The 144,179-nt window shown below is 45.2% G+C and overlaps 6 protein-coding genes, 1 long non-coding RNA gene and 1 pseudogene across 16 annotated transcripts in view; 3 read left to right on the forward strand and 5 right to left on the reverse strand.

The window, feature by feature from the left end:
• The first annotated feature begins 10,029 nt into the window (after positions 1-10,029).
• On the forward strand, positions 10,030-13,073 carry LOC110536860 (uncharacterized). The gene is made up of 5 exons (XM_090188097.1): positions 10,030-10,357; positions 10,778-11,164; positions 11,421-11,570; positions 11,773-11,849; positions 12,636-13,073. Exons 1-5 carry the CDS (start codon positions 10,138-10,140, stop codon positions 12,759-12,761), a joined length of 960 nt encoding a protein of 319 aa, XP_090044223.1. The 5' UTR covers positions 10,030-10,137; the 3' UTR covers positions 12,762-13,073.
• Positions 13,074-18,768: 5,695 nt separating this feature from the next.
• LOC110536859 (uncharacterized) lies at positions 18,769-22,549 on the reverse strand. The gene is made up of 3 exons (XR_016483967.1): positions 22,400-22,549; positions 22,003-22,079; positions 18,769-21,793 (listed from the first exon to the last, which is right to left on the reverse strand). It is a non-coding gene; the product is annotated as an uncharacterized LOC110536859 (long non-coding RNA).
• A 6,481-nt stretch (positions 22,550-29,030) lies between these two features.
• On the forward strand, positions 29,031-48,179 carry LOC149980496 (uncharacterized; annotated as a pseudogene).
• Positions 48,180-49,128: 949 nt separating this feature from the next.
• On the reverse strand, positions 49,129-79,253 carry LOC149980497 (uncharacterized). The gene is made up of 12 exons (XM_090188084.1): positions 77,413-79,253; positions 65,175-65,305; positions 64,241-64,352; positions 63,815-63,926; positions 63,311-63,426; positions 62,470-62,647; positions 60,473-60,650; positions 56,857-57,018; positions 55,497-55,597; positions 54,312-54,556; positions 53,388-53,580; positions 49,129-53,129 (listed from the first exon to the last, which is right to left on the reverse strand). Exons 1-12 carry the CDS (start codon positions 77,567-77,569, stop codon positions 51,893-51,895), a joined length of 2,922 nt encoding a protein of 973 aa, XP_090044210.1. The 5' UTR covers positions 77,570-79,253; the 3' UTR covers positions 49,129-51,892.
• Positions 79,254-80,400: 1,147 nt separating this feature from the next.
• On the reverse strand, positions 80,401-111,201 carry LOC110517425 (recombining binding protein suppressor of hairless). 3 transcript variants are annotated; one of them, XM_090188094.1, is made up of 11 exons: positions 110,979-111,201; positions 110,262-110,300; positions 107,605-107,700; positions 98,577-98,742; positions 97,773-97,947; positions 95,301-95,438; positions 93,741-93,853; positions 89,939-90,079; positions 86,685-86,840; positions 85,341-85,444; positions 80,401-84,929 (listed from the first exon to the last, which is right to left on the reverse strand). In XM_090188094.1, exons 1-11 carry the CDS (start codon positions 110,996-110,998, stop codon positions 84,560-84,562), a joined length of 1,518 nt encoding a protein of 505 aa, XP_090044220.1. In that variant the 5' UTR covers positions 110,999-111,201; the 3' UTR covers positions 80,401-84,559. The 3 variants fall into 3 exon arrangements, with proteins under 3 accessions (XP_090044220.1, XP_090044221.1, XP_090044222.1); XM_090188095.1 differs by having other exon boundaries at positions 110,894-110,986; XM_090188096.1 differs by lacking the exons at positions 80,401-84,929; positions 85,341-85,444 and adding an exon at positions 86,484-86,552.
• Positions 111,202-115,587: 4,386 nt separating this feature from the next.
• On the reverse strand, positions 115,588-129,683 carry LOC110515920 (heparan-alpha-glucosaminide N-acetyltransferase). Of its 7 annotated transcripts, none has more exons than XR_016483965.1 (17): positions 128,285-128,655; positions 126,850-126,965; positions 126,591-126,727; positions 125,673-125,791; positions 125,278-125,347; positions 125,050-125,119; positions 123,968-124,148; positions 123,788-123,818; positions 123,407-123,567; positions 123,037-123,152; positions 122,169-122,290; positions 121,129-121,255; positions 120,943-121,029; positions 119,947-120,024; positions 119,385-119,455; positions 118,232-118,413; positions 115,588-117,850 (listed from the first exon to the last, which is right to left on the reverse strand). XR_016483965.1 is itself a non-coding variant. In XM_090188088.1 (17 exons), the coding sequence occupies exons 2-17, from the start codon at positions 126,928-126,930 to the stop codon at positions 117,669-117,671; spliced, it is 1,746 nt and encodes a 581-aa protein (XP_090044214.1). In that variant the 5' UTR covers positions 126,931-126,965; positions 129,212-129,683; the 3' UTR covers positions 115,588-117,668. The 7 variants fall into 7 exon arrangements, 6 of the variants coding, with proteins under 6 accessions (XP_090044214.1, XP_090044213.1, XP_090044215.1 ...); XM_090188088.1 differs by lacking the exon at positions 128,285-128,655 and adding an exon at positions 129,212-129,683 and having other exon boundaries at positions 118,232-118,344; XM_090188087.1 differs by having other exon boundaries at positions 118,232-118,344.
• Positions 129,684-130,323: 640 nt separating this feature from the next.
• LOC110515921 (general transcription factor IIE subunit 2) overlaps positions 130,324-144,179 on the forward strand; it is a 57,236-nt gene continuing 43,380 nt past the window's right edge. The window contains exons 1-2 of one of the 2 annotated variants that reach the window (XM_090188100.1): positions 130,324-131,344; positions 131,457-131,636. In XM_090188100.1, coding sequence (XP_090044226.1) covers positions 131,480-131,636 — 157 coding nt within the window. In that variant the 5' untranslated portion in view covers positions 130,324-131,344; positions 131,457-131,479. The remainder of the gene's footprint in view (positions 131,345-131,456; positions 131,637-144,179) is intronic. The other variant, XM_090188098.1, reaches the window with a different exon arrangement.
• smim18 (small integral membrane protein 18) overlaps positions 132,364-144,179 on the reverse strand; it is a 16,225-nt gene continuing 4,409 nt past the window's right edge. Inside the window, exons 2-3 of the mRNA XM_036972447.2 lie at positions 134,900-135,119; positions 132,364-133,839 (exon numbers count right to left, since the gene is read on the reverse strand). Of these exons, the coding sequence (XP_036828342.1) occupies positions 133,741-133,839; positions 134,900-135,109 (309 nt within the window). The 5' untranslated portion in view covers positions 135,110-135,119 and the 3' untranslated portion in view covers positions 132,364-133,740. The remainder of the gene's footprint in view (positions 133,840-134,899; positions 135,120-144,179) is intronic.

A 144,179-nucleotide genomic window follows, 5' to 3' on the forward strand; every position in this document is an offset into this window, starting at 1 on the left:
GTTTCTGGACATAAACACAAGCATAAATTAAGAAACTTGTCTCTCATTGAGATTCTGATTCTCTGGCATTACAACATATGTAAATTGTATTTTGTACGGCAACCTAAAGAAAGAAACAAGAAACAGTATTTTCTTACCAAATGAAAGACTGGTGATGACATTTCCATGGTGGTAGACATCTTTTCCTGTGCCACTGAGAATCCCTTCCATGTTCACCACAGGTCTCTGCCAGCAGGTCTCTGCCAGCAGGTCTCTGCCAGCAGGTCTCTGCCTCTCAGGTCTCTGCCTCTCAGGTCTCTGCCAGCAGGTCTCTGCCAGCAGGTCTCTGCCAGCAGGTCTCTGCCTCTCAGGTCTCTGCCTCTCAGGTCTCTGCCAGCAGGTCTCTGCCAGCAGGTCTCTGCCAGCAGGTCTCTGCCTCTCAGGTCTCTGCCAGCAGGTCTCTGCCAGCAGGTCTCTGCCAGCTCCCACAGTAGTAGAGTCCCAGGTCAGATTCAGAGACGTTAGTTATCAGTAGATCATAGAACTGTTGAGAACGCCACAGGAAATAGAATCGACAGACAGGATTGGATTTGGAAATTCTGAAATGACTCCCGTTCCCAAAGGAGCTGTTTCTGTGCCAATTTGTTACCAGATGGTCTTTGATGTCACAATGAAGAACAACGTTGTCTCCTGGTCTGACTCTCAGCTCCACCTCTGCTGCAGAGATCCCAACTGGAGGAAACAGCACCTACAGGTAGCAGAGGACAGTAGGGAAATATGGCAACAACAGAGAGCTACGGCAACAACAGAGAGCTATGGCAACAACAGAGAGCTATGGCAACAACAGAGAGCTGTAGCAACAACAGAGAGCTATGGCAACAACAGAGAGCTATGGCAACAACAGAGAGCTTTGGCAACAACAGAGAGCTGTAGCAACAACAGAGAGCTGTAGCAACAACAGAGAGCTATAGCAACAACAGAGAGCTGTAGCAACAACAGAGAGCTGTAGCAACAACAGAGAGCTATAGCAACAACAGAGAGCTGTAGCAACAACAGAGAGCTATGGCAACAACAGAGAGCTGTAGCAACAACAGAGAGCTGTAGCAACAACAGAGAGCTGTAGCAACAACAGAGAGCTATAGCAACAACAGAGAGCTGTAGCAACAACAGAGAGCTGTAGCAACAACAGAGAGCTATAGCAACAACAGAGAGCTGTAGCAACAACAGAGAGCTGTAGCATGCCATCATCCTCCATAGACAAAGATAGGATGCAAAGTAACAGCACGTGCACACTATACTCTTCGTAAAAAAGGTGCTATCTAGAACCTCAAAGGGTTCTTTAACTGTCCCCATACGAGAACCTTTCAAATAAACCTTTTGGGTTCAAGATTGAGCCACTTCCACAGAGGAAATGGAACCAAAAAGGGTTCTCCTATGGGGACAACCGGAGAACAATTTGGACCCCTTCTTTGTAAGAGTTTAGGTTAACAAATGTAGACAAGTATAAAACCACATCAGACGATGATCTATCGTGCAGCTATGAGGCCCAGTAAAACTCATTCTAAAGGCTACTTACACAAGAGAGTGATGAGAGAAACACACAGCCTGTCCATCTGGGGGTCTGATGGTGTGATGGTGACTGTCAGAGAGTAGCTGGGTCTTTGCTGTGTATTTCCGTGATGATGACTTGATACACTTTACCATGAAAGGACATACGAGCAGCGATTGGTTCGATCGAATGGAAAGTTTTCAGCTCGTGGTACTTTTATCTGATGCACTTTCTGTGTGACATGAAGGGGAGGGTTTAGCATGGAGGTCGTGGTCCACTTTCTGTGTGACATGAAGGGGAGGGTTTAGCATGGAGGTCGTGGTCCACTTTCTGTGTGACATGAAGGGGAGGGTTTAGCATCGAGGTCGTGGTCCACTTTCTGTGTGACATGAAGGGGAGGGTTTAGCATCGAGGTCGTGGTCCACTTTCTGTGTGACATGAAGGGGAGGGTTTAGCATCGAGGTCGTGGTCCACTTTCTGTGTGACATGAAGGGGAGGGTTTAGCATCGAGGTCGTGATCCACTTTCTGTTTGACATGAAGGGGAGGGTTTAGCATCGAGGTCGTGGTCCACTTTCTGTGTGACATGAAGGGGAGGGTTTAGCATCGAGGTCGTGGTCCACTTTCTGTGTGACATGAAGGGGAGGGTTTAGCATCGAGGTCGTGGTCCACTTTCTGTGTGACATGAAGGGGAGGGTTTAGCATCGAGGTCGTGGTCCACTTTCTGTTTGACATGAAGGGGAGGGTTTAGCATCGAGGTCGTGGTCCACTTTCTGTGTGACATGAAGGGGAGGGTTTAGCATCGAGGTCGAGGTCCACTTTCTGTGTGATGAAGGGGAGGGTTTACCATCGAGGTCGTGGTCCACTTTCTGTGTGACATGAAGGGGAGGGTTTAGCATCGAGGTCGTGGTTCACTTTCTGTGTGACATGAAGGGGAGGGTTTAGCATCGAGGTCGTGGTCCACTTTCTGTGTGATGAAGGGGAGGGTTTAGCATCGAGGTCGAGGTCCACTTTCTGTGTGACATGAAGGGGAGGGTTTAGCATCGAGGTCGTGGTCCACTTTCTGTGTGACATGAAGGGGAGGGTTTAGCATCGAGGTCGTGGTCCACTTTCTGTGTGACATGAAGGGGAGGGTTTAGCATCGAGGTCGTGGTCCACTTTCTGTGTGACATGAAGGGGAGGGTTTAGCATCGAGGTCGTGGTCCACTTTCTGTGTGACATGAAGGGGAGGGTTTAGCATCGAGGTCGAGGTCCACTTTCTGTGTGACATGAAGGGGAGGGTTTAGCATCGAGGTCGTGGTCCACTTTCTGTGTGACATGAAGGGGAGGGTTTAGCATCGAGGTCGTGGTCCACTTTCTGTGTGACATGAAGGGGAGGGTTTAGCATCGAGGTCGTGGTCCACTTTCTGTGTGACATGAAGGGGAGGGTTTAGCATCGAGGTCGTGGTCCACTTTCTGTGTGACATGAAGGGGAGGGTTTAGCATGGAGGTCGTGGTCCACTTTCTGTGTGACATGAAGGGGAGGGTTTAGCATCGAGGTCGTGGTCCACTTTCTGTGTGACATGAAGGGGAGGGTTTAGCATCGAGGTCGTGGTCCACTTTCTGTGTGACATGAAGGGGAGGGTTTAGCATCGATGTCGTGGTCCACTTTCTGTGTGACATGAAGGGGAGGGTTTAGCATGGAGGTCGTGGTCCACTTTCTTTTGACATGAAGGGGAGGGTTTAGCATCGAGGTCGTGGTCCACTTTCTGTGTGACATGAAGGGGAGGGTTTAGCATCGAGGTCGTGGTCCACTTTCTGTGTGACATGAAGGGGAGGGTTTAGCATCGAGGTCGTGGTCCACTTTCTGTGTGACATGAAGGGGAGGGTTTAGCATCGAGGTCGTGGTCCACTTTCTGTGTGACATGAAGGGGAGGGTTTAGCATCGAGGTCGTGGTCCACTTTCTGTGTGACATGAAGGGGAGGGTTTAGCATCGAGGTCGTGGTCCACTTTCTGTGTGACATGAAGGGGAGGGTTTAGCATCGAGGTCGTGGTCCACTTTCTGTGTGACATGAAGGGGAGGGTTTAGCATCGAGGTCGTGGTCCACTTTCTGTGTGACATGAAGGGGAGGGTTTAGCATCGAGGTCGTGGTCCACTTTCTGTGTGACATGAAGGGGAGGGTTTAGCATCGAGGTCGTGGTCCACTTTCTGTGTGACATGAAGGGGAGGGTTTAGCATCGAGGTCGTGGTCCACTTTCTGTGTGACATGAAGGGGAGGGTTTAGCATCGAGGTCGTGGTCCACTTTCTGTGTGACATGAAGGGGAGGGTTTAGCATCGAGGTCGAGGTCCACTTTCTGTGTGACATGAAGGGGAGGGTTTAGCATCGAGGTCGTGGTCCACTTTCTGTGTGACATGAAGGGGAGGGTTTAGCATCGAGGTCGTGGTCCACTTTCTGTGTGACATGAAGGGGAGGGTTTAGCATCGAGGTCGTGGTCCACTTTCTGTGTGACATGAAGGGGAGGGTTTAGCATCGAGGTCGTGGTCCACTTTCTGTGTGACATGAAGGGGAGGGTTTAGCATCGAGGTCGTGGTCCACTTTCTGTGTGACATGAAGGGGAGGGTTTAGCATCGAGGTCGTGGTCCACTTTCTGTGTGACATGAAGGGGAGGGTTTAGCATCGAGGTCGTGGTCCACTTTCTGTGTGACATGAAGGGGAGGGTTTAGCATCGAACACGTTTCACACCAACATCACGTCACTGGATAATATTCAGCTTCTTTGAGGTGGTCGTTGTCGATAGCAACACCTAACTAGCAGCACATGGTCAAAGTCAACCTACTGCAACATCATTAAACACAACATGAAGAACCAAACACTAATGTTGATGTCACTTTGATCCTTGAAAGAGAAGACTTGAGACAGAGGCCTATTTTGAGACAGAGGCCTATCTTGAGACAGAGGTCTATCTTGAGAGAGAGGCCTATCTTGAGACAGAGGCCTATCTTGAGACAGAGGCCTATCTTGAGACAGAGGACTATCTTGAGACAGAGGCCTATCTTGAGACAGAGGCCTATCTTGAGACAGAGGCCTATCTTGAGACAGAGGCCTATCTTGAGACAGAGGCCTATCTTGAGACAGAGGCCTATCTTGAGACAGAGACCTATCATGTGACAGAGGCCTATCGTGAGACAGAGGTATATCTTGAGAGAGAGGCCTATCTAGAGACAGAGACCTATCTTGAGACAGAGGCCTATCTTGAGACAGAGGCCTATCTTGAGACAGAGGCCTATCTTGAGACAGAGGCCTATCTTGAGACAGAGGCCTATCTTGAGACAGAGGCCTATCTTGAGACAGAGGCCTATCTTGAGACAGAGGCCTATCTTGAGACAGAGGTCTATTTTGAGACAGAGGCCTATCATGAGACAGAGGTATATCTTGAGACAGAGGTCTATCTTGAGAGAGAGGCCTATCTTGAGACAGAGACCTATCTGGAGACAGAGGCCTATCTAGAGACAGAGACCTATCTTGAGACAGAGGCCTATCTTGAGAGAGGCCTATCTTGAGACAGAGGCCTATCATATGACAGAGGTCTATCTAGAGACAGAGACCTATCTTGAGACAGAGGCCTATCTTGAGACAGAGGCCTATCTTGAGACAGAGGCCTATCTTGAGACAGAGGCCTATCTTGAGACAGAGGCCTATCTTGAGACAGAGGCCTATCTTGAGACAGAGACCTGTCTTGAGACAGAGGAAAAGGCTGGTCTCTATAACTGATGAACTTCTATGAATCATTACATTTAAATCCTAGTCTGAACTATTTCAGGAATCCCTAAATGTAGTATTTATCCATCAAACATCGAGCCCTCATCCTGACATGAAAACCACGGGTGCGCAACAGTGGATCACTTTTGTCGAGTTGGTGAACATCGTTGGTCTCCGCTTTACAAAGTGTGTTGCATTATGGTTATAAAAATTGTCCGACTTCCGACTGCATGGAGGCTGTATGAACTGGTCTAAAACCATGAGGTCAAAGGTCATGGAGATGTTGATGAAGTCGCCGCAGTTGCTTCTCACCAACTGGACCATGTCACCATCCCCTGCATTGTGGGAGGGACTATTTATCAACCAATCATTGGGCTGTTTTTGTTTGACCTATTGGAACGTGGTGACAGACGTGACTGAAACAGGAACCTCCTTGTCGTGATTCTCAAGCTACAGGGGATATAAATGAAAGTGATATTGAAGACCTCTCTGTGACCAATTAATTATACACACGTTATGTTTTCAGTTTGGAGTGAGTGATATGGGGCTATAGTATAGTGAGTGATATGGGGCTATAATATAGTGAGTGATATGGGGCTATAGTATAGTGAGTGATATGGGGCTATAGTATAGTGAGTGATATGGGGCTATAATAAAGTGAGTGATATGGGGCTATAGTATAGTGAGTGATATGGGGCTATAATAAAGTGAGTGATATGGGGCTATAGTAGAGTGAGTGATATGGGGCTATAGTAGAGTGAGTGATATGGGGCTATAGTAGAGTGAGTGATATGGGGCTATAGTATAGTGAGTGATATGGGGCTATAATAAAGTGAGTGATATGGGGCTATAATAAAGTGAGTGATATGGGGCTATAGTATAGTCAGTGATATGGGGCTATAGTATAGTGAGTGATATGGGGCTATAATAAAGTGAGTGATATGGGGCTATAATAAAGTGAGTGATATGGGGCTATAGTAGAGTGAGTGATATGGGGCTATAGTATAGTGAGTGATATGGGGCTATAGTATAGTGAGTGATATGGGGCTATAGTAGAGTGAGTGATATGGGGCTATAGTATAGTGAGTGATATGGGGCTATAATAAAGTGAGTGATATGGGGCTATAATAAAGTGAGTGATATGGGGCTATAGTAGAGTGAGTGATATGGGGCTATAGTATAGTGAGTGATATGGGGCTATAGTATAGTGAGTGATATGGGGCTATAGTAGAGTGAGTGATATGGGGCTATAGTATAGTGAGTGATATGGGGCTATAATAAAGTCAGTGATATGGGGCTATAGTAAAGTGAGTGATATGGGGCTATAATAAAGTGAGTGATATGGGGCTATAGTATAGTGAGTGATATGGGGCTATAGTAAAGTCAGTGATATGGGGCTATAGTATAGTGAGTGATATGGGGCTATAGTATAGTCAGTGATATGGGGCTATAGTATAGTCAGTGATATGGGGCTATAGTATAGTGAGTGATATGGGGCTAGAGTATAGTCAGTGATATGGGGCTATAATATAGTCAGTGATATGGGGCTATAGTATAGTCAGTGATATGGGGCTATAGTATAGTCAGTGATATGGGGCTATAGTATAGTCAGTGATATGGGGCTATAGTATAGTGAGTGATATGGGGCTATAGTATAGTGAGTGATATGGGGCTATAATAAAGTGAGTGATATGGGGCTGTAGTAGCCATAAACTACAACCAGAAACTACAATAACCATAATGCTCTATAGAGGATGTGACTGAAACAGAAACACGTTCAGAAACACCAGCAGCTGTGTTGACACTGTCATGTTGAAACAGCCAGAAACTACAACCAGAAACTACAATAACCATGATGCTCTATAGAGGATGTGTTGACACTGTCATGTTGAAACAGCCAGAAACTACAACCAGAAACTACAATAACCATGATGCTCTATAGAGGATGTGTTGACACTGTCATGTTGAAACAGCCAGAAACTACAACCAGAAACTACAATAACCATGATGCTCTATAGAGGATGTGTTGACACTGTCATGTTGAAACAGCCAGAAACTACAACCAGAAACTACAATAACCATGATGCTCTATAGAGGATGTGTTGACACTGTCATGTTGAAACAGCCAGAAACTACAACCAGAAACTACAATAACCATGATGCTCTATAGAGGATGTGTTGACACTGTCATGTTGAAACAGCCAGAAACTACAACCAGAAACTACAATAACCATGATGCTCTATAGAGGATGTGTTGACACTGTCATGTTGAAACAGCCAGAAACTACAACCAGAAACTACAATAACCATGATGCTCTATAGAGGATGTGTTGACACTGTCATGTTGAAACAGCCAGAAACTACAACCAGAAACTACAATAACCATGATGCTCTATAGAGGATGTGTTGACACTGTCATGTTCAAACAGCCAGAAACTACAATGACCATGATGCTCTGGAGTGGAGGAGACAGTACATCCAAGCCAGATGTATTTTAACAGCTAAACCAAATGTAGTTCTTTGTCTTTGTGGATGTATTTCAGTATCTAACAATCTCTTTTTATTCAGGATTAGTAGGACAACAAATAGGACTGAGACAGAGTGAGAAATTCACTCAGTGTGAAAGTTCAGCAACACCATGGTAACGGCAACAGGAAGTCAGTGTGGGTTTCCTGTGTACTGTGTGAGGGTGTGCATATGATGATTGTATATGCATGCCGAGTCCTTTTTGTGTAGCTGTGGTTTACTCAGCTAGAGCTGCTGCTCTGTAGGGAGGGGTTAAGGGGGGGCCTGGGTTTCAGGTCTGAGGGTAGGACTGAGGGGTTAAGGGGGGGCCTGGGTTTCAGGTCTGAGGGGCAGAGGGTCTGTCAGTAACAGTATCAGAGTAGCTGGGTCTGTCAGTAACAGTATCAGAGTAGCTGGGTCTCTCTCTCTCTCTCTCTCTCTCTCTCTCTCTCTCTCTCTCTCTCTCTCTCTGTCTCACTCTCTCTGTCTCTCTCTCTCTAACTCTCTCTCTCTCTCTCTCTCTCTCTCTCTCTCTCTCTCTCTCTCTCTCTCTTTCTCCCCATCTCTCTCTCTCTCTCTCTGACTCCTGCTCCATCACTCTCTCTTACTCCACCCACCCCTCTCTCTCTTTCCAGACACACACACACACACACACACACACTCACACACACACACACACACATACACACACACACACACACACACATTTGCAGGGCCACAGTAGCGCTGGTGAAGCAGTTGACACGTGACAAGAAGATAGAACTGATTGTGGTTTGTACAGACTTGAATAGCATTTAACCCCTCAGTCCTCCCCTCAAACCTGAAACCCAGGCCCCCCCAAACCCCTCAGTCCTCCCCTCAGACCTGAAACCCAGTTCCCCCTTAACCCCTCAGTCCTCCCCTCAGACCTGAAACCCAGGCCCCCCTTAAGCCCTCAGTCCTCCCCTACAGACCTGAAACCCAGTTCCCCCTTAACCCCTCAGTCCTCCCCTCAAACCTGAAAACCAGGCCCCCCTTAACCCCTCAGTCCTCCCCTACAGACCTGAAACCCAGGCCCCTCTTAACCCCTCAGTCCTCCCCTAAAGACCTGAAACCCAGGCCCCCCTTAACCCCTCAGTCTTCCCCTCAGACCTGAAACCCAGGGCCCCTTAACCCCTCAGACCTGAAACCCAGTTCCCCCTTAACCCCTCAGACCTGAAACCCAGGCCCCCCTTAACCCCTCAGTCCTCCCCTACAGACCTGAAACCCAGGCAACCCTTAACCCCTCAGTCCTCCCCTACAGACCTGAAACCCAGGCCCCTCTTAACCCCTCAGTCCTCCCCTAAAGACCTGAAACCCAGGCCCCCCTTAACCCCTCAGTCTTCCCCTCAGACCTGAAACCCAGGGCCCCTTAACCCCTCAGACCTGAAACCCAGTTCCCCCTTAACCCCTCAGACCTGAAACCCAGGCCCCCCTTAACCCCTCAGTCTGATATTATAATGTTGACATTACAGTACTCATATAAGAGTTAGTCTCTGATTGGCTGAGAAGACACACTCAGTACACAGGAAACCCACACTGACTTCCTGTTGTTGTTGCAATGGTGATGTCATTCAGCCTGAGGAAGAGAGTCCAAACATTGTTATTACAAGTTAATCTGTCACATACCTCTCTCCCCTTCACACATACTGACCAGAGTGTGGATGTTAACCTATGGGCCACTGTTCATTGATAAACACAGAGATCATTCATCTGATTGTTGTAACAAGTACTGTTTAACACTGGGTATATAGCACATACTCCAATGCATCTTGGGTATTGTAGTTAACTATTATCTCCACCATAGTTAAGTGTTTTAAATACAACGATCCATCATGAAAAGTAACATAGATTCAGAATCTCTAGTCATGTTGTGTCCTGTGACCTCGTGGGTCTCCATGACAACAGTGTTGTGGTGGTGAACCACAGGACCAGGGACAACAACTGTCTGTTCCTGTTTAAAGAGGGACCAAGATGTCAGTCTCTAAAAGTCACACCCCCTAAACTAGATGATATCATAACTAGTTCATATAGACCGGCTCGGGATTTATACTGTTATTCTAATCCAGCAAACTACAGGTTTGATGCATTCTGACTAAAGCTGATTGGCCAACTTTAGGCCTCTGTCTCTTAAGATTTACTTCAAAGGTCAAAATCAATGTGTAATCTGCATAGATAGGATGTTTTGAGTTCGTTTTTAAAAAAATGTTGTATTGATCGCCCTCTGATGCCCATCAGTGTTGCTCTATGTAAACCACCTCAAAGAAGCGGAATGTTTTCCATTGACGTCACGTTAGTGTGAAACCTGTCGACCTCGATGCTCGACCCTCCTCTTCCTGTCACAATATGGGTTTCAGAGAAAAGGACCTCGAGCTGAAAACTTTCCACTCGATCGAACCAATCGCTGCTCGTATGTCCTTTCATGGTAAAGTACATCTAGTCATGAACACGGAAATACGCAGCAAAGACCTTGTTACTCAAAGACCCAGCTACTCTCTGACAGTCACCATCAGACCATCAGACCACCAGATGGACAGGCTGTGTGTCGCTCTGATTACATTCTTCTGTGAGTAACTTTTTTGCTGGGCCTCATAGCTGGATGAGAGATGATTACAAGATGTGGTTTTATGGTTGAACAGATTTGTTATCTTATTATTGTGATGTTGTGATGACTGTGGTAAAGACATGACGTTTATATTTTCACGAGGAGAAGTTTATGATGTCAAAATGACATTCAGTGATTTATCTTAACACTGTTCCTCTGCTACCTGTAGGTGCTGTTTCCTCCAGTCAGTTCATCCTAACACTGTTCCTCTGCTACCTGTAGGTGCTGTTTCCTCCAGTCAGTTCATCCTAACACTGTTCCTCTGCTACCTGTAGGTGCTGTTCCCTCCAGTCAGTTCATCCTAACACTGTTCCTCTGCTACCTGTAGGTGCTGTTCCCTCCAGTCAGTTCATCCTAACACTGTTCCTCTGCTACCTGTAGGTGCTTTTTCCTCCAGTCAGGATGGGATCTCTGCAGCAGAGGTGGAGCTGAGAGTCAGACCAGGAGACAACATCACTCTCTACTGTGACTGTATCATAACTACTGGAGTTTACATTATCTGGTATAGGAACTGTTCTCACAAGTACCAGCCTCCTCTAGTTATTTCAACTAAGTTTGTTAGTTACATCTCTCCCCCTGGATATAATGTGGTATGGAACCCCTCTAACAACTCCTACGATCTACTGATTGAGAACATCACTGAATCTGACCTGGGACTCTACTACTGTGGGACTAAGGAGAACCAGGTAGTGGATGATGGAGGTAAAGGAGGAATTGAACAGAAAGAGTTGTACCACTATGGAAACATCACCACCAGGATTTCACTTGGTAAGAACAGTTATTATTCTGTCTTTATCTTCTGTCTGTATCTTTGGTGTTATTAATATTGTATTAGTATTGGTGTGTCTGAGTTCATTGAACGAGAGGGAGAGTTGGAAGGAAAGCCAAAGAAAATGTATCTTATTTTGAATCAATCATCAGAAGCTGAACTGAGGTCATAAAACATCCAGTTCATCTGTAAACATTCAATCAGCAGTAGATCATCTAATAGTGTAGTTCTGTTTCTGTTTAATGTTGTGTCCAGACGTCGGTCCTCCTGAGTCCTCCTCCTCCTCCCCTCCTCCTGTAGACTGTGGGCTGTGTTGGATGTTGCTGTTCAGTCTGTGTCCTGTGTCTGCTCTCCTCTCCTCTCTCCTCTCCTCCACCTGTGTCTACTCCTTCTGCAGAACAACAGGTAAACTCACTCCCTCAGTCAGGATTCACTTATTCAAACATTCTTGTTTTAAGTCAGGGTAATACTAATCAGTCTAACATATTATTTAACTAATTACCTACGATTTTAACAACAATATGTAAACATCTACTAACTTTTAACTGATATGTCCAAGTTTAACTTCAAACTTGGCGTTTTAATGGTGATAACTCTTCCTCTGCAGCTCCAACTGAGACTCAGGTTCCTCTGAACAGGACGACCACCAGGGGAAGTGACAGCAGAGAGCAGACTACAGTCAGAGTGGGTGTTGTAGTTTTATTTTGGGTGGCCATCTTGATTTGGAGTCCACGTGTTTGTTAACCCTACGCTATTCACATAGTATTTTTTCAAATGCATTTATAATATTTAAAAAACGGAAGATAGATAGCAACAAAACATATTGTATAATCTTAATGTTTATATTTCAATAATATTAACAGAATATTTAAATAATCACTCTCTCTCTCTCTCACAATCTCTCTCTCCCTCTCTCCCTCTCTATCTCTCTCTCTCTCTCTCTCCCTCTCTCCCTCTCTATCTCTCTCTCTCTCTCTCTCCCTCTCTCTCTCTCTATCTCTCTCTCTCTCTCTCTCTCTCTCTCTCTCTCTGTGTCTCTCTCACTCTCTCTCTGTGTCTCTCTCACTCTCTCTCTCTCTCTCTCTCTCTCTCTCTCTCTCTCTCTCTCTCTCTCCATCTCTGTCTCTCTCTCTCTCTCTCTCTCTCTCTCTCTCTGTCTCTCTCTCTCTCTCTCTCTCTCTCTCTCTCTCTCTCTCTCTCTCTCTCTCTCCATCTCTGTCTCTCTCTCTCTCCCTCTCTCCCTCTCTATCTCTCTCTCTCTCTCTCCCTCTCTCCCTCTCTCTCTCTCTCTCTCTCCATCTCTGTCTCTCTCTCTCTCCCTCTCTCCCTCTCTATCTCTCTCTCTCTCTCTCTCCCTCTCTCCCTCTCTCTCTCTCTCTCTCTCCATCTCTGTCTCTCTCTCTCTCTCTCTCTCTCTCTCTGTCTCTCTCTCTCTCTCTCTCTCTCTCTCTCTCTCTCTCTCTCTCTCAGGAGGAAGGAGACTTGTGTTACGCCTCGTTGGATATCCGTCAGGGACAGAGGAGACCAAAGAAGAAGAAGACAACCAAGAACTCTGACTTCAGTACCTACTCAGCCATCAATACCAGCAGAGTGTGAGACATATACAAGCTATCAATACCAACAGTGTGAGACCTATACCAGCTATTAAGATCAATACCAGCCATCAATACCAGCAGAGTGAGACCAATACCAGCCATCAAATACAGCAGAGTGAGAACTATACCAGCCATCAATACCAGCAGAGTGAGACCTATACCAGTCATCAATACCAGCAGAGTGAGACCTATACCATCCATCAATACCAGCAGAGTGAGACCTATACCATCCATCAATACCAGCAGAATGAGACCTATACCATCCATCAATACCAGCAGAGTGAGACCTATACCATCCACCAATACCAGCAGAGTGAGACCTATACCATCAATCAATATCAGCAGAGTGAGACCTATACCAGCCATCAATACCAGCAGAGTGAGACCTATACCATCCATCAATACCAGCAGAGTGAGACCTATACCAGCAGAGTGAGACCTATACCATCCATCAATACCAGCAGAGTGAGACCTATACCATCCATCAATACCAGCAGAGTGTGAGACCTATACCATCCATCAATACCAGCAGAGTGAGACCTATACCATCCATCAATACCAGCAGAGTGAGACCTATACCATCCACCAATACCAGCAGAGTGAGACCTATACCATCAATCAATATCAGCAGAGTGAGACCTATACCAGCCATCAATACCAGCAGAGTGAGACCTATACCATCCATCAATACCAGCAGAGTGAGACCTATACCAGCAGAGTGAGACCTATACCATCCATCAATACCAGCAGAGTGAGACCTATACCATCCATCAATACCAGCAGAGTGTGAGACCTATACCAGCCATCAATACCAGCAGAGTGAGACCTATACCAGTCATCAATACCAGCAGAGTGAGACCTATACCATCCATCAATACCAGCAGAGTGAGACCTATACCATCCATCAATACCAGCAGAGTGTGAGACCTATACCAGCCATCAATACCAGCAGAGTGAGACCTATACCAGCCATCAATACCAGCAGAGTGAGACCTATACCATCCATCAATACCAGCAGAGTATGACCTATACCAGCCATCAATACCAGCAGAGTGAGACCTATACCATCCATCAATACCATCAGAGTGTGAGACCTATACCAGCCATTAATACCAGCAGAGTGAGACCTATACCATCAGTGTGTGACCTATACCAGCAGAGTGTGAGACCTATACCATCCATCAATACCAGCAGAGTGAGACCTATACCATCAGTGTGTGACCTATACCAGCAGTGTGAGACCTATACCATCCATCAATACCAGCAGAGTGAGACCTATACCATCCATCAATACCAGCAGAGTGAGACCTATACCATCCATCAATACCAGCAGAGTGAGACCTATACCATCCATCAATACCAGCAGAGTGTGACCTATACCATCCATCAATACCAGCAGAGTGAGACCTATACCAGCCATCAATACCAGCCGAGTGTGACCTATACCATCCATCAATACCAGCAGAGTGAGACCCATACCATCCATCATTACCAGCAGAGTGTGACCTATACCATCCATCAATACCAGCAGAGTGAGACCTATACCAGCAGAGTGTGAGACCTATACCAGTCATCAATACCAGCAGAGTGTGACCTATACCATCCATCAATACCAGCAGAGTGAGACCTATACCATCCATCAATACCAGCAGAGTGAGACCTATACCATCCATCAATACCAGCAGAGTGAGACCTATACCATCCATCAATACCAGCAGAGTGAGACCTATACCAGCAGAGTGTGAGACCTATACCAGTCATCAATACCAGCAGAGTGTGACCTATACCATCTATCAATACCAGCAGAGTGAGACCTATACCATCCATCAATACCAGCAGAGTGAGACCTATACCAGCAGAGTGTGAGACCTATACCAGTCATCAATACCAGCAGAGTGTGAGACCTATACCATCCATCAATACCAGCAGAGTGAGACCTATACCAGTCATCAATACCAGCAAAGTGAGACCTATACCAGTCATCAATACCAGCAGAGTGAGACCTATACCAGCAGAGTGAGACCTATACCATCCATCAATACCATCAGAGTGAGACCTATACCATCCATCAATACCAGCAGAGTGAGACCTATACCAGCCTTCAATGCCAGCAGAGTGTGAGACCTATACCAGCCATCAATACCAGCAGAGTGAGACCTATACCATCCATCAATACCAGCAGAGATAGACCTATACCATCCATCAATACCAGCAGAGTGAGACCTATACCAGCCTTCAATGCCAGCAGAGTGTGAGACCTATACCAGCCATCAATACCAGCAGAGTGAGACCTATACCAGTCATCAATACCAGCAGTGTGAGACCTATACCATCCATCAATACCAGCAGAGTGTGAGACCTATACCAGCCATTAATACCAGCAGAGTGAGACCTATACCATCCATCAATACCAGCAGTGTGAGACCTATACCAGCCGTCAATAGCAGCAGAGTGAGACCTATACCATCCATCAATACCAGCAGAGGGAGACCTATACCATCCATCAATACCAGCAGAGTGAGACCTATACCATCCATCAATACCAGCAGAGTGAGACCTATACCATCAGTGTGTGACCTATACCAGCAGAGTGTGAGACCTATACCAGTCATCAATACCAGCAGAGTGTGAGACCTATACCAGCCATCAATACCAGCAGAGGGAGACCTATACCATCCATCAATACCAGCAGAGTGAGACCTATACCATCAGTGTGTGACCTATACCAGCAGAGTGTGAGACCTATACCAGTCATCAATACCAGCAGAGTGTGAGACCTATACCAGCCATCAATACCAGCAGAGGGAGACCTATACCATCCATCAATACCAGCAGAGTGAGACCTATACCATCAGTGTGTGACCTATACCAGCAGAGTGTGAGACCTATACCAGTCATCAATACCAGCAGAGTGTGAGACCTATACCAGCCATCAAATACAGCAGAGTGAGACCTATACCATCAGTGTGTGACCTATACCAGCAGAGTGAGACCTATACCATCCATCAATACCAGCAGAGTGAGACCTATACCAGCCATCAATACCAGCAGAGTGAGATCTATACCATCCATCAATACCAGCAGAGTGAGACCTATACCAGCCATCAATACCAGCAGAGTGAGACCTATATCAGTCATCAATACCAGCAGAGTGAAACCTATACCAGCCATCAATGCCATCAGAGTGAAACCAATACCAGCCATCAATACCAGCAGAGTGAGACCTATACCAGCAGAGTGAGACCTATACCAGCAGAGTGAGACCTATACCAGCAGAGTGAGACCTATACCAGCAGAGTGAGACTTATACCAGCAGAGTGAGACCTATACCAGCAGAGTGAGACCTATACCAGCAGAGTGAGACCTATACCATCCATCAATACCAGCAGAGTGAGACCTATACCAGTCATCAATACCAACAGAGTGAAACCAATATCATTATTGATCAGGGAGGACAAGGTATTACCGCTTTGATTGTATCAGTTATTATGTTTTTCTACTCGTATCTTTTTTACTTTCGTCTGTATTCTTTCAATTTACCTTTTAATAATAATAACAATAGTTATTTTAAAATGTTGTTTTTAAGCTCAGGGAATATATTTAAATATCTTTTGATATAGTTTCAGTTTGGAAGTTTCATTGTTGTTTTATCATTGTCATTCATGTGTATTGATGTGTTTAAAAAGTAATTCTCAATAAATATTGATTCAGTTTCATTAGATTTTATTTCATTATTTAATTCTCTCCCACTATGTCAGGGGTATTGAACTCTGACCCTATGAGGTTCTTAGCCTGCTGGTTCTCTCTATCTATATCAGGGGTATTGAACTCTGACCCTACGAGGTTCTTAGCCTGCTGGTTCTCTGTTCTACCTGATCATTAATTACACCCAGCTGGTATCACAGGTTTTAACCAATCACTGATTAGGAAGAAGGGAACAGTGAAAAAACACAGTGGAACTGGCTTGGAGGACCAGAGTTGAGGACACGATGGTCTCTTCCAGTTCAATGTCATGGCATTCAGTCTGACGAGGCTCCAGCAACCTCTCAGGGAGGTCTGTTTGGGGGTGTGGCTTATAGGCTTCGTAGGTGTGGTTTATAGGTTAGTAGGTGTAGCTTATAGGCTTCGTAGGTGTGGTTTATAGGTTAGTAGGTGTGGTTTATAGGCTTAGTGGGTGTGGTTTATAGGTTAATAGGTGTGGTTTATAGTTTAGTAGGTGTGGCTTATAGGTTAGTAGGTGTGGTTTATAGGTTAGTAGGTGTGGCTTATAGGCTTCGTAGGTGTGGTTTATAGGCTTAGTGGGTGTGGTTTATAGGTTAGTAGGTGTGGTTTATAGTTTAGTGGGTGTGGCTTATAGGTTAGTAGGTGTGGTTTATAGGTTAGTAGGTGTGGCTTATAGGCTTAGTAGGAGGCCAAAGGTGTCCGCATGCTTCCCAGAGGAAACAGTTCAGAAGAGTTTGTGGACATATTATGACAAAAAAAATATTTAAGTTGCATTTTAAATTTTGGTAAGGGTTTTGATGGCTGTTCGAACATTCAAGATTTTATAGGCTAAGTAGGTGGCACAGGCACTTCTTGGGGTCCCCAGGACCAAGTTTGGGAAATAATGCCCTACAGTCTCCTCAATGTCAAGGTCAGTCCATTCTGTTTGAAATGCTGCCCTACATTCTCCTCCATGTTAACTACAGTCTCCTCCATGTTAACTACAGTCTCCTCCATGTTAACTACAGTCTCCTCCATGTTAACTACAGTCTCCTCCATGTTAACTACAGTCTCCTCCATGTTAACTACAGTCTCCTCCATGTTAACTACAATCTCCTCCATGTTAACTACAGTCTCCTCCATGTTAACTACAGTCTCCTCCATGTTAACTACAGTCTCCTCCATGTTAACTACAGTCTCCTCCATGTTAACTACAGTCTCCTCCATGTTAACTACAGTCTCCTCCATGTTAACTACAATCTCCTCCATGTTAACTACAGTCTCCTCCATGTTAACTACAGTCTCCTCCATGTTAACTACAGTCTCCTCCATGTTAACTACAGTCTCCTCCATGTTAACTACAGTCTCCTCCATGTTAACTACAGTCTCCTCCATGTTAACTACAGTCTCCTACATGTTAACTACAGTCTCCTTCATGTTAACTACAGTCTCCTCCATGTTAACTACAGTCTCCTCCATGTTAACTACAGTCTCCTCCATGTTAACTACAGTCTCCTCCATGTTAACTACAGTCTCCTCCATGTTAACTACAGTCTCCTCAATGTTAACTACAGTCTGCTCCATGTTAACTACAGTCTCCTCCATGTTAACTACAGTCTCCTCCATGTTAACTACAGTCTCCTCCATGTTAACTACAGTCTCCTCCATGTTAACTACAGTCTCCTCAATGTTAACTACAGTCTGCTCCATGTTAACTACAGTCTCCTCCATGTTAACTACAGTCTCCTCCATGTTAACTACAGTCTCCTCCATGTTAACTACAGTCTCCTCCATGTTAACTACAGTCTCCTCAATGTTAACTACAGTCTGCTCCATGTTAACTACAGTCTCCTCCATGTTAACTACAGTCTCCTCCATGTTAACTACAGTCTCCTCCATGTTAACTACAGTCTCCTCAATGTTAAGGTCAGGTGATTCTGTTTGAAAAGGCTCCAGCAACCTTTCAGATAGGTTTCTGTTTGAGGGTGTGGCTTATAGTCTTAGTAGGTGTGGTTTATAGGTTAGTAGGAGAGGCTCATATACTAAGAGGGTTGGCTTAGACTATACAAGGGTGTGGTTTATTGGCTAAGAGGGTGTGGCTTAAATGCTAAGAGGTGTGTGGCTTAGATACTAAAGGGTGTGGCTTTAGAGGAAGACATATGCTGAATAGAATCAGAGCAGTTTCCATGGTTTCATACACCTTGCCTTCTGTTAAAGTTGACTAAAAGTAGCTCAGTAAAGCTTTCAACCACATTATCAATAGAGTTACATAGTCATCAGGTGAATTATGCAAACAGAACATTATAATCTCTGAAAAACATAATTTTATTCCAAAAAATACATTTATTCCAGGTATATTGACCAACCATAAATCAGACATTAACACTAGCTAAATCCAACATAGTAAATCCATACCAATTAAATGTAGACATTTTCAAATGGTAAATAAAAATGACATGATAAAAGAAGCTAAGGAGTTAACACTTGACATTTTGTGTTAAAAGATCTCTCATTCTTAATTCCATTCCTTCCTTAGATTTACTTAGAGAAGCAAAAACAGAGAAACCAGAGAAACAGAGCTCTGGAGGTAACCAGAGAAACAAAGCTCTGGAGGTAACCAGAGAAACAGAGCTCTGGAGGTAACCAGAGAAACAGAGCTCTGGAAGTTAACCAGAGAAACAGAGCTCTGGAGGTAACCAGAGAAACAGAGCTCTGGAAGTTAACCAGAGAAACAGAGCTCTGGAGGTTAACCAGAGAAACAGAGCTCTGGAGGTAACCAGAGAAACAGAGCTCTGGAGGTTAACCAGAGAAACAGACCTCTGGAGGTTAACCAGAGAAACAGAGCTCTGGAGGCAACCAGAGAAACAGAGCTCTGGAGGTAACCAGAGAAACAGAGCTCTGGAAGTTAACCAGAGAAACAGAGCTCTGGAGGTTAACCAGAGAAACAGAGCTCTGGAGGTTAACCAGAGAAACAGAGATCTGGAGGTAACGAGAGAAACAGAGATCTGGAGGTTAACCAGAGAAACAGAGATCTGGAGGTTAACCAGAGAAACAGAGCTCTGGAGCTTAACCAGAGAAACAGAGATCTGGAGGTAACCAGAGAAACAGAGCTCCCCTCAGATTGGAAGACCTCTCTTACCTTAAACCCTCAGACCTCCCCTAAGACCTAAAGCCCAGGCCTCCCATAACCCCTCTGCTACAGAGCAGAAGCACTAGTTGAGTAAATCACAATGATGAAAATTACAGGCCTCTCTCATCTTTTTAAGTGGGTGAACTTGCACAATTGGTGGCTGACTAAATACTTTTTTGCCCCACTGTATAGGACAATACATTATATGTAATCATATGTACAAACACTCCCACATATCAACATTATTTATATATACTCATATACATACGTTGACCACTACTAATGTTGATAATCTGATATTATGATGTTGGCGTTACAGTACTCATATAAGAGTTGGTCACTGATTGGCTGAGAAGACACAATCAGTACACAGGAAACCCACACAAACTTCCTGTTGTTGTTGCCATGGTGCTGCCATTCAGCCTGAGGAAGAGAGTCCAATTGTTATTATTTGAGGTACAGGTCTCACTGCTGGTATTGATGGCTGGTGTAGGTCTCACTCTGCTGGTATTGATGGATGGTATAGGTCTCACTCTTCTGGTATTGACGGCTGGTGTAGGTCTCACTCTGCTGGTATTGATGGATGGTATAGGTCTCACTCTGCTGGTATTGATGGCTGGTATAGGTCTCACTCTGCTGGTATTGATGGATGGTATAGGTCTCACACTCTGCTGGTATTGATGGCTGGTATAGGTCTCACACTCTGCTGGTATTGATGGCTGGTGTCGGTCTCACTCTGCTGGCATTGATGGCTGGTATAGGTCTCACTCTGCTGGTATTGATGGCTGGTATAAGTTTCACACTGCTGGTATTGAAGGATGGTATAGGTCTCACTCTGCTGGTATTGATGGCTGGTATTGGTCTCACACTCTGCTGGTATTGATGACTGGTATTGGTCTCACTCTGCTGGTATTGATGACTGGTATAGGTCTCACACTCTGCTGGTATTGATGACTGGTATTGGTCTCACTCTGCTGGTATTGATGACTGGTATAGGTCTCACAATCTGCTGGTATTGATGGCTGGTATAGGTCTCACAATCTGCTGGTATTGATGACTGGTATGGGTCTCACAATCTGCTGGTATTGTTGGCTGGTATAGGTCTCACTGCTGGTATTGATGGATGGTATAGGTCTCACTGCTGGTATTGATGGATGGTATAGATCTCACTCTGCTGGTATTGATGGATGGTATAGGTCTCACTGCTGGTATTGATGGCTGGTATAGGTCTCACACTCTGCTGGTATTGATGGCTGGTATAGGTCTCACACTCTGCTGGTATTGATGGCTGGTATAGGTCTCACACTCTGCTGGTATTGATGGCTGGTGTCGGTCTCACTCTGCTGGCATTGATGGCTGGTATAGGTCTCACTCTGCTGGTATTGATGGCTGGTATAAGTCTCACACTGCTGGTATTGATGGATGGTATAGGTCTCACTCTGCTGGTATTGATGGCTGGTATTGGTCTCACACTCTGCTGGTATTGATGACTGGTATTGATCTCACTCTGCTGGTATTGATGACTGGTATTGGTCTCACTCTGCTGGTATTGATGGATGGTATAGGTCACACTCTGCTGGTATTGGTCTCACACTCTGCTGGTATTGATGACTGGTATTGGTCTCACACTCTGCTGGTATTGATGACTGGTATAGGTCTCACTCTGCTGGTATTGATGACTGGTATAGGTCTCACACTGCTGGTATTGATGACTGGTATAGGTCTCACACTCTGCTGGTATTGATGACTGGTATTGGTCTCACTCTGCTGGTATTGATGACTGGTATAGGTCTCACACTCTGCTGGTATTGATGACTGGTATAGGTCTCACTCTGCTGGTATTGATGACTGGTATAGGTCTCACACTCTGCTGGTATTGATGACTGGTATTGGTCTCACTCTGCTGGTATTGATGACTGGTATAGGTCTCACACTCTGCTGGTATTGATGACTGGTATAGGTCTCACTCTGCTGGTATTGATGACTGGTATAGGTCTCACACTCTGCTGGTATTGATGACTGGTATTGGTCTCACTCTGCTGGTATTGATGACTGGTATAGGTCTCACTCTGCTGGTATTGATGGATGGTATAGGTCTCAATCTCTGCTGGTATTGATGGCTGGTAATGGGTCTCACTCTGCTGGTATTGATGGATGGTTTCGGTCTCATAATGCTGGATGATTTAATGGATGCGTAGGTACTGTAGTCAGAGAGAGCGATAGAGATAATCTGTTAATATTAATTACATATCATTTTACATTATTATTATATATTATGTAGTGCTGCTCTTTACCTTCTGTATTTAATGATTCTATCTGCCACTGAAAACACTCTTTCAATATGTCTGGGTTACCAAACACATGGACTACAAATTAAGATGGCCACCCAAAATAAAACTACAACACCCACTCTGACTGTAGTCTGCTCTCTGCTGTCACTTCCCCTGGTGGTCGTCCTGTTCAGAGGAACCTGAGTCTCAGATGGAGCTGCAGAAGAAGAGAAATCGCCATCAAAACACCAAGTTTGAGGTTAAACTAGGACACATCAGTTAAAAGTTAGTAGATGTTAACTTATTGTGGTCAAAATGTTTTTAAAAAAATGCAGGTTAAAAAAAAATTGAAATTATTTGCAAAATAACTAAGATTGATTAGGAATGCCCAGACTTAAAATATGAATTAGTGAGAAAGTGAGAATGTGTTTAAATCGTAGGTAATTATTTAAATAATATGTTAGACTGATTAATATTACCCAGACTTAAAACAAGAATGTTTGAATAAGTGAATCCTGACTGAGGGAGTGAGTTTACCTGTTGTTCTGCAGAAGAAGTAGACACAGGTGGAGGAGAGGAGACAGGAGAGGAGAGCAGACACAGGACACAGACTGAACAGCAACATCCAACACAGCCCACAGTCTACAGGAGGAGGGGAGGAGGAGGAGGACTCAGGAGGACCGACGTCTGGACACAACATTAAACAGAAACAGAACTACACTATTAGATGATCTACTGCTGATGGAATGTTTACAGATGAACTGGAGGCCATGTTTTATTCAGTTCAGCTTCTGATGATTGATTCAAAATAAGATACATTTTCTTTGATGTTCCTTACAACTCCTCCTCTCGTTCAATGAACCCAGACACACCAATACTAATACAATATTAATAACACCAAAGATACAGACAGAAGATAAAGACAGAATTATAACTGTTCTTACCAAGTGAAATCCTGGTGGTGATGTTTCCATAGTGGTACAACTGTTTATATTTAATTCCTCCTTTACCTCCATCATCCACTATCTTCTTCTCCACAGTCCCACAGTAGTAGAGTCCCAGGTCAGATTCAGTGATGTTCTCAATCAGTAGATCATAGGAGTTGTTAGAGGGGTTCCATACCACATTATATCCAGTGAAAGGGTTGTGAATGTCCTGAAGATCTTGGTAAAAGTCATGAATTGAAATAACTAGAGGAGGCTGGTACTTGTGAGAACAGTTCCTATACCAGATAATGTGAACTCCAGTAGTTATGATACAGTCACAGTAGAGAGTGATGTTGTCTCCTGGTCTGACTCTCAGCTCCTCCTCTGCTGCAGAGATCCCATCCTGACTGGAGGAAACAGCACCTACAGGTAGCAGAGGAACAGTGTTAGGATGAACTGACTGGAGGAAACAGCACCTACAGGTAGCAGAGGAACAGTGTTAGGATGAACTGACTGGAGGACACAGCACCTACAGGTAGCAGAGGAACAGTGTTAGGATGAATCACAGAATGTCATTTTGACATCATAAACTTCTCCTCGTGAAAATATAAACGTCATGTCTTTACCACAGTCATCACAACATCACAATAATAAGATAACAAATCTGTTCAACCATAAAACCACATCTAGACATCATCTCTCATCCAGCTATGAGGCCCAGTAAAAAAGTTACTCACATAAGAATGTAATCAGAGCGACACACAGCCTGTCCATCTGGGGGTCTGATGGTCTGATGGTGACTGTCAGAGAGTAGCTGGGTCTTTGAGTAACAAGGTCTTTGCTGCGTATTTCCGTGTTCATGACTAGATGTACTTTACCATGAAAGGACATACGAGCAGCGATTGGTTCGATCGAGTGGAAAGTTTTCAGCTCGAGGTCCTTTTCTCTGAAACCCATATTGTGACAGGAAGAGGAGGGTCTAGCATCGAGGTCGACAGGTTTCACACTAACGTGACGTCAATGGAAAACATTCAGCTTCTTTGAGGTGGTTTACATAGAGCAACACTAATGGGCATCAGAGGGCGATCAATTCAACATCTTTTAAAAAACAAACTCAAAACATCCTATCTATGCAGATTACACATTGATTTTGACCTTTGAAGTAAATCTTAAGAGACAGAGGCCTAAAGTTGGCCAATCAGCTTCAGTCAGAATGCATCAAACCTGTAGTTTACTGGATTAGAATAACAGTATAAATCCCGAGCCGGTCTATATGAACTAGTTATGATGTCATCTAGTTTAGTGGGTGTGACTTTTAGAGACTGACATCTTGGTCCCTCTTTAAACAGGAACAGACAGTTGTTGTCCCTGGTCCTGTGGTTCACAACACAACACTGTTGTCATGGAGACCCACGAGGTCACAGGACACAACATGACTTGAGATTCTGAATCTATGTTACTTTTCATGATGGATCGTTGTATTTAAAACACTTAACTATGGTGGAGATAATAGTTAACTACAATACCCAAGATGCATTGGAGTATGTGCTATATACCCAGTGTTAAACAGTACTTGTTACAACAATCAGATGAATGATCTCTGTGTTTATCAATGAACAGTGGCCCATAGGTTAACATCCACACTCTGGTCAGTATGTGTGAAGGGGAGAGATTTATGTGACAGATTAACTTGTAATAACAATGTTTAGACTCTCTTCCTCAGGCTGAATGACATCACCATTGCAACAACAACAGGAAGTCAGTGTGGGTTTCCTGTGTACTGAGTGTGTCTTCTCAGCCAATCAATTACTAGCTCTTATATGAGTACTGTAATGCCAACATCATAATATCAGACTGAGGGGTTAAGGGGGGCCTGGGTTTCAGGTCTGTAGGGGAGGACTGAGGGCTTAAGGGGGGCCTGGGTTTCAGGTCTGTAGGGGAGGTCTGAGGGGTTAAGGTGGACCTGGTTTTCAGGTTTGAGGGGAGGACTGAGGGGTTATAAGGGGGGTGTGTGTGTTTGGGTGTGTGTGTGTGTGTGTGTGCGTGCGTGCGTGCGTGCGTGTGTGTGTGTGTGTATATGTGTGTGTGTGTGTGTGTGTGAGTGTGAGTGTTTGGGTGTGTGTGTCCATGTGTTACCTCTGCCTCTCTGTCCTCTGGGAGGAGGGGGTGGTTTGGTGCAGACCTGCAGAAACCACAATTGTTTTCCATCACTGTCACACGTCACTTGGTCAGCCACTGTGGCTTACGCTGGTGTGTGTGTGTGTGTGTGTGTGTGTCTCTGGAAAGAGAGAGAGGGGAGACCAGACAGAGAGGGAGATGGGGGCAGAGAGAGAGGGGTAGGTGGAGTAAGAGAGAGTGTTGGAGCAGGAGTCAGAGAGAGAGAGACCCAGCTACTCTGATACTGTTACTGACAGACCCAGCTACTCTGATACTGATACTGACAGACCCAGCTACTCTGATACTGTTACTGACAGACCCAGCTACTCTGATACTGATACTGACAGACCCAGCTACTCTGATACTGATACTGACAGACCCAGCTACTCTGATACTGTTACTGACAGACCCAGCTACTCTGATACTGATACTGACAGACCCAGCTACTCTGATACTGATACTGACAGACCCAGCTACTCTGATACTGATACTGACAGACCCAGCTACTCTGATACTGATACTGACAGACCCAGCTACTCTGATACTGATACTGACAGACCCAGCTACTCTGATACTGTTACTGACAGACCCAGCTACTCTGATACTGATACTGACAGACCCAGCTACTCTGATACTGATACTGACAGACCCAGCTACTCTGATACTGATACTGACAGACCCAGCTACTCTGATACTGTTACTGACAGACCCAGCTACTCTGATACTGATACTGACAGACCCAGCTACTCTGATACTGTTACTGACAGACCCAGCTACTCTGATACTGATACTGACAGACCCAGCTACTCTGATACTGTTACTGACAGACCCAGCTACTCTGATACTGATACTGACAGACCCAGCTACTCTGATACTGTTACTGACAGACCCAGCTACTCTGATACTGATACTGACAGACCCAGCTACTCTGATACTGTTACTGACAGACCCAGCTACTCTGATACTGATACTGACAGACCCAGCTACTCTGATACTGTTACTGACAGACCCAGCTACTCTGATACTGTTACTGACAGACCCAGCTACTCTGATACTGTTACTGACAGACCCAGCTACTCTGATACTGATACTGACAGACCCAGCTACTCTGATACTGATACTGACAGACCCAGCTACTCTGATACTGATACTGACAGACCCAGCTACTCTGATACTGTTACTGACAGACCCAGCTACTCTAAAACTGTTACTTACAGACCCAGCTACTCTGATACTGTTACTGACAGACCCAGCTACTCTGATACTGTTACTGACAGACCCAGCTACTCTGATACTGTTATTGACAGACCCAGCTACTCTGATACTGTTACTGACAGACCCAGCTACTCTGTTACTGACAGACCCAGCTACTCTGATACTGTTACTGACAGACCCAGCTACTCTGATACTGACAGACCCAGCTACTTTGATACTGTTACTGACAGACCCTCTGCTCCTCAGACCTGAAACCCAGCCCCCCCTTAACCCCTCCGACCTGAAACCCAGCCCCCCCTTAACCCCTCCGACCTGAAACCCAGCCCCCTCTTAACCCCTCAGACCTGAAACCCAGCCCCCCCTTAACCCCTCAGACCTGAAACCCAGCCCCACCTTAACCCCTCAGACCTGAAACCCAGCCCCACCTTAACCCCTCAGACCTGAAACCCAGGCCCCCCTTAACCCCTCCCTACAGAGCAGCAGCTCTAGCTGAGTAAACCACAGCTACACAAAAAGGACTCGGCATGCATATGCAATCATCATATGCACACCCTCACACAGTACACAGGAAACCCACACTGACTTCCTGTTGCCGTTGCCATGGTGTTGCTGAACTTTCACACTGAGTGAATTTCTCACTCTCTTTATGTCTTATTTGTTGTCCTACTAATCCTGAATAAAAAGAGATTGTTAGATACAGAAATACATCCACAAAGACAAAGAACTACATTTGGTTTAGCTGTTAAAATACATCTGGCTTGGATGTACTGTCTCATCCACTCCAGAGCATCATGATCATTGTAGTTTCTGGTTGTAGTTTCTGGCTACCTTCAAGTCTGGCTGCAAACTGGAGATGAAAGTGGGTGAGAGAAGTCGAGGGAGGTTCATCTGCCACAGTAGAAAGATGGACACTGTAGTGGTTTTACAACAGCAAGACTCAGATCAACATGACAGTGTCAACACATCCTCTATAGAGCATCATGGTTATTGTAGTTTCTGGTTGTAGTTTCTGGCTGTTTCAACATGACAGTGTCAACACATCCTCTATAGAGCATCATGGTTATTGTAGTTTCTGGTTGTAGTTTCTGCTGTTTCAACATGACAGTGTCAACACATCCTCTATAGAGCATCATGGTTATTGTAGTTTCTGGTTGTAGTTTCTGGCTACTACAGCCCCATATCGCTCACTTTATTATAGCCCCATATCACTCACTATACTATAGCCCCATATCACTGACTTTATTATAGCCCCATATCACTCACTATACTATAGCCCCATATCACTCACTATACTATAGCCCCATATCACTCACTATACTATAGCCCCATATCACTGACTATACTATAGCCCCTTATCACTCACTCTACTATAGCCCCATATCACTCACTATACTATATCCCCATATCACTCACTTTATTATAGCCCCATATCACTCACTATACTATATCCCCATATCACTCACTATACTATAGCCCCATATCACTGACTATACTATAGCCCCATATCACTGACTATACTATATCCCCATATCACTGACTATACTATAGCCCCATATCACTGACTATACTACATCCCCATATCACTCACTTTATTATAGCTCCATATCACTCACTATACTATATCCCCATATCACTCACTATACTATAGCCCCATATCACTCACTATACTATATCCCCATATCACTCACTTTATTATAGCCCCATATCACTCACTATACTATAGCCCCATATCACTCACTTTATTATAGCCCCATATCACTCACTTTATTATAGCCCCATATCACTCACTATACTATATCCCCATATCACTCACTTTATTATAGCCCCATATCACTCACTATACAATAGCCCCATATCACTCACTATACTATATCCCCATATCACTCACTATACTATAGCCCCATATCACTCACTTTACTATAGCCCCTTATCACTCACTATACTATAGCCCCATATCACTCACTCAACTTCAGCCCCATATCACTCACTATACTATATCCCCATATCACTCACTATACTATAGCCCCATATCACTCACTATACTATAGCCCCTTATCACTCACTCTACTATAGCCCCATATCACTCACTTTATTATAGCCCCATATCACTCACTATACTATATCCCCATATCACTCACTCTACTATAGCCCCATATAACTCACTATACTATATCCCCATATCACTCACTATACTATATCCCCATATCACTCACTCTACTATAGCCCCATATCACTCACTATACTATATCCCCATATCACTCACTTTATTATAGCCCCATATCACTCACTCCAAACTGAAAACATAACGTGTGTATAATTAATTGGTTACAGAGAGGTCTTAAATATCACTTTCATTTATATCCCCTGTAGCTTGAGAATCACGACAAGGAGGTTCCTGTTTCAGTCACGTCTGTCACCGCGTTCCAATAGGTCAAACAAAAACAGCCCAATGATTGGTTGATAAATAGTCCCTCCCACAATGCAGGTGATGGTGACATGGTCCAGTTGGTGAGAAGCAACTGCGGCGACTTCATCAACATCTCCATGACCTTTGACCTCATGGTTTTAGTCCAGTTCATACAGCATCCATGCAGTCGGAAGTCGGACAATTTTCATAACCATAATGCAACAAGACAGGTCTCTGTCTCAAGATAGGCCTCTGTCTCATGATAGGCCTCTGTCTCATGATAGGCCTCTGTCTCAAGTCTTCTCTTTCAAGGATCAAAGTGACATCAAAATTAGTTAGGTGTTGCTATCTCAAAGAAGCTCAATATTTTCCAGTGACATCATGTTGGTGTGAAACGTGTTCGATGCTAAACCCTCCCCTTCATGTCACACAAAATTGTACCTCGAGCTGAAAACTTTCCATTCGATCGAACCAATCGCTGCTCGTATGTCCTTTCATGGTAAAGTGTATCAAGTCATCATCACGGAAATACACAGCAAAGACCCAGCTACTCTCTGACAGTCACCATCACACCATCAGACCCCCAGATGGACAGGCTGTGTGTTTCTCTCATCACTCTCTTGTGTAAGTAACCTTTAGAATGAGTTTTACTGGGCCTCATAGCTGCACGATAGATCATCGTCTGATGTGGTTTTATACTTGTCTACATTTGTTAACCTAAACTCTTACAAAGAAGGGGTCCAAATTGTTCTCCGGTTGTCCCCATAGGAGAACCCTTTTTGGTTCCATTTCCTCTGTGGAAGTGGCTCAATCTTGAACCCCAAAGGTATCTACCTAGAACCAAAAAGGTTTATTTGAAAGGGTATGGGGACAGTTAAAGAACCCTTTGAGGTTCTAGATAGCACCTTTTTTACGAAGAGTATAGTGTGTACGTGCTGTTACTTTGCATCCTATCTTTGTCTATGGAGGATGATGGCATGCTACAGCTCTCTGTTGTTGTTACAGCTCTCTGTTGTTGCTACAGCTCTCTGTTGTTGCTACAGCTCTCTGTTGTTGCTACAGCTCTCTGTTGTTGCTACAGCTCTCTGTTGTTGTTACAGCTCTCTGTTGTTGTTACAGCTCTCTGTTGTTGCTACAGCTCTCTGTTGTTGTTACAGCTCTCTGTTGTTGCTACAGCTCTCTGTTGTTGCTACAGCTCTCTGTTGTTGCTACAGCTCTCTGTTGTTGCTACAGCTCTCTGTTGTTGCTACAGCTCTCTGTTGTTGTTACAGCTCTCTGTTGTTGCTACAGCTCTCTGTTGTTGCTACAGCTCTCTGTTGTTGCTACAGCTCTCTGTTGTTGCCATAGCTCTCTAGCTCTCTGTTGTTGCTACAGCTCTCTGTTGTTGCTACAGCTCTCTGTTGTTGCTACAGCTCTCTGTTGTTGTTACAGCTCTCTGTTGTTGCTACAGCTATCTGTTGTTGCTATAGCTCTCTGTTGTTGCTACAGCTCTCTGTTGTTGCTACAGCTCTCTGTTGTTGCCACAGCTCTCTGTTGTTGCCATAGCTCTCTGTTGTTGCTACAGCTCTCTGTTGTTGCTACAGCTCTCTGTTGTTGCTACAGCTCTTTGTTGTTGCTACAGCTCTCTGTTGTTACCATATCTCTCTGTTGTTGCCACAGCTCTATGTTGTTTCCATAGCTCTGTTGTTGCCATAGCTCTCTGTTGTTACCACAGCTCTCTGTTGTTGCCATAGCTCTGTTGTTGCCACATCTCTGTTGTTGCCATAGCTCTGTTGTTGCCATAGCTCTGTTGTTGCCATAGCTCTCTGTTGTTACCATATCTCTCTGTTGTTGCCACAGCTCTATGTTGTTTCCATAGCTCTGTTGTTGCCATAGCTCTCTGTTGTTGCCATAGCTCTCTGTTGTTGCCATAGCTCTCTTTTGTTGCCATAGCTCTGTTGTTGCCATAGCTCTGTTGTTGCCATAGCTCTCTGTTATTGCCATAGCGCTCTGTTGTTGCCATAGCTCTCTGTTGTTGCCATAGCTCTCTGTTGTTGCCATAGCTCTCTGTAGTTGCCAAAGCTCTCTGTTGTTGCCATAGCTCTCTGTTGTTGCCATAGCTCTCTGTTGTTGCCATAGCTTTTTGTTGTTGCCATAGCTCTCTGTAGTTGCCATAGCTCTCTGTTGTTGCCATAGCTCTCTGTTGTTGCCATAGCTCTTTGTTGTTGCCATAGCTCTCTGTAGTTGCCAAAGCTCTCTGTTGCTGCCATTGCTCCCTTTTGTCCTCTGCTACCTGTAGGTGCTGTTTCCTCCAGTCAGTTCATCCTAACACTGTTCCTCTGCTACCTGTAGGTGCTGTTTCCTCCAGTCAGTTCATCCTAACACTGTTCCTCTGCTACCTGTAGGTGCTGTTTCCTCCAGTCAGTTCATCCTAACACTGTTCCTCTGCTACCTGTAGGTGCTGTTTCCTCCAGTCAGTTCATCCTAACACTGTTCCTCTGCTACCTGTAGGTGCTGTTTCCTCCAGTCAGTTCATCCTAACACTGTTCCTCTGCTACCTGTAGGTGCTGTTTCCTCCAGTCAGTTCATCCTAACACTGTTCCTCTGCTACCTGTAGGTGCTGTTTCCTCCAGTCAGTTCATCCTAACACTGTTCCTCTGCTACCTGTAGGTGCTGTTTCCTCCAGTCAGTTCATCCTAACACTGTTCCTCTGCTACCTGTAGGTGCTGTTTCCTCCAGTCAGGATGGGATCTCTGCAGCAGAGGTGGAGCTGAGAGTCAGACCAGGAGACAACGTTGTTCTTCACTGTGACGTCAAACACCATGATAAAACACATTGGCACAGAATAGCTCCGTTGTGAACGGGGGTCATTTCAGTGTTTCAAACCAGGATATAATGAACAAACCCGTTCTTCTATTTCCTGTGGCGTTCTCAGCAGTTCTATGATCTACTGATTGAGAACATCACTGCATCTGAGCTGGGACTCTACTACTGTGGGAGTTTGAAGAAGAAGTTGCTGAACTTTGAAGGGGTTAGCGATACAATAGAAATACTCATATCTGACAATGGAAGTGTCATGACCAGACTTTCATTAGGTAAGGACATAATGCCCCAAAAAATATATATTTACAGAAGTTGTGATGCCAGAAAAAAAGGATCTAAATGAGAGATAAGTTTCTTAATTTATGCTTGTGTTTATGTCCAGAAACCCGTCCTACTGAGCCCTCTTCCCCTGATGTAGACTGTGGGCTGTGTTGGATGTTGCTGTTCAGTCTGTGTCCTGTGTCTGCTCTCCTCTCCTCTCTCCTCTCCTCCACCTGTGTCTACTTCTTCTGCAGAACAACAGGTAAACTAACTTCATTATTATTAGCAGTATGTGCTCTTTCACTCTTTTTATAGCATGATCTCATTCACTCGTTCAGTTTGTTGATGTGATGGATTTTAATTCAACCTTGAATATGCCTGACAGCTGTTCCGCTCTGAGAACTGAGTCCTGTAATCCCATTGAACTGATTGAAGACGTGGAGTTGTCCTCCGAGAGGCTCAGTGAAAGATGGAAGATGCGATGTGTCTTTAGTTTCAGTGAATCTCATATTTAGAAACTTTAAAACAAACAAAAAATAGTCCCCCCCCCCCCAATTAGTTGCATTTGATTAAAACAACAAGCTTACCGTCCCCTTAATCAAAAGGGGGTTTAGCAACGTCGCGTACGTGGCTCTTTTAATAATGGCCATTAGCCAAAAGTAGCCTTTGAAGAAAGGGATTTTAAACGGCTTTACTGAGATGCTTTGGCACCCTATTCCCTATTTAGTGCACTACATTTGACCAGGGCCCATAGGGAATAGGGTGCACTACATTTGACCAGGGCCCATAGGGAATAGGGTGCACTACCTTTGACCAGGGCCCATAGGGAATAGGGTGCACTACCTTTGACCAGGGCCCATAGGGAATAGGGTGCACTACATTTGACCAGGGCCCATAGGGAATAGGGTGCACTACATTTGACTAGGGCCCATAGGGAATAGGGTGCACTACATTTGACCAGGGCCCATAGGGAATAGGGTGCACTACATTTGACCAGGGCCCATAGGGAATAGGGTGCACTACATTTGACCAGGGCCCATAGGGAATAGGATGCACTACATTTGACCAGGGCCCATAGGGAATAGGGTGCACTACATTTGACCAGGGCCCATAGGGAATAGGGTGCACTACATTTGACCAGGGCCCATAGGGAATAGGGTGCACTACATTTGACCAGGGCCCATAGGGAATAGGGTGCACTACATTTGACCAGGGCCCATAGGGAATAGGGTGCACTACATTTGACCAGGGCCCATAGGGAATAGGGTGCACTACATTTGACCAGGGCCCATAGGGAATAGGGTGCACTACATTTGACCAGGGCCCATAGGGAATAGGGTGCACTACATTTGACCAGGGCCCATAGGGAATAGGGTGCACTACATTTGACCAGGGCCCATAGGGAATAGGATGCACTACATTTAACCAGGGCCCATAGGGAATAGGGTGCACTACATTTGACCAGGGCCCATAGGGAATAGGGTGCACTACATTTGACCAGGGCCCATAGGGAATAGGATGCACTACATTTGACCAGGGCCCATAGGGAATAGGGTGCACTACATTTGACCAGGGCCCATAGGGAATAGGGTGCACTACATTTGACCAGGGCCCATAGGGAATAGGGTGCACTACATTTGACCAGGGCCCATAGGGAATAGGGTGCACTACATTTGACCAGGGCCCATAGGGAATAGGGTGCACTACATTTGACCAGGGCCCATAGGGAATAGGGTGCACTACATTTGACCAGGGATCATAGGGAATAGGGTGCACTACATTTGACCAGGGCCCATAGGGAATAGGGTGCACTACATTTGACCAGGGCCCATAGGGAATAGGGTGCACTACATTTGACCAGGGCCCATAGGGAATAGGGTGCACTACATTTGACCAGGGCCCATAGGGAATAGGGTGCACTACATTTGACCAGGGCCCATAGGGAATAGGGTGCACTACATTTGACCAGGGCTCATAGGGAATAGGGTGCACTACATTTGACCAGGGCCCATAGGGAATAGGGTGCACTACATTTGACCAGGGCCCATAGGGAATAGGGTGCACTACATTTGACCAGGGCCCATAGGGAATAGGGTGCACTACATTTGACCAGGGCCCATAGGGAATAGGGTGCACTACATTTGACCAGGGCCCATAAGGAATAGGGTGCACTACATTTGACCAGGGCCCATAGGGAATAGGGTGCACTACATTTGACCAGGGCCCATAGGGAATAGGGTGCACTACATTTGACCAGGGCCCATAGGGAATAGGGTGCACTACATTTGACCAGGGCCCATAGGGAATAGGGTGCACTACATTTGACCAGGGCCCATAAGGAATAGGGTGCCATTTGATATATTTTGCCGTCACAATTCACCTGCTTTTTTCCACTTGTTGGAGTAGACTATCCATCCCGGTTTTAAAAGAGCGCCCCTCGTCCGATAACCGAAGACGCGCTCGCTCCTCCAAACTATTCAGTCTTCCACTTGTTGGAGTAGACTATCCATCCCGGTTTTAAAAGAGCGCCCCTCGTCCGATAACCGAAGACGCGCTCGCTCCTCCAAACTATTCAGTCTTCCACTTGTTGGAGTAGACTATCCATCCCGGTTTTAAAAGAGCGCCCCTCGTCCGATAACCGAAGACGCGCTCGCTCCTCCAAACTATTCAGTCTTCCACTTGTTGGAGTAGACTATCCATCCCGGTTTTAAAAGAGCGCCCCTCGTCCGATAACCGAAGACGCGCTCGCTCCTCCAAACTATTCAGTCTTCCACTTGTTGGAGTAGACTATCCATCCCGGTTTTAAAAGAGCGCCCCTCGTCCGATAACCGAAGACGCGCTCGCTCCTCCAAACTATTCAGTCTTCCACTTGTTGGAGTAGACTATCCATCCCGGTTTTAAAAGAGCGCCCCTCGTCCGATAACCGAAGACGCGCTCGCTCCTCCAAACTATTCAGTCTTCCTAATAGCCTAATGCCATTTACACGGCAGACTTTTTTGGTGGAGAGAATCTGCGTCATGAATGTTACGCGTAAAGACATTTAGACCTACGTGTGTTAACACAGTGTTATGTCCAGACTGCATTATATCAGTAGGCCTAGCCCTCTATATCAGTGTGTTATGTCCAGACTGCATTATATCAGTAGGCCTAGCCCTCTATATCAGTGTGTTATGTCCAGACTGCATTATATCAGTAGGCCTAGCCCTCTATATCAGTGTGTTATGTCCAGACTGCATTATATCAGTAGGCCTAGCCCTCTATATCAGTGTGTTATGTCCAGACTGCATTATATCAGTAGGCCTAGCCCTCTATATCAGTGTGGATGCTATAGTCGATGTTTAATAGCGTATTTCCATATTGAAAGTGATGAAAGTTTAGAACCATGTTGAACACATTTGGGCTCCCGAGTGGCGCAGCCGTCTGAAGGCACTGCATTTCAGTGCAAGAGGCGTCACTACCGTCCCTGTAGTTGGAATCCAGGCTGTATCCCATCTGGCTGTGATTTGGAGTCCCATAGGGCGGCGCACAATTGGCCCAGCGTCTTCCAGGGTTTTGGCCTGGTGTAGGCTGTCATTGTAAATAAGAATATGTTCTTTAACAGACTTGCCTAGTTAAATAAAGGTTAAATAAAATAAATAAAAAATATGGAACAGGCTATTTAATGAACTACGCTGTAAAGGAGTAAGAGTTGATGCCAACTGAAAACATAAAAGGTTGTAAATACACAATTTGAAGAAACCACATTATGTATTCATGGAGCAGTTTTTTGATTGGTCAGTGAGGGGCCTGGACACACCCACAACATGTTTATTCATCAAAACCCTTTTGCGCCACAGCCAGTTATTGCAGTGTGAAAATTAGCAAAAAAATATTTCTGGTAAACGTCCGAAACTATAACGCTACCATCAGTGATAAGATTTAATCATTGCGTTTTTTTTATTTAAATAAGGCAAGAAAAGTTAGTTTGTGTCCTTCAGTAGTTATCTGGAATAATGCCAAACTCTACTCCACAGCTCCAACTGAGACTCAGGATCCTCTGAACAGGACGACCACCAGGGGAAGTGAGAGCAGAGAGAAGGTACTGTATATGAACAGTCAAAATGGGTGTTGTAGTTCTATAACAAGCGGCCATCAGCATTCTCCTGCACGTCATCTCTAGCTGACAACTTTGCGTCAATTTAAAATGTGCACAAAACAGAATTGTCCATTGAAAGAAATGTAGCTTGATTTATTCATTACTCAACACAGCTGGTAGATAGTTAATCCAGACATTCTTACCTTGCCTCAATTCAGCAGTCTCTCCCAGATCATCATGGCATTTGTAGTTTTACCTTTTATTTAACTAGGCAAGTCAGTTCAGAACAAATTCTTAATTTCAATAAACAGTGGGTTAACTGCCTGTTCAGGGGCAGATTTGTACCTTGTCAGCTCAGGGGTTTGAACTTGCAACCTTCTGGTTACTAGTCCAACGCTCTAACCACTAGGCTACCCTGCCGCCTCTACACTCTAACCACTAGGCTACCCTGCCGCCTCTACACTCTAACCACTAGGCTACCCTGCCGCCTCTACACTCTAACCACTAGACTACCTGCCTCCTCTACACTCTAACCACTAGGCTACGCTGCCACCTCTACACTCTAACCACTAGGCTACCCTGCCTCCTCTACACTCTAACCACTAGGCTACGCTGCCACCTCTACACTCTAACCACTAGGCTACCCTGCCGCCTCTACACTCTAACCACTAGGCTACCCTGCCGCCTCTACACTCTAACCACTAGGCTACCCTGCCGCCTCTACACTCTAACCACTAGACTACCTGCCACCTCTACACTCTAACCACTAGGCTACGCTGCCACCTCTACACTCTAACCACTAGGCTACGCTGCCACCTCTACACTCTAACCACTAGGCTACCCTGCCGCCGTAGTTCTTTACGATAGCCACATTAACAGCATATTAGCATTTCATTTATTTTTTAAGGGGGGGGGGGTTAAATACTGGCAAATGTATTGACAAAAGTCCCCTTGTCTTAGAGAGATTTACACTGTTGTCAAAACGTCATGCAATTTTACATAAAACACAGCCCTGTCTTAAGTGTTTCTAAAATGACCTTTGGGAAAAATGAATAGTGGGAAAAGGATTGGAACCCCCGCTAGGTTTTATGGGTATTATAACACCTCCGCTGTGGGGCTCTATTCAAATCAGTGGTGAGGAAACTCTTTAAAAATAAACGGAATAAGCAACAAAACATAATATAATATATGATATAATCATATTGTATAATGATATAACAATTACAGGAATATACTATTTATAAAATCAACTCTCTCTCTCTCTCTCTCTCTCTCTCTGTCTCTCTCCATCTGCCTCTCTCACTCTCTCTCTCTCTCTCTCTCTCTCTCTCTCTCTCTCTCTCTCTCAGGAGGAAGGAGACCTGTTTTACGCCTCGTTGGATATCCGTCAGGGACCGAGGACACCAAAGAAGAAGAAGACAGTCCAGAACTCTGACTTCAGTACATACTCAGACATCAATACCAGCAGGGTGTGCGACCTATACCAGCAGAGTGTGAGACCTATACCATCATTCAATACCAGCAGAGTGAGACCAATATAATCCATCAATGCCAGCCGAGTGTGAGACCTATACCAGCCATCAATACCAGCAGTGTGAGACCTATACCATCCATCAATACCAGCAGAGTGAGATCAATACCAGCAGTGTGAGACCTATACCAGCCATCAATACCAGCAGTGTGAGACCTATACCATCCATCAATACCAGCAGAGTGAGATCAATACCAGCAGTGTGAGACCTATACCATCCATCAATACCAGCAGAGTGTGAGACCTATACCAGCCATCAATACCAGCAGAGTGAGACCTATACCAGCCATCAATACCAGCAGAGTGAGACCTATACCATCCATCAATACCAGCAGAGTGAGACCTATACCAGCCATCAATACCAGCAGTGTGAGACCTATACCATCCATCAATACCAGCAGAGTAAGACCTATACCAGCCATCAATACCAGCAGGGTGAGACCTATACCATCCATCAATACCAGCAGTGTGAGACCTATACCATCCATCAATACCAGCAGAGTGAGACCTATACCAGCCGTCAATACCAGCAGAGTGAGACCTATACCATCCATTAATACCAGCAGAGTGTGAGACCTATACCATCCATCAATACCAGCAGAGTGAGACCTAAACCACCCATCAATATCAGCAGAGTGTGAGACCTATACCAGCCATCAATACCAACAGAGTGAGACCTACACCATCCATAAATACCAGCAGAGTGAGACCTATACCAGCCATCAATACCAGCAGAGTGAGACCTATACCAGCCATCAATACCAGCAGAGTGAGACCTATACCATCCATCAATACCAGCAGAGTGAGACCTATACCAGCAGAGTGAGACCTATACCAGCCATCAATACCAGCAGAGTGAGACCTATACCAGCCATCAATACCAGCAGAGTGTGAGACCTATACCAGCCATCAATACCAGCAGAGTGAGACCTATACCAGCCATCAATACCAGCAGAGTGAGACCTATACCATCCATCAATACCAGCAGAGTGTGAGACCTATACCAGCCATCAATACCAGCAGAGTGTGAGACCTATACCAGCCATCAATACCAGCAGAGTGAGACCTATACCAGCCATCAATACCAGCAGAGTGAGACCTATACCATCCATCAATACCAGCAGAGTGAGACCTATACCAGCCATCAATACCAGCAGTGTGAGACCTATACCATCCATCAATACCAGCAGAGTAAGACCTATACCAGCCATCAATACCAGCAGAGTGAGACCTGTACCAGCAGTGTGAGACCTATACCAGCCATCAATACCAGCAGAGTGTGACCTATACCAGCCATCAATACCAGCAGAGTGTGAGACCTATACCATCCATCAATACCAGCAGAGTGAGACCTATACCATCCATCATTACCAGCAGAGTGAGACCTATACCATCCATCAATACCAGCAGAGTGAGACCTATACCAGCCATCAATACCAGCAGAGTGTGAGACCTATACCATCCATCAATACCAGCAGAGTGTGAGACCTATACCATCCATCAATACCAGCAGAGTGAGACCTATACCATCCATCAATACCAGCAGTGTGAGACCTATACCATCCATCAATACCAGCAGAGTGAGACCTATACCATCCATCAATACCAGCAGAGTGTGAGACCTATACCATCCATCAATACCAGCAGAGTGTGAGACCTATACCATCCATCAATACCAGCAGAGTGAGACCTGTACCATCCATCAATACCAGCAGAGTGAGACCTATACCATCCATCAATACCAGCAGAGTGTGAGACCTATACCATCCATCAATACCAGCAGAGTGAGACCTATACCAGCCATCAATACCAGCAGAGTGAGACCTATACCATCCATCAATACCAGCAGAGTGAGACCTATACCATCCATCAATACCAGCAGAGTGAGACCTATACCATTATCAATACCAGCAGAGTGAGACCTATACCATCCATCAATACCAGCAGAGTGAGACCTATACCATTCATCAATACCAGCAGAGTGAGACCTATACCATCCATCAATACCAGCAGAGTGAGACCTATACGATCCATCAATACCAGCAGAGTGTGAGACCTATACCATCCATCAATACGGGCAGAGTGTGAGACCTATACCAGCAGAGTGTGAGACCTATACCAGCAGAGTGAGACCTATACCATTCATCAATACCAGCAGAGTGAGACCTATACCATTCATCAATACCAGCAGAGTGAGACCTATACCATTCATCAATACCAGCAGAGTGTGAGACCTATACCATCCATCAATACCAGCAGAGTGTGAGACCTATACCAGCCATCAATACCAGCAGAGTGAGACCTATACCATCCATCAATACCAGCAGAGTGAGACCTATACCATCCATCAATACCAGCAGAGTGAGACCTATACCATCCATCAATACCATCAGAGTGAGACCTATACCATCCATCAATACCAGCAGAGTGAGACCTATACCATCCATCAATACCAGCAGAGTGAGACCTATACCATCCATCAATACCAGCAGAGTGAGACCTATACCATTCATCAATACCAGCAGAGTGAGACCTATACCATCCATCAATACCAGCAGAGTGAGACCTATACCATCCATCAATACCAGCAGAGTGAGACCTATACCATCCATCAATACCAGCAGAGTGTGAGACCTATACCATCCATCAATACGGGCAGAGTGTGAGACCTATACCAGCAGAGTGTGAGACCTATACCAGCAGAGTGAGACCTATACCATTCATCAATACCAGCAGAGTGAGACCTATACCATTCATCAATACCAGCAGAGTGAGACCTATACCATTCATCAATACCAGCAGAGTGTGAGACCTATACCATCCATCAATACCAGCAGAGTGTGAGACCTATACCAGCCATCAATACCAGCAGAGTGAGACCTATACCATCCATCAATACCAGCAGAGTGAGACCTATACCATCCATCAATACCAGCAGAGTGAGACCTATACCATCCATCAATACCAGCAGAGTGAGACCTATACCATCCATCAATACCAGCAGAGTGAGACTTATACCATCCATCAATACCAGCAGAGTGAGACCTATACCATTCATCAATACCAGCAGAGTGAGACCTATACCATCCATCAATACCAGCAGAGTGAGACCTATACCATCCATCAATACCATCAGAGTGAGACCTATACCATCCATCAATACCAGCAGAGTGAGACCTATACCATCCATCAATACCAGCAGAGTGAGACTTATACCATCCATCAATACCAGCAGAGTGAGACCTATACCATTCATCAATACCAGCAGAGTGAGACCTATACCATCCATCAATACCAGCAGAGTGTGAGACCTATACCATCCATCAATACCAGCAGAGTGTGAGACCTATACCAGCAGAGTGTGAGAAATATACCAGCAGAGTGAGACCTATACCATTCATCAATACCAGCAGATTGAGACCTATACCATTCATCAATACCAGCAGAGTGAGACCTATACCATTCATCAATACCAGCAGAGATTGAGACCTATACCATCCATCAATACCAGCAGAGTGAGACCTATACCAGCAGAGTGAGACCTATACCATCTATCAATACCAGCAGAGTGAGACCTATACCCTCTATCAATACCAGCAGAGTGAGACCTATACCATCTATCAATACCAGCAGAGTGTGAGACCTATACCAGCAGAGTGTGAGACCTATACCAGCAGAGTGTGAGACCTATACCAGCAGAGTGTGAGACCTATACCAGCAGAGTGAGACCTGTACCATCCATCAATACCAGCAGAGAGTGAGACCTATACCAGCAGAGTGTGAGACCTATACCAGCAGAGTGAGACCAATACCAGCAGAGTGAGACCTATACCAGCAGAGTGAGACCTATACCAGCAGAGTGAGACCTATACCAGCAGAGTGTGAGACCTATACCAGCAGTGTGAGACCTATGCCAGCAGTGTGAGACCTATACCAGCAGTGTGAGACCTATACCAGCAGTGTGAGACCTATACCAGCAGTGTGAGACCTATACCATCAGTGTGAGACCTATACCAGCAGTGTGAGACCTATACCAGCAGAGTGAGACCTATACCAGCAGAGTGAGACCTATACCAGCAGAGTGAGACCTATACCATCCATCAATACCAGCAGAGTGAGACCTATACCATCCATCAATACCAGCAGAGTGAGACCTATACCAGCAGAGTGAGACCTATACCAGCAGAGTGAGACCTATACCAGCAGTGTGAGACCTATACCAGCAGAGTGTGAGACCTATACCAGCAGAGTGAGACCTATACCAGCAGAGTGAGACCTATACCAGCAGAGTGAGACCTATACCAGCAGAGTGAGACCTATACCAGCAGAGTGAGACCTATACCAGCAGAGTGTGAGACCTATACCAGCAGAGTGTGACCTGTACCAGCAGAGTGTGAGACCTATACCAGCAGAGTGTGACCTGTACCAGCAGAGTGTGAGACCTGTACCAGCAGAGTGTGAGACCTATACCAGCAGAGTGAGACCTATACCAGCAGAGTGAGACCTATACCATCCATCAATACCAGCAGAGTGAGACCTATACCATCCATCAATACCATCAGAGTGAGACCTATACCATCCATCAATACCAGCAGAGTGAGACCTATACCATCCATCAATACCAGCAGAGTGAGACCTATACCATCCATCAATACCAGCAGAGTGTGAGACCTATACCAGCAGAGTGTGAGACCTATACCATCCATCAATACCAGCAGAGTGTGAGACCTATACCATCCATCAATACCAGCAGTGTGAGACCTATACCAGCAGAGTGTGAGACCTATACCAGCAGAGTGAGACCTATACCATTCATCAATACCAGCAGAGTGAGACCTATACCATTCATCAATACCAGCAGTGTGAGACCTATACCATCCATCAATACCAGCAGAGTGTGAGACCTATACCAGCAGAGTGTGAGACCTATACCAGCAGAGTGAGACCTATACCATTCATCAATACCAGCAGAGTGAGACCTATACCATTCATCAATACCAGCAGAGTGAGACCTATACCATTCATCAATACCAGCAGAGATTGAGACCTATACCATCCATCAATACCAGCAGAGTGAGACCTATACCAGCAGAGTGAGACCTATACCATCTATCAATACCAGCAGAGTGAGACCTATACCCTCTATCAATACCAGCAGAGTGAGACCTATACCATCTATCAATACCAGCAGAGTGTGAGACCTATACCAGCAGAGTGAGACCTATACCAGCAGAGTGTGAGACCTATACCAGCAGAGTGTGAGACCTATACCAGCAGAGTGTGAGACCTATACCAGCAGAGTGAGACCTGTACCATCCATCAATACCAGCAGAGAGTGAGACCTATACCAGCAGATTGTGAGACCTATACCAACAGAGTGAGACCAATACCAGCAGAGTGAGACCTATACCAGCAGAGTGAGACCTATACCAGCAGAGAGTGAGACCTATACCAGCAGAGTGTGAGACCTATACCAGCAGTGTGAGACCTATACCAGCAGTGTGAGACCTATACCAGCAGTGTGAGACCTATACCAGCAGTGTGAGACCTATACCATCAGTGTGAGACCTATACCAGCAGTGTGAGACCTATACCAGCAGAGTGAGACCTATACCAGCAGAGTGAGACCTATACCATCCATCAATACCAGCAGAGTGAGACCTATACCATCCATCAATACCAGCAGAGTGAGACCTATACCAGCAGAGTGAGACCTATACCAGCAGAGTGAGACCTATACCAGCAGTGTGAGACCTATACCAGCAGAGTGAGACCTATACCAGCAGAGTGTGAGACCTATACCAGCAGAGTGAGACCTATACCAGCAGAGTGAGACCTATACCAGAAGAGTGAGACCTATACCAGCAGAGTGAGACCTATACCAGCAGAGTGAGACCTGTACCAGCAGAGTGAGACCTATACCAGCAGAGTGAGACCTGTACCATTCATCATATGAGAGAGTTAGATATACCTATACCATTCATCATATGATAGGTTAGAGTTAGATAGACCTATACTATTCATCATATGATAGGTTAGAGTTAGATAGACCTATACCATTACAGCAAGATTGTAATACTTTATTTTTCTATGGAGTATTTTAAACTTCCAATCTCTCTCTCATGAAAATGAGACCTGAAGTTTTTTTTATACGATTCCTTTAAAAAAAAGTTATTTTTTGTGGGTTTTTTTTTCATTTGTTTGTACCCTTTTGGTTAATGATAACATTATGGATTTTTAAAGGTGAAACCACCACATCTAATAGTACAACAACAAAATAAGTTACTGCAAACAACTGTTTTTTTTTCCCCTCAAATGTCATTGTACGTGCGATGGAACAGCAGAGTACTGCATCGTTTATGTTCATGCTGCTCAACTCAACTCACCTTTCGTCCACAAAACAAAAAAAACAATAACAAACGTGTGGACAGTGGCGATGCGGATTCCAGTTTTTTTCCAAGTGTTGTTTTTAACCTTAAAAAGTTTCAATATTTTTTGGGGGCATAAAAGCGGGGGGTCATTTTGGACCCCAAATTAGTATTGCAAAGGGACACTGTACGTCAAGCACCTACACTTGTTTTATTTAATTAACATTTTGTAACACAAGTAAATGGTTTCAATTCCCCCCTTTTAATTAAATCACATTTCTAGTCTAATTTGATGTTTCAAAATATATGTTTTTTATTTTATTTTTCATGTTTTGAACATATATTTTGATCAGTTTCATCCATAGTCACTTTGTTACGAACGTTTGTCTGTTGTTCATTCAAAAATGTTGTGTTTCTGTAGTACTCAGAGGCTGACTCACCGGTACGACCTAATATGGCCACCGATATAGGCGATATGTGCGCCGGGGCCATACGTGCGCCGGGGCCATACGTGCGCCGGGGCCATACGTGCTCCGGGGCCATACGTGCGCCGGGGCCATACGTGCGCCGGGGTCATTTGTGCGCTGGGGTGGCTCTATACCTTTTCAGGTACAGACAAAGATACATACATCTACAGGTAATTGCCAAAATAAAGGAAACACCAACACAAAGTGTTTTAACAGGGCGCGCATAAGGTTCCAATAGTTTTTATGCTCCTCGAACCCTTCAGTAGCCAATGCTTTCAGTAAGACTTTTGTATTCCCCATTTACTCAAATGTTTCCATTATTTTGGTACCTTTGGTACCTCTGTACCAAATGTGGTGCTTTTATCACAAACTGTACCATCGAGTTGAGTTTCTTCTTAGTCTGAAGAAGAAGAAAACATGACTGAAAAAGCGTAGCTGCACCACTAGGAAACAAAACAGAGATTATTTCCCCTTCCTCCATATTAACACAGAAATCATCAGGTAAATTGTGTTTGTCGTTAACTAGGTGCTTGACAAAGTTCTACAATTTTAGGATGAAAAAAAAAAAGGTTTTTCGAAATTCAGATTATTTTTTTTTTACCCATTGGGGTCAAAATTGACACCTGTTGGCACTTTTTGGGTTAAACTCGGGGAATATGATTAAATAGCTCTTGTTATAGTTTTAAATGTAACTGTTGTTATTTCATTGGAATTATTTTTTTTATAGTGTATTGATGTTTTAATTTCACACTGAATAAACATTGATTTCATTAGATTTTTAAAAAAAATGTTATTATTTCACTGCTTGTCCTATGTGCTCTTCCACTTCCAGGTCATGCCAATCAGTCTTGCAACCTTTCAGAGAGGTTGGTGTTAAGGGGTGTGGAGGGCGTGGCTTGATATAAAGAGGGTGTGTCTTGGATGCCCAGAGGGTGTGTCTTGAGAGGAAGACAAGGTCATGCTATTTGGTTTGACAAATGCTCCAGCAGCCTGTCAGAGGTTTCTATTTGAGCGTGTGGCTAAGAAGCCAGGGGTGTGTCTTTTTGAACGTGAAGTGGGTGTGGTTTAGATACTAAGGGGTGTGTTTTGGAGGAAAATGGGTGCGGTATGGATGCTGAAAGGGTGTGGCTTTAGAGGAAGACAGAGATGCTGAACAGAACAACAGCAGTTTCCATGGTTTCATACAAACACCTAGCCTATTGTTAAAGTTTACTGAAAGTAGCTCAGTAAAGCTTTCAACCACATTCTCAAAAGAGTTACACAATGAAGTCAAGTTAATTATACCACAGAACAATATAATATTTGTTCTATGTTGTATAATATTCATCTAAACCACACCCTCTTACCATCTAAACCACACCCTCTTACCATCTAAACCACACCCTCTTACCATCTAAACCACACCCTCTTACCATCTAAACCACAACCTCTTACCATCTAAACCACACCTTCTTACCATCTAAACCACACCCTCTTACCATCTAAACCACACCCTCTTACCATCTAAACCACACCCTCTTAGCCTCTGCAACACACCCTTTGTGTGTATGCGTGCCTGCCTGCGTGTGTGTGTGTGTGTGTGTGTGTGTCTATGTGTGTGTGTGTGTGTGTGTGTGTGTGTGAGAGTGTGTGTGTGTGTGTGTGTTTGCAAAGTGCATGCTTAGGTGAGTCTGTGGTTGATTCAGCTCTGCTGCTGCTCAGTGTGGGCTGGAGGCTGGAGGCGTAGGAGGCGTAGGAGGCGTGCAGAAAACCACAACTGTTTCCACTGACTTTATGACCTGTTTGGTCTTAGCAAGTGATTAGATGAGACAGTGCATCAATACCATTCAATGTCCCCAGTAGAAGTACTATTAAAGAGAATGTCCCCAGTAGAAGTACTATTAAAGAGAATGTCCCCAGTAGAAGTACTATTAAAGAGAATGTCCCCAGTAGAAGTACTATTAAAGAGAATGTCCCCAGTAGAAGTACTATTAAAGAGAATGTCCCCAGTAGAAGTACTATTAAAGAGAATGTCCCCAGTAGAAGTACTATTAAAGGGAATGTCCCCAGTAGAAGTACTATTAAAGGGAATGTCCCCAGTAGAAGTTGTATTAAAGAGAATGTATGAAGGGTAACCAGGCAACCAGATAGCAACTTAAACACGTTGTCTTGAGTGGGACATCGTCCAGCACCAATCTCCACCTATTCTGTATGTGGTATGAACAGACATGGGTTCAAATACTATTTGAAATCATTTCAAATAGTTAAATTGGTGCTTGATTGAGCATGCCTAGCTAAACAGACCAATAGAACGGTCTCAAACCACAACCATCTGGCACTCCAGGCAGGCCAGAGCAAACGCTCAAGGTATTTGAAAGATTTCAAATAGTATCTGAACCCAGGTGTGGTGTGAGCTTCCTACACGAGTGACTAAAGGAGCATCAAGAGGTTCAACAAAGGTGTTAAATGATGACGGCCTCCTACACATAGAGATGGGTAGAGGGCGCTTGTTGACACAAAGCAGGTTGTAGCATGGGCAGTATCATTGAAGAAGTCCACGGAAACCTTGATGGCAGAAGCTAGGGGAGGGCCCTCTTTCTAACTCTATGCTCCTACGCTGGAGTGGAAATACCCCTCTGCTGTGCTACTCTCAGACAGTCTCCACCAGACCCTAGGATGAGAAGGCTGTTTATCGCTCTGATCACACTGTTAAGTGAGTAAACTTTTACATTATTGGTATATATTGATACATTTGAGATGAAAACATATGGTTCTCCATTCTTTCAAGGTAAAAATTTGATTTATTTTATTTAAAGTTATTTTTGACAGAGTCCAATCCGTGGTCTATTCTGTGTATTGTAGGCCAGTGCGTAGCAGAGCATGTGTATTGTAAAGGGGCTTGTTTTTTAGTCTTTAACATTGTTGTGGTTTCATAGCGTTCATCCTAACACTGTTCCTCTGCTACCTGTAGGTGCTGTGTCCTCCAGTCAGTTCATCCTAACACTGTTCCTCTGCTACCTGTAGGTGCTGTTTCCTCCAGTCAGTTCATCCTAACACTGTTCCTCTGCTACCTGTAGGTGCTGTGTCCTCCAGTCAGTTCATCCTAACACTGTTCCTCTGCTACCTGTAGGTGCTGTTTCCTCCAGTCAGTTCATCCTAACACTGTTCCTCTGCTACCTGTAGGTGCTGTTCCCTCCAGTCAGTTCATCCTAACACTGTTCCTCTGCTACCTGTAGGTGCTGTGTCCTCCAGTCAGTTCATCCTAACACTGTTCCTCTGCTACCTGTAGGTGCTGTGTCCTCCAGTCAGTTCATCCTAACACTGTTCCTCTGCTACCTGTAGGTGCTGTTTCCTCCAGTCAGGATGGGATCTCTGCAGCAGAGTTGGAGCTGAGAGTCAGACCAGGAGACAACGTCGTTCTTCACTGTGACGTCAGACACAACGTAGAAACAGTCTGGATCAGAAACTGTTCTGGTGGGAGTGAAACGTGTGAGGTGTCTGTCTTCAAGTCTCTACAGATCCCTGTCCCACGCTTCACCTTCCTACGGAGACGGTCTCTGAGATCCTATGACTTGCTGATTGAGAACATCACTGAGTCTGACCTGGGACTGTACTCCTGCAGCACCATGGGGAGAGAAGAGCAGAAGAGATCCGACGAGGTTGTGTATTACCTGGAGGTCTACCTCTATGGAAACATCACCACTCGGATTTCCTTTGGTGAGAACAGACTCCTTCTTATTTACATGTTTCTGTTTAAACGGTTTTATTTGGAAAAAGTCTATAAAAAGTGTAGAAATGTTTTTTAAGTGACTAAAATTGATGGAAGAACATTTGTTTAACCTTTGTATCATCATACGATTTTTTAATGTCAACAATATCAGTGTAAACACAATATTTCCATTTACCTTGGTGCAATGTGTAAAGGGACACACTGATTGGTCGGTCTGAAAAGAACATAGAAAGTTGCCCAGTGATGATGTACCTCACCATTAAAACAGAGAACAACCAGGACACCCCTGAATGTGGTCTGAGCTGGGTCCTGGTACTGACCTCCAAATCTCTGTTCCTGCTCCTCATTCCTGCTGCCTTCTGGGTCGGAAAAATACACAGTGAGTCACGAGGACATTAGGGGGGGGGGGGGGGCTCCATTTCTACTGTTATCAGTTAGTTTTGTTACGTATCAAGGAGTTTGTCGTGTCAGCAGTTGATGTTATCCTTCAGTAACACAAACCCCAAAGCAAATCAGGGGGAGAAAAAAAAGTGGTTTATTCAAAGAGAATGAATCATAGATGTTATGCTGAGAAGTAGATGGTCGATGTTCCTTCTTCCCTGTCCTCAGTGATTCTCTCCTCAGTGATTCTCTCCTCGGTGATTCTCTCCTCAGTGATTCTCTCCTGGATTCTCTCCTCAGTGATTCCTCCACAGTACAAAGGGACAGGGTGTCATTTATAACCCCCCAACGCTAGCCTGTGGTCGACCAATTAGAATTCCTTGCAGTAAAATTGGGCCAATGGCCAAAAAACAAGTATCCTGTTACAGGCTCAACGTATAGACGATTTGGACCAATGAAAGCTCGACGTGTAGACGATTTGGACCAATGAAAGCTCGCCGTGTAGCTATGAGTCCCGGACTGAAATTCCTACACAGATGTTGAACTGAAAAACAACTTATTGCCATTGATCATTAATGCCCTATTGACCTCTAGTCCTCTGTGTTGTGTTTAATCTGAAAATATTGTTACAGTCCCTTACTGAATGACATGTCTGTTCTTCTTCCCTACTGATTACGACGACTATCTGTTGACGTGTGTACTAGTTTTAATGTTTGTTTTTGTTGTATTAGGAGCCAGAAGGAATGCCTGAAAATAACCAGAGACCAGTCAATCTCCATGACACCACTGCAGTTGTTACGTCCCCTGAGAGATATACAGTGGGGCAAAAAAGTATTTAGTCAGCCACCAATTGTGCAAGTTCTCCCACTTAAAAATAAAAATATGAGAGAGGCCTGTAATTTCCATCATAGGTACACTTCAACTATGACAGACAAAAGGAGAAGAAAAAATCCAGAAAATCACACTGTAGGATTTTTATGAATTTATTTGCAAATTATGGTGGAAAATAAGTATTTGGCCAATAACAAAAGTTTATCTCAATACTTTGTTATATACCCTTTGTTGGCAATGACAGAGGTCAAACATTTTCTGTAAGTCTTCACAACGTTTTCACACACTGTTGCTGGTATTTTGGCCCATTCCTCTATGCAGATCTCCTCTAGAGCAGTGATGTTTTGGGGCAGTTGCTGGGCAACACGGACTTTCAACTCCCTCCAAAGATTTTCTATGGGGTTGAGATCTGGAGACTGGCTAGGCCACTCCAGGACCTTGAAATGCTTCTTACGATGCCACTCCTTCGTTGCCCGGGCGGTGTGTTTGGGATCATTGTCATGCTGAAAGACCCAGCCACGTTTCATCTTCAATGCCCTTGCTGATGGAAGGAGGTTTTCACTCAAAATCAGTGCTGTTTTTCCTAGAAAATCGTGCAATACGTTTTGTTAATGGCTTTATGTCTTTTTTATTAAAGCTGTGTGTCACCCACTACCCAAGGTGTTTTAGAACAATTAAATATATTCCCTTATTAAAAATGTGAATTCTCAATTATGTAAAAAGGTTATCTTTACTTTTATCTGTAGCTATGTTTTAGCATTTTATTTGAGAATATAACCAAGCCACCAAGCAATAAATACTTACAAAACAATGAAAGATTTGAAATGTTGTTAAAATTATTTTTAAAATTCATCATTATCAATCCATACAAAGTTTCCTTTCAATTAAGTATTTTAGTCCTTTTCTGGGACCTTGACTTGGTCAATACTTTCTTTAGATATAGTTGACTCTATCCTAGACACCCAAGACTTTCTTTAGATATAGTTGACTCTATCCTAGACACCCAAGACTTTCTTTAGATATAGTTGACTCTATCCTAGACATCCAAGACTTTCTTTAGATATAGTTGACTCTATCCTAGACACCCAAGACTTTCTTTAGATATAGTTGACTCTATCCTAGACACCCAAGACTTTCTTTAGATATAGTTGACTCTATCCTAGACACCCAAGACTTTCTTTAGATATAGTTGACTCTATCCTAGACACCCAAGACTTTCTTTAGATATAGTTGACTCTATCCTAGACACCCAAGACTTTCTTTAGATATAGTTGACTCTATCCTAGACACCCAAGACTGTAAAACAGTCAATAAAATACATTTTATTTAATTACCAAGCAAGTAAAAGATGTCATGAAAAAACATTTTTACATAAAGGTTTTGAGAAACTACCCCCCCAAAGTATCCCCCTTCAAACCCAGTAAACCAATCACCTTGAAAAGAAAAACTGAACTTCCACAAAGATGAAGAACAGAACAATTCTCAAAAACAAGCAAATTTAAATTAGATACATTTTGTTTAAAAAAAGCTCAGTTACAAAAGAAACCAAAAGCAACAGGTCTGGTGGTTAGAGTGTTGGGACACTAACCGAAAGGTTGCTAGATCAAATCCCCGAGCTGACAAGGTAAACAACCTGTCGTTCTGCCCCTGAACAATGCAGTTAACCCACTGTTCCTAGGCCGTTATTGTAAATAATAATTTGTTCTTTCTTAACTGACTTGCCTAGTGAAAAAAACATTTTAAACACGCTTTTCAACTAATTTCCAGATTTTCCCTCTTGATTCTGGGAATCTTCTTACCAGGATTCAAGGAAAACCTGGGAAACCTAAATGTTGCAACTGTACACATACTAGAAATCTCCCCCCAAGCAAAGCTCTGTGACTGCACTGAGAAAAAGGTCTAGGAACCATTGAACAGCACTGTGACTGCACTGAGGAAAAAAGTCAAGGAACCACTGAACAGCACTCCCCCAATCCAAATAAACTACAGTTGCTTCTATCGTACAGGAGAAGAGCTCCAAAGAAATGCTCCCTAGTCAAGAAATAAATATCTCAGCTCTTAAACACCCAACGCTGAACATAGGAGGCGATCAAACATGGTATGGGATGACACTGCTTCCAAACGAAGCTGAAACGGGACACCCATCATTGGTCTACTTATTAAGACTTCCTTGCAGAGACAACATTTGGGCACCATGGGTTATCTTACACCCTTCATCCTCTTTGTCCCTCTGAGGACAATACTATAAAAGCAGGATCAATGAGTTAGCCAGCTAACTTGCCTAAACGTTATGAAAATAGCTTTAAGCTTGAAATGGGCATTGTCTAATTGACTAAACAACCAAAGACACACGTATCTAAGTTTAGCTTTTCTTAAATGAACCAGAAAATTAATAGTTATTTATGGTTATTTATCAAAGTTAGATGGTTAACTACGGTTAATTAAAAGATAGCTGGTTAATTGATTCTGCTTTGTAGTACCAAAATAGTACCGAAACTATAGCAACGACTGTGTTCCTGTTTTCAGAGTATTCCGTCTAGTATGAGATTAATCCGTTTTAGAGACTGCTATGTCAACTCAAGAGTTTGGTACCTGCCCGTTGACTGCCAAAATAACATGTTGTCCGGCAATCTGGCCGTTATCGGCCAGAACACTATTTTTCTGGGTTTCAAAAATCAGTCTTTGTTGGCTTTGAAAAAAAATTAGCAATCCTATTGCTCATGTTTTTTTCTTTCAAACATGTAATCCCAGCCAAACAGTCCGTGTCGGTTTTTAGAAAAATAATGTTCATGTTTCCTCTCAGCTTTTCCTGGCTGAGGTCTTATCCAGAGTTTCATAACCTCAAGAAACTTCCTGGTTAAAGAATTTACATTAAAAAGTGTTTAAATTCCAGTTAACGGTCAGAGATTGTTCAGGCCCCCTTGTGGCAGTTCTGGGGTATGATCTTTCCTCTTCTTAAAAAGGCTCTTGAGTTTGGACGACTTCGTGCTTTTGTCTTTGTCCTTTTGGTGCCTCTCGCCTCTCATCTCCGGGGGCAACGTGTTTAGGGACCGGCTGCTCCTCGGGGGCGGCACAGGAGGATTCCCTTCTCGCTCTCTTCCTTCCGTGATCCTCTGGGGCAGGTCAGGGGTCGTTGCTGGGGTGATACAGGACTTCTCCAGAATACCGTCATACACCAGTTCGGTCAGGTGGTCGGAGGTATAAGGGTCAGGGGTCTGGGTTTGTTTCCATGGTGTGGACAAGGTGAGGTCAGGTTGTCTGAACTGACCCCAATCCAAAACCTGGGGATCGTGACCCAACTGGGACGACCCCGCATACTCCTCCCTGGATATCCTCCGTTTGGGGATTTCTGGGGTACTGTCGACCCTGTCCGGGTAGATCTTCCCAGTGGGAGTGTCTATGGATCTGTCAACCTTATCACTGTTTGTTCGTCTGCTAGTGTGAGAGCACATCTCATGGTGTTCGTCTATCGATATCTTCCTCGTGGCGGCAGATGGTGGTTCCACTGGGAACTCCATCTTCTTCCTGAGCATCTTGTGAGAAGAGTTGCTGTCCAGATGAAGGGTCAGTTTGTCTCTGGCCATCGCCATCCTCCTCTGAGCGCTGTCGGCTAAGAAGTCCACCTCCTCTCGGGATATCCTTCTCGTTGGGGTTCCAACGGCCGCCACCATTTCTTCTCTGGGTCTTCCTCTCATGGAGTTGTTGAATGAGGCTTCTCCCCTGCTCTCTCTCATCATCTGCCTGGAGCCGGTGTCGAAAGACACACCGATCATGTCTGTAGATAGAAGAGACCTCTTCTTTGAGACGTGAGTCTCCAACGGAACCTCGTGACACTCGTCTCTGAATGACTTCCTTGAGACGTTGTCCATTGAACGACCCAATACCTTTTTGGCTGCTGCGTCGGCGGGGGGGTCCATGGAAGTCTCACTTTTGACTCTTTGCATTTTCCTTGGAGCACTGTTGTCCACAGAAGAAGAGTCCGGCTCGTCTTTAGATGATGTCTTCAATGTGGCTTCATCCAAGGAAGCTTCCAGTTCTTCTCTAGATATCTTACAAACGGGGGATTCCGTTCCGGAAGGTTCTGATGACCTTCTGCTGACAGGAGGGGTCCTGTCAGAATAAATTACCTGAGAATCTCTGTAGAGAGGAGGAGAGAGAGAGGGGGAGAGAGAGAGGGGGAGAGGGGGAGGGAGAAGGAGAGACAGGAAAATATATAGAGACAAAGATTCCATAAAGGTTCACAAAGTTGAAGTTTCATACATTGAAAATACTGTAAGTGTCACCATGAGTGACCTTGTAATCTGTGGACACAGAGAAGCATTGTAGAAAATTGGAATCCAAATTGAAACTTCAGTTTATTTCCTAAATTGACTGAATTGCAATTGTGCGACTCACCCCCTCCACTGGGCGTTGATAAAGATCTGCTCCTCTTCCTCGAAGCAGGGGAGCGTGGTGTGGATAGGGATCAGGATATCGGGGTCAGAGTAGGAGGATGAGGAAGAGGAAGGGGAGGCGTGTCCAGAACGCCGTTGACGACACACGGTGGAGGTAGAGCCACGAGAGCGAGGGGAGCGCTTCATTGGTGGAACTAGGGTTGCAAAGGGAAGGGAACATACCCCATAACTTTTTAACTAAATCTCTGAAAAATGTGGGACAAATTTTGGGGACAATTTTGGTGAATTTTTTTCATTTTGTTAATTTTATGGAAAACCTATTAATGGAAAACCTCGCAAAAATAAAACTAAACCTGATTCAACTAAGCAGCTAACCACTTAAACCTTGAATCAGGTATGGCAGTGGTTCTCCAACCTCTCCTTGGGACTCCCAGCCGTTCCAAACCTCTCCTCAGGAATCCCAGCTGTTCCAAACCTCTCCTCAGGACAACTAGCTGTTCCCAACCTCTCCTCAGGACAACTAGCTGTTCCCAACCTCTCCTCAGGAATCCCAGCCGTTCCAAACCTCTCCTCAGGAATCCCAGCTGTTCCAAACTTCTCCTCAGGAATCCCAGCTGTTCCAAACTTCTCCTCAGGAATCCCAGCTGTTCCAAACCTCTCCTCAGGACTCCCAGCCGTTCCAAACCTCTCCTCAGGACCCCCTTCCATGTGTTTGATCTATTCCAGAGCTAGCACCTGATTCAACGTGTGAACTAATCGTCAGGCCCTTGACTAGGTATGGGCATGAGATTGATTACCACGGTGTTTCCCATAAACATACACTCACCTTGCTGTAAATATGTTTGCATAAACATGTCTCCTTAATAATGACCATATTATAGTCTCATTATATTGACCAACTGAGCGACTGATTGCTATAACCTACCTAAGATGGATGCTGAGGGGTCTTCCATCAGATCCTCCAGAGAGCCTTGTATTGTTTCATGACAGGAAGGGAAGGCGGGTACAGACACCCTGGGCATCGCCACCCAGTTAGAGTCTGAATACAGCGTGGCCGTCAGGCTGGCCAGGCCAGAGTTCCTGAGGAGAGGGAAACCACACAGACGCTCTATCTGTTGCCAGCGGTGGAGACGCTCCCGTAGGCAGGCCGTGACTTCTGATAGGGCGTTCCTGTGAGGGATGTCAAAAGCACAGTTTATGTCAGCTAGTTAACGTCTGGTAGGGCGTTCCTGTGAGGGATGTCAAAAGCACAGTTTACGTCAGCTAGTTAACGTCTGGTAGGGCGTTCCTGTGAGGGATGTCAAAAGCACAGTTTACGTCAGCTAGTTAACGTCTGGTAGGGCGTTCCTGTGAGGGATGTCAAAAGCACAGTGTACGTCAGCTAGTTATCGTCTGGTAGGGCGTTCCTGTGAGGGATGTCAAAAGCACAGTTTATGTCAGCTAGTTAACGTCTGGTAGGGCGTTCCTGTGAGGGATGTCAAAAGCACAGTTTACGTCAGCTAGTTAACGTCTGGTAGGGCGTTCCTGTGAGGGATGTCAAAAGCACAGTTTACGTCAGCTAGTTAACGTCTGGTAGGGCGTTCCTGTGAGGGATGTCAAAAGCACAGTTTACGTCAGCTAGTTAACGTCTGGTAGGGCGTTCCTGTGAGGGATGTCAAAAGCACAGTTTACGTCAGCTAGTTAACGTCTGGTAGGGCGTTCCTGTGAGGGATGTCAAAAGCACAGTTTACGTCAGCTATTGACTGAAATTCTAAGTAATGTGTTACAGTTATGGGTTTTTTCTCCAGGCCATCTGGTCTCGTTATCTTCATAGTTTCAGTCAGGAAAAATAGGTTGCCGACAAGTATTTTTTGTCATAGTTATTGTTTACTAAATTAACACTGTGTGTGTGTGTGTGTGTGTGTGTGTGTGTGTGTGTGTGTGTGTGTGTGTGCGTGTGTGCGTGCGTGTGTGCGTGTACGTGTGTGCGTGTGCGTGTACGTATGTGTGTGTGTGTGTGGGTGTGTGTGTAATCTTGTTCTTCTATCCTCGTGGGGACCTGCTATTTTAAGCTTAGGGGTTAAGGTTAGGAGGATAGAAAAATGTGTGTGTGTGTCTCTCTCTCTCTCACTTGGCCTCCAGGATCTTGGTGTCAACATCGTCCAGTGAGGAGCTGTGAGCCACGTGGAACGTCCCCATGAGGGAACTCCTCTTCTTTTTGATCTTTTCTGCCTGGACAGGATATACACAGACCAAGGGGTTAATATGAGGTCACATCCTCCTGGTCATGTCCACACCAAGGGTTAATATGGAGGACAGATGACTTGGTTAATGCATTGTCCTGGTCATGTCCACACCAGGGGTTAATTACAGCCCCTATGTTCTTTCTCCCTACGTGAAGTCAGTGAAAGTAAATCAATCAGTTGATGAATCAATAAACGGATTGATTGGTTTACGTCTCTCTCCTACCTCCTCGTCAGCAGTGGCCAGCTGCAGCTCAGCACTGTGTTTCTTGACGTTGTAGTATTGGACCAATCAAACAACTAATCCACCAACCAACCAACTAATCCACCAACCAACCAACCGAACCAACCAATCAACTAATCCACCAACCAATCAACCAATCAACCAACCAACTAATCCACCAACCAACGAATCCACCAACCAACCAATTAATCCACCAACCAACCAACTAATCCACCAACCAACCAATTAATCCACCAACCAACCAACCAATCCACCAACCAATCAACTAATCCACCAACCAACCAATCAACCAACCGACCAACCAACTAATCCACCAACCAACCAATTAATCCACCAACCAACCAACCAATCAACTAATCCACCAACCAACCAATCAACCAACCGACCAACCAACTAATCCACCAACCAACCAACTAATCCACCAACCAACCAACCAACCAACCAACCAACCAACCAACCAACCAACCAACCAACCAACCAACCAACTAATCCACCAACCAACCAACCAACTAATCCACCAACCAAACAATCAACTAATCCACCAACCAACCAATCAACTAATCCACCAACCAACCAAACAACTAATCCACCAACCAACTAATCCACCAACCAATCAACCAACCAACAAACTAATCCACCAACCAACCAATCAACTAATCCACCAACCATCTAATCAACTAATCCACCAAGCAACTAATCAACTTATCCACCAAACAATCAACACGCCAACCAACAAACTAATCCACCAACCAACCAATCAAGTAATCCACCAGCCAACCAATCAAGTAATCCACCAACCAACCAACCAATCAACTAATCCACCAACCAACCAATCAACTAATCCACCAACCAACCAACCAACCAACCAACCAACCAACCAACCAACCAACCAATCCACCAACCAACCAACCAACTAACCAACTAACCAACTAATTCAACAACAAATCAACCACCCACTCAACTAATCCACCAACCAACCAACCAACTAATCAGTAGTCTCCTACCTCTTCCTTGGCTGTGTTGAGCTGCAGCTCAGCGCTGTGCTTCTTGATGTTGTAGTACTGCACCTCCACCTCGTGGGTCAGCTGTAGCCAGAGCTGTAGGGCCTCCGGGACAGACCAGTACGCCATCATGTCCTTCTCTGCCTTCTTTAATGCTCCCCGAACCTAGATACACACACGCACACACAGGGTTAGGTAGTGTTAGGTAGTGTTAGGTTAGGTAGGGTTAGGTAGGGTAAGGTTAGGTAGGGTAAGGTTAGGTTAGGTAGGGTAAGGTTAGGTAGGGTAAGGTTAGGTATGGTAAGGTATGTTAGGTATGGTATGTTAGGTATGTTAGGTATGGTAAGGTTAGGTTAGGTATGGTAGGGTTAGGTTAGGTAGGGTTAGGTACGGTAGGGTTAGGTAGGGTAAGGTTAGGTAGGGTAAGGTTAGGTAGGGTTATGCTAGGTTAGGTAGTGTTAGGTTAGGTAGTGTTCGGTTAGGTAGTGTTCGGTTAGGTAGTGTTAGGTAGGGTTAGGTTAGGTAGGGTTATGTTAGGTTAGGTTAGGTAGTGTTAGGTAGTGTTAGGTAGGGTTAGGTTAGGTAGGGTTAGGTAGTGTTAGGTTAGGTAGGGTTAGGTTAGGTAGGGTTAGGTAGTGTTAGGTAGGGTAGGGTTAGGTTAGGTTAGGTAGGTAAGGTTAGGTAGGGTAAGTTTAGGTAGGGTAAGGTTAGGTAGGGTTAGGTTAGGTTAGGTAGGGTAAGGTTAGGTTAGGTAGGGTAAGGTTAGGTAGGGTTGGGTTAGGTAGGGTAAGGTTAGGTAGGGTAAGGTTAGGTAGGGTTAGGTTGGGTTAGGTAGGGTAAGGTTAGGTAGGGTAAGGTTAGGTAGGGTTGGGTTAGGTAGGGTAAGGTTAGGTTAGGAAGGGATGTTAGGTTAGGTTAGGTAGGGTAAGGTTAGGTAGGGTTGGGTTAGGTAGGGTAAGGTTAGGCTAGGTAGGGTTGTTAGGTTAGGTTAGGTAGGGTAAGGTTAGGTAGGTAAGGTAAGGTAAGGTAAGGTTAGGTTAGGTTAGGTAGGGTAGGGTAAGGTTAGGTTAGGTATGTAAGGTAAGGTAAGGTTAGGTAGGGTTACGTTAGGTAGGGTAAGGTGAGGTAAGGTAAGATAGGGTAAGGTGAGGTAGGGAAAGATAGGGTAAGGTTAGGTAAAGTAAGATAGGGTAAGGTAGGGTAAGGTTAGGTAAAGTAAGATAGGGTAAGGTTAGGTCAAGTAAGATAGGGTAAGGTTAGGTAAACTAAGATAGGGTAAGGTTAGGTAGGGTAAGGCTAAGTAGGGTATGGTTAGGTAAAGTAAGATAGAGTAAGGTTAGGTCAAGTAAGATAGGGTAAGGTTAGGTAGGGTAAGGTTAGGTAGGGTAAGGTTAAGTAGGGTAAGGTTAGGTAAAGTAAGATAGGGTAAGGTTAGGTAAAGTAAGATAGGGTAAGGTAGGGTAAGGTTAGGTAAAGTAAGATAGGGTAAGGTTAGGTAAAGTAAGATAGAGTAAGGTTAGGTAAAGTAAGATAGGGTAAGGTTAGGTAAAGTAAGATAGGGTAAGGTAGGGTAAGGTTAGGTAAAGTAAGATAGGGTAAGGTTAGGTAGGATAAGGTTAAGTAGGGTATGGTTAGGTAAAGTAAGATAGAGTAAGGTTAGGTCAAGTAAGATAGGGTAAGTTTAGGTAGGGTAAGGTTAGGTAGGGTAAGGTTAAGTAGGGTAAGGTTAGGTAAAGTAAGATAGGGTAAGGTTAGGTAAAGTAAGATAGGGTAAGGTAGGGTAAGGTTAGGTAAAGTAAGATAGAGTAAGGTTAGGTAAAGTAAGATAGGGTAAGGTTAGGTAAAGTAAGATAGGGTAAGGTAGGGTAAGGTTAGGTAAAGTAAGATAGGGTAAGGTAGGGTAAGGTTAGGTAAAGTAAGATAGGGTAAGGTTAGGTCAAGTAAGATAGGGTAAGGTTAGGTAAAGTAAGATAGGGTAAGGTTAGGTAGGGTAAGGCTAAGTAGGGTATGGTTAGGTAAAGTAAGATAGAGTAAGGTTAGGTCAAGTAAGATAGGGTAAGGTAGGGTAAGGTTAGGTAGGGTAAGGTTAAGTAGGGTAAGGTTAGGTCAAGTAAGATAGAGTTAGGTTAGGTCAAGTAAGATAGGGTAAGTTTAGGTAGGGTAAGGTTAGGTAGGGTAAGGTTAAGTAGGGTAAGGTTAGGTAAAGTAAGATAGGGTAAGGTTAGGTAAAGTAAGATAGGGTAAGGTAGGGTAAGGTTAGGTAAAGTAAGATAGGGTAAGGTTAGGTAAAGTAAGATAGAGTAAGGTTAGGTAAAGTAAGATAGGGTAAGGTTAGGTAAAGTAAGATAGGGTAAGGTAGGTAAGGTTAGGTAAAGTAAGATAGGGTAAGGTTAGGTAGGGTAAGGTTAAGTAGGGTATGGTTAGGTAAAGTAAGATAGAGTAAGGTTAGGTCAAGTAAGATAGGGTAAGTTTAGGTAGGGTAATGTTAGGTAGGGTAAGGTTAAGTAGGGTAAGGTTAGGTAAAGTAAGATAGGGTAAGGTTAGGTAAAGTAAGATAGGGTAAGGTAGGGTAAGGTTAGGTAAAGTAAGATAGAGTAAGGTTAGGTAAAGTAAGATAGGGTAAGGTTAGGTAAAGTAAGATAGGGTAAGGTAGGGTAAGGTTAGGTAAAGTAAGATAGGGTAAGGTAGGGTAAGGTTAGGTAAAGTAAGATAGGGTAAGGTTAGGTAAAGTAAGATAGGGTAAGGTAGGGTAAGGTTAGGTAAAGTAAGATAGGGTAAGGTTAGGTAAAGTAAGATAGGGTAAGGTTAGGTAAAGTAAGATAGGGTAAGGTAGGGTAAGGTTAGGTAAAGTAAGATAGAGTAAGGTTAGGTAAAGTAAAATAGGGTAAGGTTAGGTAAAGTAAGATAGCGTAAGGTTAGGTAGGGTAAGGTTAGGTAGGGTAAGGTTAGGTTAAGTAAGATAGGGTAAGGTTAGGTAAAGTAAGATAGGGTAAGGTTAGATAGGGTAAGGTTAGGTAGGGTAAGGTTAAGTAGGGCAAGGTTAGGTAAAGTAAGATAGGGTAAGGTTAGATAAAGTAAGATACGGTATGGTAAGATAGGGTAAGGTAAGGTTAGGTAAAGTAAGATAGGGTAAGGTTAGGTAAAGTAAGATAGGGTAAGATTAGGTTAGGTAAAGTAAGGTAGGGTAAGGTTAGTCTGCTCAGTTGTTTGGTAGGGTAAGGTTAGGTAAGGTTCTCTACCTGCTCCAGCTCTTCCTCTGCGTATCTCAGTCTGCTCAGTTGTTAGGTAGGGTATGGTTAGGTAGGGTATGGTTAGGTAGGGTATGGTTAGGCAGGGTAAGGTAAGGTAAGGTTCTCTACCTGCTCCAGCTCCTCCTCTGCGTATCTCATTCTGCTCAGTTGTTAGGTAGGGTATGGTTAGGTAGGGTAAGGTAAGGTTCTCTACCTGCTCCAGCTCCTCCTCTGCGTATCTCAGTCTGCTCAGTTGTTAGGTTGGGTATGGTTAGGCAGGGTAAGGTAAGGTAAGGTTCTCTACCTGCTCCAGCTCCTCTTCTGCGTATCTCATTCTGCTCAGTTGTTAGGTTGGGTATGGTTAGGCAGGGTAAGGTAAGGTTCTCTACCTGCTCCAGCTCCTCCTCTGCGTATCTCAGTCTACTCAGTTGACTGACGGCTCCAGCTCTGAGCCGATGGAGTCTGTGCGCCTCCTCCTGGGCTCCCATGATCTCATCCCTCATCTTCTCCTCCAGGTTCTGTTTCTCCTCTGCCACGCTACGCTTCTCCTCCTGGGCCTGCTCCAGCCTGGTATCATAGCAACAGCCTGGTGTCATAGCAACAACCACATACTGGGCCTGCTCCAGCCTGGTGTCATAGCAACAGCCTGGTATCATAGCAACAACCTGGTGTCATAGCAACAGCCTGGTGTCATAGCAACAACCACATACTGGGCCTGCTCCAGCCTGGTGTCATAGCAACAGCCTGGTATCATAGCAACAGCCTGGTATCATAGCAACAACCACATACTGGGCCTGCTCCAGCCTGGTGTCATAGCAACTACCACATACTGGGCCTGCTCCAGCCTGGTGTCATAGCAACAGCCTGGTATCATAGCAACAACCACATACTGGGCCTGCTCCAGCCTGGTGTCATAGCAACAGCCTGGTATCATAGCAACAACCACATACTGGGCATGCTCCAGCCTGGTATCATAGCAACAGCCTGGTATCATAGCAACAACCTGGTGTCATAGCAACAGCCTGGTGTCATAGCAACAACCACATACTGGGCCTGCTCCAGCCTGGTGTCATAGCAACAGCCTGGTATCATAGCAACAACCTGGTGTCATAGCAACAGCCTGGTGTCATAGCAACAACCACATACTGGGCCTGCTCCAGCCTGGTGTCATAGCAACAGCCTGGTATCATAGCAACAACCACATACTGGGCCTGCTCCAGCCTGGTGTCATAGCAACAGCCGGGTATCATAGCAACAACCACATACTGGGCCTGCTCCAGCCTGGTGTCATAGCAACAGCCTGGTATCATAGCAACAACCACATACTGGGCCTGCTCCAGCCTGGTGTCATAGCAACAGCCGGGTATCATAGCAACAACCACATACTGGGCCTGCTCCAGCCTGGTGTCATAGCAACAGCCTGGTATCATAGCAACAACCTGGTGTCATAGCAACAGCCTGGTGTCATAGCAACAACCACATACTGGGCCTGCTCCAGCCTGGTGTCATAGCAACAGCCTGGTATCATAGCAACAACCACATACTGGGCCTGCTCCAGCCTGGTGTCATAGCAACAGCCGGGTATCATAGCAACAACCACATACTGGGCCTGCTCCAGCCTGGTGTCATAGCAACAGCCTGGTATCATAGCAACAACCTGGTGTCATAGCAACAGCCTGGTGTCATAGCAACAACCACATACTGGGCCTGCTCCAGCCTGGTGTCATAGCAACAGCCTGGTATCATAGCAACAACCACATACTGGGCCTGCTCCAGCCTGGTGTCATAGCAACAGCCGGGTATCATAGCAACAACCACATACTGGGCCTGCTCCAGCCTGGTGTCATAGCAACAGCCTGGTATCATAGCAACAACCTGGTGTCATAGCAACAGCCTGGTGTCATAGCAACAACCACATACTGGGCCTGCTCCAGCCTGGTGTCATAGCAACAGCCTGGTATCATAGCAACAACCACATACTGGGCCTGCTCCAGCCTGGTATCATAGCAACAACCACATACTGGGCCTGCTCCAGCCTGGTATCATAGCAACAGCCTGGTATCATAGCAACAACCACATACTGGGCCTGCTCCAGCCTGGTATCATAGCAACAGCCTGGTATCATAGCAACAGCCTGGTGTCATAGCAACAGTCTGGTATCATAGCAACAACCACATACTGGGCCTGCTCCAGCCTGGTGTCATAGCAACAACCACATACTGGGCCTGCTCCAGCCTGGTATCAGGACGAGGACACGCGTTAGCAACAAACACACACACATGTTAGGAACAAACACACATACAGGTTAGCAACAAACACACATACAGGTTAGCAACAAACACACACACACACACCCCTCAATACACACACAGTCATAGAGACTCACTGTTCCTGTAGTTCTCTGAGGCTGAGCTCAGCACTCTGCAGACTCTCCAGGTCCTTCATCATCTTGGAGATGTGGACTTTGGAAGCTTTGTTCTGGACCTGAGAGAACCAGCAGCCTCCTACACCCATCATCACAGAAACTATCAGCAACAAGTCCTTCATGTAGTTATGGGGTGGGCCTGAAGGAGGAGAGGAGGAGGAGGAAAGGAAGGAGGAGGAGGAGGAGGAGGAGGAGGAGAGAGAAGGAGGAGAGAGAAGGAGGAGAGGAAGGGGCAGAAGAGAGGGGGAGGAGAGGAGGAGCAGGAGAGAGGAGGAGGAGAGAGGAAGAGGAGAGAAAAGAGCAGGAGAGGGGAGGAAGAGAGAGAAGGAAGAGAGGAAGGAGCAGGAGAGAGAAGGAGGAGAGGGGAGGAGGAGAGGAAGGAGCAGAAGAGAGGAGAAGGAGAGAGAATGAGGAGAGAGGAGGAGAGAGGAGGAGGAGAGAGAATAGGAAGGAGGAGGATGAGGATAATGATGATGACAGTCATGATGAAAGTGGAGGAGGAAGAGGGGGAGGAGGAAGAGGAGGAGGAGAGGGGAGGAGGAGGAAGATTATTTCATTTGTTTAGCGCTTCTCAATATAATCAGTGGACATGAGCAAATGCACAAAGTGTGTGTGTGTGGTGTGTGTGTGTGGTGTGTGTGGTGTGTGTGTGTGTGTGTGGTGTGTGTGTGTGTGTGTGTGTGTGTGTGTGTGTGTGTGTGTGTGTGTGTGTGCGTGTGTGTGTGTGTGTGTGTGTGTGTGTGTGTGTGTGTGTGTGGTGTGTGGTGTGTTGTGTGTGTGTGTGTGTGTACTGTCTACACACGTATAGGAGCACCAAACAGCACCGCGTCCAGAGCCTTGATGTTGAGTTTCTGTTTGTCTCTCTGGTCCACGATCTTCAGCTGGCCACTCAGGAACGACGGCTCATTGGCTGCTATCCTGCACGCATCACAATAACACCAGCTCTGAGTGTTCTGATTGGATCTTTCTCCATCTGATTGGACTGTGTTTCTCTTTCTGTTCTGATATTATTAATCATTGGCTGCTATCCTGCACGCATCACAATAACACCAGCTCTGAGTGTTCTGATTGGATCTTTCTACATCCGATTGGACTGTGTTTCTCTTTCTGTTCTGATATTATTAAGCGTTTTAATTAGACAAATTGAGCTGCTTCGGATTTGTTTGTAATTGTATAGTGATGACCAAATGGACATTGTAACTAGGGTGTGTTACCTGATTGGCCAGTAACTTTCAGTAAGAAGCTTTCTGATTGGCTGTGCCCACCAGGAAGTGCCTCTCTGAGGTTTCTGATTGGCCGTTCTCACCTGGGGAGGGTGTTGCCGTTGACTCTGAAGTCTTTAAAGTTCTTCTCGTACTGGGGCAGCTCTACAAACTCCCTGAGCCACCTCAACACCTCATCCTGAGTCCAGTTATGGACTGATAGAGAGAGGAGGAGGGGAGAGAGGGAGGGGGGAAGATGGGAGAGAGGGGGTAGGAAAGGAGAGAGGGGGAGGTCAGATGGGGATAGAGAGAGTGGGAGGGGATAGAGAGAGTGGGAGGGGATAGAGAGAGGGGAGGTCAGATGGGGATAGAGAGAGTGGGAGGGGATAGAGATAGTGGGAGGGGATAGAGAGAGGGGGATAGAGAGAGTGGGATAGAGAGAGAGGGAGAGAGAGAGAGAGGTGGGAGGGTTTGGTAATGAAGAAACTGTGAATGTAATAACAGATTGCGTAATCACACACACAGCGTACCTTCTGAGAACTTCCAGCCCCTCCACAGTTCCTCTATGGTGATGTGCTGGTCCTCTCTGTGAAGACGGCTGTGTTTGTTGGTCGGCTGCTGTTTCATGTCCTCGATGATGAACTACACACACACACACACACACACACACACACACAGACACACACACACACACACACACGACACACACACACACACACACACACACACAGACACACACACACACACACACACGACACACACACACACACACACACACACACACAAGATTATGAAAAGTTTACAGCTTAATGTCAAAAGGTAAACGTCTAACACACACTTAGCCAACTACACACAACCACGCATGTCTAATAAACAGTTCACACATCCTTAACCTTTCTAAGTTTCCACATTAGTTTGACGACTGTCAACTGCACCGGTGATAAGGACCAAGACGTTTTAGTTTAGAGATAAAATAGACTGCGTGTCTGTGTGTGTGTGTGTGTGTGTGTGTGTGTGTGTGTGTGTGTGTGTGTGTGTGTGTGTGTGTGTGTGTGTGCGTGCGTGCGCGTGTGCGTGCGTGTGTGCGTTCCACCATCTTGGAATCTATCCTTGGCTGTAATTGGATTCTTCATGTGATGGGAACAGGAATGTCGGCCACCCTCCCCTCCCGTCTCCACGGTAACAGCAACCCAATCCCATGGATCATCTAGCCCTGGACGACATTCTGATGAGTTCTGGAGTTCTGGGACAAACAGTCCAACATTCTACACTTCTAATCTGGACTCACTTAAAGGGGTTCTAGTGTCTGTGGCTTAAACAAACTAACAGGACAGGAATCATGAGACAGACAGACGGACTGACTGGTCGACGAGGACATACACACAGCATGTAACTGAATTAAAGACCCCTACCATCGGTTGTCCAATCAAAACACACCTGAATCCCTCCTCCGTGGTTACGTACCTCCACGCTCTCCTCCACCTCTATCCCTCCATCCTGGTCGTCATCCATCTCTCTGTGGATGTTCCTCAGACCCTCCAGACTGTATCGGTCGGCCTCGTTCATACAGGGAGGTGACACCACCAGGCATGGGTCTATAGAGATGGTCAATCAACACATGTATCAATGTGTCAGGTAGCCCTTTCCTGCAGTCAATTGACCAAAAGCGCCCTCTGGTGGCCTCGTGGTGGAATGTTATTCATATTTTTTCAGAATTAGTTTTAAAACAAAATTAACTGACAAAAAAATTTGGTGTTTCCGTGTCTAACAGTTTGGTTATATTTCAGTCTTCTGTGATGTATATAAAGTGTAAATGTGGTGTTTCTATGTCAAACTGTTTGGTTATATTTCAGTCTTCTGTGATGTATATAAACTGTAATATTGGTGTTTCTATGTCTAACAGTTTGGTTATATTTCAGTCTTCTGTGATGTATATAAAGTGTAAATGTGGTGTTTCTATGTCAAACTGTTTGGTTATATTTCAGTCTTCTGTGATGTATATAAAGTGTAAATGTGGTGTTTCCATGTCTAACAGTTTGGTTATATTTCAGTCTTCTGTGATGTATATAAACTGTAATATTGGTGTTTCTATGTCTAACAGTTTGGTTGTATTTCAGTCTTCTGTGATGTATATAAACTGTAATATTGGTGTTTCCATGTCTAACAGTTTGGTTGTATTTCAGTCTTCTGTGATGTATATAAACTGTAATATTGGTGTTTCTATGTCTAACAGTTTGGTTATATTTTAGTCTTCTGTGATGTATATGAAGTGTAAATCTGGTGTTTCTATGTCTAACAGTTTGGTTATATTTCAGTCTTCTGTGATGTATATGAAGTGTAAATCTGGTGTTTCTATGTCTAACAGTTTGGTTATATTTCAGTCTTCTGTGATGTATATGAAGTGTAAATGTGGTGTTTCCATGTCTAACAGTTTGGTTATATTTCAGTCTTCTGTGATGTATATAAAGTGTAAATCTGGTGTTTCTATGTCTAACAGTTTGGTTGTATTTCAGTCTTCTGTGATGTATATGAAGTGTAAATGTGGTGTTTCCATGTCTAACAGTTTGGTTATAGTTTAGTCTTCTGTGATGTATATGAAGTGTAAATATTGTGATGCAAACTCTAAATGTAATACATTTCAACTCTATATCTGACATGGTGCAGGTGTCTTCTTTTGTTTAAGCCCAGAACCATATGTGTGTGAGGTGGATACTTTGTGACCCTGATTTAGGTCACTGCAGTACAAGGTTTATCAATACACACTACATGACCAAAGGTATGTGGACACCTGCTCGTCTAACATCTCATTCCAAAATCATGGGCATTAATATGGAGTTGGTCCCTCCCTTTGCTGCTATAACAGCCTCCACTGTTCTGGGAAGGTTTTCCACTAGATGTTGGAACATTTCTGCGGGGACTTGCTTCCATTCAGCCACAATAGTATTAGTGAGGTCGGGTACTGATGCTGGACGATTAGGCCTGGCTCGCAGTCGGCGTTCCAATACAATCCCAAAGATGTTAGACGGGGTTGAGGTCAGGGCTCTGTGCAGGCTAGTCAAGTTCTTCCACACCGATCTCGACAAACCATTTCTGTACGGATCTCGCTTTTTGCACAGAGGCATTGTCATGCTGAAACAGGACAGAATCGTCTAGAACATTGTTTGCTGTAGTTTCCCCTCACTGAAACTAAGGGGCCCAAACCATGAAGAACAGCCCCAGACCAGTATTCCTCCTCCACCAAGCTTTACAGTTGGCACTACGCATTCGGGGTAGGTAGCGTTCTCCTGGCATCCGCCAAACCCAGATTAGTGCGTCAGACTGCCAGAGAACGAGTTTCCACTGCTTCAGAGTCCAATGTAAGAGAGCTTTACACCACTCCAGCCAACTCTTGGCATTTCCCATGGTGATCTTAGGCTTGCGTGTGGCTGCTCGGCCATGGAAACCCATTTCATTAATAAACTCCCAATGAACGGTTCTTGTGCTGATTGTTGCTTCCAGAGTTTGTAATTCAGTATTAATAAGTTCTGCGACCCGACGGACGGAGGATTTTTTACGTTTTACGTGCTTCGGCGCTCTTGACAACCCGCTCTGTGAGCTTGTGTGGCCTACCAGTTCGCGGCTGAGCCGTTGTTGCTCCTAAAACTTTATTTCACTGTAACCTGCCGTTCTTAGTCACTGAGCACCGACCGGCACCGGATGTTCGTGGAAGTTGAAAAGTAGTTGAAATGTGGCCAGTCGGCCTTCTGTCCACAGAATTGTTTGTGTTTTTTGGTACGGTCTGGACCAGATATATATTTCAACATCCACAGATGGCATTTTTTTAGGTTTGGTCCAGACTTGATTTGGCCCAAACATAGACATCCATGATTGGTTCAGTCCTACACTGTACTGTACACTTGAGTATAACACACACTAGAGTTACTGTACTGTAATGAACCAAACTATACTCTGCAGTACTCTCCTGCACAGTACTCTCCTGCACAGTACTCTCCTGCACAGTGCTCTCCTGCACAGTACTCTCCTGCACAGTACTCTCCTGCACAGTGCTCTCCTGCACAGTGCTCTCCTGCACAGTACTCTCCTGCACAGTACTCTCCTGCACAGTACAGTATTCTACTGTATTGTGCTTTACTGTACTGTAATGAACCAAACTGTACTCTACAGTACTCTCCTGTACAGTACTATCCTGTACAGTACTATCCTGCACAGTACTCTCCTGCACAGTACTCTCCTGCACAGTACTCTCCTGCACAGTACTCTCCTGCACAGTACAGTATTCTACTGTATTGTGCTTTACTGTACTGTAATGAACCAAACTGTACTCTACAGTACTCTCCTGTACAGTACTCTCCTGTACAGTACTATCCTGTACAGTACTATCCTGCACAGTACTCTCCTGCACAGTACTCTTCTGCACAGTACTCTCCTGTACAGTACTCTCCTGCACAGTACTCTCCTGCACAGTACTCTCCTGCACAGTACTCTTCTGCACAGTACTCTCCTGTACAGTACTCTCCTGCACAGTACTCTCCTGCACAGTACTCTACTGCACAGTACTCTCCTGCACAGTACTCTCCTGCACAGTACAGTATTCTACTGTATTGTGCTTTACTGTACTGTAATGAACCAAACTATACTCTACAGTACTCTCCTGTACAGTACTCTCCTGCACAGTACTCTCCTGCACAGTGCTCTCCTGTACTGTAATGAACCAAACTGTACTCTACAGTACTCTCCAGCACAGTACTCTCCTGCACAGTACTCTCCTGTACAGTACTCTCCTGCACAGTACTCTCCTGCACAGTACTCTCCTGTACAGTACTCTCCTGCACAGTACTCGCCTGTACAGTACTCTGCTGCACAGTACTCTCCTGCACAGTACTCTCCTGCACAGTACTCTCCTGTACAGTACTCTCCTGCACAGTACTCACCTGTACAGTACTCTCCTGTACAGTACTCTCCTGCACAGTACTCACCTGTACAGTACTCTCCTGTACAGTACTCTCCTGCACAGTACTCTCCTGTACAGTACTCTCCTGTACAGTACTCTCCTGTACAGTACTCTCCTGCACAGTACTCACCTGTACAGTACTCTCCTGTACAGTACTCTCCTGCACAGTACTCTCCTGTACAGTACTCTCCTGCACAGTACTCTCCTGTACAGTACTCTCCTGTACAGTACTCTCCTGTACAGTACTCTCCTGCACAGTACTCACCTGTACAGTACTCTCCTGCACAGTACTCACCTGTACAGTACTCTCCTGTACAGTACTCTCCTGTACAGTACTCTCCTGCACAGTACTCACCTGTACAGTACTCTCCTGTACAGTACTCTCCTGCACAGTACTCACCTGTACAGTACTCTCCTGTACAGTACTCTCCTGCACAGTACTCTCCTGTACAGTACTCTCCTGTACAGTACAGTATTCTACTGTATTGTGCTCTACTGTACTGTAATGTATTCTACTCTACTCTATTATATTCTACTCTATTCTACTGTACCGTATTCTACTCTACTCTGTACTGTACTCTCCTCTAATGTACTGTACTCTCCTCTAATGTACTGTACTCTCCTCTAACGTGCTGTACTCTCCTCTAATGTACTGTACTCTCCTCTAACGTGCTGTACTCTCCTCTAATGTACTGTACTCTCCTCTAACGTGCTGTACTCTCCTCTAATGTACTGTACTGTACTCTCCTCTAATGTACTGTACTCTCCTCTAACGTGCTGTACTCTCCTCTAATGTACTGTACTGTACTCTCCTCTAATGTACTGTACTCTCCTCTAATGTACTGTACTCTCCTCTAATGTACTGTACTCTCCTCTAATGTACTGTACTCTCCTCTAATGTACTGTACTCTCCTCTAATGTACTGTACTCTCCTCTAATGTACTGTACTCTCCTCTAACGTGCTGTACTCTCCTCTAATGTACTGTACTGTACTCTCCTCTAATGTACTGTACTCTCCTCTAATGTACTGTACTCTCCTCTAATGTACTGTACTCTCCTCTAATGTACTGTACTCTCCTCTAATGTACTGTACTCTCCTCTAACGTGCTGTACTCTCCTCTAATGCACTGTACTCTCCTCTAACGTGCTGTACTCTCCTCTAATGTACTGTACTGTACTCTCCTCTAATGTACTGTACTCTCCTCTAATGTACTGTACTCTCCTCTAATGTACTGTACTCTCCTCTAATGTACTGTACTCTCCTCTAATGTACTGTACTCTCCTCTAACGTGCTGTACTCTCCTCTAATGCACTGTACTCTCCTCTAACGTGCTGTACTCTCCTCTAATGTACTGTACTGTACTCTCCTCTAATGTACTGTACTCTCCTCTAATGTACTGTACTCTCCTCTAATGTACTGTACTCTCCTCTAATGTACTGTACTCTCCTCTAATGTACTGTACTCTCCTCTAACGTGCTGTACTCTCCTCTAATGCACTGTACTCTCCTCTAACGTGCTGTACTCTCCTCTAATGTACTGTACTCTCCTCTAATGTACTGTACTCTCCTCTAACGTGCTGTACTCTCCTCTAATGTACTGTACTGTACTCTAATGTACTGTACTCTCCTCTAATGTACTGTACTGTACTCTCCTCTAATGTACTGTACTGTACTCTCCTCTAATGTACTGTACTCTCCTCTAATGTACTGTACTGTACTCTCCTCTAATGTACTGTACTCTCCTCTAATGTACTGTACTCTCCTCTAACGTGCTGTAATCTCCTCTAATGTACTGTACTCTCCTCTAATGTACTGTACTCTCCTCTAATGTACTGTACTCTCCTCTAATGTACTGTACTCTCCTCTAACGTGCTGTACTCTCCTCTAATGTACTGTACTGTACTCTCCTCTAATGTACTGTACTCTCCTCTAATGTACTGTACTCTCCTCTAATGTACTGTACTCTCCTCTAATGTACTGTACTCTCCTCTAATGTACTGTACTCTCCTCTAACGTGCTGTACTCTCCTCTAATGCACTGTACTCTCCTCTAACGTGCTGTACTCTCCTCTAATGTACTGTGCTGTACTCTCCTCTAATGTACTGTACTCTCCTCTAATGTACTGTACTCTCCTCTAATGTACTGTACTCTCCTCTAATGTACTGTACTCTCCTCTAATGTACTGTACTCTCCTCTAACGTGCTGTACTCTCCTCTAATGCACTGTACTCTCCTCTAACGTGCTGTACTCTCCTCTAATGTACTGTACTGTACTCTCCTCTAATGTACTGTACTCTCCTCTAATGTACTGTACTCTCCTCTAATGTACTGTACTCTCCTCTAATGTACTGTACTCTCCTCTAATGTACTGTACTCTCCTCTAACGTGCTGTACTCTCCTCTAATGCACTGTACTCTCCTCTAACGTGCTGTACTCTCCTCTAATGTACTGTACTGTACTCTCCTCTAATGTACTGTACTCTCCTCTAATGTACTGTACTGTACTCTCCTCTAATGTACTGTAGTCTCCTCTAATGTACTGTACTGTACTCTCCTCTAATGTACTGTACTCTCCTCTAATGTACTGTACTCTCCTCTAATGTACTGTACTCTCCTCTAACGTGCTGTACTCTCCTCTAATGCACTGTACTCTCCTCTAACGTGCTGTACTCTCCTCTAATGTACTGTACTGTACTCTCCTCTAATGTACTGTACTCTCCTCTAATGTACTGTACTCTCCTCTAATGTACTGTACTCTCCTCTAATGTACTGTACTCTCCTCTAATGTACTGTACTCTCCTCTAACGTGCTGTACTCTCCTCTAATGCACTGTACTCTCCTCTAACGTGCTGTACTCTCCTCTAATGTACTGTACTCTCCTCTAATGTACTGTACTCTCCTCTAACGTGCTGTACTCTCCTCTAATGTACTGTACTGTACTCTAATGTACTGTACTCTCCTCTAATGTACTGTACTGTACTCTCCTCTAATGTACTGTACTGTACTCTCCTCTAATGTACTGTACTCTCCTCTAATGTACTGTACTGTACTCTCCTCTAATGTACTGTAGTCTCCTCTAATGTACTGTACTGTACTCTCCTCTAATGTACTGTACTCTCCTCTAATGTACTGTACTCTCCTCTAATGTACTGTACTCTCCTCTAACGTGCTGTACTCTCCTCTAATGCACTGTACTCTCCTCTAACGTGCTGTACTCTCCTCTAATGTACTGTACTGTACTCTCCTCTAATGTACTGTACTCTCCTCTAATGTACTGTACTCTCCTCTAACGTGCTGTACTCTCCTCTAATGTACTGTACTCTCCTCTAATGTACTGTACTCTCCTCTAATGTACTGTACTCTCCTCTAATGTACTGTACTCTCCTCTAACGTGCTGTACTCTCCTCTAATGTACTGTACTGTACTCTCCTCTAATGTACTGTACTCTCCTCTAATGTACTGTACTCTCCTCTAATGTACTGTACTCTCCTCTAATGTACTGTACTCTCCTCTAATGTACTGTACTCTCCTCTAACGTGCTGTACTCTCCTCTAATGCACTGTACTCTCCTCTAACGTGCTGTACTCTCCTCTAATGTACTGTACTCTCCTCTAATGTACTGTACTCTCCTCTAATGTACTGTACTCTCCTCTAATGTACTGTACTCTCCTCTAACGTGCTGTACTCTCCTCTAATGCACTGTACTCTCCTCTAACGTGCTGTACTCTCCTCTAATGTACTGTACTGTACTCTCCTCTAATGTACTGTACTCTCCTCTAATGTACTGTACTCTCCTCTAATGTACTGTACTCTCCTCTAATGTACTGTACTCTCCTCTAATGTACTGTACTCTCCTCTAACGTGCTGTACTCTCCTCTAATGCACTGTACTCTCCTCTAACGTGCTGTACTCTCCTCTAATGTACTGTACTGTACTCTCCTCTAATGTACTGTACTCTCCTCTAATGTACTGTACTCTCCTCTAATGTACTGTACTCTCCTCTAATGTACTGTACTCTCCTCTAATGTACTGTACTCTCCTCTAACGTGCTGTACTCTCCTCTAATGCACTGTACTCTCCTCTAACGTGCTGTACTCTCCTCTAATGTACTGTACTCTCCTCTAATGTACTGTACTCTCCTCTAACGTGCTGTACTCTCCTCTAATGTACTGTACTGTACTCTAATGTACTGTACTCTCCTCTAATGTACTGTACTGTACTCTCCTCTAATGTACTGTACTGTACTCTCCTCTAATGTACTGTACTCTCCTCTAATGTACTGTACTGTACTCTCCTCTAATGTACTGTACTCTCCTCTAATGTACTGTACTCTCCTCTAACGTGCTGTAATCTCCTCTAATGTACTGTACTCTCCTCTAATGTACTGTACTCTCCTCTAATGTACTGTACTCTCCTCTAATGTACTGTACTCTCCTCTAACGTGCTGTACTCTCCTCTAATGTACTGTACTGTACTCTCCTCTAATGTACTGTACTCTCCTCTAATGTACTGTACTCTCCTCTAATGTACTGTACTCTCCTCTAATGTACTGTACTCTCCTCTAATGTACTGTACTCTCCTCTAACGTGCTGTACTCTCCTCTAATGCACTGTACTCTCCTCTAACGTGCTGTACTCTCCTCTAATGTACTGTACTGTACTCTCCTCTAATGTACTGTACTCTCCTCTAATGTACTGTACTCTCCTCTAATGTACTGTACTCTCCTCTAATGTACTGTACTCTCCTCTAATGTACTGTACTCTCCTCTAACGTGCTGTACTCTCCTCTAATGCACTGTACTCTCCTCTAACGTGCTGTACTCTCCTCTAATGTACTGTACTGTACTCTCCTCTAATGTACTGTACTCTCCTCTAATGTACTGTACTCTCCTCTAATGTACTGTACTCTCCTCTAATGTACTGTACTCTCCTCTAATGTACTGTACTCTCCTCTAACGTGCTGTACTCTCCTCTAATGCACTGTACTCTCCTCTAACGTGCTGTACTCTCCTCTAATGTACTGTACTGTACTCTCCTCTAATGTACTGTACTCTCCTCTAATGTACTGTACTGTACTCTCCTCTAATGTACTGTAGTCTCCTCTAATGTACTGTACTGTACTCTCCTCTAATGTACTGTACTCTCCTCTAATGTACTGTACTCTCCTCTAATGTACTGTACTCTCCTCTAACGTGCTGTACTCTCCTCTAATGCACTGTACTCTCCTCTAACGTGCTGTACTCTCCTCTAATGTACTGTACTGTACTCTCCTCTAATGTACTGTACTCTCCTCTAATGTACTGTACTCTCCTCTAATGTACTGTACTCTCCTCTAATGTACTGTACTCTCCTCTAATGTACTGTACTCTCCTCTAACGTGCTGTACTCTCCTCTAATGCACTGTACTCTCCTCTAACGTGCTGTACTCTCCTCTAATGTACTGTACTCTCCTCTAATGTACTGTACTCTCCTCTAACGTGCTGTACTCTCCTCTAATGTACTGTACTGTACTCTAATGTACTGTACTCTCCTCTAATGTACTGTACTGTACTCTCCTCTAATGTACTGTACTGTACTCTCCTCTAATGTACTGTACTCTCCTCTAATGTACTGTACTGTACTCTCCTCTAATGTACTGTAGTCTCCTCTAATGTACTGTACTGTACTCTCCTCTAATGTACTGTACTCTCCTCTAATGTACTGTACTCTCCTCTAATGTACTGTACTCTCCTCTAACGTGCTGTACTCTCCTCTAATGCACTGTACTCTCCTCTAACGTGCTGTACTCTCCTCTAATGTACTGTACTGTACTCTCCTCTAATGTACTGTACTCTCCTCTAATGTACTGTACTCTCCTCTAACGTGCTGTACTCTCCTCTAATGTACTGTACTCTCCTCTAATGTACTGTACTCTCCTCTAATGTACTGTACTCTCCTCTAATGTACTGTACTCTCCTCTAACGTGCTGTACTCTCCTCTAATGTACTGTACTGTACTCTCCTCTAATGTACTGTACTCTCCTCTAATGTACTGTACTCTCCTCTAATGTACTGTACTCTCCTCTAATGTACTGTACTCTCCTCTAATGTACTGTACTCTCCTCTAACGTGCTGTACTCTCCTCTAATGCACTGTACTCTCCTCTAACGTGCTGTACTCTCCTCTAATGTACTGTACTGTACTCTCCTCTAATGTACTGTACTCTCCTCTAATGTACTGTACTCTCCTCTAATGTACTGTACTCTCCTCTAATGTACTGTACTCTCCTCTAATGTACTGTACTCTCCTCTAACGTGCTGTACTCTCCTCTAATGCACTGTACTCTCCTCTAACGTGCTGTACTCTCCTCTAATGTACTGTACTGTACTCTCCTCTAATGTACTGTACTCTCCTCTAATGTACTGTACTCTCCTCTAATGTACTGTACTCTCCTCTAATGTACTGTACTCTCCTCTAATGTACTGTACTCTCCTCTAACGTGCTGTACTCTCCTTTAATGCACTGTACTCTCCTCTAACGTGCTGTACTCTCCTCTAATGTACTGTACTCTCCTCTAATGTACTGTACTCTCCTCTAATGTACTGTACTCTCCTCTAACGTGCTGTACTCTCCTCTAATGCACTGTACTCTCCTCTAACGTGCTGTACTCTCCTCTAATGTACTGTACTGTACTCTCCTCTAATGTACTGTACTCTCCTCTAATGTACTGTACTCTCCTCTAATGTACTGTACTCTCCTCTAATGTACTGTACTCTCCTCTAATGTACTGTACTCTCCTCTAACGTGCTGTACTCTCCTCTAATGCACTGTACTCTCCTCTAACGTGCTGTACTCTCCTCTAATGTACTGTACTCTCCTCTAATGTACTGTACTCTCCTCTAACGTGCTGTACTCTCCTCTAATGTACTGTACTGTACTCTAATGTACTGTACTCTCCTCTAATGTACTGTACTGTACTCTCCTCTAATGTACTGTACTGTACTCTCCTCTAATGTACTGTACTCTCCTCTAATGTACTGTACTGTACTCTCCTCTAATGTACTGTAGTCTCCTCTAATGTACTGTACTGTACTCTCCTCTAATGTACTGTACTCTCCTCTAATGTACTGTACTCTCCTCTAATGTACTGTACTCTCCTCTAACGTGCTGTACTCTCCTCTAATGCACTGTACTCTCCTCTAACGTGCTGTACTCTCCTCTAATGTACTGTACTGTACTCTCCTCTAATGTACTGTACTCTCCTCTAATGTACTGTACTCTCCTCTAATGTACTGTACTCTCCTCTAATGTACTGTACTCTCCTCTAATGTACTGTACTCTCCTCTAACGTGCTGTACTCTCCTCTAATGCACTGTACTCTCCTCTAACGTGCTGTACTCTCCTCTAATGTACTGTACTCTCCTCTAATGTACTGTACTCTCCTCTAACGTGCTGTACTCTCCTCTAATGTACTGTACTGTACTCTAATGTACTGTACTCTCCTCTAATGTACTGTACTGTACTCTCCTCTAATGTACTGTACTGTACTCTCCTCTAATGTACTGTACTCTCCTCTAATGTACTGTACTGTACTCTCCTCTAATGTACTGTAGTCTCCTCTAATGTACTGTACTGTACTCTCCTCTAATGTACTGTACTCTCCTCTAATGTAATGTACTCTCCTCTAATGTACTGTACTCTCCTCTAACGTGCTGTACTCTCCTCTAATGCACTGTACTCTCCTCTAATGTACTGTACTCTCCTCTAACGTGCTGTACTCTCCTCTAATGTACTGTACTCTCCTCTTGATCGTTTGTCTTAAGTAACCTACTGTGTCTTTTATCTGTGATTGAAATTCCCTGTATACATAATCGTGTAGTGCGCACGAAAAAAAGACACTTGTAATTATAGAGTGACATGGTTTGTTAAATTCTAAAGTGACGCATCTAAATCGCAACGGAATTCCTTCATCATCACGCCCCACTCCAAAGCACATCTCTGGTCCTTGCCCTGCCGAAGTGCTCATCTCCAATTCTCAATGCCCAGTGGTTCCCTGCGTCTGAATGTGTCAATTACGATGAACCATCCCGCATCTAAACTATGTTTGGCTACAAGCAGCTGCGAGAGTACCATGCCACGCAACACCTGCGCCCATCTCCAATGCCCAAATGTCCTGCGAACTCAATGTGTCCCCAACTCCATGTGTCCCAGCGACTATAGAATGATAGGACCAGTCACCGAGGAGGTGTTGTTAAAACGGTACATTTCCACCATGCCAGTTTGTTTCTCAACATTGATGACTCCTCCTAAACACCGAGCTCAGATAACCGCTGAGTGAGCAAAACACGTGCATAACAGTTAACGGTTGTCACTCCCCTGTCTCCGCGAGATCCTGCTTCAGGACCCCGTGGTTGGAATAACTTATCTTGATTAATCGAAGATCTGCAGATCCTGGGCCAAACAAATGTAGCTAGTTTAGTTGCGCCTCGATTTACTTTTGGGGATATTCCACAGGTTCCACTACACCGGGCAAACTACGCACAGCTCAAGGATAAGAAAGTGTTGATGCTATTTGACCCAGATCTGCACTGATCTGACTCAAGTGGTTGTGTTTCAACTACATGTGTGGACCCATTGATTTTCACCTATCCAATCGTTGCTAGATCCATGTTGGAGCAGGGTTTACTTCAGGGTAATGAGGGTGTGTGGACGCATTTTTAACCTACGGCTATCCACGCTTACTGTCACCGTCAGTCATTCGGGGGTCATTTTTTACCTGTCGAGTCGAACACCGTTCTTTGGCCGGCAAATGTGAGTCCGAGTTCCGGGTCATTGTGGTGATAGTAGCCGCTGTCCTGGATGATTCCCTGCGAAGCCTCGAATAAGACCACGCGGAACAGAAGCAGGAGAACCGGGGAAAGGAGCAACATCATGGGGTTAAGAGAAACTCTCACCCCGGTGGGAGCGAGAGAACCGGGAGAAGATCCACAAAACAGATGTCGGCTAGACAAACCGAGACCCGGTTGGTTAACGATGTCAACTGCCAACACTCACATGCACCACCGTGCGCAAGTGTTCGGCGATCAGATTGAGCTATTAACAGAACCGTTATTCAGAGATGTGAGGCTAATGATTGGGTTCGGGTTGAGAAACTAACCAAGGGGATATGGTGAAATATTCGATAACATTATAAAACAACTCAACCGTTACATTAAAACTCCAGAAAGGGTTACAATTCCAACGGCTGCCAACAAGTTTTTATCCAAAAAAAGAAAATGGAATTGTCCCTAAATAACGTAGGCCTATGGGGTGTTCAAGTTAAATCATTATTTTAACCCTTATCATGGGTTACAACAAGAATGGTTTGAATCCAAGATTATTATATCCGATAAGAATTTCCAATAGAAACTTCGACAGCAAGGAAATCTGAGTGAGACCGAAGCTCTCTCTCCGCAAAATAAATCCACGGGTTGAATTTGATCGGGATTATGGAGATAAAAAAATCGAGCGTTCCAAAATTCAAAATCCAGTTCCAAAGTTCTAAATCCAGTTCCAAAGTTTTAAATCCAGTTTCAAAGCTCTAAATCCAGTTCCAAAGTTCTAAATCCAGTTTCAAAGTTTTAAATCCAGTTTCAAAGTTCTAAATCCAGTTCCAAAGTTCTAAATCCAGTTCCAAAGTTTTAAATCCAGTTTCAAAGCTCTAAATCCAGTTCCAAAGTTCTAAATCCAGTTCCAAAATTCTAAATCCAGTTCCAAAGTTCCAGTTCCAAAGTTCTAAATCCAGTTCCAAAGTGCTAAATCCAGGACCAAAACTCTAAATCCAGTTCCAAAGTTCTAAATTCAGTTCCAAAGCTCTAAATCCAGTTCCAAAGTTCTAAATCCAGTTCCAAAGTTCTAAATCCAGTTCCAAAGCTCTAATTCCAGTTCCAAAATTCTAAATCCAGTTCCAAAGCTCTAAATCCAATTCCAAAATTCTAAATCCAGTTCCAAAGCTCTAAATCCAGTTCCAAAATTCTAAATCCAGTTCCAAAGCTCTAAATGCAGTTCCAACGCTCTAAATGCAGTTCCAGTGTGCACTGAAAGTTCTTTGATCACACAGTTCAATATCCTGTCAAATACTGCAGTCATATACAATACCACGTTATAGAGATGGCAACTCTCCAGAGTTTTCCATGTAAATATATATTTTCTCTCTCTCTCTTGTTGTGACGATCTTGTGCGAAACTGTCACACACACACACAGAGAGAGATTAAATGACACTAAGGGTAGCTGTCCCAGCAACTTGCACAAATACTCCGGCACACAATTTTTCCGGTCAACACTTGACTGCGTGTCCGTTGGATCCGTTTGTGCACGCGTGTATGCCTGCGTCAAGGCTAATTCCCGACTGTTTATTCATGTTTCCCAGACCCGAGGGTCATGTCATGTGGATGGGATTAACCAGTGTTTGGACACCTGTTAAAAGGCCTTCTTTGATGACGTCTATATCAGACACAGTAGGCTCTTCGATGGAGTTAGAAATACTTGTAAATGGCTGCGTTCTACACACGCGCGCACGGACGTGGAGACACTGATGAACAGAGCAAGCGGACGAGGACGTCTCTCTCTCTCTCTCTGATTAGAGAAACAGGGTGTCGTCTTTCGCCCCGGCAACCCCCCTGAGAACCTAAAAATAAAAAAGGGGGCCGGCTTTGGAGCTGACCTTTACCCTGTGAGCATGTGCAGGTGACAGTTGTCCATCCCTGGGAGTCAGCGGGCTCCGAAGAGCGTGGGGGGTTTGGGAGAGGGCATTATTACTGCGTGCGTGAACATTGTCACAAAGTATGTGTTTGAGACTATCAGGAAGCAGGGTGGGTGATTATAAAATATAATGTAGGGTGTTACGATATCCCAGTAAACATCACAGACATGTGCATGACCATTGTAAAGTTTATGAAAGACCTTGCGCTTATTTGAGTTGATTTACAAAAGCAGAGGATTTCAGACGGAAGTCAACGATAGCAGTCAGGAGGGCGAGGAGGTGCATCTTCGACCATTCTAAAGTCACGACGCTGTAATGGTTTTCCAACGCGTTTAACCGCTAGGCTCCTGCCACCCCGTAATCACGAAACATCTAATTCTGTACACTGGAAGTCACACAATTAAATCAAACATATTTAGTTAGGCTAACGGAAACTCTAGAACCGGATTTATTCATAGCAGATAGTGAATAAATGTATTTGTCATCTTTCGATCTGTAAAATACTAAAGAAAAGGTAGGCTCTATATATATATATATATATATATATATATATATTTAGCGAACAGTTGAAGACAAGTACACCGAATTTAGACTACGAAACACTTACCCGAGACCCAATCACCATCTCTTCAAATGAACTTTCTACATATAGTCCAGTTAACATTATGTATGAAATCGGCGTTGAATTGGTGTTTCAATGAGCATTGAAATGATGGACGCCATGTCCACCTAAAATGGTAACAATTCACGAAGTGTTGATGATAGTAGTAGGATAAACTAAACGAACATACACAAATTATCAACTTCCACATTTTTATTAAAGAAAATACTAATATTAAAACGTTTCAAATAAATAAAAAACTCGATGCAAAAATATAATTGAACGCTATGGTGCCTGGCCTTGATTTGAAGAGGAATGGGACCCCCAACCCTAGTGTCAACATGGCCGGGTGGAGGAGAAATCAACATGACGAATTGATGGATCAAACCAAGTACAGGAAAGAAAACAGAGACACAAGAAGCCAACTCCCAACTTTTATTTCTTGACCTTTTCTTTCTCCAATGCTGTCAGACCTGCCTTTTTTTTTTTTAGAGTGATGTGCTCAACCGAGAGAGCCTGAAGGCATAAAGACATTTTATTCAGAGACATTTTTTCAAAAACAAACTCAATGCATTTGATTTATTTTGTTCTGCCTTCTTTATGTGGTGTAAAAAAAAAGCTGGCTTTAAAGAGGTCCAAATGCAGGAAAAACACAGACTTTGTCTGGACTGGCAACCTATCCCCTACATAGTGATACATTTGACCAGACTCTGTAGGTAATGACCTGTATATGGAACAGGGTCCCCGATCAGATTGCAGACAAAGTTAAAAACGGGGGAAAAGTTGATTCATTTGGCATGTTGAGAGTATTGTTTATCGTTTCAGTTCTCAGGAAAGCAAAAAAACAACAAAAACACTTGATTCACAACAATAAGGCCAAACCCGAGCTGTACTGAACTGGTCAAGCCTCCATTGTGTGAATTAGGGCATCAGATCAGTGTCTTCAACCCAGACAACCACAGAGTGGTGGCTATTTCTGCGTTAGGTTCATCTACACTATAGATAAGGCCGGGGGAAACACAACTCTCGTCTTAAAAGAGTTGTGTGTGTGCAGGTATTTGCAGGTATTTGCTCAAACACAACTGAAAATGAATCCACTACTCCTGGTCTTGAATTGATTTGTTGACCACGATTAGGCTAGATTAAATTAGGTATGTTAAGAGCTGGAACAAAATCCTGCAATCACACTACGGCCCACCAGAACCAGCGATGGCTCACTCCATAGGCTGATCTAAGGCAATACGAGTGGTTTAGCTGTAACAGGGAAGGGAGGAAAACTTTTTTTTTTTGGGGGGGGGGGGGGCAGGGTTGTATTCATTAGTGCAAATCACGCAGAATGTTTTGCAATGGGAAAAACAAGCGTTTCTTATTGAGACAAGTTCAGGTCGTTGCCTGCAGAGTTCGATTCCGTTTTGGTTTCCTAGTGAATAACGACCCAAGAGACACCACCAATATGAAGGGAGGAAAGAAAAAAAATCATCACGTAAAGAAATGATCCCAGGCCAGTTTCATAGTTGTGTTAGCTTATACAGGTTAGGGTTTGAGTGGGGACCACAGATTTGAGAACAGTCATATTGTTCCTCGTACTTGTTAAGAGGAGGCAAAGCACCACAATTAAAGCAGAGCAGAACAAAGAGAATTTTCTTCCAAGAAAACCAAAAACTGGTGACCTGTATTTGAGAACCGATTGCCAACGAAATAACTTCCACAGGGTTTTTTCATCAATGAATAACACCCCAAAAAAAACAGCCATACGAGCATTGATCCAAGACGAAAACCCGTCAAAATAATAAAAACTGTTACAACTCGAATAAAATCAGTTAGAGCCAGTTACTTTACAGTACGCGTTATCATATAACCTGTTCCCATAGTAACAGAGCAGCCATCCCTTTCGACGTAGTACAGCACCAATGACAGGTGAGCGACAGGTCCACCGACACCTGACCCCACAAGAAAGTTGGGAAAACACATATTTTGGCAAATCGTTTCCAAAACCGTTTTTTTTTTTTCTACAGCGGAGGGAAAACATTGTAGTTGTTATGCTGAACATAGGGAAAAATGGTTCCCTCATGATGAACAAAACATTTTTAAAAATGAAAATATAAAAAAAAAACACCGACTGGTAGGCTACCTAAAAATGTGACGCGTGAAACGCTTAAGCTACAAGAAGAGGCTACTTTGTGAGAAAACACTGTGGCGAGACAGAAAACAGTCTCTCGCTAGGGAGTGTTTTTAATTTTTTTTTTTTAAAAGGCATTGTGATTTCAATTAAGTTTAGCCGTAGAGCCAAGTGACATGAATTACATATTAGCATTAGCTTCACTACTAGACTTACATTGTAGCTTAGCTTAGCGTTAGCTTAGCTTCACTAAAATAGAACTACATAGTAGCATTAGCTTCAGCTTAGCTTCACTAAATAGAACTACATAGTAGCATTAGCTTCAGCTTAGCTTCACTAAAATAGAACTACAAGGTAGCATTAGCTTCAGCTTAGCTTCACTAAAATAGAACTACATAGTAGCATTAGCTTCAGCTTAGCTTCACTAAATAGAACTGCATAGTAGCATTAGCCATTAGCTTAGCTTCACTAAATATAATTACATTGTAGCATTAGCCATTAGCTTAGCCAATTGAATTCCAATGAAGCTTTAGCGAATTACATGTACAGTGTAGTGGGGCTATCAGCTTAACGACGCAAGTGATTTTCTGTTTGATGCTACGGCTTCATTAGATAGATAAGAGGGGGAGCTGCTTGAAAGTGTTACAAGCTAAAAAGGCAGTTGTGGCATTTTTAAAGCTCTTCGTTAAAATAAAAAGACTTCTGCCCAGTCCCAAACCAATCCCTAGCCCCTAGATAGCGTGCACCAGGTAAGCAAATGACCCCTAGATAGTATATACTAAGTAATCAAAAAATGGCACGAATTACCCGAAGCCTAGAAGGCCACCGGGGCGATTACCATATTGGTAATACTTGTACAATCCTCTCAGATTTACACAAACGTCTACTAGGGGCTAGGAGCCGATTTGGGAATGAGGCCCGAACGGTAGTGTAAAAACCAACTTCTGCAACCCAAACAGCACTCCAATCCCTATTTTAGGATCCCTCATAGGAGAGCCCTGGTCTAAAGTAGTGCACTATTTAGGATCCCTTATAGGAGAGCCCTGGCCTAAAGTAGTGCACTATTTAGGATCCCCTATAGGAGAGCCCTGGCCTAAAGTAGTGCACTATTTAGGATCCCTTATAGGAGAGCCCTGGCCTAAAGTAGTGCACTATTTAGGATCCCCTATAGGGAGGGCCCTGGTCTAAAGTAGTGCACTATTTAGGAAATCAGGTGTCATTTGAGAGACAGAGACCAACGACATGATGAGACATTCCCAGGCCTTGGCTTGACGAGTGTCGACCAAACACTCTTAAGACAGTTTCAGAAAACGACAACCTTATATACACACAACATGAAAAATAAAATAAAAAGTATATCTTTCTTTCGTTTCTTCTAAAAAGGTCTGGTGAGAGACTGATCAATTTAAGGCGATTGGCCAGGAAGATTTAAGGTTGCTATAGAAACTGGCTGAGATTATGGGGTGCATGTCAACCGTCTAAAAATGGCTTCCTTCCTCTTCCTTTTACCACCAAGCCTAATTTCCTCTCCTTAATCCGGAACAGACAGAGAAGGTGAAAGAGATGGGGTAGAGAGAGAGAGAGAGAACCTACTGCGAGCTTGCTTTCAGTTGTTCAACTCTTCAGATAACTACAACCCTGACCTTTTCTAGACTTTAAGACTTGCACAAAGCACCCCGAGGTCGCGTCACTCTTTCACACTAATAAAAAGGGAGGAATCCAGTTTTTAGGCCGATTGAGACGCAGCCTGAATCACGTTATTCAATCTCCTCAGAGTTCTCTCTCTCTCTCTCGATCTCAAATGGAGAGAAAAAAACTATTTGGTAACAAAAAGTGTACTCCCTAAAACGTTATAATACAACAACAAAAACACATTTGAAAATGTACCTCGGCTAAAGCTTATAAAATATCATAAAGAATAAAAATAACAATAATATTCCTTGGTCCGTAAAAATTGTTACTATAATAAAATGTTTCACCCATAAAACAATAATGAAGTTTCTCTGCACACGAGTGACATCTCCATCATTACCAATAATGATTACCAATGATAATGACAACATCATTACCAAGCCCTTTGTTGTGGGTCAAAAAAAAATAAAATCTAAACTTTGTAGAAAGTGTGAGTGTTGAAAATAAAAAATAGTTGTTCTCCAACAAATGTATAAAAAGGGCTCCTAGTTATTGTGTCATCCTGGAGGTGAAACCTCTCCCAGACAAGAATGACCCAGGCTGCAGTGTCATGTCCACAACCGCCCACACGGGGGCGCCAGAGAGAGGGGACCCCCCCTTCCTTCCAGGTCTGTCTTTCATCAGAACTTCATCTCTCTTCTTCCCTTCTCCTCTTCAACGTCAAAGCGCTCTCTTTCCAAAGAGTCCTTGAGCGAGCGAGGGTGGTTTCAGAGCAGGTCCATGAGCCTCTCACACACCCCCCCCCCCCACCCCACACACTTCCCCGCTGCTATGACGAAACTGACATCACCGATGACAACCCAACGCTATTGGTTGACCCTCCCCCTTGGCCAATCCCGTAGCCCGTCTGTCCTTCCGCCAAACCCCCTAAACCTCCCATCCCCAGACTCCCTGAGGAAGGTGAGGATGAGGACGAAGAGGAGATACTGTGACTGTGGGTCTGGAGGATGGCCCCGGCAGCGCTGCAGTGAAGACGAGGGCCTGGTTCTGGGGTATAGGTGAAGGTGAGGGCCGTGGAGTAGATGACTCCGTCGTTGCGGACCAAGGTGACGGGGACCTGGACGGGCTGACGGACCCAGCGCCACCCCTCTCTGAAGGCGGAGATGTCAGGCACCACGCAGAGCACGCTCTCTCCACACCTGGGACAGAAGGGGTTAGACAAAAGACAAGATTCACCACGAGATCCGAAAACGTTGTGGAGTCCGCGTTACCACGGAAACGGACTCGACCGCAGGTCATCCGTCTTCAGTCGGCCGTTCGTTAACTTAACAACAATTTAAAAAACGGGTCAGGTTAGCCTCCTCTGGTCTCTCCAGATATCAGTTGTGACTGTGGTTTGTACCTCACTTTTACATTTTACTGCTTTTGGGTCAAGTCTGTCCTCTTAAAAATTAAATTCATAGAAAAATAAAAAAACAGTTTTAATAATTGTATTTTCATGACAGTCTTCATCCATAATCTTCAATTACACGATTATACAGTTACCACGGTAACACGATACCCGCGTTACCATGCCAGCCATCTCTCTGTCACTCACACACACAGCTTACCTGTACATGGTGTCAGACTCGATATCTCCAAACCAGACTCGGAGATCTGGAGCAAAGTTCTGTCCCGTCAGCTCCAACATGGCCACATCACCTCCACCATTCAACTACAGAGACAACAGAGGGGTTAGTGTGGGTCCTGTCCCCTCCACCATTCAACTAGAGACAACAGAGGGGTTAGTGTGTGTCCTGTCACCTCCACCATTCAACTAGAGACAACAGAGGGGTTAGTGTGGGTCCTGTCACCTCCACCATTCAACTAGAGAGACAACAGAGGGGTTAGTGTGGGTCCTGTCACCTCCACCATTCAACTAGAGACAACAGAGGGGTTAGTGTGGGTCCTGTCACCTCCACCATTCAACTAGAGACAACAGAGGGGTTAGTGTGTGTCCTGTCACCTCCACCATTCAACTAGAGACAACAGAGGGGTTAGTGTGGGTCCTGTCCCCTCCACCATTCAACTAGAGACAACAGAGGGGTTAGTGTGGGTCCTGTCACCTCCACCATTCAACTAGAGACAACAGAGGGGTTAGTGTGGGTCCTGTCCCCTCCACCATTCAACTAGAGAGACAACAGAGGGGTTAGTGTGGGTCCTGTCACCTCCACCATTCAACTAGAGACAACAGAGGGGTTAGTGTGGGTCCTGTCACCTCCACCATTCAACTAGAGACAACAGAGGGGTTAGTGTGGGTCCTGTCACCTCCACCATTCAACTAGAGACAACAGAGGGGTTAGTGTGTGTCCTGTCACCTCCACCATTCAACTAGAGACAACAGAGGGGTTAGTGTGGGTCCTGTCACCTCCACCATTCAACTAGAGAGACAACAGAGGGGTTAGTGTGGGTCCTGTCACCTCCACCATTCAACTAGAGACAACAGAGGGGTTAGTGTGTGTCCTGTCACCTCCACCATTCAACTAGAGACAACAGAGGGGTTAGTGTGGGTCCTGTCACCTCCACCATTCAACTAGAGACAACAGAGGGGTTAGTGTGTGTCCTGTCACCTCCACCATTCAACTAGAGACAACAGAGGGGTTAGTGTGGGTCCTGTCAGCTCCACCATTCAACTAGAGACAACAGAGGGGTTAGTGTGGGTCCTGTCACCTCCACCATTCAACTAGAGACAACAGAGGGGTTAGTGTGGGTCCTGTCACCTCCACCATTCAACTAGAGACAACAGAGGGGTTAGTGTGGGTCCTGTCACCTCCACCATTCAACTAGAGACAACAGAGGGGTTAGTGTGTGTCTGCGAGAGAGTAACTAGATATGTGGTGAGAGTAGGTGTGTGTGTGTGTGTGTGTGTGTGTGTGTGTGTGTGTGTGTGTGTGTGTGTGTAGGTGTGTGTGTACCTGCAGACTCTCCACCACAGGGACTGGTGTAACAGGACAGGGTACAGGACCCATCCCCTGGTAGAAGGTGTACTCTGCCTTGTCTGTACTGATGATGGTCCAGGAGGCTCCATCGTTTATCATCTCCTTACTGGGCTCTTTGGGGCAGGGCGTGGCCTGGGGGAGGAGTTATGTTAATTAGTCATTTACCTCCGTACTGGTCTTTTTGGGGAAGGGCGTGGCCTGGGGGAGGAGATATGTTAGTGGGTTAACTGCCTGTTCAGGGGCAGAACGACAGATTTGTACCTTGTCAGCTCGGGGGTTTGAACTGTGGTGAGGTGTTGCTTGAAGAAATGAGTGGCGTAATTTTAAAAAAGGGGAGTGGCCATGCTGACAGCATTCCCCAACCTACAACCCACAACCCCTCCCCGTTAACCTCTTCATCCTACCCCCTCCCTTTTCGAACATTCTGTTAAAAATCGCGCAACATTTCAGCGTCCTGCTACTCATGCCAGGAATATAGTATATGCATATGATTAGTATGTGTGGATAGAAAACACTCAGAAGTTTCTAAAACTGGTTAAATCACAGCTGTGACTATAACAGAGCGTGTGTTTCATCGAAAAGCGCAAGAAAAAGTGGTCACTGAAAGCTGAAAAAAGTATCCATGCGCCCCTTTCATGTATTGTTTAAAGGAAACCAAATTTAATATGGAGACGGATGCAATTCCTACAGCTTCCACACGATGTCGCCAAAAACGTCATTTTTCATTGACCAAAATCCTTTGAGACATTACCAATAGATCCGTCATTCCATCCAGCCTACCTCAATCGATTTTGGAAGATTGAAAAATGGACACTGTTTTCTTGAGTAGCTGCTATTGAATACAGATCGCCCAGTGATCAATTTGATCGCTTATTAACGTTTACAAATACCTAAAGTTGGGTTATAAAAGTAGGTTGAAGTGTTTTGTCAAAGAATATAGGCAACTTATATAATTTTTAAACATGACGTTGCGTGTTGGAAGAGAGCTTTTTTCCTGATGCAGACAGGCCATACAAATGGATATTTTGGGCATTCATGGACGGATTTAATGGGGAAAAAGACCAATTTGTGATGTTTATGGGACATATAGGAGTGCCAACAAAGAATATCAAAGGTAATGAATGTTTTATATTTTATTTCTGCGTTTTTGTGTAGCGCCGGCTAAGCTAATTATTTTGTTTACGTCGCCTTCAGGCATTTTGGGGTGTTGCATGCTATCAGATAATAGCTTCTCATGCTTTCGCCGAAAAGCATTTAAAAAATCTGACTTGTTGGCTAGATTCACAACGAGTGTAGCTTTAATTCAATACCTTGCATGTGTATTTTAATGAACGTTTGAGTTTTAACGAGTACATTTAGCATTTAGCGTAGCGCATTTGCATTTCCAGGTCCAGATCAAGAAGTTAAACAAACAACAACTGGTCATTCAGTACAACACCGCTTCAGTTCAACGCGGAACGTTCCACAACGTCCTGAACGCTCCACAACGTCCTGAACGTTCCACAACGTCCTGAACGCTCCACAACGTCCTGAACGTTCCACAACGTCCTGAACGCTCCACAACGTCCTGAACGCTCCACAACGCTCCACAACGTCCTGAACGCTCCACAACGTCCTGAACGTTCCACAACGTCCTGAACGCTCCACAACGTCCTGAACGTTCCACAACGTCCTGAACGTTCCACAACGTCCTGAACGCTCCACAACGTCCTGAACGCTCCACAACGTCCTGAACGTTCCACAACGTCCTGAACGTTCCACAACGTCCTGAACGTTCCACAGCGTACTGAACGTTCCACAGCGTACTGAACGTTCCACAGCGTCCTGAACGTTCCACAGCGTACTGAACGTTCCACAGCGTACTGAACGTTCCACAACGTCCTGAACGTTCCACAGCGTACTGAACGTTCCACAGCGTACTGAACGTTCCACAACGTCCTGAACGTTCCACAGCGTACTGAACGTTCCACAGCGTACTGAACGTTCCACAACGTCCTGAACGTTCCACAGCGTACTGAACGTTCCACAACGTCCTGAACGTTCCACAGCGTACTGAACGTTCCACAACGTCCTGAACGTTCCACAGCGTACTGAACGTTCCACAACGTCCTGAACGTTCCACAGCGTACTGAACGTTCCACAACGTCCTGAACGTTCCACAGCGTACTGAACGTTCCACAGCGTACTGAACGTTCCACAGCGTACTGAACGTTCCACAGCGTCCTGAACGTTCCACAGCGTCCTGAACGTTCCACAGCGTCCTGAACGTTCCACAGCGTCCTGAACGTTCCACAGCGTACTGAACGTTCCACAACGTACTGAACGTTCCACAACGTACTGAATGCAGACCTGGTCTCTTTGGGGAAGGGCGTGGCCTGGGGAAGGAGATATGATAAATGACAGATTTGCATCTCCTTACTGGTCTTTTTTGGGGGGCAGGGTGTGGGTGTATGCAAATAACGATACCAGGGTGGAATTAACCAGAAAAGAACCAGAAGACAACGACCGAAACCAATGGTCCAATAAGAAACTCTCAATAAACAGCGAGGGATTAGTTGAACTAGTGGTCCAATAAGAAACCTTCATTAAACAGGGAGGGACTAGATGAACTAGTGGTCCAATAAGAAACCCTTATTAAACAGGGAGGGACTAGATGAACTAGTGGTCCAATAAGAAACTCTCATTAAACAGGGAGGGACTAGATGAACTAGTGGTCCAATAAGAAACCTTCATTAAACAGGGAGGGACTAGATGAACTAGTGGTCCAATAAGAAACTCATTAAACAGGGAGGGACTAGATGAACTAGTGGTCCAATAAGAAACCCTCATTAAACAGGGAGGGACTAGATGAACTAGTGGTCCAATAAGAAACCCTCATTAAACAGGGAGGGACTAGATGAACTAGTGGTCCAATAAGGAACTCTGATTTTAGCTGAACAGACTGGTGGGAAAAGCTATTACCAGATACCACAAACCTGGCTCCGATCTACAAGGGGCTAGGAGTGTGTGTGTGTGTGTGAGTCCATCAGTGTGTGTGTGTGTGTGTGTATGAGTGTGCGTCCATCAGTGTCTCTGTGTGTGTGTGTGTGTGTCCATCAGTCTGTGTGTGTGTGTATGTATGAGTGTGCGTCCATCAGTGTCTCTGTGTGTGTGTGTGTGTGTGTGTGTGTGTGTGTGTGCGTCCATCAGTCTGTGTGTGTGTGTGTGTGTGTGTGTATGAGTGTGTGTACCTGGAACTGAATGATTCTCTCCTGTGAGAGACAGAGGTACATTCTCTCGGTGTCTTTCAGGTAGAAGGAACACTTGTGGAGCTGAGACACTGGGTCGTCTGCATCCATCAACGCTGTCTGCTTGTCCACCTTACGGATCACCTGGGGAGGAGGTGAGAGACACCCTGATTATCACACGTCACCTGGGGATGAGGTGAGAGACACCCTGATTATCTATCACACATCACCTGGGGAGGAGGTGAGAGATGACACACCCTGATTATCTATCACACATCACCTGGGGAGGAGGTGAGAGACACCCTGATTATCACACGTCACCTGGGGATGAGGTGAGAGACACCCTGATTATCTATCACACATCACCTGGGGAGGAGGTGAGAGATGACACACCCTGATTATCTATCACACATCACCTGGGGAGGAGGTGAGAGATGACACACCCTGATTATCTATCACACATCACCTGGGGAGGAGGTGAGAGATGACACACCCTGATTATCTATCACACATCACCTGGGGAGGAGGTGAGACACCCTGATTAGCTATCAGACATCACCTGGGGAGGAGGTGAGACACCCTGATTATCTATCAGACATCACCTGGGGAGGAGGTGAGACACCCTGATTATCTATCACACATCACCTGGGGAGGAGGTGAGACACCCTGATTATCTATCAGACATCACCTGGGGAGGAGGTGAGACACCCTGATTATCTATCAGACATCACCTGGGGAGGAGGTGAGACACCCTGATTATCTATCAGACATCACCTGGGGAGGAGGTGAGACACCCTGATTATCTATCAGACATCACCTGGGGAGGAGGTGAGACACCCTGATTATCTATCACACATCACCTGGGGAGGAGGTGAGAGATGACACACCCTGATTATCTATCACACATCACCTGGGGAGGAGGTGAGAGATGACACACCCTGATTATCTATCACACATCACCTGGGGAGGAGGTGAGACACCCTGATTATCTATCAGACATCACCTGGGGAGGAGGTGAGACACCCTGATTATCTATCAGACATCACCTGGGGAGGAGGTGAGACACCCTGATTAGCTATCAGACATCACCTGGGGAGGAGGTGAGACACCCTGATTATCTATCAGACATCACCTGGGGAGGAGGTGAGACACCCTGATTATCTATCACACATCACCTGGGGAGGAGGTGAGACACCCTGATTATCTATCAGACATCACCTGGGGAGGAGGTGAGACACCCTGATTATCTATCAGACATCACCTGGGGAGGAGGTGAGAGACACCCTGATTATCTATCAGACATCACCTGGGGAGGAGGTGAGAGACACCCTGATTATCTATCAGACATCACCTGGGGAGGAGGTGAGAGACACCCTGCTTATCTATCACACATCACCTGGGGAGGAGGTGAGAGACACCCTGATTATCTATCAGACATCACCTGGGGAGGAGGTGAGACACCCTGATTATCTATCACACATCACCTGGGGAGGAAGTGAGAGACACCCTGCTTATCTATCACACATCACCTGGGGAGGAAGTGAGAGACACCCTGCTTATCTATCACACATCACCTGGGGAGGAGGTGAGAGACACCCTGATTATCTATCACACATCACCTGGGGAGGAGGTGAAAGATGACACACCCTGCTTATCTATCACACATCACCTGGGGAGGAGGTGAAAGATGACACACCCTGCTTATCTATCACACATCACCTGGGGAGGAGGTGAGAGATGACACACCCTGATTATCTATCACACATCACCTGGGGAGGAGGTGAGAGATGACACACCCTGATTATCTATCACACATCACCTGGGGAGGAGGTGAGAGATGACACACCCTGCTTATCTATCACACATAACCTGGGGAGGAGGTGAGAGATGACACACCCTGATTATCTATCACACATCACCTGGGAATAGAGAACAGACCTGTAGGTAGAGAGGTGAATATGTAGGAACAGCAGACAGACAGACAGACCTGTAGGTAGAGAGGTGAATATATAGGAACAGCAGACAGACAGACAGACCTGTAGGTAGAGAGGTGAATATGTAGGAACAGGAGACAGACAGACAGACAGACCTGTAGGTAGAGAGGTGAATATATAGGAACAGGAGACAGACAGACAGACAGACCTGTAGGTAGAGAGGTGAATATATAGGAACAGCAGACAGACAGACAGACCTGTAGGTAGAGAGGTGAATATGTAGGAACAGGAGACAGACAGACAGACAGACCTGTAGGTAGAGAGGTGAATATATAGGAACAGGAGACAGACAGACAGACAGACCTGTAGGTAGAGAGGTGAATATATAGGAACAGCAGACAGACAGACAGACCTGTAGGTAGAGAGGTGAATATATAGGAACAGGAGACAGACAGACCTGTAGGTAGAGAGGTGAATATGTAGGAACAGGAGACAGACAGACAGACAGACCTGTAGGTAGAGAGGTGAATATATAGGAACAGGAGACAGACAGACAGACAGACCTGTAGGTAGAGAGGTGAATATGTAGGAACAGCAGACAGACAGACAGACAGACAGACCTGTAGGTAGAGAGGTGAATATGTAGGAACAGGAGACAGACAGACAGACCTGTAGGTAGAGAGGTGAATATATAGGAACAGGAGACAGACAGACCTGTAGGTAGAGAGGTGAATATATAGGAACAGGAGACAGACAGACCTGTAGGTAGAGAGGTGAATATGTAGGAACAGGAGACAGACAGACAGACCTGTAGGTAGAGAGGTGAATATGTAGGAACAGGAGACAGACAGACAGACCTGTAGGTAGAGAGGTGAATATGTAGGAACAGGAGACAGACAGACAGACAGACCTGTAGGTAGAGAGGTGAATATGTAGGAACAGCAGACAGACAGACCTGTAGGTAGAGAGGTGAATATGTAGGAACAGACAGACAGACAGACCTGTAGGTAGAGAGGTGAATATGTAGGAACAGCAGACAGACAGACAGACAGACCTGTAGGTAGAGAGGTGAATATATAGGAACAGGAGACAGACAGACCTGTAGGTAGAGAGGTGAATATATAGGAACAGGAGACAGACAGACAGACCTGTAGATAGAGAGGTGAATATGTAGGAACAGGAGACAGACAGACAGACAGACCTGTAGGTAGAGATGTGAATATGTAGGAACAGCAGACAGACAGACAGACCTGTAGATAGAGAGGTGAATATGTAGGAACAGGAGACAGACAGACAGACCTGTAGGTAGAGAGGTGAATATGTAGGAACAGGAGACAGACAGACAGACAGACCTGTAGGTAGAGAGGTGAATATGTAGGAACAGGAGACAGACAGACAGACAGACCTGTAGGTAGAGAGGTGAATATGTAGGAACAGGAGACAGACAGACAGACAGACCTGTAGGTAGAGAGGTGAATATGTAGGAACAGGAGACAGACAGACCTGTAGGTAGAGAGGTGAATATGTAGGAACAGGAGACAGACAGACAGACCTGTAGGTAGAGAGGTGAATATGTAGGAACAGGAGACAGACAGACAGACCTGTAGGTAGAGAGGTGAATATATAGGAACAGGAGACAGACAGACCTGTAGGTAGAGAGGTGAATATGTAGGAACAGCAGACAGACAGACAGACCTGTAGGTAGAGAGGTGAATATGTAGGAACAGGAGACAGACAGACAGACCTGTAGGTAGAGAGGTGAATATGTAGGAACAGCAGACAGACAGACAGACCTGTAGGTAGAGAGGTGAATATGTAGGAACAGCAGACAGACAGACCTGTAGGTATAGGTGAGACACGTTGGTACGTACCAGTCTAGGCAGCGCCATACCAGTGACAGAACAGACCAGTTTGACAGTCTGACCATAGTGGATGTATCCATCCCTCACCGCAAACTCCTCCCCTTCCGGCTCTTCCTCCTCCACTACAGGGAGAGAGTCATAGATATTACTGTAGGAAACACATGTAATAACTGATATAGTTACTATAACAACCCTCTATATATAGTTACTATAACGACCCTCTATATATAGTTACTATAACTCCTCCCCTTCCGGCTCTTCCTCCTCCACTACAGGGGAGAGAGTCATAGTTACTACTGTAGGAAACACATGTAATAACTGATATAGTTACTATAACAACCCACTGTATATAGTTACTATAACGACCCTCTATATATAGTTACTATAACGACCCTCTATATATAGTTACTATAACGACCCTCTATATATAGTTACTATAACGACCCTCTATATATAGTTACTATAACGACCCTCTATATATAGTTACTATAACAACCCTCTATATATAGTTACTATAACAACCCTCTATATATAGTTACTATAACAACCCTCTATATATAGTTACTATAACTCCTCCCCTTCCGGCTCTTCCTCCTCCACTACAGGGGAGAGAGTCATAGTTACTACTGTAGGAAACACATTTAATAACTGAAATCAGCCATACCATAATGGAGACGATATAGTTACTATAACAACCCTCTATATATAGTTACTATAACAACCCTCTATATATCTATATATAGTTACTATAACAACTCTATATGATGCTATATATCTATATATAGTTACTATAACAACCTTTTATATGATGCTATATATAGTTACTATAACAACCCTTTATATGATGCTATACATCTTTATCTGAAGTCTTGTCTTGGTGGCATTGACTTCGACATCACCATGGCAATGCAGCATAATTAACAGAGAAACAACATGATTGGCTGAAACAGAGGAGGAGAGAGAGTTCAACAGACGGAAGACAGAGGAAGCTATTAGAGGAAAGTGAAGATATTAAGGAAATGGAGAAGGGAAGAGAGGGGCGGGGCCGGAGGGAAGAGAGGGGCGGGGCCGAAGGGAAGAGAGGGGCGGGGCCGAAGGGAAGAGAGGGGCGGGGCCGAAGAGAGGGGCGGGGCCGAAGGGAAAATAGGGGCGGGGCCGAAGGGAAAAGAGGGGCGGGGCCGAAGGGAAAAGAGGGGCGGGGCCGAAGGGAAAAGAGGGGCGGGGCCGAAGGGAAAAGAGGGGCGGGGCCGAAGGGAAAAGAGGGGCGGGGCCGAAGGGAAAAGAGGGGCGGGGCCGAAGGGACGAGAGGGGCGGGGACGAAGGGACGAGAGGGGCGGGGCCGAAGGGACGAGAGGGGCGGGGCCGAAGGGACGAGAGGGGCAGGGACGAGAGGGGCGGGGCCGAAGGGACGAGAGGGGCGGGGCCGAAGGGACGAGAGGGGCGGGCCGAAGGGACGAGAGGGGCGGGGCCGAAGGGACGAGAGGGGCGGGCCAAATGGACGAGAGGGGCGGGGCCAAAGGGACTAGAGGGGCGGGGCCAAAGGGAAGAGAGGAGAGGAGGGTAACTTACAGAGGTGTATGTAGAAGGCTCCCCACTGTTGTGAACTGGCATGGAAGTTCCCTCCCTCCACGTGTAGATAGCGGGTACTGACAGTCTGAGAACGCAACCGGTTAAACAATGCAACCTTGGTGCCTGACGCTATACACACTAGAGAGAGAAAGAGAGTAGGGAGAGAGAAAGGAAGGGAGAGAGAAAGCAAGGGAGAGAGGTGAGAGGGTATGGAGTGAGGGAGAGGGTAGGGAGTGAGGGAGAGGGTAGGGAGTGAGTGAGGGAGAAAGAAAGGAAGGGAGAGGGTAGGATGTGAGGGAGAGGGTAGGGAGTGAGGGAGAGGGTAGGGAGTGAGGAAAAGGGTAGGGAGTGAGGAAAAGGGTAGGGAGTGAGGAAAAGGGTAGGGAGTGAGGAAGAAGGGAGAGAGTGAGGGAGAGAGTAGGGAGAGAGTAGGGAGTGAGTAGGGAGAGAGTAGGGAGTGAGGGAGAGGGTAGGGAGTGAGGAAGAGGGTAGGGAGTGAGGAAAAGGGTAGGGAGTGAGGAAAAGGGTAGGGAGTGAGGAAAAGGGTAGGGAGTGAGGAAAAGGGTAGGGAGTGAGGAAAAGGGTAGGGTGTGAGGAAAAGGGTAGGGTGTGAGGAAAAGGGTAGGGAGTGAGGAAGAAGGGAGAGAGTGAGGGAGAGAGTAGGGAGAGAGTAGGGAGTGAGGGAGAGAGTAGGGAGTGAGGGAGAGAGTAGGGAGTGAGGGAGAGAGTAGGGAGTGAGGGAGAGAGTAGGGAGTGAGGGAGAGAGTAGGGAGTGAGGGAGAGAGTAGGGAGTGAGGGAGAGAGTAGGGAGTGAGGGAGAGAGTAGGGAGTGAGGGAGAGAGTAGGGAGTGAGGGAGAGAGTAGGGAGTGAGGGAGAGAGTAGGGAGTGAGGGAGAGAGTAGGGAGTGAGGGAGAGGGTAGGGAGTGAGGGAGAGGGTAGGGAGTGAGGGAGAGGGTAGGGAGGGAGGGAGAAAGGAGAGAGTGAGGGAGAGGGTGAGGGAGTGAGGGAGAGGGTGAGGGAGAGGGTAGGGAGTGAGGGCGAGGGTAGGGAGTGAGGGAGAGGGTAGGGAGTGAGGGCGCGGGTAGGGAGTGAGGGAGAGGGTAGGGAGTGAGTGAGAAGGTTAGATATGCATTCATGAAGAGATCATGAAAGAGAGACCACACTTTGAAGTTGATCATTGTCAAATGAAAACGGCAGAGTTACAACAGAGCTCGTAAAAAAAGACCTTTGTCCCGAAACCACTCAGGAAAACCGTACCACTGCGCATCAAGCGTGTGCGTGTGTGTGTGTGTGTGTGTGTTCTGCATACTCAGTCAGCTCTATGTAACCGTAAATCTTCTCTAAATGTGGCATCCTGTGTGTGAGAGAGAAACGGATGGGTCCAAATACTATTTAAAACATTTCAGTCCCGTTCACATGCACTTAAAGCATTCAGATATATGTTTTATTTGAAATGAAAAGTAGTTGAATATTAATGTATTTGAAAATCCTCTCAAATACAATTTTGTAGACTATTTGGACTTCTACAAATAACTATTAAAATTAAAACCAAATAAAAGTACTTGTTTTGGGCTCCCTATTCCCTATGCAGTGCACTACTTTAGACCAGAGCCCTATAGAACCCTATTCCCTATGTAGTGCACTACTTTAGACCAGAGCCCTATAGAACCCTATTCCCTATGTAGTGCACTACTTTAGACCAGAGCCCTATAGAACCCTATTCCCTATGTAGTGCACTACTTTAGACCAGAGCCCTATAGAACCCTATTCACTATGTAGTGCACTACTTTAGACCAGAGCCCTATAGAACCCTATTCCCTATGCAGTGCACTACTTTAGACCAGAGCCCTATAGAACCCTATTCCCTATGCAGTGCACTACTTTAGACCAGAGCCCTATAGAACCCTATTCCCTATGTAGTGCACTACTTTAGACCAGAGCCCTATAGAACCCTATTCCCTATGCAGTGCACTACTTTAGACCAGAGCCCTATAGAACCCTATTCCCTATGTAGTGCACTACTTTAGACCAGAGCCCTATAGAACCCTATTCCCTATGTAGTGCACTACTTTAGACCAGAGCCCTATAGAACCCTATTCCCTATGTAGTGCACTACTTTAGACCAGAGCCCTATAGAACCCTATTCCCTATGCAGTGCACTACTTTAGACCAGAGCCCTATAGAACCCTATTCCCTATGTAGTGCACTACTTTAGACCAGAGCCCTATAGAACCCTATTCCCTATGTAGTGCACTACTTTAGACCAGAGCCCTATAGAACCCTATTCCCTATATAGTGCACTACTTTAGACCAGAGCCCTATAGAACCCTATTCCCTATGAAGTGCACTACTTTAGACCAGAGCCCTATAGAACCCTATTACATTTATTATCCATTACTGTGGAAATGTGTGTGTGTGTGTGTGTGTGTGTGTGTGTGGTCCTAGTCATGCGTGTTCCTCTCCATACTCACGGTCAGCGTTCTTCAGAGACTGTTTCTTCTTGGACGGTTTAGAGATAACTTTGATCCTCTTACTAAGGAAGACTCCTATGTCTGTACTGTTACCATAGAACATCTTGACTGACAGCATGAAGTGTTTCCTCTTGTCACTGTCACTGATGTATAGAGTCTTAGCTGTGCAGAAGTCCTGGAGGGAGAGAGGAAGAGAGGAGGGGGAGAGAGAAAGAGAGGAGGGAGAGAGAGGAGGGAGAGAGAGGAGGGAGAGAGAGGAGGGAGAGAGAGGAGGGAGAGAGAGGAGAGGAGAGAGAGGAAAGGAGAGAAGGAGAGGAGAGAGGGAGAGGAGAGAGAGGGAGAGAGAGAGGAGGGAGAGAGAGAAAGAGGAGGGAGAGAGAAGGAAGTATTTTGCGAGAAGAGAAGTTATTTGAGTGTGGAAACACAGGATGCAGAAGTTCTGTGGAGAAAGACTGAGGGAGGGGTGTGTTTCACTGTTCTGCCTCTGTGTGTGTGTGTGTGTGTGTAGACACACGGTTTTACCCTTGCAGACATTCTGGGGAGAGAAAATGAGGAAATGTGGGTTTCAGTCAGCGTGTCTGTGTGTCAGTGTGTGTGTGTGTGTCAGTGTGTGTGTGTGTGTCAGTGTGTGTGTGTGTCAGTGTGTGTGTGTGTGTGTGTGTGTGTGTGTGTGTGTGTCAGTGTGACTCTCCCTCTGTGTGTGTGTGTGTGTGTGTCAGTGTATGTGTGTGTCAGTGTGACTCTCCCTCTGTGTGTGTGTGTGTGTGTGTCAGTGTGTGTGTGTGTGTGTGTGTTGTCCCTTACCTTCCCCTCTATGTTGAGCTGCTGCATCTCCTGGTCACTGTTTCCTATCCCTATAAAGGCACAGGGCTGAGCCTCCTGCTCTGAACAGCCCTCTCTCTCCATCTCCTCTGTCTTCTTCTTCCAGCCACAGCCCATCAGATAGATACAAGGAGGAGGGCAGAAGAACCTACAGGACAGACAGATCAGCCCATCAGATAGATACAAGGAGGGGGGGGGACCTAAAGGACAGATCAGCCCATCAGATAGATACAAGGAGGGGGGGCAGAAGAACCTAAAGGACAGACAGATCAGCCCATCAGATAGATACAAGGAGGAGGGCAGAAGAACCTACAGGACAGACAGATCAGCCCATCAGATAGATACAAGGAGGAGGGCAGAAGAACCTACAGGACAGACAGATCAGCCCATCAGATAGATACAAGGAGGGGGGGGGACCTAAAGGACAGATCAGCCCATCAGATAGATACAAGGAGGGGGGGCAGAAGAACCTAAAGGACAGACAGATCAGCCCATCAGTTAGATACAAGGAGGAGGGCAGAAGAACCTAAAGGACAGAGAGATCAGCCCATCAGATAGATACAAGGAGGGGGGGCAGAAGAACCTAAAGGACAGACAGATCAGCCCATCAGTTAGATACAAGGAGGAGGGCAGAAGAACCTAAAGGACAGACAGATCAGCCCATCAGATAGATACAAGGAGGGGGGGGACCTAAAGGACAGATCAGCCCATCAGATAGATACAAGGAGGGGGGGCAGAAGAACCTAAAGGTCAGACAGATCAGCCCATCAGTTAGATACAAGGAGGAGGGCAGAAGAACCTAAAGGACAGACAGATCAGCCCATCAGATAGATACAAGGAGGGGGGGGGACCTAAAGGACAGATCAGCCCATCAGATAGATACAAGGAGGGGGGCAGAAGAACCTACAGGACAGATCAGCCCATCAGATAGATACAAGGAGGAGGGCAGAAGAACCTAAAGGACAGACAGATCAGCCCATCAGTTAGATACAAGGAGGAGGGCAGAAGAACCTAAAGGACAGACAGATCAGCCCATCAGATACAGTGCCTTGCGAAAGTATTCGGCCCCCTTGAACTTTGCGACCTTTTGCCACATTTCAGGCACCAAACATAAAGACATAAAACTGTATTTTTTTGTGAAGAATCAACAACAAGTGGGACACAATCATGAAGTGGAACGACATTTATTGGATATTTCAAACTTTTTTAACAAATCAAAAACTGAAAAATTGGGCGTGCAAAATTATTCAGCCCCCTTAAGTTAATACTTTGTAGCGCCACCTTTTGCTGCGATTACAGCTGTAAGTCGCTTGGGGTATGTCTCTATCAGTTTTGCACATCGAGAGACTGAATTTTTTTCCCATTCCTCCTTGCAAAACAGCTCGAGCTCAGTGAGGTTGGATGGAGAGCATTTGTGAACAGTAGTTTTCATTTCTTTCCACAGATTCTCGATTGGATTCAGGTCTGGACTTTGACTTGGCCATTCTAACACCTGGATATGTTTATTTTTGAACCATTCCATTGTAGATTTTGCTTTATGTTTTGGATCATTGTCTTGTTGGAAGACAAATCTCCGTCCCAGTCTCAGGTCTTTTGCAGACTCCATCAGGTTTTCTTCCAGAATGGTCCTGTATTTGGCTCCATCCATCTTCCCATCAATTTTAACCATCTTCCCTGTCCCTGCTGAAGAAAAGCAGGCCCAAACCATGATGTTGCCACCACCATGTTTGACAGTGGGGATGGTGTGTTCAGCTGTGTTGCTTTTACGCCAAACATAACGTTTTGCATTATTGCCAAAAAGTTCAATTTTGGTTTCATCTGACCAGAGCACCTTCTTCCACATGTTTGGTGTGTCTCCCAGGTGGCTTGTGGCAAACTTTAAACGACACTTTTTATGGATATCTTTAAGAAATGGCTTTCTTCATGCCACTCTTCCATAAAGGCCAGATTTGTGCAATATACGACTGATTTTTGTCCTATGGACAGAGTCTCCCACCTCAGCTGTAGATCTCTGCAGTTCATCCAGAGTGATCATGGGCCTCTTGGCTGCATCTCTGATCAGTCTTCTCCTTGTATGAGCTGAAAGTTTAGAGGGACGGCCAGGTCTTGGTAGATTTGCAGTGGTTTGATACTCCTTCCATTTCAATATTATCGCTTGCACAGTGCTCCTTGGGATGTTTAAAGCTTGGGAAATCTTGTTGTATCCAAATCCGGCTTTAAACTTCTTCACAACAGTATCTCGGACCTGCCTGGTGTGTTCCTTGTTCTTCATGATGCTCTCTGCGCTTTTGACGGACCTCTGAGACTATCACAGTGCAGGTGCATTTATACGGAGACTTGATTACACACAGGTGGATTGTATTTATCATCATTAGTCATTTAGGTCAACATTGGATCATTCAGAGATCCTCACTGAACTTCTGGAGAGAGTTTGCTGCACTGAAAGTAAAGGGGCTGAATAATTTTGCACTCCCAATTTTTCAGTTTTTGATTTGTTAAAAAAGTTTTAAATATCCAATAAATGTCGTTCCACTTCATGATTGTGTCCCACTTGTTGTTGATTCTTCACTAAAAAATACAGTTGTATATCTTTATGTTTGAAGCCTGAAATGTGGCAAAAGGTCGCAAAGTTCAAGGGGGCCGAATACTTTCGCAAGGCACTGTAGATACAAGGAGGAGGGCAGAAGAACCTACAGGACAGACAGATCAGCCCATCAGATAGATACAAGGAGGAGGGCAGAAGAACCTACAGGACAGATCAGCCCATCAGATAGATAAAAGAAGGAGGGCAGAAGAACCTACAGGACAGACAGATCAGCCCATCAGATAGATACAAGGAGGAGGGCAGAAGAACCTACAGGACAGACAGATCAGCCCATCAGATAGATACAAGGAGGAGGGCAGAAGAACCTACAGGACAGACAGATCAGCCCATCAGATAAATACAAGGAGGGGGGCAGAAGAACCTACAGGACAGATCAGCCCATCAGATAGATACAAGGAGGAGGGCAGAAGAAACCAAAGGACAGACAGATCAGCCCATCAGATAGATACAAGGAGGAGGGCAGAAGAACCTACAGGACAGACAGATCAGCCCATCAGATAGATACAAGGAGGAGGGCAGAATAACCTACAGGACAGACAGATCAGCCCATCAGATAGATACAAGGAGGGGGGGGGACCTAAAGGACAGATCAGCCCATCAGATAGATACAAGGAGGAGGGCAGAAGAAACCAAAGGTCAGACAGATCAGCCCATCAGTTAGATACAAGGAGGAGGGCAGAAGAACCTACAGGACAGATCAGCCCATCAGTTAGATACAAGGAGGAGGGCAGAAGAACCTACAGGACAGACAGATCAGCCCATCAGATAGATACAAGGAGGGGGGGGGACCTAAAGGACAGACAGATCAGCCCATCAGATAGATACAAGGAGGAGGGCAGAAGAACCTACAGGACAGACAGATCAGCCCATCAGATAGATACAAGGAGGGGGGGGGACCTAAAGGACAGACAGATCAGCCCATCAGATAGATACAAGGAGGAGGGCAGAAGAACCTACAGGACAGACAGATCAGCCCATCAGATAGATACAAGGAGGGGGGGGGACCTAAAGGACAGACAGACTATCAACTACAGAGACACCATGAATACCGTTCTCTCTCTCACACAGAGACACCATGAATACCGTTCTCTCTCTCATACAGAGACACCATGAATAATACCGTTCTCTCTCTCTCACAGAGACACCATGAATACCGTTCTCTCTCTCTCACAGAGACACCATGAATAATACCGTTCTCTCTCTCACACAGAGACACCATGAATAATACCGTTCTCTCTCTCTCACAGAGACACCATGAATAATACCGTTCTCTCTCTCTCACAGAGACACCATGAATAATACCGTTCTCTCTCTCATACAGAGACACCATGAATAATACCGTTCTCTCTCTCACACAGAGACACCATGAATAATACCGTTCTCTCTCTCTCACAGAGACACCATGAATAATACCGTTCTCTCTCTCTCACAGAGACACCATGAATAATACCGTTCTCTCTCTCTCTCACAGAGACACCATGAATAATACCGTTCTCTCTCTCTCACAGAGACACCATGAATAATACCGTTCTCTCTCTCTCACAGAGACACCATGAATAATACCGTTCTCTCTCTCATACAGAGACACCATGAATAATACCGTTCTCTCTCTCACACAGAGACACCATGAATAATACCGTTCTCTCTCTCTCACAGAGACACCATGAATAATACCGTTCTCTCTCTCACACAGAGACACCATGAATAATACCGTTCTCTCTCTCATACAGAGACACCATGAATAATACCGTTCTCTCTCTCTCACAGAGACACCATGAATAATACCGTTCTCTCTCTCACACAGAGACACCATGAATCCCGTTCTCTCTCTCACACAGAGACACCATGAATAATACCGTTCTCTCTCTCACAGAGACACCATGAATAATACCGTTCTCTCTCTCTCACAGAGACACCATGAATAATACCGTTCTCTCTCTCTCACAGAGACACCATGAATAATACCGTTCTCTCTCTCTCTCACAGAGACACCATGAATAATACCGTTCTCTCTCTCACACAGAGACACCATGAATAATACCGTTCTCTCTCTCTCACAGAGACACCATGAATAATACCGTTCTCTCTATCACACAGAGACACCATGAATAATACCGTTCTCTCTCTCACACAGAGACACCATGAATAATACCGTTCTCTCTCTCACACAGAGACACCATGAATAATACCGTTCTCTCTATCACACAGAGACACCATGAATAATACCGTTCTCTCTCTCACACAGAGACACCATGAATAATACCGTTCTCTCTCTCACACAGAGACACCATGAATAATACCGTTCTCTCTCTCTCACAGAGACACCATGAATAATACCGTTCTCTCTCTCTCACACAGAGACACCATGAATAATACCGTTCTCTCTCTCTCACAGAGACACCATGAATAATACCGTTCTCTCTCTCACACAGAGACACCATGAATCCCGTTCTCTCTCTCACACAGAGACACCATGAATAATACCGTTCTCTCTCTCACACAGAGACACCATGAATCCCGTTCTCTCTCTCACAGAGACACCATGAATCCCGTTCTCTCTCTCACACAGAGACACCATGAATAATACCGTTCTCTCTCTCACACAGAGACACCATGAATCCCGTTCTCTCTCTCACAGAGACACCATGAATCCCGTTCTCTCTCTCACACAGAGACACCATGAATCCCGTTCTCTCTCTCACACAGAGACACCATGAATCCCGTTCTCTCTCACACAGAGACACCATGAATCCCGTTCTCTCTCTCACACAGAGACACCATGAATAATACCGTTCTCTCTCTCACACAGAGACACCATGAATAATACCGTTCTCTCTCTCTCACAGAGACACCATGAATAATACCGTTCTCTCTCTCTCACAGAGACACCATGAATAATACCGTTCTCTCTCTCACACAGAGACACCATGAATAATACCGTTCTCTCTCTCATACAGAGACACCATGAATAATACCGTTCTCTCTCTCTCACAGAGACACCATGAATAATACCGTTCTCTCTCTCATACAGAGACACCATGAATAATACCGTTCTCTCTCTCATACAGAGACACCATGAATAATACCGTTCTCTCTCTCTCACAGAGACACCATGAATAATACCGTTCTCTCTCTCACACAGAGACACCATGAATAATACCGTTCTCTCTCTCTCACAGAGACACCATGAATAATACCGTTCTCTCTCTCATACAGAGACACCATGAATAATACCGTTCTCTCTCTCTCACAGAGACACCATGAATAATACCGTTCTCTCTCTCACACAGAGACACCATGAATAATACCGTTCTCTCTCTCACACAGAGACACCATGAATCCCGTTCTCTCTCTCACACAGAGACACCATGAATAATACCGTTCTCTCTCTCTCACAGAGACACCATGAATAATACCGTTCTCTCTCTCTCACAGAGACACCATGAATAATACCGTTCTCTCTCTCTCACAGAGACACCATGAATAATACCGTTCTCTCTCTCTCACAGAGACACCATGAATAATACCGTTCTCTCTCTCTCACAGAGACACCATGAATAATACCGTTCTCTCTCTCATACAGAGACACCATGAATAATACCGTTCTCTCTCTCTCACAGAGACACCATGAATAATACCGTTCTCTCTCTCACACAGAGACACCATGAATAATACCGTTCTCTCTCTCTCTCACAGAGACACCATGAATAATACCGTTCTCTCTCTCACACAGAGACACCATGAATAATACCGTTCTCTCTCTCTCACAGAGACACCATGAATAATACCGTTCTCTCTCTCACACAGAGACACCATGAATAATACCGTTCTCTCTCTCACACAGAGACACCATGAATAATACCGTTCTCTCTCTCATACAGAGACACCATGAATAATACCGTTCTCTCTCTCTCACAGACACCATGAATAATACCGTTCTCTCTCTCACACAGAGACACCATGAATCCCGTTCTCTCTCTCACACAGAGACACCATGAATCCCGTTCTCTCTCTCTCTCACAGAGACACCATGAATCCCGTTCTCTCTCTCACACAGAGACACCATGAATCCCGTTCTCTCTCTCACACAGAGACACCATGAATCCCGTTCTCTCTCTCACACAGAGACACCATGAATCCCGTTCTCTCTCTCTCTCACAGAGACACCATGAATCCCGTTCTCTCTCTCACACAGAGACACCATGAATCCCGTTCTCTCTCTCTCACAGAGACACCATGAATAATACCGTTCTCTCTCTCTCACAGAGACACCATGAATCCCGTTCTCTCTCTCACACAGAGACACCATGAATAATACCGTTCTCTCTCTCTCACAGAGACACCATGAATCCCGTTCTCTCTCTCTCTCACAGAGACACCATGAATAATACCGTTCTCTCTCTCACACAGAGACACCATGAATAATACCGTTCTCTCTCTCTCACAGAGACACCATGAATAATCCCGTTCTCTCTATCACACAGAGACACCATGAATAATACCGTTCTCTCTCTCTCTCACAGAGACACCATGAATAATACCGTTCTCTCTCTCTCACAGAGACACCATGAATAATACCGTTCTCTCTCTCTCACAGAGACACCATGAATCCCGTTCTCTCTCTCACACAGAGACACCATGAATCCCGTTCTCTCTCTCTCTCACAGAGACACCATGAATCCCGTTCTCTCTCTCACACAGAGACACCATGAATAATACCGTTCTCTCTCTCACACAGAGACACCATGAATCCCGTTCTCTCTCTCACACAGAGACACCATGAATCCCGTTCTCTCTCTCTCTCACAGAGACACCATGAATCCCGTTCTCTCTATCACACAGAGACACCATGAATAATACCGTTCTCTCTCTCATACAGAGACACCATGAATCCCGTTCTCTCTATCACACAGAGACACCATGAATAATACCGTTCTCTCTCTCATACAGAGACACCATGAATCCCGTTCTCTCTCTCTCACAGAGACACCATGAATAATACCGTTCTCTCTCTCATACAGAGACACCATGAATCCCGTTCTCTCTCTCTCACAGAGACATCATGAATAATACCGTTCTCTCTCTCACAGAGACACCATGAATAATACCGTTCTCTCTCTCTCACAGAGACACCATGAATCCCGTTCTCTCTCTCTCTCACAGAGACACCATGAATCCCGTTCTCTCTATCACACAGAGACACCATGAATACCGTTCTCTCTCTCTCTCACAGAGACACCATGAATCCCGTTCTCTCTCTCTCTCACAGAGACACCATGAATCCCGTTCTCTCTATCACACAGAGACACCATGAATACCGTTCTCTCTCTCTCTCACAGAGACACCATGAATACCGTTCTCTCTATCACACAGAGACACCATGAATCCCGTTCTCTCTCTCACACAGAGACACCATGAATCCCGTTCTCTCTCTCACACAGAGACACCATGAATACCGTTCTCTCTATCACACAGAGACACCATGAATCCCGTTCTCTCTCTCACACAGAGACACCATGAATCCCGTTCTCTCTCTCACAGAGACACCATGAATCCCGTTCTCTCTCTCACAGAGACACCATGAATAATACCGTTCTCTCTCTCACAGAGACACCATGAATCCCGTTCTCTCTCTCACAGAGACACCATGAATCCCGTTCTCTCTCTCACAGAGACACCATGAATAATACCGTTCTCTCTCTCACACAGAGACACCATGAATCCCGTTCTCTCTCTCTCTCACAGAGACACCATGAATCCCGTTCTCTCTATCACACAGAGACACCATGAATACCGTTCTCTCTCTCTCTCACAGAGACACCATGAATACCGTTCTCTCTATCACACAGAGACACCATGAATCCCGTTCTCTCTCACACAGAGACACCATGAATCCCGTTCTCTCTCTCACACAGAGACACCATGAATACCGTTCTCTCTATCACACAGAGACACCATGAATCCCGTTCTCTCTCTCACACAGAGACACCATGAATCCCGTTCTCTCTCTCACAGAGACACCATGAATCCCGTTCTCTCTCTCACAGAGACACCATGAATCCCGTTCTCTCTCTCTCTCTCTCTCACAGAGACACCATGAATCCCGTTCTCTCTCTCTCTCACAGAGACACCATGAATCCCGTTCTCTCTCTCTCTCACAGAGACACCATGAATCCCGTTCTCTCTCTCTCTCACAGAGACACCATGAATCCCGTTCTCTCTCTCTCTCTCACAGAGACACCATGAATCCCGTTCTCTCTCTCACAGAGACACCATGAATCCCGTTCTCACTCTCACACAGAGACACCATGAATCCCGTTCTCTCTCTCTCACAGAGACACCATGAATCCCGTTCTCTCTCTCATACAGAAACACCATGGATACCGTTCTCTCGCTCATACAGACCTCTTCTCGTTGCCGTAAGACTTCTGTGCCACTTTAGCGTGTAGTATGAGTAAGGTCTGGTCTCCCCTCTCCTTCAGGTAGTTTCTCATGGCCTCTCTATAGGGGGAAAAACACAACGTTCAGACAACATTTATTGAACATAATCAAACAACAATGTTCTGTCGACAGCGTCACAGAGATTCACCGGGGTACAGAGCTACATAGAGGCACCGGGGTACAGAACCACACAGAGGCACCGGGGTACAGAGCCACACAGAGGCACCGGGGTACAGCGCCACACAGAGGCACCGGGGTACAGCGCCACACAGAGGCACCGGGGTACAGAGCAACACAGAGGCACCGGGGTACAGAGCCACACAGAGGCACCGGGGTACAGCGCCACACAGAGGCACAGGGGTACAGCGCCACACAGAGGCACAGGGGTACAGCGCCACACAGAGGCACCGGGGTACAGAGCCACACAGAGGCACCGGGGTACAGAGCCACACAGAGGCACCGGGGTACAGAGCCACACAGAGGCACCGGGGTACAGAGCCACACAGAGGCACCGGGGTACAGAGCCACACAGAGGCACCGGGGTACAGAGCCACACAGAGGCACCGGGGTACAGAGCCACACAGAGGCACCGGGGTACAGAGCTACACAGAGGCACCGGGGTACAGAGCCACACAGAGGAACCGGGGTACAGAGCCACACAGAGGAACCGGGGTACAGAGCTACATAGAGGCACCGGGGTACAGAGCCACACAGAGGCACCGGGGTACAGAGCTACATAGAGGCACCGGGGTACAGAGCCACATAGAGGCACCGGGGGTACAGAGCTACATAGAGGCACCGGGGTACAGAGCCACACAGAGGCACCGGGGTACAGAGCCACACAGAGGCACCGGGGTACAGAGCCACACAGAGGCACCGGGGTACAGAGCCACACAGAGGCACCGGGGTACAGAGCTACACAGAGGCACCGGGGTACAGAGCCACACAGAGGAACCGGGGTACAGAGCTACATAGAGGCACTGGGGTACAGAGCCACACAGAGGAACCGGGGTACAGAGCCACACAGAGGAACCGGGGTACAGAGCTACATAGAGGCACCGGGGTACAGAGCCACATAGAGGCACCGGGGTACAGAGCCACATAGAGGCACCGGGGTACAGAGCCACACAGAGGCACCGGGGTACAGAGCCACACAGAGGCACCGGGGTACAGAGCCACACAGAGGCACCGGGGTACAGAGCCACACAGAGGCACCGGGGTACAGAGCCAAACATAGGCACCGGGGTACAGAGCCACACAGAGGCACCGGGGTACAGCGCTACATAGAGGCACCGGGGTACAGCGCTACATAGAGGCACCGAGGTACAGAGCCACATAGAGGCACCGGGGTACAGCGCTACATAGAGGCACCGGGGTACAGCGCTACATAGAGGCACCGGGGTACAGCGCTACATAGAGGCACCGGGGTACAGCGCTACATAGAGGCACCGAGGTACAGAGCCACATAGAGGCACCGGGGTACAGCGCTACATAGAGGCACCGGGGTACAGCGCTACATAGAGGCACCGGGGTACAGAGCCACACAGAGGCACCGGGGTACAGAGCCACACAGAGGCACCGGGGTACAGAGCTACACAGAGGAACCAGGGTACAGAGCTACATAGATGCTATATAGAGCAAAATGTTAATTAAAGGTTACATTTAAATAAAAAATATATATAATAAGCATTCAGACAAAGCTTATTCAATGTAATATCACAACTATGCAAAGATACATAGAACTGGGTGAAATAACAAGGGTGTATACGCCATCGGTCAAATACGACGGTGAATTTGAGGAGGCAGGTAGCCTAGTGGTTAGAGGAGGCAGGTAGCCTAGTGGTTAGAGGAGGCAGGTAGCCTAGTGGTTAGAGGAGGCAGGTAGCCTAGTGGTTAGAGGAGGCAGGTAGCCTAGTGGTTAGAGGAGGCAGGTAGCCTAGTGGTTAGAGGAGGCAGGTAGCCTAGTGGTTAGAGGAGGCAGGTAGCCTAGTGGTTAGAGGAGGCAGGTAGCCTAGTGGTTAGAGGAGGCAGGTAGCCTAGTGGTTAGAGGAGGCAGGTAGCCTAGTGGTTAGAGGAGGCAGGTAGCCTAGTGGTTAGAGGAGGCAGGTAGTCTAGTGGTTAGAGGAGGGAGGTAGTCTAGTGGTTAGAGGAGGCAGGTAGTCTAGTGGTTAGAGGAGGCAGGTAGCCTAGTGGTTAGAGGAGGCAGGTAGTCTAGTGGTTAGAGGAGGGAGGTAGCCTGGTGGTTAGAGCGTTGGGCAGGTAACCGAAAGGTGTCTAGATCGAATCCCCGAGCTGACAAGGTACAAAAATCCGTGGTTCTGCCCCCTGAACAAGGCAGTTATCCCCGGTAGGCCGTCATTGTAAATAAGAATTTATTCTTAACTGACTGGCCTGGTTAAATAAAATAAATAAATGCTCTTAGACACTTGAGTTGCAGTATGAATGGTGTGTATATAGAAACGGGTGTAATAATAAATCTTATGGCAAAGTGGAAGAAATGAATGTGGATAAGTGGTTCTACACCTTAGTAATACAAACACTGTGGAGGTGGAAGCTAGACGTTTCTCACGTTTAAATGAGACTGACGAGTTATGAAACGTGTGGTGGGAACGTTTCCTTACCTCGTCAGGCGCTGCGGTGGAGCTTGCTCACCAAACTTCCTGTTTAAGAAACCAAAAAAATGTACTTTTCTATCAGCTCCACATTATACTAGATAAAGTTAAATTATAAAGATGTCACAATTCTAGCAATCTGAAAACATCATGACTATTAACAGGTGAGTGTTAACATGAAAACAAAAATACACTATACTAAACAGTATATTTGAATTATGCTGCAGGTGGCAAGTGAACGATTCAAATCAGTGAAGTTAAAAACAAACTTTGTTGCCCGTTTTTTGTCGGACAAATGCGACTAATATACTGTCTTTGCTACTTTACATGATTAGTAAAAATGAAATAGGCAACATTGAACAAATATAAAAACATTGTTTAATTGAACTCAGCAAATACATAATGGCTAGGTGATCTGGATATAAAATGTAGCTAAAATAAATAAAATAGTTAGGTATATTATTACTGGCGGATAAAAAGAGGTAGTTAGTTGGCTAGCTTTTCGTTGTGGCTAGCTAACGTTGCACTAACATTGACACAAAAGTAGCAATAAGTGCGCGACGCCAATTTAATAAAGCACTTTCAAAGCTATCTGGTAAACAAAAACGAGTGTAACAAAGTGGTTAGGAAACTCAAGTTACCCAAAAACAAAAGAAAATGAACTTTTTAAACGGTTCTTTCCTTCATATTTTTTATTTTTTTGTTGCTCTGAATTTCAACACTTACCCCGTCACAACGGGCGCCATTTTCCACTGGAACTTCTAAAGTCCCAACAATCGCGAGATCTCAAATCCATTCCCACCGCCGCTGGGACAAACACAACGAACAGAAGAACCCCGACGGGAACAGATATAAACGAGAGTAGAAGAAGAAAAAAAAAGGGAGAGGAGAGGCGGACAGAGGGCAGACGCCAACAACAGCCGTGGGAAAGTTGCGAAATCGCGCGAGAATAGAAAAACTCTCACAATAGACAAGAATGGGGTTGGACTCGATCTATCGCGAGATTATGCTCGTTTTTTTTCTCTCCCACCAGGTGAAACTCTAACTCGATTCCCACGCTTTTATAAACCATAAACTACAGTAGAGTGGTTGCTTTAGGAGTGAAGTTACACCTCACAGCATAATTGTAGCCTAAAGTGTAGATTAAAATGTTATTCACAAAGTGAAGATGATATTGGTTTGCATTTACCAGTGAAAGGGGATTGGAGTGCACAGAGCTAGTTAACCCCGTGAGCCGAGAATACAATTTGCTAGATTACAAAAAACAACTCACTGTTAAAACTATACCTCATTTCAAATTAAGCCAACTAGGTTAATATTATTTTCTTAATTGCGTTCACCAGATGGCACACATATAACATAGAAACCCAGTGCTTCTCGATATATCTCACTGGGTGTGCACATTTTGGTTCCAGCCCAGCACAAACACACCCGATTCAACTAAACAACGGCTTTTGTCACACGTTGATGGAAACGACGTTGTAAAGTAAGAACAAAACGGCACAAGGACTTTACGCAAAAAGATCACATGTAATAGATTATATTTTATTAAAATAAAATAATTTAATGGAATCACATGGGATATTCAAATGTCTAAAACAATAACAAATATATAGAGTAACCTGCTACTTCTGACCAGGACCAATAGGGCTTTATTCACTATATAGAGTAGCCTGCTACTTCTGACCAGAACCAATAGGGCTTTATTCACTATATAGAGTAGCCTGCTACTTCTGACCAGGACCAATAGGGCTTTATTCACTATATAGAGTAACCTGCTACTTCTGACCAGGACCAATAGGGCTTTATTCACTATATAGAGTAGCCTGCTACTTCTGACCAGAACCAATAGGGCTTTATTCACTATATAGAGTAACCTGCTACTTCTGACCAGGACCAATAGGGCTTTATTCACTATATAGAGTAGCCTGCTACTTCTGACCAGAACCAATAGGGCTTTATTCACTATATAGAGTAGCCTGCTACTTCTGACCAGGACCAATAGGGCTTTATTCACTATATAGAGTAACCTGCTACTTCTGACCAGGACCAATAGGGCTTTATTCACTATATAGAGTAACCTGCTACTTCTGACCAGGACCAGTAGGGCTTTATTCACTATATAGTGTAGCCTGCTACTTCTGACCAGAACCAATAGGGCTTTATTCACTATATAGAGTAGCCTGCTACTTCTGACCAGAACCAATAGGGCTTTATTCACTATATAGTGTAGCCTGCTACTTCTGACCAGGACCAATAGGGCTTTATTCACTATATAGAGTAGCCTGCTACTTCTGACCAGAACCAATAGGGCTTTATTCACTATATAGAGTAGCCTGCTACTTCTGACCAGGACCAATAGGGCTTTATTCACTATATAGAGTAACCTGCTACTTCTGACCAGGACCAATAGGGCTTTATTCACTATATAGAGTAACCTGCTACTTCTGACCAGGACCAGTAGGGCTTTATTCACTATATAGTGTAGCCTGCTACTTCTGACCAGAACCAATAGGGCTTTATTCACTATATAGAGTAGCCTGCTACTTCTGACCAGAACCAATAGGGCTTTATTCACTATATAGTGTAGCCTGCTACTTCTGACCAGGACCAATAGGGCTTTATTCACTATATAGAGTAGCCTGCTACATCTGACCAGAACCAATAGGGCTTTATTCACTATATAGAGTAGCCTGCTACTTCTGACCAGGACCAATAGGGCTTTATTCACTATATAGTGTAGCCTGCTACTTCTGACCAGGACCAATAGGGCTTTATTCACTATATAGAGTGCCTGCTACTTCTGACCAGGACCAATAGGGCTTTATTCACTATATAGAGTAACCTGCTACTTCTGACCAGGACCAATGGGGCTTTATTCACTATATAGAGTAGCCTGCTACTTCTGACCAGGACCAATAGGGCTTTATTCACTATATAGAGTAGCCTGCTACTTCTGACCAGGACCAATAGGGCTTTATTCACTATATAGAGTAACCTGCTACTTCTGACCAGGACCAATAGGGCTCTGGTCTAAAGTAGTACACTATATAGGGAATACGGTGCCACAGGGCTCTGGTCTAAAGTAGTGCACTATATATAGGGAATAGGGTGCCATAGGGCTCTGGTCTAAAGTAGTAGTGCACTAAATAGGGAATTGGGTGCCATAGGGCTCTGGTCTAAAGTAGTGCACTATATATAGGGAATAGGGTGCCATAGGCCTCTGGTCTAAAGTAGTGCACTAAATAGGGAATAGGGTGCCATAGGGCTCTGGTCTAAAGTAGTGCACTAAATAGGGAATAGGGTGCCATAGGGCTCTGGTCTAAAGTAGTGCACTACATAGGGAATAGGGTGCCATTTGGCACAAGCTTTATTTCCATTTGAGTCATTCAGCAGACGCTCCCCACTGAGCACAGACAGTCTAATTCAACGCCTATTGCCCGTTGGTTCGAAGTAATTGAATTGCCACGGTAACAACATTGATTCAACCAGTGTATGCCCAGTGGGTCTTACCCTGAGTGAATAACAACAGTGAGTGAATACATTTTCCTATTTATTTAATGAGGCTTGTTTGTTTGTTGGTACTGTATTATTAAATAGCACTGCTAGTCGTCTTTGGTCGCATTTAAAACATACCGATACAATTTATTCACAATGATGAAATGTACACATATCACATTATTTGCATGAGCTTCAGGTCGATATATATATGTTCATTTTGTTACAGTTTAATTCATTAACCACACCGTTAAAAACACAAATACTAGTACTTGGGCGAAGGATTCAGTAACAGAAGTTTACAGTTGTCTGAATTTGGTATAAATCAATCAATCAGTGTTGCATGAATAGTTGTGCCCTGCCATTCTTTGTGCTCATTTACATATCATACAGTACAATTACCTAAAAGAAAGTCCTAAATTACATCCTAAAATGGTACCCTTTGTAGTGCACTCCTTTCTGACCAGGACCCACGTGGCTCTGGTTAAAAGTAGTGCACTATAAAAAGAGAATAAGGTGCTATTTGGGACTTAAACTCTACAGAAGAAAAAAACAAGTTTCTGACACAATGCTTGTATGTTCATATGGAGGGTCATTCCACGAAATAAGGTCCTTTTGCATCCCTTTTATATTTTAAGTAGAATTTTTTGTTGTTGAAAAAGCCTGTTATATTAAATGAAGCTCCCTTTTAATATAGACCACATGGAAAATTCAATCAATCTGATTTTTTTGGGGGGGGGGCAAAACAAACTAAATGTGTGGTGCCCCCCACCTTCTGATTTTGACAGCTGGTGAGTTATGTCTACAATATTATACTTTTTTTTACATGAATAAAGACTTGTTAAAGTGACATAATTCAGCATTTTGACACGACCCCCCCTTTGCACCCACTGCGACTTCTTCTAGGAAGATTTCAACCGTCTTAAAACCCCCCAAAAAATGTCTCCCAAGTTTTCACCATCATTGTAAAGCCCTAGTTATTTTTGTTATTATGACAAAAAAAGTCATTTTCTAAAGATTATTTAGGGATTAAAATGAACTGTCCTTCATTTTAAAGTCAACCCCTGTTACGTGAACTGAAGTCTCATTTTAATAGGGCAAAATTATTCATTTTTAAATATATTTTCTTTTCAAAAAGAGACATTGAACATCTAATAGGCAAATCATGTAAAATCAGGTGAGCTGGTTTTAGTTTTTATGGCCATTTTCTGGCGTTTTGTGGTGGAAAACTGAGCGTGTCGAGCATTACAAGTCAACCCTGTTACCCATAGACAAGACAGGCTAGAAATGTTTTAACAATTAAACATTTTTTGGGGTGATTCTTGCATTTAAAATTGCCACTCCCTGTTGCACACAAGCTTTCCTTCTCCTGTCACAAATGGGATTTACGGCAGATTTACGATGATCATCAACCCGGTTAGTTTAGTTGGCATTGAATAGGCACCTACTGTAGTACTCTTGAGATGGGGAAAACATGTGATGATGTTGAATATGAGCTCTTTATGACAATATTAAAGTGAGGTGAAATCAAACTTTTTTTTTTTTTTTTTTTTACACTTCTGAAAAAGGCACTGAATTTGTGGAATGACCCATGAAATGTACACATACAGATAGGTTTGCGGGTTGGTTCAGCCGTCATTCATTTCCTCGATGACTTTGGCAATAAAAATACAAACACAAAAAGACAATGTCATTAATTAGTACAAGTTATTTCAACTGTCTGGCATTGGTAGTTTCAGTCCCAAGAGAACAAACAGGTGCTCGTACTCGCACAAACGACAATCAACACATTGGTATTATCCATGGTACACTATTCCATACCGGTTTAGCTGTACACTCTATTTTTTTTTTTTGTGAAGTCCAGTTTGATCCCACATGTATGTCACACTCATCCCAGTGACCTCTGACCTGTGTGTCCGTAGTTACAGTGTAGCGTAGACCAGAGCCTGTAGCATTGTTTCCATCAACTCCATTTTCTTGGAACTGTATTTTTGGTTACGGGCTCGTAAGTAAACATTTCACGGTAAGGTCCACCCACGCCTGTTGTATTCAGCATTTCACGGTAAGGTCCACCACGCCTGTTGTATTCGGCATTTCACGGTAAGGTCCACCACGCCTGTTGTATTCGGCATTTCACGGTAAGGTCCACCACGCCTGTTGTATTCAGCATTTCACGGTAAGGTCCACCACGCCTGTTGTATTCGGCATTTCACGGTAAGGTCCACCACGCCTGTTGTATTCAGCATTTCACGGTAAGGTGCACCACGCCTGTTGTATTCGGCATTTCACGGTAAGGTCCACCACGCCTGTTGTATTCAGCATTTCACGGTAAGGTCCACGCCTGTTGTATTCGGCGCATGGGACTAATAACATTTGATTTGATGAGCAGAAAAATGGTAATCATGCTTTCTAGAGTTTCCGTGTCTCTTGTATACAATCCCAGACCAGCCTTTTCCTGAGTGATTATGTTCCCTTCTCAAAAACATCAGCGTCATGCAAGGAGAGCACACGAGGAAAGGAAACAAGGAGAGGAAACGCTTTACACTATTCCCTTTTTTTAAAAAGGAAGCTGGAGAAAGGATACAAGGAATTGAGGAGACTATTGAGATACGGCCCAGCTCGACATCTCCCAGTGAGTGGATCGTTGGTTAAAGGACACAAGGAATTGAGGAGACTATTGAGATACGGCCCTGCTCGACATCTCCCAGTGAGTGGATCGTTGGTTAAAGGACACAAGGAATTGAGGAGACTATTGAGATACGGCCCTGCTCGACATCTCCCAGTGAGTGGATCGTTGGTTAAAGAACACAAGGAATTGAGGAGACTATTGAGATACGGCCCTGCTCGACATCTCCCAGTGAGTGGATCGTTGGTTAAAGGACACAAGGAATTGAGGAGACTATTGAGATACGGCCCAGCTCGACATCTCCCAGTGAGTGGATCGTTGGTTAAAGGACACAAGGAATTGAGGAGACTATTGAGATACGGCCCAGCTCGACATCTCCCAGTGAGTGGATCGTTGGTTAAAGGATACAAGGAATTGAGGAGACTATTGAGATACGGCCCAGCTCGACATCTCCCAGTGAGTGGATCGTTGGTTAAAGGACACAAGGAATTGAGGAGACTATTGAGATACGGCCCAGCTCGACATCTCCCAGTGAGTGGATCGTTGGTTAAAGAACACAAGGAATTGAGGAGACTATTGAGATACGGCCCTGCTCGACATCTCCCAGTGAGTGGATCGTTGGTTAAAGGACACAAGGAATTGAGGAGACTATTGAGATACGGCCCAGCTCGACATCTCCCAGTGAGTGGATCGTTGGTTAAAGGACACAAGGAATTGAGGAGACTATTGAGATACGGCCCAGCTCGACATCTCCCAGTGAGTGGATCGTTGGTTAAAGGACACAAGGAATTGAGGAGACTATTGAGATACGGCCCAGCTCGACATCTCCCAGTGAGTGGATCGTTGGTTAAAGGATACAAGGAATTGAGGAGACTATTGAGATACGGCCCAGCTCGACATCTCCCAGTGAGTGGATCGTTGGTTAAAGGACACAAGGAATTGAGGAGACTATTGAGATACGGCCCAGCTCGACATCTCCCAGTGAGTGGATCGTTGGTTAAAGAACACAAGGAATTGAGGAGACTATTGAGATACGGCCCTGCTCGACATCTCCCAGTGAGTGGATCGTTGGTTAAAGGACACAAGGAATTGAGGAGACTATTGAGATACGGCCCAGCTCGACATCTCCCAGTGAGTGGATCGTTGGTTAAAGGACACAAGGAATTGAGGAGAGTAGATCCTTCAGAAAGACCTGAGAAAATACTTATGAGACGCAGCCCGGCCTCTTCAGACCTTCCCCCTAAATCTTTAGAGGACTTGAAGAAAGACTATTTGAAACGCGTCCTGGCCCTCTAGATCTTCCAGAAGATGTTCTTCCTGTACAGCAGGAAGGAGATGAGGACCCAGCAGGAAGTGGCCAATAGGTTCTGGGTCAGGTGCTCTGCGTGGGATTGGCTGTCGGTCATGCGCCAGCGGAATGGGAAGTACTCCTCCAGGACCTCGTGGCCCACGTACACCAGGATGGAGTTCATACCTGGGGGGTCAAAGGTCAGGATTAGAGCACAAGGGGTCAAAGGTCAGGATTAGAGCACAAGGGGTCAAAGGTCAGGATTAGAGCACATGGGTCAAAGGTCAGGATTAGAGCACAAGGGGTCAAAGGTCAGGATTAGAGCACAGGGGTCAAAGGTCAGGATTAGAGCACAGGGGTCAAAGGGATTGTTCAGGGAGTTGCGTAAACAATTTTAAGATAGAAATTTATAGTTTAGAACAGACGTGATTCACCCGTCACGCAGAATAGGGATCGTTGTCAGATCTACGTGTTACATTTCTATATAAGCAGATTGAAATAAATATATATCTGTATATCTGTATATATCTGTCAAAGCAGAGGTGCTGACACAGAACTAGTTCTCACCGGGGTAGTAGAAGGGCGCCCCAGACCACCACCTCTTCACATCTACTGTGTAGTAGATCAACACCAGGAGCAGCAAGGCAAAACACGCCAGGGTGGTCACGTAGGAGAGAGACCTGACAGACAACTCAGAGGTCGGTTATTCCACACCATTAACACGGATGATTCCAGTATCGCCATGGTAACTAAAATAAAAAAAACACAAAGCTAAAACTGTTTGGTGCTTTAAAAACCTGCCGGATGTAAAATATGGGGTGCTGTAGCTTGGAGAACAAATACAGTGTGACTCCGGATGACATAATGATGTTTTGTTTCCCAACATCAGGGCTGTTTTCCAACATCAGGGCTGTTTCCCAACATCAGGGCTGTTTTCCAACATCAGGGCTGTTTCCCAACATCAGGGCTGTTTCCCAACATCAGGGCTGTTTGTTTCCAACATCAGGGCTGTTTGTTTCCAACATCAGGGCTGTTTGTTTCCAACATCAGGGCTGTTTTCCAACATCAGGGCTGTTTGTTTCCAACATCAGGGCTGTTTGTTTCCAACATCAGGGCTGTTTCCCACCAACATCAGGGCTGTTTCCCAACATCAGGGCTGTTTCCCAACATCAGGGCTGTTTCCCAACATAATGATGTTTGTTTCCAACATCAGGGCTGTTTCCCAACATCAGGGCTGTTTGTTTCCAACATCAGGGCTCTTTTCCATCATAATGATGTTTGTTTCCAACATCAGGGCTCTTTTCCATCATAATGATGTTTGTTTCCAACATCAGGGCTGTTTCCCAACATCAGGGCTGTTTGTTTCCAACATCAGGGCTCTTTTCCATCATAATGATGTTTGTTTCCAACATCAGGGCTGTTTTCCAACATCAGGGCTGTTTTCCAACATCAGGGCTGTTTTCCTAAAGAAGGTAAATCAGCTTTGTTTTCTGTGTTCTTGCCACGACAGTAAAGAGTATTGTCTCGGCCCTACTAGGAAATATCAAGGGCCAGTTTCCCGCACACAGATTAGCCTCAAACTAGTCCTGGACCAAGAAACATGCTCAATGAAAAGTCTTCATTCAAAGTGCTCTTTAGTCCAGGACTAGATGTAAATCAGTGTCCAGGAAACTGGCCCTGGGAGTGTTAAACTGCATTATAAGAGGTCTGGTCTCCTTACCATAGATTCTTGTTGATGGGGATGAAGCCTTCATTTAGTGAACATTTGGTCAGAACGGCTGATAGGATTCCCTGGAGAGATAAACATTTAGATACATCATCACGCTGACCGGGAACATACAGGCACGGTGAGGACGGAAATACTATGTTACTATGTCTCAGTGTTGTCATATGGAGACATATGGAGAGGTTTAGTCTGATAAAAGATGCAATATACCAAGGCTGCCCGATAGACCAAGGCTGCGCGACAGACCGAGGCTGTACCAAGGCTGCCCGATAGACCAAGGCTGTACCAAGGCTTGCGTGACAGACCAAGGCTGTACCAAGGCTGCGTGACAGACCAAGGCTGTACCAAGGCTGTGTGACAGACCGAGGCTGTACCAAGGCTGCGCGACAGACCGAGGCTGTACCAAGGCTGCGCGAAAGACCGAGGCTGTACCAAGGCTGCGCGAAAGACCAAGGCTGTACCAAGGCTGCCCGATAGACCAAGGCTGCGTGACAGACCAAGGCTACATACCAAACAGCTAATACAGTAATGACAAACAACAATGTGGTCGTCTCACCAGAACCAGGCTCCATATGAGGAACCGGGCCATTATACTGGAATGCTGATCCTTGTAGTGGAGGAGAATCTTTCCTGCCTGGATTCAGATATCAGGGACAAAAAAAAAATGGACCCTCAAAGTTAATCCCAGTTATTACATTAGACGGATCCATTCAGTTAGGCTGAAACATGCAACTCCACGTCTGCAACTCCACACATCGGTCTGGTAGTGTAGAAACAGAACCACTGGAAAGAGAAGGAACAAGGGAAGGAATGTGTGAGAGAAACACAGATTAGTTTGGATGCAGAGAAGGAGTGTTGAGACAGACAGACAGACAGACACAGACAGACAGACAGACAGACAGACAGACAGACAGACAGACAGACAGACAGATTAGTTTGGATGCAGAGAAGGAGTGTTGAGACAGACAGACAGACAGACAGACAGACAGACAGACAGACAGACAGACAGACAGATTAGTTTGGATGCAGAGAAGGAGTGTTGAGACAGACAGACAGACAGACAGACAGACAGACAGACAGACAGACAGACAGACAGACAGACAGACAGACAGACAGACAGACAGACAGACAGACAGACAGACAGACAGACAGACAGACAGGACAGACAGACAGACAGAAACAGACAGACAGACACACATACACACAGACAGACAGACAGACAGACAGACAGACACACATACACACAGACAGACAGACAGACAGACAGACAGACAGACAGACAGACAGACAGACAGACACAGACAGACAGACAGACAGAGACACAGACAGACAGACAGACAGACAGACAGACAGAGACAGACAGAGACAGACAGAGACAGACAGACAGAAACAGAGAGACAGAAACAGAGAGACAGAAACAGAGAGACAGAAACAGATAGACAGATTAGTTTGGATGCAGAGAAGGAGTGTTGAGACAGACAGACAGACAGCAAAAGAAAGAGACAAGAGAGACAGCTGACAGAGCGAGATAGTGAATGATAATTGCAGTGACCTGTAATCCCAGGAAAGCCATGAGGACAGAGTTGATGCTGCCAAGGACTCCCTCTGGATCAAAGGGCAGGTGAGACTTGTAGATCACCTGAAGAATGAACGCGCCACGTTACGAGAGAAACCACCCACCTGCAGAAAGTGTTTTTTTTTATCTTTGTTGCCTGAAACAAGTCGGCGTTTCACTCACCCGTGAGGAAGGGGTTTGGTAGATGTGGTTCTCTCCCAGTAGCCAACGGTCTACATATCCAGCTGCTCCCCCAGTGCAGTTTGGGTACTGGCCCATGTCCCCAATACCACCCGGGCCCAAATAACCACTAAGGAGAGAGAAGATGATGGTTAGTGGAGGATTTATCTCCTACTTCCGATCACCTCCGGCCACCCTCAGACTCATGGACATGGATTCAATCATATATGAACTATATCATCGTCCGTCAGCAGTACAACTCAAGGCAACTACTGTCAGACGAGGCATATGTAAATACTGGAAAATCATATCCGTTGTGTTGGATTCGATATTAATTCGATTCGATATTGATTCGATTGATTCGGTTGGATATTGATTCGATTCGATATTGATTCGATATTGATTCGATATTGATTCAATACGATATTGATTCGATTCGATATTGATTCGATATTGATTCAATACGATATTGATTCGATTCGATATTGTTTCGATTCTATATTGATTCGATTCGATATTGATAGAGAAGAAGCATGGAATATTAGGAGTGAAAGAGACTGGGTTTTATGTCAGAAGTGAATGGTTCTCTGTAGAAAGACAGATGGCTGTGGAATGTGTTGGGCGGGATGGGAGCAGAGCACCGTGTTGATACCAGTGAGACAGACAGACAGACATCTGTGGATTAGATGAAGGAGGGGTTGAGGTCAGGAGGTGAGGACAGATTCTCTTAAAGACAGTAACTAATTATGGTTTGGAATCCTGTTTCTCTCTTCCTGTAGAACCATAAGATGTAAGGATTGGAGAGGAGGAGGAGTGTCTTAGGTGGGATATACATATCTGTGGTGTGAGAAATGTTGGGTTGTCTGAATTACAGCTGTAATTTGGGGATAATTAAACCTGGTTAAAGCTTATCTAGTGTCCGTGAGTTATTTACTCTGAACAATAACAACCTAACAGTTGTCATTCATCCTGCGACAGACGACTCCCACTGAAACTGTGTTGTCTCAATGTGTTCACGGCCATAGTCTTCCCTCTGAACTCACCTTGGGCAGTCAGGAACAGGGAGCAGGAAGGTGAGACAGAGCCACACGGTTTCCAAGACGACCACACACAGCCAGGCTGGCCAGTAGAGCAGGAACTCACGAGCAGAGTACCACCAAGCATCCTGGGTAAAAAAACAAAACAACACCAAAACAAAACAAGCATTTTTGGTCACTATGGAAACAACACCGACCAGCAGACAGCTCAACATTAACACCAAGTGAAATGGAAGGCTGGTCTGACCACAGGGTCATAAGGCTGGTCTGACCACGGGGTCATAAGGCTGGTCTGACCACGGGGTCGTGAGGCTGGTCTGACCACGGGGTCGTGAGGCTGGTCTGACCACGGGGTCGTGAGGCTGGTCTGACCACGGGGTCGTGAGGCTGGTCTGACCACGGGGTCGTGAGGCTGGTCTGACCACGGGGTCGTGAGGCTGGTCTGACCACGGGGTCGTAATGCTGGTCTGACCACGGGGTCGTGAGGCTGGTCTGACCACGGGGTCGTGAGGCTGGTCTGACCACGGGGTCGTGAGGCTGGTCTGACCACGGGGTCGTGAGGCTGGTCTGACCACGGGGTCGTGAGGCTGGTCTGACCACGGGGTCGTGAGGCTGGTCTGACCACGGGGTCGTGAGGCTGGTCTGACCACGGGGTCGTGAGGCTGGTCTGACCACGGGGTCATGAGGCTGGTCTGACCACGGGGTCATAAGGCTGGTCTGACCACGGGTAGGTTGTCCAGGCGGTTTCTGACCACACACAGATCCAGACATGGTTATAACATGGTGACGTGTGTTATAACAGTATAATAACAGTTTATTTACAGAGGTCCGGTTCATTCTATGAGTATATAATGAGGTGTATTCTGAGACTGACCACAGGAAGGTTGTCCAGGCTGTTCCAGGCCACACAGAGGTCCAGAGAGACCACCACGAGATAGGAGAAGGCCAGACGTTGAAGCACGCCAGGGATACGCAGGGAGTCCCATGATACTGTAGTATACACACACACACACACAGTTTAGAAGAGTGAAACATTGTAAAGGAGTGAGCACGTGTGTGTGTCTGTACGTAAGTGTGTGTGTGTGTGTGTGTACGTGTGTGTGTGTCTGTACGTACGTGTGTGTGTGTGTGTGTGTGTGTGTGTACGGACGTGTGTGTGTGTGCATTTGTACGTGTGCGTGTATGTCTGTGTGTGTGTGTGTGTGTGTGTGTGTGTGTGTGTGTGTGTGTGTGTGTGTACTGACGTGGTCCCTGGCAGTAGTTGGGGTTGATGATGAGGAGTCCTATGAGGAAGAGCTGAACACTCCTCCAAACTGCCTTGGTGAACAGAGAGAAACGTGACAAACCACACCGCAGGGCTGAGCTGACAGACAGGGATATAGATGTGCCCATGATGAACACAAACCTGAGAGAGACACACAGAGAGAGAGAGACACAGAGAGAGACAGAGAGAGAGACACACAGAGAGACAGAGAGAGAGACACAGAGAGACACACAGAGATACAGAAATAGACATACACTTCACTAGAGGCACACAGTTTCCTCCTCTGGAGCAAAGTTAGATTTCCTCAATAAAAAGACGATACATTTAGTCTTTAAATACAAAATATAAAAACTGATATTACCAGGGAAAGACCAAATCAGCAACTGTGAGTCCTGTGAAGAGAGGGGGATTTTTTTTTTGTCATTTTAACAACGCAGTCGTCTAATTTTTCCTGAACATATTGTTGGATCTCCGGGACCCCGCTAAAAACCACCAGAAGTGTGGACGTAACATTTTCCCTATTCAGAATGGTGGGACTCACCGTTCCAGCTCTCGTGTCTGAAGAACCAGTACCTCCCTCCTCCGTAGTTCACAAACACCATGACGACCAGGGACAGCCCTCTGAAAGTGTCCAGGGATCGGAGCCTCCGGCTGGGGGTGGCGGGGCTGGGGAGGATGGTGTCTGTGGCCGTCTCCACCGTCCTGCATGGAAACCCCAGGTCCTAGGAGGAAAGGGGAGAGGAAGTCAAAAAGGTGTTCGTGCTGGGCGGGAACAAAAGCCTGCATACCCTGTATAGTATTAGCTCTCCAGGACCAAGGATATTGAACGATGCTTTAGGAGCATAGTTCAGCCACGTTGAGAAGAAAATATAACTCTGAACCCAGCAAAAGAACACAAACTCCCCTCAACTGCAGCGACCCCTCCCCGATCAACTCTAGCGACCCCTCCCCGATCAACTCTAGCGACCCCTCCCCGATCAACTATAGCGACCCCTCCCCGATCAACTGCAGCGACCCCTCCCCGATCAACTCTAGCGACCCCTCTGACCCCTCCGATCAACTGTAGCGACCCCTCCCCGATCAACTCTAGCGACCCCTCCCCGATCAACTCTAGCGACCCCTCCCCGATCAACTCTAGCGACCCCTCCCCGATCAACTCTAGCGACCCCTCCCCGATCAACTCTAGCGACCCCTCCCCGATCAACTCTAGCGACCCCTCCCCGATCAACTCTAGCGACCCCTCCCCGATCAACTCTAGCGACCCCTCCCCGATCAACTCTAGCGACCCCTCCCCGATCAACTCTAGCGACCCCCTCCCCGATCAACTCTAGCGACCCCCTCCGATCAACTCTAGCGACCCCCTCCGATCAACTCTAGCGACCCCCTCCGATCAACTCTAGCGACCCCCTCCGATCAACTCTAGCGACCCCCTCCGATCAACTCTAGCGACCCCCTCCGATCAACTCTAGCGACCCCCTCCGATCAACTCTAGCGACCCCCTCCGATCAACTCTAGCGACCCCTCCCCGATCAACTCTAGCGACCCCCCCCGACCCCTCCGATCAACTGTAGCGACCCCCCGTTCTAGAACTAAGTCTGGGGAATGAACACCACAGAGACTCACTGAGTTGATGAGCCTCTCAGTTTCCATGGAGTTGCCCAATCGGAACATCAGATTCTTCACCACGTCCAGCCTGTGCCATACAAGACATAACCAATCGATTAGGAGAAGCCTCCGATCATCTCTCCACACAGAAAGGCAAAATGGCTCAAGACAACGGGATGACATACAGTAAACAAACATAGTAAATGGAAACGTGTGTTTATGTTTTCTAAAGTAATCCAAACGTACCCCATGACAGTAGCTCCGATAGCAGACAGTATAGCCAGTCCCGTGAACAACAGAAAGGCCACCATGATGGCTTTAAGGACAGAAAGGCATTTTATTGTTCAAGATAATGGTTTCAGAGCATAAACATCAGTGAGTGAGTGAGTGAGTGTATGTGTGAGTGAGTGAGTGAGTGTATGTGTGAGTGAGTGTATGTGTGAGTGAGTGAGTGAATGAGTGAGTGAGTGTATGTGTGAGTGTATGTGTGAGTGAGTGTATGTGTGAGTGTATGTGTGAGTGTATGTGTGAGTGAGTGAGTGGAGTGAGTGAGTGGAGTGAGTGTATGTGTGAGTGTATGTGTGAGTGTATGTGTGAGTGAGTGAGTGAGTGAGTGAGTGAGTGAGTGGGTGAGTACTCACGCAGGTAGCTGTTGACGGTTTCTGTGTCAGTGATCATGGAACAGTTGACCACTGAGGAGTCGTTCAGGTTCTTGACCCACAGAGAGTAGTTACCATGCTCCCAAAAGTGGTAATGAACCCTGGGGAGGAGACAGGAAACTACTACCAGTGAGTGTGTTCTTTGTACTTCCTAGATATCGTATTTAATTGAATTATACCCCACAGTCCAAAATCCAGCTGTAGACACTGAGGTCCAATACTTTCAGATCTATAATAAAAGTGTGAGTCCCAAACGGTATCCTTATCCCTATATAGTGCACTACTTTAGTAGAGCCCTGGTCTAAAGTAGTGCACTATATAGGGAATCGGGCTCTGGTTTAAAGTAGTGCACTATATAGGGAATAGGGCTCTGGTCTAAAGTAGTGCACTATATAGGGAATAGGGCTCTGGTCTAAAGTAGTGCACTATATAGGGAATAGGGCTCTGGTCTAAAGTAGTGCACTATATAGGGAATCGGGCTCTGGTTTAAAGTAGTGCACTATATAGGGAATCGGCCTCTGGTCTAAAGTAGTTCACTATATAGGGAATAGGGTTCTGGTCTAAAGTAGTGCACTATATAGGGAATAGGTCTCTGGTCTAAAGTAGTGCACTATATAGGGAATAGGTCTCTGGTCTAAAGTAGTTCACTATATAGGGAATAGGGCCCTGGTCTAAAGTAGGTCACTATATAGGGAATAGGACTCTGGTCTAAAGTAGTGCACTATATAGGGAATAGGGCTCTGGTCACTAGAAGTTCACTATATAGGGAATAGGGCCCTGTTCTAAAGTAGTTCACTATATAGGGTCTGGACATAGGGCCAGGAGTGGTAGTTGGTTAGTTAGTAGTGGTAGGGTTGATAGGTCGAGCTCTCGGTGGTGTGTGTGTGTGTGTGTACTTACGTGCAGAGTTCCAGGCTGACGGGGCTGCTGTTGAGCTGCAGGGTGATGCCATGCTGTGTGCCCACGGTGAAGTCCACTGAGCTGGTTAAGCCTGGTCCAGGTCCCGCTGGCACCACACCCAGGGGCTGGTACACACACTGGAGCCCAGGAGCACAATGACGACAACAGTGTGTGTGTGTGCGTGTGTGTGTGTGTGTGTGTGTGTGTGTGTGTGTGTGTGTGTGTGTGTGATAGAAACAGCAGTAAAGGCCAGTCTTACCTGATAGCAGTGGTCTGATAGCCAGCTAACGACCATCTCAGCGTCCAGCTCATTGTTCACAGTGAGAGAGGCCTCGTCCATCTTTACTACTGCAGTCTTATGCCGGGGGTGGCATACTGGAGAACACACACAGACAAAGAGACAGAGAGAGACACACAGAGAGAGAGACAGAGAGAGAGAGAGAGAGAGAGAGACACACACACACAGAGACAGACACAGAGAGAGAGAGAGAGAGAGAGAGAGAAAGACACACAGAGACAAAGAGACAGCGAGTGACACAGGGAGAGAGAGAGAGAGAGAGAGAAAGACACACACAGACAGAGACAGAGAGAGAGAGAGAGAGAAAGACACACACAGAGACAGAGAGAGAGAGAGAGAGAGAGAGAGAGAGAAAGACACACAGAGACAGAGAGAGAGAGAGAGAGAAAGACACACACAGAGAGACAGAGAGACACACAGAGACAGAGAGACACAGAGAGAGAGAGAGAGAGAGACACACAGACAGAGAGAGAGAGAAAGACACACACACAGAGAGAGAGAGAGAGATGACACACACACAGAGAGAGACAGAGATGACACACAGAGAGAGACAGAGAGAGAGAGAGACAGAGAAAGCTCGTGAGACACCGCAGATCTGATAAGAATAGTCACACAGTCTTTGATGAGCAGTGGCGTACATAGAGGCTTATATTTACGCTGAGACACACATTTCTAGTCTAGATAGACCGTGTACAATGGTCCATCAGTGTAGGCCTACACTGCAGTAGCTGCTTAGTGACCACTACTCTCCTCGTTGTTGACAACCGTTTACCTCGAATAAAAAATAAACTCCCGCTGTAGACTATCCTTCAAATATCACTGTCCTCATTTTGGCATGCACAGTACTTACCAGGAAGTCAGCCTCTAAACCAATGTGATCGGTAGCTAGCTAGCCAAGACTAGGCTCAAGTCAACAGCCTTCAGACTGCCGCTAGTTACTGAACCTCGACAGAGGGGAGGGAGGCATGACGTTATGGCTTTCACACTCTCCCGATATCATGTGATTTATTAATCCGCTTCTCCTAGAAGTGGAATAAATAACTCTCCCCGAGGAGCCGGGAGGTTTAAACGGTGCTGTGATACAGGGCTGTTAGCTAAACCGGCTGACATTGTCCAAGGTAACATTAACTACACACCATTGTAGTTGATAGGAGATTCCCTAAGTTAGCATTAGCATTAGCTACTGTTGTCACTACCGCATCTGTCGCTTCTTACGACCAGACGAGGAAATGAAACCCCCGAATTGAGTCATTTCAATCATTTGTGGCATAAATTTTCAGACAAAATAGTGAGTTTTCCTATTGTTTAGCTCGATAACTAACGTTAGCACTGGGAGGTTGTTGTTGTTGTTAACTAACACAGATCGATATAATGAACTATTCATCATTTTACTTACAGGGGATTTCTGCCAGGCAAATGGCAACCAGCAAAGCAATCACTGCTAGGAAAAACACCTTGTAATGTTTTTCTGGCTGTGCCATGTTGATGTTTTTCTCCCTTCCCTCCCAGACCCCACCGCCCGAATATATGCCTTTGTGTTTTCTCTTTATTTTGCCTCTTTCCATAACACTTCCGATCCCACCTTGTTTTTTACATGCTAGTGGGAGCGAGGAGGGTCAAAGTACGATTACATAACGGTGCTGCACGGCAATCAACTCGTGATGAGTGAGAATCTGTGCGATTTCCAGTAGCCGTGCGTGTGTAAAATCACTTGGGAAGCCATGTCCATAGTCCTGATTTGTGTGTGTGTGTGTTGTGTGTGTGTGTACGCGTTCGTGCAAGTAGAAACACATGTTGACTCAACCTACTTTTAGAGAAAAGCAAATGTCATCCTCCTCTCTTTCATGTTGATGAAATGCTCTATCACTCTGTCATACAGTACCCGCTTTTATGTTTTGTTGTCCAAGGCTACCTGGCTAAAATGCTTGCTCGCTAGCATCGCTTCCATTCATGGTCAACGTTAGCTATTTAACATTAGCCTTCGACATCTATCTACATATTTAACTTCCATCTTCTCAGGCCAGGGGCACAACAAAGTATGAATTAATGGTTGGAACAGAATCACAGTTATAATCATTAGCCAGTATGGATAATTGAGTAGAAATACAAATTGTATCTGAGCAAGAGAGGAGTTGCCATATTTTCCCATAATGTTATCAAGTGAATTAGCTAAGAAGGAATATCGACGTAGCTTGTAATGACGAAATAAGAAGCAAAATTCGGTTTTCAATAAAAAATATATATATATTACCAGCAAATGTGACATAATAGAGAATTTGAATATGTCGCAAGAGAAAATAAGATTTGCTTTTATTAAACTCACCAGATCATTGTCCATCAATGGATGTCGATTAAAATCCTTTGACTGCTATGATTGTAAATAAATCCCTTTTGCGCATGTGCATAACTACAGATCAATCCGACAGGAGAGTTTGAGTGACGAAAGTTGGACAGAGGATCTCGAAATCTCTGAGCAAGAAACACGAACTTAAAAAAAAAAAGAGTATATCTTCTGGCAATTGTGCCAGATGTGAAGAACACAAACTGTTATAAATGGTATATTTTGTGAGATTTACTTTTCTTTACAATAGGTTTATGTTACTGACTAAAATCTGGGTTTAGGATTGTAGGCAAATTCCATTTTGCCATGGTTTGCTTAGATAGATGCAGCTAGCCTATAGCCTCAGATAGGCCTAACATCTCATTTCAGATAGTAGCCGAGGCTAGATGTAAACTGAAAGATTTAGCAGCATGGTTAGTTCAAATGGACAGACTTCAACATGGCCGTTAATAATGACATAATAACACAAGGCTACAACAACCATAAACTGACGTCATAGGCATTTTTTTAAATCGGTTTGCCAGCTCCTGGTAGGTTAAACTAAGGGGCGAAAACTGACTTGTAAATGACTCCAGTGATATCACAATTTCAACATATTTACAGTAGCCTTACAATGGCATATAAATGAATAGGCTACTTGATGACAACGTATACAAATGTATCATTCTCCACATTTAATGTTAGTTTCATTGTGGAATTGTTCTTCTTCTCCCATAAACAGAAGCACAGAGGGCGTTCCATAAACTTCCATTTCAAATTTCCACTTGTGCAGTGCTCCAGACCCAATAACGGAGTATGTGTACAACCCATCGCTTTGATACAGGTTTCCTTCAAAGTAAAGTCGACATTGTAGAATGCAGTTTAAACCACCTCCGACCGAATGTAACTAATGCGCTTTAGTGCTTAGTGCGCCTAAAGTCGTTTTCTAAAGTAGTTTTCTAGTGTTGATACGCATCACTTATAGCGGGTACTTTGATATGTTTTATTGAAAAATGTGTTAGAAATATTTGTGAAGTTATCACAACGTGCGCGCGAATGCTGCTATGGCTCATTCACTCACGTGACTCAGCTGCCTGCTGCAGCGCTCTCTCGACACACACACACACACACACACACACACAGACAGACCTCCCCACCACTCATTCAGCAACAGCCTGCCTCACTGCTTAATAGTCAGCAGCGGCAGGTCACAGTGAAATAAATATATATATATTTATTTATTTTTCTTCAAGAGAAATGCCATTGCGGCGGATGTGTAAAATAGAAGTAGCCCAAAAACCCGCGACCAAAACATTTCAACCCGCGACATCGTACTCAAAGTAGCTACATTTCTGGTAACCCGCTGACATGGCAATCTTGCTTTTCGTATCTCCGCTCGACCGGATGGAACGCACCAACACAATCGAGGATTAGCTGTCGATTACCGATCAATCGAACTCAGAGCGGAAGTCGAAACTCAGAGCAGAAGTCGGAGAATGCACGATGACAAGACGCTAGCTTGATATTAAAGAAACAAAAGCCCCCCAAATAGCTATCGCATAAGTGTTCCAACAGAACGATTAATGAACGTGTGTTTCTAGTAAATGTTTACATATTTGTTCATCCAAAAGAGGGGATTAGACATTTGAAGAAAAAAAGGTAACCAGAAATTAGCTTAAATGCTAGCAAACCCAAAAACCTGTCTAACTAGCTAGGTTACTAGCTTTAAAAAAAATAAGAAATAGCAACTAGGAAGCTAATATACATCTTTCAGTTTTATTTTTTTTGTCACTCATAAGATGTGATGTCACTTAGATGTACTGGCAGAAGTGTCAGACAACTTTCTAGTTAGGTATCAGAGTAGCAACTTGACAAGTGTGATACCATTATTAGCTACGTAAACCTAGCTAGCTAACGGTATGTGAAATGTGTGAACATCATAAAAAGCTATATGGTATGTGAACACCCTAACTAGGTCTAAACCATTGACTTAAATACATAATTAGGTTGCTCGTTGTTCAGCCCATATATATACTGAGAAGTGTAACAACGTTGTGCATGTCTTTGAGGAGCTAATAATGCCGCTATATGTTGACTTAGAGGATGGACCCAACCCTAACATTGTGTTGCCTTGAGGTATATATGTTGTCTTTCTGTAGCTAGCGTCTAACGTTGTAATGTTGTGTCAGGATGGACCCAACCCTAACAGTGTGTTGCCTTGAGGTATATCTTTTTTGTCTTTCTGTAGCTAGCGTCTAACGTTGTGTCAGGATGGACCCAGCCTTGTTGAGAGAGCGGGAGCTCTTTAAGAAGAGGGCTCTCTCTCAGCCCACGGTTGAGAAGAGACCTGCAGCCTCCGAGTCAGGCGGTTCCAAGAAGAAGAAGTCCAAAGCTGACAAGGAGGCTTCCGGGTCCAAACATGGCGCAGGTAAGACCAGGGGTGTATTCATTACACCGATCCTGTTGCAAAACGTTTAGTCTGTTGCGAAAAGGTTTCCATTTACTCCAAATAGAAAACATTTTTCAAAGGAAAAATAGTTTTAAATTGGACAAATTAAGACAGGTCCCTCCCAGTTTCGTTTGCCCGGTTTGCTTCCATTTAGTTCTTAAACGGTAAACTGTTTTCGCTGCAAGAATGAATACACCCCAGAAGGGCTCTACAACCTGGGGTGTAATTCATTAGTGTAAAATGTAGTAAAAGGTTTTGCAACAAATGAAAACAAGCACCTCTTATTGGACAGATTTAGGTGTGTCCCTTCCTCCCCCATTTCAGCCTTTTTGCATCCATCTGGTTCCTACTAGTGAGTACACATCCTTTATATTTGGGTCATGTTCATTCGGCACCAAATGGAACAAATCTGACTGAAACAGGGAGGGATTACCTAAACTTTGCTGTAAAATATTTTTTTGCTACGGTGTGCCCCGATGAATACGACCCTAGTCTTGAAATCTATTATACTGCTGATTGTGTGTCACATCTGTAGCCTGGGTACCTGCTTGCTTCTACATTCCACAATGAAAGTGTTATTTTCTACAAACATGTTTTAAGTGGCTTATTTTGGGGTTTTTTCGTTGACCACAAACACTCGTTGTACATTTTTTTTAATAAGCTTAATTTCAACATCTGTCAGTACTTTTGAAATGAGACCACACAGTTTGTTTTTCTTACGTGATAATTGTTTATTCATCATCATCATCATCATCGTCATCATCATCGTCATCATCATCATCATTTTAGGAAAGTGAAATAACACCATGTGCTCAATGCAAGTAGGTTATTTTATTTACATCGGTGTGTGTACAGGTGCCCCCCCCCTTCAAGAGAGAGTAGTATCATGGCCACTTGGCTGTGGTTTAAAATATGTTGGTGAGCGGTGACATCATCACAGGCAACATGTTGATTACATCATTACGACACAGCAAGTTGTGAACAGTTTTTGTCAAATGGATGAGGACTTCACCTACAATGGCAGTCGAAGCATTAGGGAATAAAAACCATCTGTAAATTACATTAAAATGTGGGACGACTTCTGTGGTAGCTGGATCTTTTGGTGACATTTTAAAGTAACTGTCCAGGGATAACAGAATATTAACTTTAAAAGTTAGTTTAATTAACTCATAATGTTTTTTATTAATCCCATACTCGTATTTGTGGTCAAATCATAAATTGGAGGGAAAAAAACACTACAAAAACCCCCACCTCCCACTTGGATCTCAAACAGACCATTTAAAAAATGCTTGTTATTTCCTCATAAAGGATGAGGTCATCATCCTGAGCAGGATGAGATGGTCCAATCAGCGGTCTGCTCCATTCATATTTATAATAACCAGTACACGCCCACACCATTCCAACACACAAAAGCTGCTTTTTAACATAATTACTATTTTTGGGGGGGAAGGAAAACTTTAAAAGAAATCTGGAAACATTACGACAGTTAATTTAATTTTTGGTCATCTTGGTCATCTTGGTGCATCTTGGTGCATCTTGGTGCATCTTGGTGCATCTTGATCATCTTGGTGCATCTTGGTCATCTTGGTGCATCTTGGTCATCTTGATCATCTTGGTGCATCTTGGTCATCTTGGTGCATCTTGGTGCATCTTGGTCATCTTGGTCGTTGACTTTGGGTGACTTCCTTGCTCTGTAGGGTCCTAGAGGGTTGGCTATCATTGTGGATCTCCTGTGTCTTTAGCTGTCTCGAATGGTATGTCTTGTACTTACAATGTGGTGATGGATGACGATGCTAAACATCCAATAGACTTGTTAAAACCCTGGACTTGGCAAGGAGAGCTCTTCTTCTCTCTTGCCTTCCCTGCTGACGTGCTTCGATTAGATAACACCACCGTTACACACACACACACGGGAGCAGGGACACACACACACACAATCTCACACATACGAAGGTGCAGTCTCACTGTTCTCAAACTGTGAGCACACAGCACAGTCAGTCTCGGGTTCAGATTCAGGGTCAACGATCATGACCTAACTTCCTGCTTGGCCCTGGTCACTGTGGCAACGACCCCTTTAACCCCCTTACACCACCTCGGTTTGTGACCCCGTGGGACTGTGGATCTTCTCCACCATGTTCTGGAAGGGACCTTCCTCCTCCATCAGGTCACGATGGGTCTTCCCCTGCATGAGAAGGAAAACCATAGTTTAGGTTATTACAATGGGTTTAGGTTAGATTTGGGTGATTACAATGGGTTTAGGTTAGATCCAGGTAACCCTGGAACAGCTACAGTATAGTAACAGGCCTGGTCTAACCCTGGAACAGCTACAGTATAGTAACAGGCCTGGTCTAACCCTGGAACAGCTACAGTATAGTAACAGGCCTGGTCTAAACCTGGAACAGTTACAGTATATTAACAGGCCTGGTCTAACCCTGGAACAGCTACAGTATAGTAACAGGCCTGGTCTAAACCTGGAACAGCTACAGTATAGTAACAGGCCTGGTCTAACCCTGGAACAGCTACAGTATAGTAACAGGCCTGGTCTAACCCTGGAACAGCTACAGTATAGTAACAGGCCTGGTCTAAACCTGGAACAGCTACAGTATAGTAACAGGCCTGGTCTAACCCTGGAACAGCTACAGTATAGTAACAGGCCTGGTCTAAACCTGGAACAGCTACAGTATAGTAACAGGCCTGGTCTAACCCTGGAACAGTTACAGTATATTAACAGGCCTGGTCTAACCCTGGAACAGCTACAGTATAGTAACAGGCCTGGTCTAACCCTGGAACAGCTACAGTATAGTAACAGGTCTGGTCTAAACCTGGAACAGCTACAGTATAGTAACAGGCCTGGTCTAACCCTGGAACAGCTACAGTATAGTAACAGGCCTGGTCTAACCCTGGAACAGCTACAGTATAGTAACAGGCCTGGTCTAAACCTGGAACAGCTACAGTATAGTAACCTGGTCTAAACCTGGAACAGCTACAGTATAGTAACCTGGTCTAAACCTGGAACAGCTACAGTATAGTAACAGGCCTGGTTTAACCCTGGAACAGCTACAGTATAGTAACAGGCCTGGTCTAACCCTGGAACAGCTACAGTATAGTAACAGGCCTGGTCTAACCCTGGAACAGCTACAGTATAGTAACAGGCCTGGTCTAACCCTGGAACAGCTACAGTATAGTAACAAGCCTGGTCTTACCCTGGAACAGCTACAGTATAGTAACAGGCCTGGTCTAACCTTGACACAGCAGCCACAGTCCAGCAGCTCGTAGAGGAAGGCCAGAGCTGCCAGGGAGACTACTGTGATGATGAAGAGGAGGAGGATGACGAAGCACGCTATGTTCCAGCCGTCGTGGAACGGGTACACCTCCTGAACCTGTAGGGAGACCTGGGACAGCGGGGCGGCGTCAGGGAGCCACGGGAGAGAGGTGGTGTTGAGACGGTCCATGTTGTTTCACCTGGGAGAGAAATGATAGAGGAAGTCATGGTTGGTTTGTTCCTGGAGAGGTTTGAGAGGGATGCTGGTGTTGAGACGGTCCATGTTGTTTCACCTGGGAGAGAAATGATAGAGGAAGTCATGGTTGGTTTGTGCCTGCAGAGGTTTGAGAGGGCTGCTGGTGTTCAGGATGTTCTTCTGTCCTTCAGACCCGCAGTCTATAAAGACAGCCTTTATAGAGCCTCAACTCAGAGTTCTGGTACTGTGACCTGGAGGGAGAGAGAACCTCTATACACAGAGTTCTGGTACTGTGACCTGGAGGGAGGCAGAACCTCTATACACAGAGTTCTGGTACTGTGACCTGGAGGGAGAGAGACATAACCTCTATACACGGAGTTCTGGTACTGTGACCTGGAGGGAGACAGAACCTCTATACACAGAGTTCTGGTACTGTGACCTGGAGGGAGACAGAACCTCTATACACAGAGTTCTGGTACTGTGACCTGGAGGGAGACAGAACCTCTATACACAGAGTAATGGTACTGTGACCTGGAGGGAGAGAGACAGAACCTCTATACACAGAGTAATGGTACTGTGACCTGGAGGGAGAGAGACAGAACCTCTATACACAGAGTTCTGGTACTGTGACCTGGAGGGAGAGAGAGACAGAACCTCTATACACAGAGTTCTGGTACTGTGACCTGGAGGGAGAGAGAGAGACAGCACCTCTATACACAGAGTTCTGGTACTGTGACCTGGAGGGAGAGAGAGACAGAACCTCTATACACAGAGTTCTGGTGCTGTGGCCTGGAGGGAGAGGGAGACAGAACCTCTAAACACAGAGTTCTGGTACTGTGACCTGGAGGGAGACACAGAACCTCTAAACACAGTAAACACTTACTCCATCAGGACACAACCTCCTGGGGAGCATAGCGCCTTCCTGCTTACACACACACACACACACACACACACACCACACACCACACACACACACCAGGAGCAGTGAGACTGACCCAGTTTGGTTGAGTGAACCAGAGAGAGACTGAGAGGAAATGGGGCTTGTCCTGAGTACTGCTCTACAGACACTCCAACCCTGAAACACTGTTAGTGTGTAACCTGGTTTGATTAGTTGTCTGTCTGTCTGTCTGTCTGTCTGTCTGTCTGTCTGTCTGTCTGTCTGTCTGTCGAGCTCAACCTTCTCTAGTTCAGATAGAATGTGTGCATGAGTTTCACTGTTCTGTGACTGACTAGGCTATTGTTATCAGATGTGTGTGTGTGTTTAGCAGTGAGTCATTCCACCTCTCCTCTCCTGTGGTTGAGCCCACTGTCATCATCTGCTCTGAGTAGCTTTACTGATGACTGATGACTGATGACTGACTCACAGTATGTTACATAGTGTTGTTAGTGTAACCTGATACAGGCCTGTCATTAGTCAGAGGACAGCATGTCTATTATATACAGTTCTATGTTACATAGTGGTGTTAGTGTAACCTGATACAGGCCTGTCATTAGTCAGAGGACAGCATGTCTATTATATACAGTTCTATGTTACATAGTGTTGTTAGTGTAACCTGATACAGGCCTGTCATTAGTCAGAGGACAGCATGTCTATTATATACAGTTCTATGTTACATAGTGTTAGTGTAACCTGATACAGGCCTGTCATTAGTCAGAGGACAGCATGTCTATTATATACAGTTCTATGTTACATAGTGGTGTTAGTGTAACCTGATACAGGCCTGTCATTAGTCAGAGGACAGCATGTCTATTATATACAGTTCTATGTTACATAGTGTTGTTAGTGTAACCTGATACAGGCCTGTCATTAGTCAGAGGACAGCATGTCTATTATATACAGTTCTATGTTACATAGTGTTGTTAGTGTAACCTGATACAGGCCTGTCAGAGGACAGCAGACTGCATATCTATTATATACAGTTCTATGTTACATAGTGTTAGCAGACCACAGTAATCTCCTGACTGTTAGTCTAGTTACCCTGAATACAATGGCTCGGTCTCTGATGAAGTCAATGGGATCATGTGTTTATTAGGATCCCCATTAGCTGTCGTCATCTAATGAGATGTGAAGTAGCCAATAGGCCTTCAACTGTTTTCATGTTGCTATGTACAGTGCCTTGCGAAAGTATTCGGCCCCCTTGAACTTTGCGACCTTTAGCCACATTTCAGGCTTCAAACATAAAGATATAAAACTGTATTTTTTTTGTGAAGAATCAACAACAAGTGGGACACAATCATGAAGTGGAACGACATTTATTGGATATTTCAAACTTTTTTAACAAATCAAAAACTGAAAAATTGGGCGTGCAAAATTATTCAGCCCCCTTAAGTTAATACTTTGTAGCGCCACCTTTTGCTGCGATTACAGCTGCAAGTCGCTTGGGGTATGTCTCTATCAGTTTTGCACATCGAGAGACTGACATTTTTTCCCATTCCTCCTTGCAAAACAGCTCGAGCTCAGTGAGGTTGGATGGAGAGCATTTGTGATCAGCAGTTTTCAGTTCTTTCCACAGATTCTTGATTGGATTCAGGTCTGGACTTTGACTTGGCCATTCTAACACCTGGATATGTTTATTTTTGAACCATTCCATTGTAGATTTTGCTTTATGTTTTGGATCATTGTCTTGTTGGAAGACAAATCTCCGTCCCAGTCTCAGGTCTTTTGCAGACTCAATCAGGTTTTCTTTCAGAATGGTCCTGTATTTGGCTCCATCCATCTTCCCATCAATTTTAACCATCTTCCCTGTCCCTGCTGAAGAAAAGCAGGCCCAAACAATGATGCTGCCACCACCATGTTTGACAGTGGGGATGGTGTGTTCAGGGTGATGAGCTGTGTTGCTTTTACGCCAAACATAACGTTTTGCATTGTTGCCAAAAAGTTCAATTTTGGTTTCATCTGACCAGAGCACCTTCTTCCACATGTTTGGTGTGTCTCCCAGGTGGCTTGTGGCAAACTTTAAAATTGTATCCAAATCCGGCTTTAAACTTCTTCACAACAGTATCTCGGACCTGCCTGGTGTGTTCCTTGTTCTTCATGATGCTCTCTGCGCTTTTAACGGACCTCTGAGACTATCACAGTGTAGTTGCATTTATACGGAGACTTGATTACACACAGGTGGATTGTATTTATCATCATTAGTCATTTAGGTCAACATTGGATCATTCAGAGATCCTCACTGAACTTCTGGAGAGAGTTTGCTGCACTGAAAGTAAAGGGGCTGAATAATTTTGCCCGCCCAATTTTTCAGTTTTTGATTTGTTAAAAAAGTTTGAAATATCCAATAAATGTCGTTCCACTTCATGATTGTGTCCCACTTGTTGTTGATTCTTCACAAAAAAATACAGTTTTATATCTTTATGTTTGAAGCCTGAAATGTGGCAAAAGGTCGCAAAGTTCAAGGGGGCCGAATACTTTCGCAAGGCACTGTAAGTAGCCAATAGCCTTCAACTTTAATCAGACTGTTTTCATGTTGCTATGGAAGTAGCCAATAGGCCTTCAACTGTTTCCATGTTGCTATGTGAAGTAGCCAATAGCCTTCAACTTTAATCAGACTGTTTTCATGTTGCTATGGAAGTAGCCAATAGCCTTCAACTTTAATCAGACTGTTTTCATGTTGCTATGGAAGTAGCCAATAGGCCTTCAACTGTTTTCATGTTGCTATGTGAAGTAGCCAATAGCCTTCAACTTTAATCAGACTGTTTTCATGTTGCTATGGAAGTAGCCAATAGCCTTCAACTTTAATCAGACTGTTTTCATGTTGCTATGGAAGTAGCCAATAGGCCTTCAACTGTTTTCATGTTGCTATGTGAAGTAGCCAATAGCCTTCAACTTTAATCAGACTGTTTTCATGTTGCTATGGAAGTAGCCAATAGCCTTCAACTTTAATCAGACTGTTTTCATGTTGCTATGTAAGTAGCCAATAGGTCTTCAACTTTAATCAGACTGTTTTCATGTTGCTATGGAAGTAGCCAATAGGCCTTCAACTGTTTTCATGTTGCTATGTGAAGTAGCCAATAGCCTTCAACTTTAATCAGACTGTTTTCATGTTGCTATGTGAAGTAGCCAATAGGCCTTCCAACTGTTTTCATGTTGCTATGGAAGTAGCCAATAGGCCTTCAACTGTTTTCATGTTGCTATGGAAGTAGCCAATAGGCCTTCAACTTTAATCAGACTGTTTTCATGTTGCTATGGAAGTAGCCAATAGGCCTTCAACTGTTTTCATGTTGCTATGGAAGTAGCCAATAGGCCTTCAACTGTTTTCATGTTGCTATGGAAGTAGCCAATAGGCCTTCAACTTTAATCAGACTGTTTTCTTGTTGCTATGGAAGTAGCCAATAGGTCTTCAACTGTTTTCATGTTGCTATGGAAGTAGCCAATAGGCCTTCAACTTTAATCAGACTGTTTTCATGTTGCTATGGAAGTAGCCAATAGGCCTTCAACTGTTTTCATGTTGCTATGGAAGTAGCCAATAGGCCTTCAACTTTAATCAGACTGTTTTCATGTTGCTATGGAAGTAGCCAATAGGTCTTCAACTGTTTTCATGTTGCTATGGAAGTAGCCAATAGGCCTTCAACTTTAATCAGACTGTTTTCATGTTGCTATGGAAGTAGCCAATAGGCCTTCAACTGTTTTCATGTTGCTATGGAAGTAGCCAATATGCCTTCAACTTTAATCAGACTGTTTTCATGTTGCTATGGAAGTAGCCAATAGGTCTTCAACTGTTTTCATGTTGCTATGGAAGTAGCCAATAGGCCTTCAACTTTAATCAGACTGTTTTCATGTTGCTATGGAAGTAGCCAATAGGCCTTCAACTGTTTTCATGTTGCTATGGAAGTAGCCAATAGGCCTTCAACTGTTTTCATGTTGCTATGGAAGTAGCCAATAGGCCTTCAACTGTTTTCATGTTGCTATGGAAGTAGCCAATAGGCCTTCAACTTTAATCAGACTGTTTTAATGTTGCTATGGAAGTAGCCAATAGGCCTTCAACTTTAATCAGGCTGTTTTCATGTTGCTATGGAAGTAGCCAATAGGCCTTCAACTGTTTTCATGTTGCTATGGAAGTAGCCAATAGGCCTTCAACTTTAATCAGACTGTTTTCATGTTGCTATGGAAGTAGCCAATAGGTCTTCAACTGTTTTCATGTTGCTATGGAAGTAGCCAATAGGCCTTCAACTTTAATCAGACTGTTTTCATGTTGCTATGTGAAGTAGCCAATAGGCCTTCAACTTTAATCAGACTGTTTTCATGTTGCTATGTGAAGTAGCCAATAGGCCTTCAACTGTTTTCATGTTGCTATGTAAGTAGCCAATAGGCCTTCAACTGTTTTCATGTTGCTATGGAAGTAGCCAATAGGCCTTCAACTTTAATCAGACTGTTTTCATGTTGCTATGTGAAGTAGCCAATAGGCCTTCAACTGTTTTCATGTTGCTATGTGAAGTAGCCAATAGGCCTTCAACTGTTTTAATGTTGCTATGGAAGTAGCCAATAGGTCTTCAACTTTAATCAGACTGTTTTCATGTTGCTATGGAAGTAGCCAATAGCCTTCAACTTTAATCAGACTGTTTTCATGTTGCTATGGAAGTAGCCAATAGGCCTTCAACTTTAATCAGACTGTTTTCATGTTGCTATGGAAGTAGCCAATAGGTCTTCAACTTTAATCAGACTGTTTTCATGTTGCTATGTGAAGTAGCCAATAGGCCTTCAACTTTAATCAGACTGTTTTCATGTTGCTATGTGAAGTAGCCAATAGGCCTTCAACTTTAATCAGACTGTTTTCATGTTGCTATGTGAAGTAGCCAATAGGCCTTCAACTTTAATGAGACTTTTCATGTTGCTATGGAAGTAGCCAATAGGCCTTCAACTGTTTTCATGTTGCTATGTAAGTAGCCAATAGGTCTTCAACTTTAATCAGACTGTTTTCATGTTGCTATGGAAGTAGCCAATAGCCTTCAACTTTAATCAGACTGTTTTCATGTTGCTATGTGAAGTAGCCAATAGGCCTTCAACTTTAATCAGACTGTTTTCATGTTGCTATGTAGTAGAGGCTATTGATAGTCCACATTAGTAACACTGTCATGGTAACTGAAGGTCTCTCTCTCTGGGGAAAATACTGTAATTCTACTGTAATACTTCCTGTGTGAAAGTGTCTTCTAATTGGGTTATTGGAGGTTCTGTTGGCTGATGTTGATGGAAGGAGAGAAGTGAAGGAACAGGGATATCATTCTTTATCTATTATGAATGTAGACCGTTACCCTCTCCTCCTCTACCCACACTACCATAGCCTAGTACCCCAGCACTACACCTCTCTCTGTTCCTCCCTACATTACCCTCTCCTCCTCTACCCACACCACACTACCATAGCCTAGTACCCCAGCACTACACCTCTCTCTGTTCCTCCCTACATTACCCTCTCCTCCTCTACCTCCTCTCTGTTCCTCCCTTCTGTTACCCTCTCCTCCTCTACCTCCTCTCTGTTCCTCCCTACCATTACCCTCTCCTCCTCTACCTCCTCTCTGTTCCTCCCTACATTACCCTCTCCTCCTCTACCTCCTCTCTGTTCCTCCCTACCATTACCCTCTCCTCCTCTACCTCCTCTCTGTTCCTCCCTACTGTTACCCTCTCCTCCTCTACCCACACCACACTACCATAGCCTTGTACCCCAGTACTACACCTCTCTCTGTTCCTCCCTACCGTTACCCTCTCCTCCTCTACCTCCTCTCTGTTCCTCCCTACTGTTACCCTCTCCTCCTCTACCCACACCACACTACCATAGCCTAGTACCCCAGCACTACACTTCTCTCTGTTCCTCTCTACATTACCCTCTCCTCTACCTCCTCTCTGTTCCTCCCTACTGTTACCCTCTCCTCCTCTACCCACACCACACTACCATAGCCTAGTACCCCAGCACTACACCTCTCTCTGTTCCTCCCTACTGTTACCCTCTCCTCCTCGACCCACACCACACTACCATAGCCTAGTACCCCAGCACTACACCTCTCTCTGTTCCTCCCTACTGTTACCCTCTCCTCCTCTACCCACACCACACTACCATAGCCTAGTACTCCAGCACTACACCCCTCTCTGTTCCTCTCTACTGTTACCCTCTCCTCTACCTCCTCTCTGTTCCTCCCTACATTACCCTCTCCTCCTCTACCCACACCACACTACCATAGCCTAGTACCCCAGCACTACACCTCTCTCTGTTCCTCCCTACTGTTACCCTCTCCTCCTCTACCCACACCACACTACCATAGCCTAGTACCCCAGCACTACACCTCTCTCTGTTCCTCCCTACATTACCCTCTTCTCTACCCACACTACCATAGCCTAGTACCCCAGCACTACACCTCTCTCTGTTCCTCCCTACTGTTACCCTCTCCTCCTCTACCCACACCACACTACCATAGCCTAGTACCCCAGCACTACACCTCTCTCTGTTCCTCCCTACATTACCCTCTTCTCTACCCACACTACCATAGCCTAGTACCCCAGCACTACACCTCTCTCTGTTCCTCCCTACTGTTACCCTCTCCTCCTCTACCCACACCACACTACCATAGCCTAGTACCCCAGCACTACACCTCTCTCTGTTCCTCCCTACTGTTACCCTCTCCTCCTCTACCCACACCACACTACCATAGCCTAGTACCCCAGTACTACACCTCTCTCTGTTCCTCCCTACATTACCCTCTCCTCCTCTACCCACACCACACTACCATAGCCTAGTACCCCAGCACTACACCTCTCTCTGTTCCTCCCTACTGTTACCCTCTCCTCCTCTACCTCCTCTCTGTTCCTCCCTACTGTTACCCTCTCCTCCTCTACCTCCTCTCTGTTCCTCCCTACCGTTACCCTCTCCTCCTCTACCTCCTCTCTGTTCCTCCCTACTGTTACCCTCTCCTCCTCTACCTCCTCTCTGTTCCTCCCTACCGTTACCCTCTCCTCCTCTACCTCCTCTGTTCCTCCCTACATTACCCTCTCCTCCTCTACCTCCTCTCTGTTCCTCCCTACTGTTACCCTCTCCTCCTCTACCTCCTCTCTGTTCCTCTCTACCATTACCCTCTCTTCCTCTACCAACACCACACTACCATAGCCTAGTACCCCAGCACTACACCTCTCTCTGTTCCTCTCTACATTACCCTCTCCCCCCCCTCTCCACCCCAACCCCCTCCTCTCTCTGCTCCCACCCTCTCCACCCCTACCCCCTCCTCTCTCTCCTCCCTCCCTCTCCACCCCTACCCCCAACCTCTCTCCCCTCCCTCCCTCTCCACCCCTACCCCCTCCCTCCCTCCCTCCCTCCCTCTCCACACCTACCCCCTCCTCTCTCTCCTCCCTCTCAAGCCCCTCCCCCTCTCCCTTCTGTGTGTTCTCCCTGAAGTGGTGTAGGACCCCAGACAGACTGAGGCAGAGCGGTATCCCCCGCTGTGTCTGCCTGCAGGGGCTCCCACTGCCCCACCCCCCTCCCTAATGTCTATTCCCATCCAGTCTACAGCCAGCCAAATCCACCCTAATTAAACCCTGTATGGAGTTTGTGTGTATGTGTCCTTATTGAAATCCTTACAGGAGAAGAAGCCTAGTCATCTCTATGCCAGTCTGAATCACAACAACATTACTGCCTGCTTGGCACCCTATTCCCTGTGTAGTTTGACCCAGGAACCATCCTCTAGCAGTCTAGTCTCTCTCTGTTCTGCTACAAAAACACTCATCCTTTAGTCTGACTGTCTATATTAACACTCATCCTTTAGTCTGACAGTATGTTATATAGACACTCATCCTTTAGTCTGACAGTATGTTATATAGACATTCATCCTTTAGTCTGACAGTCTATATTAACACTCATCCTTTAGTCTGACAGTATGTTATATAGACACTCATCCTTTAGTCTGACAGTCTGCTACAAAAACACTCATCCTTTAGTCTGGCAGTCTGTTATACAAACACTCATCCTTTAGTCTGACAGTCTATATAAACACTCATCCTTTACTCTGACTGTCTGTTCCAAAAACTCATCCTTTAGTCTGACAGTCTGTTATACAAACACTCATCCTTTAGTCTGACAGTCTG

This window comes from Oncorhynchus mykiss, chromosome 10 (genome assembly GCF_057628025.1).
Source record: "Oncorhynchus mykiss isolate SJ-2025 chromosome 10, ASM5762802v1, whole genome shotgun sequence".
Taxonomy (NCBI): domain Eukaryota; kingdom Metazoa; phylum Chordata; class Actinopteri; order Salmoniformes; family Salmonidae; genus Oncorhynchus; species Oncorhynchus mykiss.

Bases quoted from the DNA above. Each gene is read 5' to 3' on its own strand.
- LOC110536860 (XM_090188097.1), top strand. From the start codon at position 10,138: ATGGGTTTCAGAGAAAAGGACCTCGAGCTGAAAACTTTCCACTCGATC. The intron at 11,165-11,420 runs GTAAGAACAGTT...TGTTGTGTCCAG, and splicing joins CACCACCAGGATTTCACTTG to ACGTCGGTCCTCCTGAGTCC. The intron at 11,850-12,635 runs GTGGGTGTTGTA...TCTCTCTCTCAG, and splicing joins GAGAGCAGACTACAGTCAGA to GAGGAAGGAGACTTGTGTTA.
- LOC149980497 (XM_090188084.1), bottom strand. From the start codon at position 77,569: ATGATGTTGCTCCTTTCCCCGGTTCTCCTGCTTCTGTTCCGCGTGGTC. The intron at 62,648-63,310 runs GTGTGTAGACAG...CTCCTCCTTCAG, and splicing joins GCTGTTTGGTGCTCCTATAC to GCCCACCCCATAACTACATG. The intron at 60,651-62,469 runs GTGAGTCTCTAT...CTATGATACCAG, and splicing joins CTCAGAGAACTACAGGAACA to GCTGGAGCAGGCCCAGGAGG.
- LOC110517425 (XM_090188094.1), bottom strand. From the start codon at position 110,998: ATGGCGCCCGTTGTGACGGG. The intron at 97,948-98,576 runs GTAAGGGACAAC...CTCTCCCTCCAG, and splicing joins AGCTCAACATAGAGGGGAAG to GACTTCTGCACAGCTAAGAC. The intron at 84,930-85,340 runs GTAAGCTGTGTG...CTTCTGTCCCAG, and splicing joins GAGTCTGACACCATGTACAG to GTGTGGAGAGAGCGTGCTCT.
- LOC110515920 (XM_090188087.1), bottom strand. From the start codon at position 128,453: ATGGAAAGAGGCAAAATAAAGAGAAAACACAAAGGCATATATTCGGGC. The intron at 123,819-123,967 runs GTGAGTCCCACC...CTCTCTTCACAG, and splicing joins CAGACACGAGAGCTGGAACG to GACTCACAGTTGCTGATTTG. The intron at 117,851-118,231 runs GTGAGAACTAGT...TTGACCCCCCAG, and splicing joins GGCGCCCTTCTACTACCCCG to GTATGAACTCCATCCTGGTG.